Consider the following 144,179-nt stretch of genomic DNA (forward strand, 5'->3'; position numbering starts at 1 on the left):
AGTATATCAGAGAAAACAGTACATGGAACATTAAAGACCTGGCTTAATTACCTTTAGTTTGAGGCTATTTCGCGATCTAACCGGGTCACCCTATATCCTGACATTAATGGCCATAAATGAATGATAAACGGGTTTCGGATAGACTTAACTTGAATTGTAGACATCGTGTTGACAATGGTACCTTTGGTTTCCATAACACTACGTCCAAGTAAATTTAACAGGAGCCGAATTTGCTCCCGTGTGAGCCTCTGGTCTAGTCTCAATATAAACAATGGCTGTTTAACACTCCATTCTATTGACGTTACTGGCCGACATTGTCCAGAATGATAGGAGCCGAACTCGCTCCACACGTCTCGGAGGTGACACAACAATGGCTGCCCTCCTTCCTCACTCTGACGCCTGGCTTACATTGTCCACATTTCAGAAAGTGATAGAAGGGTCACATTTACTCTACTTTAATATTGATAATTAAGTTAATTTATATAAGATGTTTTTATGATGGTAAAGTCCAAAGACTAATGTATTTAAGAATAATTCCCACCATAATAGGTGGTGAATTATAATAGTATGTGGTGATGATATCCCGTTTTCTTTAGACGGTAATTCCACTACAAGTTACGTTTTCTATGGGTAACTTGTTGGTAATACAGCTATTATCTGTATGATATTAAATGGTGTCGGATTTTCCGACACCCCTCCCTTCACTCAGAAAATGTATTATTATGAAGCACTGTAACTGCTACTCTTTTCTATATCTATAAAATAGAATGTCTCCGAGGTTGGAAGCCGCAGACTTGGCCCAGCCTCACCCAACTTTCCAAGATGACTCATCATGGGTAGAGGAGCATCATAGGCCAGTCAGTATCCTCCTCGTTGACGGGCTGGTCAACTAGGCTGTTAGACGCCGCTGCTTCTTTTCTATATCCCCTTAAAATAGAATGTCTCTGTCTGAGGCTGGAGGGCAGATGCTTGGGCCTATAAAGAAACACAATTTTGTCAAAGTTGACTATGAAAAAGCGCATGGGTAGCGGGTCTTCCTAAGGGGCAACACTTTTTTTCCAGGGATATTCCTGCGCGGGCCCCAAGCCTCTGGCTGGCCCACTAAGTGTTGCTTGTTTCTGTTTTACATACTCCGCCCAAGTAAAACAGAAACAAGCAACACTTAGTGGGCCAGCCAGAGGCTTGGGGCCCGCGCAGGAATATCCCTGGAAAAAAAGTGTTGCCCCTTAGGAAGACCCGCTACCCATGCGCTTTTTCATAGTCAACTTTGACAAAATTGTGTTTCTTTATAGTTTCTTTATACTTTGAGTGGGGAGTCCGTATAAACAACTGGGCCTCTACCCTTCAGACTGAACTATTTGCCTTGATCCTTGCACTGAAATGTGTACAAGTCTCAAAACTTGATACATTAATTGTAAGTGACTCCTTATCATCCTTAAATGCTCTCAACTCTTTAAGACATAACTGTAACATGCTCGTGTCCGAAGCTAGACACAAATACAACAAAATTATTAAGGATGGTAACAGAGTCCATTTCATGTGGTCTCCATCTCATGTTGGCCTCCGAATGCATGATAGAGCTGATAAGTTAGCCAAAGAATCTGCCTTTAAAGGAGCCGTTGAGTGTAACCTTGGATTGTCAATGAGCAATCTGAGAGCAGCAGTACACCGAGAACTTCAACAAGATCTTGTAGATCTGAGGCAAAGTGAAATTGACACCAGTAATTCCATCTATCATCATACTATCATGCAAGAGGAGCCACACATCTATGGATCATCCAATAAAATCAGCAGACTTCTAGATGTTACTACTGCTCGGCTTAGACTCGGTTACAAGTATCTCTGGGAATTCTCATTATCTGCTGATGTAGACCTGACCAAATGTAAACTGTGTCAACAAAATTATTCGCACACCCTCCGTCACTATGTGATGGAGTGCGAAAAGATACGTGAATTTAGAGACAATTCTATAACCAATGTTCCGGCGATGTGTCAATATTTCATTCAAAATGATCTGCTACCAGAAATTTTAGCCAAATATCCCCAGTTTGCTAACTGTAGGTAGTAACTAAGTGATTGTAACCTATCCACCGCTGCCCACTGGATGGGGGACGGTGTGCAGGACAAACATATAAATTTTGACACTAGCTCTCCACATATGTCAGTTGCTTAATTTAGAACCTGTACTTGAGGTCGATCTCGAACCCATTGTTGATGTGATGACTTATATTGAATTTTGTAACTAGCTCATCAAGATTGTAACTTGCTTAGCTAAATGAATTGTGGGGTTCAGTCCCTGAGCCCATTATGTGCCTCTGTAACCCTTTCCACTACCGCCCACAGGATGGGTATGGGGTGCATAATAAATGAACTAAACTAACTAACTTTATAGGCCCAAGCATCTGCCCTCCAACCTCAGACAGAGACATTCTATTTTAAGGGGATATAGAAAAGAAGCAGCGACGTCTAACAGCCTAGTTGACCAGCCCGTCAATGAGGAGGAATAGTTAAGAGACCGGGCCACGATGATATTGACCCTCGGAATCATCACAAGGTAATCTTAATAACATGGATATATATGTCACTTCGTATACAAGACGATTCGTCAACGAGTTTTAAAACCTAACGTAACCCAATCGAGCCTAACAGCCTATCCTCTATACACCCTAACCTAAACAATATACACGGATTTTGACAATGGATAACAACAATTTGGTGCTTCTTGTGCACCCAGGTAGTATGTCCAAGCACCAAACATCTATGATTCTACCTTCTACATGTATTCATCTTTCGTAATATACTAATTTTAGAAAACAAAAAAAACACGAATCGTGCATCATATCCTCAGTGAAGCGCCATTGCCATATACAGCATATAATATTACCTACTATCGTCATATAGCATTTTGCTCACATTAATATCCATTGACACTCACGGTAGAGACATATACAAGATACTAACACTGAAGAACAAATAGCCTCGCGCGTATATACCTGTTAGACAGTTCACCTGCTCTAACCAGAACAGAGTTCACCTTTAACATAGAACTGGGAAACACCCTGCAGGAAATGGGTTAACCCTGTCCCGTAGGTCACTCTCTCCCGGCCCCGCCACGCTCACTATATATGGCAACTGTCACGTCCACCTGGTTAACTCACGTGTATTAATAACTTTACCTGTCTCACTCAAGATGCTTCCAGCACGTGCAGGATGGTAGACTACCACGTGGAGGATGCCTGACCAACACGTGGAGGATGGCAGACTACCACGTGCAGGATGGTAGACTACCACGTGGATGATGCCTGACCAACACGTGGAGGATGGCAGACTACCACGTGGAGGATGGCTGACCAACACGTGGAGGATGGCTGACCAACACGTGGAGGATGGCAGACTACCACGGGAAGGATGGCAGCCCAACACGTGGAGGATGGCAGCCAACACGTGGAGGATGGCAGCCCAATACGTAGAGGATGGCAGCCCAACACGTGGAGGATGGCTGACTACCACGTGAAGGATGGCAGCCCAACACGTGGAGGATGGCAACCAACACGTGGAGGATGGCAGCCCAATACGTAGAGGATGGCAGCCCAACACGTTGAGGATGGCAGCCCAACACGTTGAGGATGGCAGAGCAACACGTGGAGGATGGCAGCCCAACACGTGGAGGATGGCTGACCAACACGTGGAGGATGGCAGCCCAACACGTTGAGGATGGCAGCCCAACACGTTGAGGATGGCAGCCCAACACGTTGAGGATGGCAGCCCAACACGTTGAGGATGGCAGCCCAACACGTTGAGGATGGCAGCCCAACACGTTGAGGATGGCAGCCAACACGTTGAGGATGGCCGACCAACACGTGGAGGATGGCAGCCCAACACGTGGAGGATGGCTGACCAACACGTGGAGGACGGCAGACTACCACGTGGAGGATGGTTGACCAACACGTGGAGGATGGCTGACCAACACGTGGAGGATGGCTGACTACCACGTGTAGGATGGCAGCCCAATACGTAGAGGATGGCAGCCCAACACGTGGAGGATGGCTGACTACCACGTGAAGGATGGCAGCCCAACACGTGGAGGATGGCAGCCAACACGTGGAGGATGGCTGACTACCACGTGTAGGATGGCAGCCCAATACGTAGAGGATGGCAGCCCAACACGTGGAGGATGGCTGACCAACACGTGGAGGATAGCTGACCAACACGTGGAGGATGACAGCCCAACACGTGGAGGATGGCTGACCAACACGTGGAGGATGGCAGCCCATCACGTGGAGGATGGCTGACTACCACGTGAAGGATGGCAGCCCAACACGTGGAGGATGGCTGACCAACACGTGGAGGATGGTTGACTACCACGTGGAGGATGGCTGACCAACACGTGAAGGATGGCAGCCCAACACGTGGAGGATGGCAGACCAACACGTGGAGGATGACAGCCCAACACGTGGAGGATGGCTGACCAACACGTGGAGGATGGCAGCCCAACACGTGGAGGATGGCTGACCAACACGTGGAGGATGGCAGCCCAACACGTTGAGGATGGCAGCCCAACACGTTGAGGATGGCAGAGCAACACGTGGAGGATGGCAGCCCAACACGTGGAGGATGGCAGCCCAACACGTGGAGGATGACAGAGCAACACGTGGAGGATGGCAGACCTACATGTACTCACCTAGTTGTGCTTGCGGGAGTTGAGCTCTGGCTCTTTGGACCGGCCTCTGCAGGTGAGGGTTGCCTCCTGGCCTGACACAGTTGTGGCGGCGAGTGCTGCCATCTTGTGGCAGGGCGCCGCCACTACAACTTCCTCATCAGTAATCATTTACCAGAATTTACCTGAGGGTCACTAACACTATAGTGGCCCTCGACGAGGACAAGAATAATTATACCAAGAAGAATAATTAGTGATTTTGAATTATACACGATCCTATTTTGTTATATAGTGAAGTTACTGGGTGATGGGTTGAGATATATTTCCCTCGTTTCCACTCTGCAAAACATGGAAAAAAAAAACATTAATGGGTTGGCTCTATTAATGCCCGCGCCCAAAAGAAGTGTCTAACCTTGTCATTCAAAATTATAGAGCTTGGAGCAAGTATTTGTGGTAACAAAAACCTGGAGTTGTATATAGAAGCACTACGGCTTTTAATTACAGTATTAGTTTTTTACAATGTACACGAAAGAGGGCGACAGCGAAGCCTGAATTATCTTAGTCTTACTATAAGGAATGATAAGCACACCCTCCGTCAATATGTGATGGAGTGCTTAAAGATACGTGAATTCAGAGACAATTCTATGACAAATGTTCAAGAGATGTGTAAATATTTCATTCGAAATTATCTGTAGCCAGACGTCTTAGCCAAATATCCCCAGTTTGCTAACTATAGGTAGTAACTAAGTGATTGTAACCTATCCACCGCTGCCCACTGGATGGGGGGCGGTGTGCAGGACAAACATATCAATTGTGACACTAGCTCTCCACATATGTCAGTTGCTTAATTTAGAAACTGTACTTGTGGTCAATCTCGAACCCATTGTTGATGTGACGACTTATATTGAATTTTGTAACTAGCTCATCAAGATTGTAACTTGCTTAGATAAATGAGTTGTGGGGTTCAGTCCCTGAGCCCATTATGTGCCTCTGTAACCCTTTCCACTACCGCCCACAAGATGGGTATGGGGTGCATAATAAATGAACTAATCTAGGGATTTATTAGGCCTAAGAGAACATAATTGAAAACAACCTGCAAATGCTTTGAAAATCTATATATACTTTTAGACAGCTCAACATTTATTGGAGATTATTTTTGGGTAATATTATATAATCGTCAGCAATTCACATTAATTTTCTGCTTCTAAATTCACTTTTTTCTTATATTTCTTACACCTGATGCTACTGTTCACCTAGCAGTAGACATCCGCGAGTTGGGAAACTGTTGTGGGTGGCCTCCTGGAGGTCAGTCATTAGCGTAGAGAGACCTCGATAAACCTATAGCAACAGGTGTCCTGTCATACACAATGGGGGGGGGGGAAATATTCTTATGTTTTAGTTTGTAAAACAATCCAGTTATGAACAAATTTGTCATAACCTCTCAATGCTTAGAATTTGGGAGAATCAACGGTCTAGTTAGAGCCCACCATCATTTTTTTTCGTTCCATAAAAAAATGGTCAAATATATAATACTACTTGGATTCCTCTGCAAAACTATGCATAATATAACTGATAATTAATCATAACATATTACGACGTGAATTGTCCACATGTACTGTATGTGTTTAGTCTCTAAATAGTTACACTGACTAAAGCCTATTAACGTTTTGGCCTATGGTCCAAAAAACGGATCCAATCCTGTATTTAGCAGAGTATGACATACTGTTCATGCCAGTACAAGTTTTAGATCCTACTGAGCACCGCAGATTATTCAGATTGTCTTAAATAATTTGTCATGCTTTTCAGCGATTTCACAAATTGTCATTACGACAATTCTCATAATCCATGAAACCTGCTCATAATGTTAACTTATGGTTATAACAATTTTGTTTGATCCCAAAGTCTGTTCTTAAACTTTAATGTAAATCATGTACATGCAATGCATCATTGCAGTACTACCTAGTCATGTATAGTACTGTTTCAGCGATGGAGGCCTAGGTGCTAAAATAAACATTGTCAAGCGATGTGGAGTACTCTCTCTCCACACATGCACATAGTTCACTGAAAGCTAACTCATACCTTTCCAGAATTTAGCAAAAAATAAATGCCTTGCTTCAGCTTGTCACACCAGATGTGACCTCTGTGACCTGGCAAAAGTCATTTACACAGCAAACCACTTGCATATATTTTGTAACCCATTTTTAAATTTGGTATATCACTCAAAAACAAGTACTTGTTCAAAAATAAAGGCAGCAGACAATGTAAGCTGAACAGTCAACAACTCAACATTTTGTATCAACTGCTGATTGAAAAGCTGCATGCTTAATTTGTTAAATGCAGCAGGATTCAAAAGAATAAAATATGAATAGTTATTCTGAGAGTAAACATTATTACCAGTGCAAACTCTTTTCTGCAGAAGAGAAAATAAAGAAAGCTGTTGAAACTGCATTAAGGCATTATGTAGTGGGCATTTTCTTACCTATGAATTCTCCACTGTTTCATGTGTCAAAGGCATGTACCTTTACATAATATAATAATAATAATAATGTTATGCTTAAGAAAATAAAGCATTTACACAGAATTCAATGGAATCCAAGGAATCCATTGGAGTGGGAATTATGGGAGAAGACACAATCTCACAGTAGACCATTCTCTGAAAGTTAAAACTATGGTTAGCTTCATCCTGATTTCATACCCATATAAGAAATAATAATTCAAGACACTGTCAAGGTGAACTGTTGAGGGAGTTATCAGGGAAATCTTCAGGAAACTATATCTGCAGATGATCTGAATATTAAGAAAGTACAGTACTGTATTGCTGATTTCATTCCAGGAACCACAGACGAACTCATATCAATACACCTAATAAAAGATATTATTAAGCAAAATATATGTTTTGGGGGAAGTATATCAATGCATCAAAAACTGATTAGTGTTCAAAATCTTTGACAAGTGTGCTGACTGATGTGGCCTCAGTCTGACATGGTGCAAACTGTTGTGCTCTTAAACAACTCTCTATGACAATATACTTTATTTGTACAAGACAATTTCCTGATAAGAAACTATTTTTTGACTAGCCACTGCAACCTGCACTATGAAGATTCTGTAACTAACTCAACACTACAAATGTTGTATGCAGTACTGTACTGTATTGTACTGTACTAGTACAAACCTTAAAACAGATTATATAGAATCGTGGCCTCTTGTGCCTCATTTGTTTTCCAATTTTGTCAAGAGATAGATGCAGGGAATCCAGGTTTACTTGTGTATACTGATGAGATGGTTGTCTTGCAGAAATGAGCTTAAAACTTGTAAATTTTGTAAAACTGCATTAGGTTATCTTGAGATGATTTCGGGGATTTAGTGTCCCCGCAGCCCAATCCTCGACCAGGCCTCCACCCCCAGGAAGCAGCCCGTGACAGCTGACTAATACCCAGGTACAGGTACCTATTTTATTGCTAGGTAACAGGGGCATAGGTTGAAATTAACTCTGCCCATTGTTTCTCGCCGGCGCCAGGGATCGAACCCGGGACCACAGGATCACAAGTCCAGTGTGCTGTCCGCTCGGCCAACCGGCTCCTGAGATCCAATCTCAGGTCATTATTGACACACAGAATATATAAGAAATGAGAACATTAGTTTTGAAACCTTTAATTAGTTTCACTAAAGATGCAAGAATTATTTGTACAACTAAGGATGGATTACACACAAAGTCAAACTCACTAAGATGCCTTGGATATATTTAAATTACATGAACAGAAAAAGAATATCTTTTCCATTCCTTCCTATCTGGATGTCTTTGGATACAAAATAACGTTCACTTCTTTCATGCTATGCTATTTCAATATTACCTTTTCTGATAACCTGCTTGTGAGTTGAGCTTGTCAATGCTGATGTGCGTTGGATAACAGTATGAAATACCCATCTGCAGAGCAAGAAATCTGCCTTATCACCAGCCTCTCTGTGAAAGCAGCCATTATCTAAAAATTATAGCAAGCATGCTCGAAATACAGCGCATAATTAGTGGCTTTACATAATATACAATTTCAGTACCCAATAATAAACCACTAACACATTCTAGTGTATAAATAATGCTGTTCTTATTCTTATTAGTGACTGTGGGAGAAATGTACAAAATAAAGACCGCTGTAAACAGTTACTATCAGTTTTGGAGGATAGGTCGATTTTCACCTGTTTAACTTTTATTAACAAAACTTAAATTTATTTCAATTCTGGATGGTAGACAATTCTCAAGATAGAAACTGATCAGTGATCTTAACAGCAAAACCTACATTCACTACCAAAATTAGGCTAGGCCATTTCTATTTTCAGTAATAAAGAGAATCTGGTAGTATATGAGACATTACAGTATATGCATTGTAAGCTGTGCTTTGCAATGCCTAATGGCACTGCATACAAAAAGTACAGCTGAGAGCTCTACAAATGGTGATAGCCATACTGAACTTTGTTGATATCATCAACCAGTTCTATTTGACTGAATTAACAACACTACTATATTATTTTGATTAATAAAGTACCACAGATATCCAGGAGTGTTATCAGGAATATTTTGAAAGGTGAACATGAACAGAAGTAATGCTGGAATAGTAGAAAGAGAAGAAAATTCTAAGTAAAATTAATGTGAATAGTCAAGTTCTAGAAATGGTTGATCGGTCTAAAAGCTCAAGATGTAACTGATGAGCCAAATGTGTGAAATTCAAGTTGAGAGCAAGGCAAGTCAGTTAAGGAAAGTGGCTAGTACAATGACAGCCCTAAGCAACATACGGAACACAGTAGATGCGGTCAGTAGAGGGCTGCATGATGTAGTGCCTCTACCAACCTTATGTATGAAAGTAGCAGAAAATTTGTGAAGACATAAGAACCCGCAGGGATGAGAGTAAGTTTTATCGTTCGGCCTCATTTTTTTTACAGATATATAACATGTTCTTGTCAGTTAATTGTGCATGTGGTATATACACAAAATAATCAAGAATTTTTACAGTAGACATAGATAATCTGAGAACAGAGTAAGGAATTAGTGTGTTATAGAGGGATGTGGATGGCAAGTGTCAACATCAAGATTTATTGTATTCATATGTGATTTATACAAGTCACTGTGGTGGGAATGAACAAATGCACAGCCATAAATATGTTATAACTAGAGTGGTCAGACTTGTACAAAGATCATACTGAGGAGACTTGTGCATGTTGAATGAATGGATGATGGTACACTGGTGAAGTTTTCAAGTGAATTTCAGAGGAGAGGAAGACTTGGAAGGAACAGAGATGGATGTGAGGGGAAGGGGGTGTGCATGTGTGTGTGTAATTACCTAAGCATAATTACAGAATGAGAGCTATGCTTGTGGTGTCCCGTCTTCCCAGTACTCTTTGTGGTATAACACTTTGAAACTACTGACAGTTTTGGCCTCCACTACCTTCTCACTTAGCTTGTACCAACCGTCTACCACTCTATTTGCAAAAGAAAACTTTCTAATGTTTTTCTGGAACATTTGTTGTTTTAGCTTGAATCTGTCTTCTTCTTCTTGCTGTTGCTGGTTTCAGGAATTCTTCCTTGTCAATTTGGTCTTGCAGCATCCAAGGAGAAACTCCATCATGTCCAACTGCTTTATTTCTTCCTAGCCCCTTGAATAAATTTTCCACTTCGTCTTAAATTAAGATATCTCTGTGTATTCTATGACTTGCTCTAGAATTGGTATTGGATCCGGTTCTATGAAATCCTCATTTTGTACAAACACACTTTGGAACTGTTCATTTAGCATTTCACACATTTCTTTTTCATTCTCAGTAGTTCTGTTCCCCCCATTCTCAATCTCTGGATTTTATCCTTTACAGGCAGCTTGCTTTTAATGAATTTATAGAAAAGGCCTGGATCTGTTTTACATTTGTCGGCTATACCTTTCCCAAAGTTCCTTTCTGCCTCTCTCCTCACTGTTGTGTAACTGTTTCTTGCTTGCTTGTAGTGTTATATTTGTGGGTTAGGCCTCTTCCTATATTGAACCCATTTTCTTGTCTTTTCTCCTCTGGCCCTCATAATTTCTGTTGAACTAATCCTGTTTTCTGGTCATGCATCTCTGTTTTGGTATGAATGTTTGTGTGCTTTCATCATATATTTAGCAAAAAAATTTGGCATACATCTCATTTACTTCCTTGCCTAACAACAAGTCTGTCCAATTAAACTCGTTAAAAAAAATCAATGTTCCCCATAGTGTCCTCTCTTGAAATTGAGTTTATCAACTGTTTCAATGTCCTCATTCTCTTCAAAATTATATTGCAAAGCATATTTAATGTCCAACAGGGTATGATCACTCTTTCCCAAGGGATGTCAGATATCTCTTCTTTCCTGGTGAATATTAGATCCAGTACTGATGGAACATCCCCTTCCCTCGTTCTTTTGGTCTACTTGACATGTTGATACAAGAATGTCTCCAGAACAAGGTTTACAAATCTGCATGTCCAAATGTCCTCCGTTCTTGCTTCATAGGCCTCCCAGTCTATTGCTTTAACGTTGAAGTCCCCCAGTACCAACAATCATGATTTTATCTTTATCTGCTTTTACTATAACCTCTCTTATGACCATTATGTGGCCCTCTCATTTGTCATTCAGTTCCTCCTTTGTCCATGTGTTGTTTGCTGGTGGACTGTAGACATTTACAACATCAGTTTATCATTCCAGACCTGCAATGCCATTATTTCAACTTCTCGAGGGTTATCAAGTATTAACACTCTTACCATCAGGTGTTTTTTTCCCCAGCACAGCCACTCCTCTCCCCCTTCCTAGTTTTCCTGTCACATCTCCAATTTGAGTAGCCCCTTGGGAATACAACTTCATTTAATATATTTTCTTCAAGTTTCATCTCTGTTAATGCGACAATATCTGGGACCTTATGCTGAATTATATCTTTCAGCTCCAATATTTTTTATTTCACTCCATCTATGGTGGTGTATATAATTTTCAGGAATCCACACACACACAATGAACATTACCGGTGCAAGAACTGAACTCTGTGGTACTCCGCTTGTGACATTTCTCCAGTCCGATACACTTCCTCTTATTACTGCCCTCATTTGTCTATCAGTCAGAAAATTTTTCATCCATGTTAGCAGCTTACCTGTTTGTCATCCCTCCAATGTATTCCCGTTTCCAGAACAACCTCGTATGTGGAACTCTGTCGAAAGCCTTTTTTAGGTTGAGAGAGATGAAGTCAACCCAACCATCTCTTTCCTGTAAAATCTCTGTGACTCAATCATAGGACCTGAGTAAATTTGTTACACAGGATCTTCCAGATCGAAAACCATACTGACGGTCTGATATTATATCGTTTCTCTCCAGGGGTTCTACCCATTTAGTTTTAATTATTTTTTCCAATATTTTGACTATTACACTTTTCCTTGGCATTATGGTGTCTTAGCCTGTGTGTGTGTGTGTGTCTGTAATTACCTAAGTGCAGTTACAGGATGAGAGCTACGCTCGTGGTGCGTCTGTGTCTGTGCCTGTCTACCTGCCTGTGTGCTTGAGGAAGCGTGGATTGAATGTGAACGTCATATGAGATATGGTAATGATATGGCTGGATGGTAGAGGTTTGTATGGAGGGAATGGGTGTGTACTGTAATGACAGGTCACAAGAAGCACTCAACACCAGGCCTCATGAAGTGGTGGTGTGCTGCTCTGGATGACTGCTGGAGTGTTGGGCTGCATGTTTATTCATAACAATACATGGGTTAATGTAATTTTTTTAACCTTTTACTAAAATGAATTATTTTAATTTCTCTCTGGGCTGAAACCTCTCCACTCCACAAAAGCTCAAAATGGGGTAATAATAATAATGAATGAATAAATGAAAGCAATTTATAATTCAAAATATGTAATAGTGGATCAATGCATTTTGGATCATTTAAATCTTGCATGCATGATAAATACAAATTAGTGTACATATTATGCATAATACCTATTGACTTGTATGTATCTTCTGGCATAACAAATAAAGAGCCTAAATTGATGAGGAATTTGATAACATGGTGGCAAGACTTTCTTTAAGAAAAGGGAGAAAGTAGTGTTCGTATATACTGTAATTATCAAAATGAAGGTGCAAAGCCAGAAAGACTATGTAGCACATGTGCATATACAGTATATAAAGCATTGGATGTAATGAAATGGATTTTCCTGGTGGTTACTCAGTAGCTTCCCAAGTGTAAGTAGTGGAATAGCCAAGCCTTTGGAGTCATACAAGGTCTCCGAGACCCCCCCATGCTAACTTACCAGGAGCCAGGACCACAATCTGGCTCTTTCTACCAAACAAGGGGGAGCCTGAAGTTCAGAGAGCTACCCAACACTGAGAATATACCTAACAAAATATAGGGGGAACAAAACAAGAAAATGCTCAAAGGAATGGATGAACCCTTTGAGGAGCCGGTCGGCCGAGCGGACAGCACGCTGGATTTGTGATCCTGTGGTCCTAGGTTCGATCCCAGGTGCCGGCAAGAAACAATGGGCAGAGTTTCTTTCACCCTATGCCCCTGTTACCTAGCAGTAAAATAGGTACCTGGGTGTTAGTCAGCTGTCACGGGCTGCTTCCTGGGGGGTGGAGGCCTGGTCGAGGACCGGGCCGCGGGAACACTAAAAAGCCCCGAAATCATCTCAAGGTAACCTCAAGGTAACCCTGAGGCAAATAATACAAATTGCATTGTTTGAAGCAGGTAAATAACCCTATGTGATGCATCCGAAGCCAAGTCAGTAGAAACCTATCACAACACTAAGGAGCTAAAAGTTCAAAGGTAGGTTTCCAAGACACCATCAAAACCCAAGACCACTGTCTACACCTGCAAATTCATGAGCTGGGGCACCACAGTACCTGAACCGATGCAATCCAGTGTAGTGGTAACACACTTGCCCTATGTTTTAATAATGATTGCATCTGGGTTTGAGCCCTGGCCAGGGAGGATTGACTCTGGGTCAGTACTTAACTGTTCACCCCCTGATCACTCAAAAGTAAGTGGGAACCTGGTTGTAAACCAATTGGCAGGTCGAGTTCCAGAGAAAACTAGTTGGGTAAGACTTAACATGAGCTATGGGAACGAAAAGTTCTACGTCTGCTAATAGGACTTTGAAGTAAAACACACATTATGTGCTGGTTATGGTGTTTGCAAACAAGTCAAGTCCATATTACTCACAAAAGCAAGAGCATTGTGTGCCAGAGATTGTAAGGCAAGAAGACCCAGTCAGATCCCAACTTGCCAAGTTGCTCACAACCCAGAAATCGCCCGAATCCAAACAATAAATGACAGTAGGCCCACAGTAGCTGCCACAAGGGCAAAAGACCCAAGCTGAAACCATAAAAGACGAAATATGGTGGCTCTGCAGCAAACAGGAAAATGACAATGGCAATAGGAAAACCAACAACATTTAAGAACTTTTAAGTGCAACCCATGTAGCTGCAAAGCAGACTTTGCAAGCAGCAAAGTCTAATACAGAATTGACCAAAAAAGTCATCATGACCCGACTAACATACAAAATAAATAAACCTTCCAGGGACAAAAGGTACTGGTCGCCCAGACCATTACACAAACAAGTAGGCGAGCCAGGCGTAAGGGAAGCATTATCGGTAAATTATACACAAGGATCAGACTCGGGCACAATTAAAACATGAACATACAGCTAAATAGGTAAACTTTCAATGAACAGGCCTTTGGATGCTCATTCTTCAACCTCTCTCTCATTTGTTGGTAGATTTGTTACCCCAGGCTCCTCACACATCAGAGGGAGATTTCAATTCTGGCAGGTTATTGCAACTCTCAGAAACCTGGTGTGATTTTCAAAACGTCGTCCTGTAGTTCAGGGGTTAATGTACTTGAATCACAATCGGAGATCCCAGATTTGATTCCCGGGCATGATATAAATGGGTGGGCATGTTTCCTTTCACCAGATGCCTCAGCTCACCTAGCAGTGAATAGATATCTGGGAGTGAAGCAATTGTTATGGGATGCATCCTGGGGAAGAGTAGTAGCCGGTCCTTTGAGAAAAGTGCACGCATCAAAGAGTGCTGGAGCATAGAAAAGGTTGGAAGCCATTGGTCTAATTCACAGCACATATAACTTTAAAATTTGTCATGCTAATTGTTGGAAGTAATTATCAAAAGAAAGCATCAAGCTGGGAAGACTATGTAGCAGCAAATTGCTCTGATAGTCAATTATAATATTTTGCCAGATCATAGTGAAAAGAATCATCTAAATTGCAGAGAATAAGTCACAATAACATGGTTGGAAGAAATAACCCAACCCCACACATATGAAATTAAATAAAATGAAAGTGATGACTTTACGAGTCGTCTTAGATCCTCCTCAAGTTGTGCCTGGTCTCATTCATGTGTGCGAGTTGGCTTACACAATCTAACATCTGCACATTAGCATTTGACATGCAACATTTTAGCCAGCCACACCAATACACAAACTAAACACAAAACATTACTGCTCTGCTTATTAAAAAAAAACAGGAGCAAAATATTTATACAAATACAGTACTTCCAGCATTCTTGTGCACTCGATGAGTCACAATAACGTGGCTAAAGTATGATGACCAGACCACACACTAGAAGGTGAAGGGACGACGATGTTTCGGTCCGTCCTGGACCATTCTCAAGTCAATTGAGAATGGAGAAACGATTGAGAAACAATCGACTTGAGAATGGTCCAGGACGAACCGAAACGTCTTCATCCCTTCACCTTCTAGTGTGTGATCTGGTCATCTCCAGCATTCTTGTTGATAATTTGACACTGGATATAATTCTAGTCAGGACACTAAAGCCTGATGCATATGAAGTGTCACAATAACGTGACTGAAAAATGTCGTTGTCTCTTCACTTTCTAGTGTGTGGTTTGGTCAACAATAAACCCTGACAATGATATTGCATGCATTTGCAGGTGTGTACATGCACACTTCCACACAACACACCATAAAATTCATTAGTTTTCACGTGACGGCTTATACTCAAAACCAACTACAAGGTTAACCAACTACAAGGTTAACCAACTACAAGGTTATATATGCACTAATGCAACAGAAAACATGAAATAAATTTCAAAATTAAGAACACTTACATGTAATGTTTATTAAACATTAAAAAACATTTTCCATACAAAAACATTATGAAAGAACAAGTTCCATACAAAAACTTTACAAATCTTTTGAATATGACAAACTCAACAATTTCCCGAGTGTAGGACATGATGGAAATACATGTACAACTTGTTAAGTTAGGGTAACATGCCTATATTAGAAACTCCACCCCCTGAATTCGACTAAGGAACATATGATGGCAATTGTATGTACATATAAATTGATCAAATAAAATACCTATATTAAATGTTAGCATGTACAAAGGCTCTGTTAATTTCACCACAGAAAACTTGAATACGTATTATATACTGTACCTGCTTCACAGTACCCTGCAGAAAACCAATTAAAGCTTGATATGTTGCAAACATTACGTATGCTGTAACGTCAATAGTACTTCTAACATATAGCAACATGGATAATTTGACCTCTTATACATCCTTATTACTCTTTTTATACTTCCTTATTACTTTCTTAATGATGCACACAACTGCAATGTACAAGACGTTTGATGAATTTATACAAAACCCAAAAATGACCATTACGTGACTGATACGTAGCACCTTACAAACATTTCTTGAACAGATCATTGGAATTATGGTTATTTCTTAAGTTAATAAATGCCTCTTAAGGCCTGACTATTTAAAACTGCACCAGATGCCTACAATATATCGATCTTTGGTGTTGTGACAGGAACTGGGTCAGATGAGCACGACAAATAAAGCACATACTATAAGCTAAGTGAAATCACAATAGCATGATATATCAACGATAAACTATGGAGCAATATGGTGGGACCGTGTTGGTAGTTCTCGTGGTGTGGGAAGGCCAGACGCAAGACTTTGCTCCCACCGTGTTTCTCAAACATTTTCCCATACTCCAATCTTACTTGGGATAGAGTTTTACCGCACCCATTCAAGCAGTTCCATAATTAATTTCACATAGTACAATAGACAATAAAATCAGATCTTGACTTGCTAATTCAACCAATTCTTATTCAGCCCCATCCTCCTGCTTTGGTAGTACTTATAGTAATGATGAGGACCACAGTATATATACCGACGTACAACGAAATTAGAAATTAGAATTCTAAACTATTGAGTTAGACAAACCAGAAAACAATTTTTTACTTGTGTTGCTTTAACAAACTAAACTAACCTAACCTTCCTAGGCCTAATACACAATATCTGAGGCCTAATATAGTACATGTGCGCTATATTAGGCCTAGGAATATTTCAGTTTTTTTTTTAGCTTCATATATTTTCAAAGAATTCCTTACTAGTCAGCATACTACTACTGTATCTAAAAGCTAAGTACGTACGAATTTGTGACTATTGACGACAGTCATCATAGGTACTATCTAAACAGGAGGATGGGTTGTCCTACTAATGACTTATAATATATTCAGAAACTAAGCTACTCTAGCTACAGTGATTTAATATATGTTGCTCATATAAATATGGCTAAAAGTGATTAAGAGTTGCAGGCTTCACTGCAGAACAATATCAGCACTGCACAGTGCAAAACGTAATGAGAACAGCATACTAATTTTGTGTATTACAATTACAACATGTCTGTAAAGTACAACCTTGTTTATCTGGACTAATGTGTGTAATATGTGCAAGACAATGTATCAAAATATTTAGTTAAACGAGAGGGGCTTAGTAAGGCTTGCGGTGAGGGAGTTTCATGCACATTTCTCACATTAATACTGTACATATTACATTTCCCTCACTTTACACGTTATTTAGGAAAGGATAGATATGTTTATTTGGTACAGAGAATGATGTAAATATTACATAGCTTTTCGAGATAACAACCAACAGTTATCATATGCAATTTTTTTATGTTAATAAAAAGCATTACAAAACCATAACTAATATTTCAAATTTTTATGGTAAAATAGTATAGATGGGTTGATTATGTACGAATCAAAAGAGGTTGGAGGTAAGGGTGGATGTAATTGGCAGTGACAGTGAGGCGTCGTTGTCCATCGCAATCTCTCTTTCCACAATTCTTCCATGTGGACATATAGCCAAAAATTTCCATATATGTAAAATGTATGTGTTACAATTCCCATGTTAATAATCAGTTTGTTTCTGTCATCTTTCACATTGTTTAGGATGGTATAAACGTCAATATATTTGTTCCACAGAACAATGTAAACATTATCTAGCTGTTGGTAACGCCCAAAATATGTCTTGCCTGTGAAAGTGACAACACACACACATTACCTGATGCAAATTTCGTATGTGATTTAAAGCTATTACATTACAAAACTGTTTACCTATACTTAATATATTACACTGTTTATGATGAAGAACAAAGATAAAAAATAGTGAGCAGTGTGAGGTCACCTACATGTTGCTGCTCACCTCTCACAATGCCCTGGAAACACAAACCGAAACTGTTTCTATTTTCCGCTGTTACAACTTGTAATAAAGTTGTTACATCTTGGCTTAACGTGTTTATGACGTATTAGAACGTTGTTACAACTTGCTATATAGGTTCGTATAACTGGTTAGGTGTTAAAATTTGTTCGAACGTTGTATCAACTTCGTAGTTTCGGTGTGTGTTTGGCGGGTGCCTTCCTTGCTAGCAAGTTGGTATTTTAATACCCCATAACTTTTAACACATCATTTGTGGATTTAAAATGTTAAAAGCACAATAGTTCTACCTTCTATTGTTTTAAGGCGAGACATCTTAGATATGTTTATTTCATGCTGAAGGTGATGAAAACATTGTTTTCTGCCAATATTTACCATTTTTAGTAGAGTCGGCATAACTGTCTAACTCACTCCAACAGAGCTAGGTTCTTCATCACTCGTTACACACAATGTTCTGTTACAGTATTTACATCTGACAACACAAATCCCTGATTAAATTGTTTCTAACTTTAAATAGGATAAAAGAGTGTAGATGGGTTGAATATATATAGTACATAAAAACACAAGAGGTCATGGTCCTACATATAAAATAAGAGACTTAATGGGGTAGAATCCTAAAACGTACTGGCAATGAGGGCGAAACCTCTTTACAGATAGGTTCTCCAAGAAGTTGTCCATCATATGAACTATTGAAATTCACACCTAGAGCATAGGAAAAATTATAATATAATTGGTAAATTGAATTTACTTAAGAGCCACTATTTCTCTAGTGGCCTTGACAAAGAGAGGAAGCTGGTGGTTTGTCAAAAGCCCCCCCCCCCTTCCCCCCAATTTGTCCTTTTTTTGTGATGATTTTTGTTGATAGAAGCAGCTTTGGAAAAGCCATTAAACATATTTAAAACAAAATTCTATGGATTATTTTCAGTTTGAGTTGGTGTGGTTTTCAGTTACCAGGCACTGTCCGTGCTACATTTATAAACAAAGTTTGAAGGCTGGGGTGTGGGAAATAAGCTCTCCTGCCAGTTCTTCATAATATAATAGTTTCAAATTAAAATTTTGCTCCATGAAATTAGCCCATAGAATGAGGGGGCATAATTGGATTATAAATGGTAACTTCTTTAATATGGCTCTAAATCATATTTTAAAATTTTTTGTAGTCAAATGAAACATTAGGAGAAGCAGGCATAGCAATGACTTTTTCTTGTGAATTATTCAGTTGAAGCGTGTCTCTGAATGTAACAAATCAGGGTTGGTTCAATATTGTATACTAAATCAAGGTTGCACTGTACTAAGATTGTATTTCTTGCAGACTAAGCAGGAATTCAAATAATTTATGCCCGAATAAACAAGGTTGCACTGTATTGTACTTATGTTTTTTTTTTATAAAAACTAAGAAAGTTACAAGTCCTAAAAAAAAAAAAGCTAAACTATTTATCTTGTTGGCAATATTATTCTTTCAACTTCCAGGATGAACCTACAAGCTTTTCTGGCACTTAAGTTGGTACAAAAATATACTAAGAAAGGTAGGCAATATCTTAAGAAATTTCTCTACTCAAATGTAAACCTGAAACCAAGACCAATATAAGAAGCTATCTTGGTATAATTTGTATACCAATACACCAGGATAAGTACAAATCTCTTTTAAATTTAATTTGATGGTAAATCCAGCTTCTTACTGAAACGTAACCAATTAACAAAAGAAGCCACCAAGCCGAGAAGACTATGGAGCACTGTGTCGCTGGATCTTCAAAAGACCCTAAATATCACACAGGATAACAATAGAGCAGAAAGACGCAAGACAAGTAATATGACCTTACCTAAAGGGCTAATATATATATGCATGAAACAAGTACATCAAGTGCAGACATTAAGTCACAATAACATGGCTGGAAATTAGACACCCAACCCACAGATCTGAAAATAAAGAAAGTGACAATGTTTTGGTCCATACTGGACTCTATAATGGTCCAGAACAAACCTAGTAATTACAGTAATTATCAAAAGAAGGCACTAAGTCAGGAAGATTATGTAGCACTGTGTCAAAGAATACTCAAAAGGTGCTAAATATTCCCAAAGATGCCAATATGAAAAGAAACAGCGAGCGACAAGATGGACCAGTTTCATTCGCCTTTCAGTTGTGTGGGTTGGATGTCTAAATACATAAATGCATCAGCTACAGCAAACATTACCAGCATAAATAAATGATTATACTTTACAATACAATAAACTAAGTAATTATGCTCTTAAAGTATGGTTCATTTGCTGGTAAAATCTGTCCCCTTTACATAAACTTTAAAATTTATTACACTAAAAGTATGAGGAAATACAAACTCAATTAAAATAAAGTTTTATATTTTCAAAGCGTGTTATATAAGCTCTAATGCCATCGATTACCTACTGTATTGGCCCAGAAATGGACTTTCAGGACGTGTGCACACTCACTATTGAAGAAGTGTGTGACCACAAATGGGTCACGTACCATCAGGACTTGCACTCACACTACTGAAAATATACAACCATGAATGCCTCATGAACCATTCATGAGTGAAATAGAAAGAAAAAATATAAAAAACTAATTAAAGTAACGAGAACTCCAGCGAGAGATTACGTTCCCCGTCATAAAGCATGTTTACCACAAATCACCATGAAAGCTCAATGCATCATCTCATACACTGCAAGAAGCTTAAGTGCCAGTAATAAAAAATTGTACCATTTCCACATAGCAAGAATTAAACCCACACGAGACGGTGATCAGAGTCGTTGAGAGTTCGCGATACCCGGCTCTGGTCTGGGAGGGAAGGGAAGTGGTGATCACCACGAGTTGATGAGGACTCACCCACCACCATTAAGCTGTAGGAGAACATGCAGAAATGGTAAGACAAGGGTAAAACACACATATCCTCGATAGTCACACACACGCACACCCTCCAAGTACTTCCCAAAGTTATGTGCTTTATTTTGAAAGAAAGATGTGATGGCATAAGCATTCATTCCAAACTGCCAAATAAAAGAGAGTTCCCTAAACCCCATTAGTAAGTGGTAGTCAAATGTGTTTTATTACCTCAAAATACTAAACAAAAGTTAATGTCATATTTTAAGAAATTCCCATAAGCTGTCAGCTGGAAAATGATATTTACCGTATTTGTATGTGCTATACCCATACTATGCGTGATGCTAAACCAAGCCGTGTGTATTTAGACACACCGTTAGTCATTGGAAACCTGTGCACTTTAGTTGTTAGAATTAGTGTTAGAATTAGTTATAGAATCAGTGAGATAGATATATATATATATATATATATATATATATATATATATATATATACACATACACACATACACACACACACACACACACACACACACACACACACACACACACACACACACACACACACACACACACACACACACACAGAATCTCATTCAGAATCTTGTACACCACATATGTAAGACCAATCCTGGAGTATGTGGCCCCAGCATGGAGCCCGTACCTTGTCAAGCACAAGATGAAGCTGGAAAAAGTCCAAAGGTATGCCACTAGACTAGTCCCAGAACTAAGAGGCATGAGTTACGAGGAAAGGCTGCGGGAAATGCATCTTACGACACTGGAAGACAGAAGAGTAAGGGGAGACATGATCACAACCTACAAAATCCTCAGAGGAATCGACCGAGTAAACAAGGATAAACTATTCAACACTGGTGGGACGCGAACAAGGGGACACAGGTGGAAACTGAGTACCCACATGAGCCACAGAGACGTTAGAAGGAACTTTTTCAGTGTCAGAGTAGTTAACGGATGGAATGCATTAGGCAGTGATGTGGTGGAGGCTGACTCCATACAGAGTTTTAAAAGTAGATATGATAGAGCCCAGTAGGCTCAGGAATCTGTACACCAGTTGATTGACAGTTGAGAGGCGGGACCAAAGAGCCAAAGCTCAACCCCCGCAAGCACAAATAGGTGAGTACAAATAGGTGAGTACACACACACACTTAGGTAATTACACTTAGGTAATTACACACACACACACACTTAGGTAATTACACACACACACACACACACACACACACACACACACACACACACACACACACACACACACACACACACGTGTGCCTCGTAGCCTGGTGGATAGCGCGCAGGATTCGTAATTCTGTGGCACGGGTTCGATTCCCGCACGAGGCAGAAACAAATGGGCAAAGTTTCTTTCACCCTAAGTGCCCCTGTTACCTAGCAGTAAATAGGTACCTGGGAGTTAGTCAGCTGTCACGGGCTGCTTCCTGGTGTGTGTGTGTGTGTGTGTGTGGAAAAAAAAAAAAAAGTAGTTAGTAAACAGTTGATTGACAGTTGAGAGGCGGGCCGAAAGAGCAAAGCTCAACCCCCGCAAAAACACAACTAGTAAACACACACAGACACACAGATACACACACACGCACACACGCGCACACACACACACACACACACACACACACACACACACACACACACACACACACACACACACACACATATATACCAACCCATCTTCCTGTTGAGATACAACTAGTTTTTTTTGTAACGATGTGAACCATCGTACACATATTGACGTAATGGTTAATAGATAATAAAATTTGGTACTATTAACTTTATAGAGTATGGAAACAATAAAGCTAAACACCAAATTAAAATATTCTTAGACCTAGTATAGTATATACTGTATATGTACAGTCAGCCATGTGCTTTCCGAATCCCTCGGGACTGAGACTGAATGGATAACCAGTTGTGTTTGGACAAGTGGTCAGTCATACTGAAAAGTTAGGGGGACAAAATTTACATTTTTGTTGCAGAAATTTTACAGTGTTTTGTTTGTACTCACCAAAGCATCCTGTACTCCTGTACTCCAGGAGGCCTGGTCGACGACCGGGCCATGGGGACGCTAATCCCCGGAAGCACCTCAAGGTAACCTCAAGGTAACCAATATGAGAAGTTCTGATCCGCTTGTTAACTTTAAGAGAATAGTTGATGGAGCATTGTTATTTGGAAAGGGGGGAGGGGATGAGAAGCAGGGCAAACAACATCAGGGAAAGGACGAGGGGAACGCAAACGAGACCAAAGGCAAAGCAACGAATGCCCTCAAGTCCGGGTCCCTATAACCAAAGCAAGGCATCCGGAAAGGCAACCAACCTAGCGCATTGCAGCAACCAAGTAAGTAAGTAATTATCAAAAGAAGGCACCAACCCGGGAAGGCTATGTAGCACCATCAAATGTGCGGAATAATCGGAGGGCGCTAAATATCACCAAGGATGCCAATATGAGAACAAAAACGCATAAGGCGAACGATATCAAAAGTATCCGAGTCACCAAGAATTCCATTGAGGGACAGGCGACCGCGAGGGGCGGTCGGAAAGCAAGACACACGCTCGTCCTGGAAGTCAGGACATTCAAGAAGGACATGCACGACTGTAAGAGGGACAATGCAATTAGGACAATAAGGAGCAGGGCAGTGCTCCATCAAGTGACCGTGGGTTAAGCGAGTATGGCCAATACACAACCTCGCCAGAGCTGTTTCCCAACGCCGGTTACGGTGGCAGGAGGACGGCCACGAGGAAACACAACATTTAAGAGTACGTAGTTTGTGGCCAGTAACAGACGACCAAGAAGCCTGCCAACGGGTAAGAACGGAGGAATGGATAACTGGGTAAAAGTCGGAATATGGAATACCTTTACGAGAGATGGGACAAGAGCGGACAGCTTCCTTGGCGGCAGCATCCGCACGCTCATTTAAAGACACTTTAATTTATTTTTTTTTATCTTTAAAAATTTAAAGATTTGGGAATAAAGTATGCAATGCGTTATAAGCTGGAAGAAAATAAGGAGGTTGAAGCAGTTGAAAAACCAGACTTCAGGAGAGGACATTATGGTGACCTTAGAAATTTTTTTAGTGAGTATAATTGGACAGACTTGATGCTAGGCAAGGAAGTGAATGAGATGTATGGCAAGTTTTGTGAAATATATGATAAAGGCACAAAAAAATTTATACCAAAACAGAGATGCAGAACTAGGAAACAGGATTGGTTCAATAGAAATTGCGAGAGGGCTAGAGACCGAAAGACACAAAAATGGAATCAATACAGGAAGAGGCCGAACCCCCAAACATACCAGCGATACAAAGATGCGAGAAACAACTACACGGCAGTGAGGAGAGAGGCAGAAAGAAATTTTGAAAAAGGGATTGCGGACAAATGTAAAACAGAACCAGGTCTATTCTATAAATTCATAAACAACAAATTGCAGGTAAAGGATAATATTCAGAGGTTGAAAATGGGAAATAGATTCACGGAAGATGAAAAGGAAATGTGTGAAACACTAAACGAAAAGTTCCAAAGTGTGTTTGTACAAAATGAAATCTTTAGGGAACCAGATACAATAAGAATTCCAGAGAACAATATAGAACACATAGAGGTGTCTAGAGACGAAGTGGAAAAAATGCTCAAGGAGCTCGGTAAGAACAAAGCAGCTGGCCCAGATGGCGTTTCACCATGGGTTCTGAGAGAATGTGCATCTGAGCTCAGCATTCCACTTCACCTGATCTTTCAGGCATCCCTGTGTACAGGAATCGTAGCAGACGGGTGGAAACAGGCTAACATAGTTCCAATCTACAAAAGTGGCAGCAGGGAAGACCCCCTCAATTATAGACCTGTATCATTGACAAGTGTAATAGTGAAAGTATTGGAAAAACTAATCAAAACTAAATGGGTAGAACACCTAGAGAGAAATGATATAATATCAGACAGACAGTATGGTTTTCGATCTGGAAGATCCTGTGTATCGAATTTACTCAGTTTCTATGATCGAGCCACAGAGATATTACAGGAAAGAGATGGTTGGGTTGACTGCATCTATCTGGACCTAAAAAAGGCTTTTGACAGAGTTCCACATAAGAGGTTGTTCTGGAAACTGGAAAATATTGGAGGGGTGACAGGTAAGCTTCTATCATGGATGAAAAATTTTCTGACTGATAGAAAAATGAGGGCAGTAATCAGAGGCAATGTATCGGAATGGAGAAATGTCACAAGTGGAGTACCACAGGGTTCAGTTCTTGCACCAGTGATGTTTATTGTGTACATAAATGATCTACCAGTTGGTATACAGAATTATATGAACATGTTTGCTGATGATGCTAAGATAATAGGAAGGATAAGAAATTTAGATGACTGTCATGCCCTTCAAGAAGACCTGGACAAAATAAGTATATGGAGCACCACTTGGCAAATGGAATTTAATGTTAATAAATGTCATGTTATGGAATGTGGAATAGGAGAACATAGACCCCACACAACCTATATATTATGTGAGAAATCTTTAAAGAATTCTGATAAAGAAAGAGATCTAGGAGTGGTTCTAGATAGAAAACTATCACCTGAGGACCACATAAAGAATATTGTGCAAGGAGCCTATGCTATGCTTTCTAACTTCAGAATTGCATTTAAATACATGGATGGCGATATACTAAAGAAATTGTTCATGACTTTTGTTAGGCCAAAGCTAGAATATGCAGCTGTTGTGTGGTGCCCATATCTTAAGAAGCACATCAACAAACTGGAAAAGGGGCAAAGACATGCTACTAAATGGCTCCCAGAACTGAAGGGCAAGAGCTACGAGGAGAGGTTAGAAGCATTAAATATGCCAAAACTAGAAGACAGAAGAAAAAGAGGTGATATGATCACTACATACAAAATAGTTACAGGAATTGATAAAATCGACAGGGAAGACTTCCTGAGACCTGGAATTTCAAGAACAAGAGGTCATAGATTTAAACTAGCTAAACACAGATGCCGAAGAAATATAAGAAAATTCACCTTCGCAAATAGAGTGGTAGACGGTTGGAACAAGTTAAGTGAGAAGGTGGTGGAGGCCAAGACCGTCAGTAGTTTCAAAGCGTTATATGACAAAGAGTGCTGGGAAGACGGGACACCACGAGCGTAGCTCTCATCCTGTAACTACACTTAGGTAATTACACTTAGGTAATTACACACCAATATGGCTGGGAACCCAACAAAACTCAACCGACTTAAATTTACTGTGGACAAGAAACAGCCAACGCTGGATCTCGACAACTACTGGATGAACCGGATTAAAGGACCTGAGAGCCATGAGGGCACTACGCGAGTCAACAACATTGCAGCAACCAAAACCTTGGATGCAACGCCGAAGCCGCTTGCACCAGATTATCAATATCAGTGGACTGGATGAATTGGAGCACCAGCAAGGAACACCACTCGCAGGACTCCAGGTCAAAGGTGTCATCGACCCAACAGGCAGCATGACGGAGGCAAACCTGGTGAATGTCACCCTGAGACAAGGAGACAGAGCAACCTTGGAATTCACTCATGGAGAGATAAGACCCCTGAGGATGCATCCATTGGACCAATGAGCCCCAATGGGGGTTTCCAGGGTCCTTAACCCTTAACATGCTAGGGGTATAATATGCTTTGTTCCCCACAGGCGCATGTAATTTTGAAAAAAAAAAAAAAAAATCTTCCTAACCTGTTCACTGATCATGGGAAAAATAATAAAAAAATCGTAAGTGGCATATATTGCCCACTATAGGGCGGGGAAGTCTGGCAAAAAAACAGGCGCTGACTCAGCGTGCGTCCCAGGTCGTCTGTTGATCGCCAGCTGTCAGGCCGGAGTTGCCACAAAGATATAATTACCTAATTATTTCAATGTCTCTGATTGATTTTTCATAGTTTTTTCTGTAATATTATTCAATAGTGTGTAGTGTGATATATTTATATAATAAAATGAGTGAATCATCGCTGTACTCAAAAATATGGTGTGCATATTGTTGATTCAATTATGTTCATCAAACAGTGAACAAATACTTTGTCGGTTATTACACTACATACACAGGTTATATATAAGTATCTGCATGTTTTGTTCACCGTAACGAACCACTAAGTTGCTATTATGAGTCAAAAAGTAACGAGGAGTGACCACCGTGTACCAGCCAGCCACTCACGCTCTCCCTCAAGTCACCTGACTCACCCACATTCTCCTCCCACAATACTGTTTTTGCTTTTATTCACTATATACAGACGCTATATATAAGTATCTACATTCGTGTTCACCATAACGAACCACTAAGTTGGTATGCTAAGTGGCAGTGGCAGCCCGCCACTGGCTGCCACTCCCTCCCTCCCTCACCTCACCTGACTTGCCACCATTCTCCACCCACCATACTGTTTTTGCTTTTATACAGATGTTATATATAAGTATTTACATATTTTGTTCACCAAACTGTACATCTAAGCTTGTATGGTGAGTAAAGGCACAAAGACGTAGGACCTCACACAGTCAGCTGATGGCTGCCGCCCTCAAGGCCAGACGCACTAATATTTCTCCTCCAACAATACTGTTTGTGTTGTTATTACGCTATATACACACATTATATATAAATATCTACCTGTTTTATTCACCATACTTGTACAAATAAACTGGTATGGTGCCCAAATACCATCGTGGTCATCAGTAAACAATATGATAAATTGTGCAGACGACGCCACCACCCTCACCAAAATGGCGGCTCCCAACCTACTCCTCTTGCTGTTTATACCCTCTGTACACACGTTATATATAAGTATCTACATTTGTGTTCACCATAGCGAACCACTAAGCTGGTATGGTGAGTGCAGTCAATAAAAGGGGGCCACACACAGTCAGAAGACATCGCCACCTCCCTCCCTCCATGGCGCACAGCGCTAAATATCACCACAATCCTGCTATTATCAGAACCCTGGTCAGTTTTATCACAGTCAGGGGGCTTCTGTAATAATATCATCGCTACATAATAGCATGAACAAGTATATTATGGCATATTTAGGCGATGCTGTGGTCACAAGCTGAACAGCAGTGCTGTGAGCTCATGCTGCGTGCGTCAGGCTTGGTGGCTCACTCAATACTGAGGCCCCTAACACCCGGGAGTTTGGCCCACGATTTTTTTTAAAAATGGCGCCTGTTTACAAGAGCCCTGATGAAGGTGTGGTGAACCCCGTGTAGCCGCGGGCCGTTTAAATCTTGCGTAGTACTCCAACACGTCATATGACGTGATGCGCAATATATAGCAGGTTACTCAACAATTCATATGACATGTTGCGCAGTTTAAGGGTTAAGCTGACTGCTAAGGTAAGCCCAGGCAAGGTACTGCTAACTGGTTATCCCAGAACTACCGAGAGAACAATTAAACCTGAACCCCGGCAAAGTCTACAATCACAGGGGACCTAGCGGAGGACCACCAGAATAACAAGAGGATGGACAATGACCAAGGGGTAGACCCCCCCACCAGGCAACAAACAAAAAGAAAAAGAAAACCCCACAAAAGTACAATGTCCACAGGAGGAACAAAATCCTCTGTTGTGATAATAGGTGACAAGCTGTACAGTATCTTGCAGGATGAATATCACTTGCCCCTACCAGCGACGATACTACCTCCTACCCAAGGTCAAACAACGGCTCTGAAAACCCCAGCTGACCCCAAGGGCGGGCAATCACCGAGCAGCAAAAGGCCCCTATGGAGGTAGTCCCCCGAACGACTTGAGAAAGATACAGGGCACCTAGAGAAGATGGCCCTAGGTGCATGCAGCTCCAGTACTCCGCGAATTACTCCTGGTTCACACACTACAACACAGCAGAACACCGCCGCCAAGGAACAGCACTGCAAAGAGACAGGAGCCAGAATCGAATGAGCGCCACTCAACACATCAGCCTCAGAACTGGGGTTGGATGACCGGCGTAGGAGTCTTGGGCTCCCCCCCCCCCTCCCGGGGAGGGGGGGGGGGGGAGCTGTGCAGGCAGCAGCGGTTGTGATGTCATGGTTGCATGCTTGTTTTTGAATTGGGAGTTTCGGTATTCGTAAAGCATGTGGCTGACTGTATTATATTAGGCCTCAGATAGCGTGTATTAGGCCTAGGATGGTTAGGTTAGTCAAAATTCCTTTCCCAATTTGTCCAAATTCACAAGTACAAATTCCACTTTCTAATTGTCCATTACATCAATATATGTATGATGGTCCACATTGTTACTATAAGTATATACTGAACTATGTAAACAGGAGGATGGGCTGACATATACACGTGTGTATATATATATATACATATAATTCATATATACATATTGAGTACATATATACATATACACATGTATATATATATATACATATACACGTGTGTGTATACAGTATATTCATTTATTTATGAATTTATTAAGCTATTAATTACTACTAGGAAATAGCTGACCATATTACAAATAGCAGAAGTGGATAACATTATACAATAAAGTACCGGGATTTCCTACATATGTATGACTCGTACTTTAAACAGAACTCTCCTGTTCTATACTAATATTTTGGCTCGTCTTACCTTAGTGGCTGTGGGTTACTGTTCATCTGCAAGGCAGACTGAGTGTGTAACACGTCCTCCCTGGCCGTACCGACAGTTATTCTTGGAACCACGGTAGTGGTAGTTGCGCTAATTAAATTTTGGTTTACTTCTGGACTAGCATCACTTTTGCCTGACAATAAAATACTTTGGTCTCTGTCCCTCGGAGAATCATCCTCAAGATGCCAGGCTTCTCCATTCCCGCTGTTCTGGTCATCAGTAAGATCCCGATAGAAAACTGCTTTGTTATTACGGTTTGTATCCGACAGAGCCGCAGCAGAACTTTCTTCATTCTTCATACTCTTGCTCGTGCTGCTGCCTCTGTTCACCGATGAGCCTGGTTTCTTTGGTTCTAAGTTCAGTTTCAAGACACCTGATGATGGAATACAAGTCGTCATACTTTCAACCAATTGAAAATTTTACATTTTGAATAGATTAAGCACCACACTCTACTACAAAATACATTCTGGGTAGCATAATAGATGCAGAATCACACTATTGTTTTGAGCATAGGTTATACATAGAATGTATAACCTATGCTGAGCGAGTCTGAATGAGTGTCAGTGAATATAAAAAGGAGCTGCCTCGTATGGGTCAATAGGGTTGTCGATTTATGTAACAAATTACTGGGTAACACAACAGATGTGGGATCACCTGATTGTTTCAAGTGTAGGTTAAACATATATATATTAACCCCTGCACTGCTCACCCATTTTCGGCAAAAATGTCTTGGTGCAATTCTCAAGGATATATTTCTGTTATTTTTATAATTGTTCAGGTAAAGTTAATGTCAAAATGTTTCCAAAGTCAACTATTGCCATTTCAAAACAGAAAGAGTAATGAAAACATTTAAAAATATTAAAATATAGCCTAATTAAAAAACAAAAAGCACAAATCTCAGAGCGCCTAAAGGCGCTTTGCGCAGTGCAGTGGTTAAAGAGTTTGGGTGGATATAAAAAGGAACGGCCACATACGAGTCTATAGGCCTTCTGCAGTTTCCTTAATTTTTATGATCATGGTTGATCATAAATCATATTATGATCATATTATGATAACATGGGGGAAATAACTCCTAATGAATTCATAATGAGAAATTTTAAGTTACAAAAATTAAACACACCTTTGTAAACTGAGCCAACTAAAACCAGCACTATGTACCAACTCATACTATAAAAAGAAATTAATTAAGATAATTGATGCATAATGAAAGGATTGAAAATGTGTGATTGAGTGTTTATGAAACGATCCGTTTCATGCGGGTCACCCGGTCACTCATTTGAGCAATGTCCCGCTCCCCTGGGACAGTGTCAACTCCAATCTAGGACCAGAGCAACTTTTCATTTTCCTATGCAGCAGGATTATTTTCTAATTCCTGTTGTTGGGGATTGGAAGCCTGTTAGGCTTATCTAGGTCCCACTAAGCCCATTACTGACCTTCACAAGGATGCAACACATAACAGTTACCTAACTCCCTGTTACCTATTTACTACTAGGTGAACAGAGGCCTCGGGTGAAAGGAAACGTTCCAATCATTTCTCTCACCCTGGGATCGAACTCAGGATCCTTGATTGTGAGTCGAGAAAGTAGACTACTATTACTGCATTACAGACCATAAGAGGAAGAAGGGAGATACAAATTCTTAATCCAGCCCTGAATGACTGTCAGAAAGCACATTCCAGTACACTCAAAAACCTACTTTAACGAATTCTTATAATAAAGGAACCTCCCTCCCCCAACCAATAGCTCTGGTACTCCTAACTAGTCGCTCGCCTGGCTGCCGTCGCCGCCAACACGTCACTAAGTGGCAGCAATGGTTGTGTAAACAATGTGCCTTTTAAGTTGCCTCTCTTTCTTACCTTTCTTACCAAACACCCCGAAAATGAATGGCACAGGAAGGCATGACATGAGAGTATGGCATCATCCAAGTAACAGCTCAGGAGAGTTTCACCTACACTCCATCTTACTGTATTTTGGAGGTCCTTAACATGGAATTAAATGACCTAATCTATATAAATAAAAATGGAAATGTTCGTTTGTTCAAAATCGCTAATCTCCGATAGTTCTTCACCGATTGCTTTGAAATTTTCACACAATGTTTCATTCGCATCCGAGCGGGTTTTTATATACTGTACATACTACAGTATATTGATGTCACGTCTGTGACAGAAAAAAATATGCTTTTTTTTTAAATTGTGTTTTTCATGTGAGAGAAATCTTCGAAACCTCTTCACCGATTGCTTTCAAATTTTGACACAACGCTGCATTCGAATTGGCGTGTGTTTTTATATATCTACTATATACATGCCTCACCTATGACAGGAAAAAACTTGCTTTTTTCGAAAAACAGCGCCATCTGTTGGACGTAAGAGCAACACACGCTGTAATCTCCCAAAGTTCTTCATCGATTGCTTTGAAATTCTAACACAACATTTCATTCGAATAAGCGCGTTTTTATATACCTACTACAATATATAGATGTAACACCTGTGACAGATAAAACCATGTTTTTTTCTAAAACAGCACCATCTGTTGCACATAATAGCAACACACACGCTATACAAAATATGTTACGAATTCCATTTCAATGTTTCCGATTGCATTGATAAATTTAATTTTCATAGATTTAGATTTATTTTCATTTTGATTTAATCATTTTGTGTAACAATATGCTAGATGCGGTTACATTTTTTAAAAATGAAGCCAGAGGACGTGGGAAATGCATCCTAGAGGCATCTCCTGTTGTAACCCTCACTGCTATAAATTGGGGGTTGGTCTCATACATTTTGTTGAATGAAGATTGTATTGTGATGCAGTCCACAAAGCTCTCCAGCTTCAACAGCATACAGAGAATCATTCAGACTTGAGGAAATATATGCATTTCAACCTATTGGTTATAGGGAAGTTGCAGTGCTTGAAAGACATACACCTGTCAAAACAGTCACATAGACAGGTAGCTGGTGGTACCACACAGAGGCAAACAGATTCCTCTAGGGCAGGCTGTACGTGGCAAATATCCAGCAAAAGAACGCTACAATACCGTATTTACACTGCAAATGGACAAAAACGGGGAAATGTCATTTACTATCACATTTAACAATTCACATTAAATAACCCTAAGACATACAAGAGCCAAAAGTACAGCATTTGCCAAATTACCGTTAAAAACAAACGTAGCTCATGCAAATTTTAATTATTTGCTACAGAAGCCACAGAACTACAAATCAATTAAGTACCAAGCATACTCACAAAGGTTCATATTCACCATTTGAGTGTGATGCTCTGTGTTGACATTATTGTAGCTAATTATTTTCTGCAGAATGTCGGATGCACAAATGAAAAGTCGATTCTAACTAAAAAAAAATTACGTGCCTGCAAATTCACCTGGGAATACTTACCAAAGTGCCAAGAACTCAGGCAAAAGCATACCAAATTGGATCAAAAACAGGCAATTTATTTTCACGATATTACTTGAAATTAAGACCCATCACCTCATACACAATTAAACTGTGTATGAAATGTGATACTTAGGATAACAAACTGCATTAAGATAAATGTTCTAAGATGGTTAGGCAGACTTATGATTCATTTATAAAGGAGAAATACGATATTGAATTACAGAAGGTTTGAGTAATGAGCTGACATCCTACAACATAGAAATTAAAGTTGGATGATTGCATGTACAGTTGCATGAAAGATATTAGAACAAAACAGGCTAGAAGATCACATCTAGATAGGGTTACAGAAAATAAATCACAGTAATATGACTGAAACAAATATCTCAATCCACACATATGAAAGTATCACCTTCATTTCATATATGTGGGCCCGAGTTATTAGAAAGTTTGCCTAGAAGCTTTCCTTGTTAAGGCCAACAACTTAAGAGAAGATTTCTCACGGCAACATGGCACCAGAGATATACGAGAGGAATATAAACCAAGGAGCTATGCTGCTCAAAAGCAACGTCCAATTATCTGTTTATGTATAAGGTTACGATGGAGGTTGTCACCAGAATAACTTACTATCACTTCTCATAAGTGACTTGAGGTTGGCAATGAGTTCCTTAGCCCGTGTTGCCAAGAATTCTGAGGTGAGTGCACGTCCTCTGTCATTGCTTGTTGAAGATACCGAGTTACTACGGCTGGTTCCAGCAGCCGTGGATGCCACGCAGTAAGTACTGAGAGCACGGCTCACTCTGCAAGAGATAATATTCCAATAAGTATCCATGATTTGATGAAGGTTCAAGATGGACAAAAACACTGTAGCTTTCATTTTATTTCATGTGTGAGCTGCATTATTTAGTTCAGCCTTGTGACTGTGACTTTTTCTCTACATATTCAAGTATTATGTATGGTTTGGAAATAAGCTTGATGGTTTATGGAACAGATTGCTGGGTTGCATAATAGATGTGGAATTACTGGATTGTTTCAAGTGGAGGTTAGATAAATATATTTGTCAAACAAATATATTTAGGTTAGACAAATATATTTGTCTAACTCTGCCCGAATATGACATATCTCTGCCTGAAACGCTATGGGTGCTAGTGGCTTTGCAAGAATGAAAAATACTACTATTGTGTAATCTCACCAACCCATTGTACCTTCTTGTGAATGAACAGGGAAATAAACCGAGACAAGCCGTCTGCCAAGACATTGGACACCCCCCCGAACGTGAACCGCCAGGAGAGCCAAACCCCGAGAACTCAGCAGACGAGTCACGCAAAGCGACCAGCCCCAAAGAGCCAAGAACCACATTGAACCCCCTCGGTTCAGGCAATGAACCACCGGGGAACAGTCCGAATGGAGCCGGATCATCGATCTGCAAGCAATCCGAACCCTCCAGAGCGACATCCACACAGCCACGAATTCCCGCACCGTGCTGTGAGCCCAACGGAAGGACGGACCTCCCCGTCCCAAGCCGGCCTGGTGAGCACTGGTCACAAAGCCCCATCCAAGAGACAACGCATCCGTGAACACATGGAGTGAGGACTCGGGTAGGCGCCAAGGCATTGAACCCCGAAAAACCCGAAGAGGAAGCTGGCGACGCAGCAACCAGCACAAAGTCCCCGGAGGCCAAATCCAGCCGTCTCGAGAGAGGCAGAAGGGATGTCCCTGAAGGAACAAGAACAGCCGACGAAGCCACACCTGACCCGGCAGGTAGACCATCATGGCAAAGATCAGACTCCCGCACAAACCCTCGAGCAACCTCTCCATGATCTGGGAGCCCCTCAGGAACAGACGAAAGTGGGAACACAGGCGAAGCAGAGACGCCGGAAGAAGAGACAAGGAAGTGGTCCGAGCATCCCATACAAGACCCAGCCAAGACCGAACCTGAGAGGGAACCGGATGGGATTTCCACCAGTCTACCAGGAATCCAAACCCAGCGAGCTGGGAAAGAACAAAATCCTTGGCGAGCAGACACATGGACTGGCTGTGAGCCCAAACCAACCAGTCATCGAAGGAGGCCAGAATCTGAACACCGAATAGAAGCAAGCGGGCCACCACAACCCAAATAAGGCGTGTGAAAACGCAAGGCACCAGATACAAAACCGAGCTAGTCCCAGAACTGAGGATGAATCGGGATGTGCCAAGATGCGTCTGCAAGGTCCAGGGACACCAACCAAGCATCCGGATCCACCTGAAGATGGACCTGGGACAGTGTAGCCATCCGAAGGAAGGGCAAAACCCCCTGGACCAGACGAGACAAGACCAGAATGAACCGGAGGTTTGTGCAGTCCCGTGTTGGGACCAGAACAGGCGAGAACCCACTGGGGGAATGAGGTCGTATCGACCACGCCCAAGCGAACCACTCCGACAAAAATCTGACAAAGCGCAGGAGAAGAGGACCGCGAAAGAACCGATGCACCTAAGAGTACCCAAATGGCACTCAGGTTGATCCCCCCTGCTGGACAGAACAGAAGGCACTGGCTCACCATGACGGAAGAACCCTGAGCCCTGGCACGACCCTTCCGGGAATTTCGACCCATGAGCCCCCCCGGAGGATTAACAAGTCCGACATAGGATGGCAACGAGATGAAGCTGCCTGCAGAGACTGTACAACCACAGACTCTGCAAACAGCGACAGCCAAAAAGGTGAAGAAAACCGAAGAGCCAGGGCCAAAGTGGATTCCAGGGAAGGAGCAAACACCGTCTGCCAATAGAACGGATGCCAAGCCTCCAACGAGAAAAGAGGGCAGTCAGCAAATCAGGATGACCCCAGAACTTCATAACGAACACAGTAAGGACAAGAAGATCCATACACGAAGAACGCAGAACCACTACGAAAGCGTGGTAAGCCGCAAGGTCATCCCGCACTACATGGGACTGGACGCGGGAAGCCGAAACCCTCCGGAAGATGGAACCAAACCATGTTTAACATGGTTTGTTAAATGTTTAACAAACATTGTTTCATGTTTAACAAATTTGTTATCTTTTTATTCTAGCATAGTTGAGGCAGTTGATAGTGGTAAGGATTGTGATGTTGTGTACCTTGACTTTAGCAAAGCTTTTGATACAGTGCCACATGAAAGACTGATTAAAAAAAATAGAAGCTCATGGTATTGGGGATGCTATATTAACTTGGATTAGGGCATGGCTATTCCAAAGGAAACAGAGAGTTAGTATAAATGGGGTTAAGTCAGAGTGGGATAATGTTGTTAGTGGAGTACCTCAGGGCTCTGTCCTGGGACCTCTGTTGTTTATAATATATATAAATGATTTAGATTCAGGTTTGAGTAGCAACATTTGCAAATTTGCCGATGATACGAAAATCGGTAGGGAAATTAATTCGGAGGAGGACTCACTATCACTTCAAGTTGATCTAGATAGGGTTTTGAAATGGTCAAAGGATTGGCAAATGCAGTTTAATGCTGATAAATGTAAAGTTCTGAGGCTAGGTAATGATGATAGAGTTACAAGATACGAGCTAGATGGTGTTGAGATTGCGAAGTCGGATTGCGAAAGGGATCTGGGAGTTATGATTAGTAAGAATTTAAAACAAAAGGATCAATGCATAAATGTTCGTAATAAGGCAAATCGAACACTTGGATTTATTAATCGCAGCGTTAGTAACAAGACACCTGGTGTGGTTCTCAAGCTATATCTTGCTCTAGTTAGGCCCCATTTAGATTATGCAGTTCAGTTTTGGTCGCCATATTATAGAATGGATATAAATTCACTTGAACGTGTCCAGCGTAGGATGACTAAGTTAATTCCCCAAATTAGAAATCTTTCATATGAAGAAAGATTAACAAAGCTTAAGTTGCATTCACTGGAAAGGCGAAGAGTTAGGGGTGATATGATAGAGGTTTACAAGTGGGTGAATGGACATAACAAAGGGGATATTAATAGGGTATTAAAAGTATCAACACAAGACAGAACACGAAACAATGGGTATAAATTGGATAAGTTTAGATTTAGGAAAGACTTGGGTAAATACTGGTTCAGTAACAGGGTTGTTGATTTGTGGAACCAATTGCCGCGTAACATTGTGGAGGTGGGGTCCCTCGATTGTTTCAAGCGCGGGTTGGACAAGTATATGAGTGGGATTGGGTGGTTATAAATAGGAGCTGCCTCGTATGGGCCAATAGGCCTTCTGCAGTTGCCTTTGTTCTTATGTTCTTATGTTCTTAACCCGGGGAGGGGAGGAATGCCAAAACAAAGCGGAAGAGGAGGGAGAGAAGAGAAACCACTCCTTGCAACACCAAGCCCTGCTCGAAGGGTACAAAAACCCCAGCGATGTTCAATGGGGCCCAAGTTGGACGACCAAGGCAACTCCTTTCCCCCACCCTGAGAACCCCACTCCAAGGACCCGGAGCCGAGACGTCCCACCAAAGCCCCGGCCTCGTAAGAAAAAGCCGGGGCAGCCAAAAAAACACTAAGGGAACCCACGGGTCACACCCATACACATCAGCAGGAGGAACAGGCTTGAATGCTTCCGCTGCCACCCGGAAGGGGACACCCCGAAACCACCCGAGTCTCAACAACATGAGATTTTGCCCCTCCTCCGAACCTGCTGATGGGTCGAAGCTGGAAGCAGGGGGAAGGGGCGGACGCACAACAGAAGGAAAAGGAAGAGTGGAAGATACCAAAGTCGAAGTGACTCTTACCCCCAAGTCCGGGTCCCTAAACCAAAACAGGGCAGTCTCGGGGCATCCGGGGAAGCAACCAACCCATTGTGTTGCAGCAACCAGAACCTAGCATGCAATGCAGCTGCTGCTTGCACCCTCAAATCATGATCAGTAGCAAGGGTGAACCGGAGCACTTACAAACAACAAACGTCACACAACTCTGGGTCAAAAAAATCACCAATCCTACAGGCAGCATGGCGGAGGCACAACTGGTGAATATCACCCTGAGACAAGGGGACAGAGCGACCATCAACCTTGCATGAAGCGAGGGAAGACTCAATGGTCACATCCATCGGACCACAGAGCCCCCACGGAGTTTCCCAGGGACCTTAGCCTTGGTAACGCGCTAAGAGAAGCCAAGGCAGGGTACTATAAATTGGCTCCCAATACTACCAGCCAAAGGCAGACCCCGCACCTGGCAGGAAAAACAAAAACCAAAGAAAAACCCCGAAGGAGACAACGTACCCAGGTGGAACAGAGTTGGCTGCTAAAATAGGTGATAAATAGCTGTGGAGTACCCTGCGACCCTACCAGTGATGAAAACTACCTCCTACCCAAAGGCAAACAAGGGCAATGAGACCCCCAGCTGACTCGAAGGGCGGCTAAATACCGAGCAGTAAAAGACACAGCGGAGGTATACCCCAAGGTGACTAGTGGAAGGTTGCCCCAAGCCCCAACCTGGTTGATACCTGGTTGATACCTGGTTGATACCTGGTTGATGGGGTTCTGTGAGTTCTTCTACTCCCCAAGCCCAGCCCGAGGCCAGGCTTGACTTGTGAGAGTTTGGTCCACTAGGCTGTTGTTTGGAGCGGCCCGCAGGGCCACATATCCATTACAGCCCGGTTGGTCCAGCACTTCTTGGAGGAATAAATCTAGTTTCCTCTTGAAAATGTCCACGATTGTTCCGGCAATATTTCTTATGCTTGCTGGGAGGGTGTTGAACAACTGGGGACCTCTGATGTTTATACAGTGTTCTCTGATTGTGCCTATGGCACTTCTGCTCTTCACTGGTTCTATTCTGCATTTTCTTCCATATCGTTCACTCCAGTACGTTGTTATTTTACTGTGTAGATTTGGTACTTGGCCCTCCAGTATCTTCCAGGTGTATATTATTTGATATCTCTCTCGTCTTCTTTCTAGTGAGTACATTTTGAGGGCTTTGAGACGATCCCAATAATTTAGGTGCTTTATTGCGTCTATGCGTGCCGTATATGTTCTCTGTATTCCCTCTATTTCAGCAATCTCTCCTGCTCTGAAGGGGGAAGTGAGTACTGAGCAGTACTCAAGACGGGACAACACAAGTGACTTGAAGAGTACAACCTTTGTGATGGGATCCCTGGATTTGAAAGTTCTCGTAATCCATCCTATCATTTTTCTGGCTGTCGCAATATTTGCTTGGTTATGCTCCTTAAACGTTAGGTTGTCAGACATTATTATTCCCAAATCCTTTACATGCTGTTTTCCTACTATGGATACATTTGATTGTGTTTTGTACTCTGTATTATGTTTAAGGTCCTCATTTTTACCGTACCTGAGTACCTGGAATTTATCACTGTTAAACATCATGTTATTTTCTGATGCCCAGTCGAAAACTTTATTAATATCAGCTTGAAGTTTTTCAATGTCTTCAGCCGAGATAATTTTCATGCTGATTTTTGTGTCATCTGCAAAGGATGATACGAAGCCGTGACTTGTATTTTTGTCTATACCAGTATCTGATATGAGAATAAGGAAAAGCAGCGGTGCAAGGACTGTACCCTGAGGTACAGAGCTTTTAACTGCACTTGGACTAGATTTTATATGGTTGACCGTTACTCGCCGAGTCCTGTTTGACAGAAAACTGAATATCCAGCGTCCTACTTTACCGGTTATTCCCATTGACTTCATTTCGTGTGCTATCACGCCATGGTCACATTTATCGAAAGCCTTTGCGAAGTCCGTGTATATCACATCAGCATTCTGTTTTTCTTCTAATGCCTCAGTGACTTTGTCGTAGTTATTACCTAAGTGTTATTACCTAAGTGTAGTTACAGGATGAGAGCTACGCTCGTGGTGTCCCGTCTTCCCAGCACTCTTTGTCATATAACGCTTTGAAACTACTGACGGTCTTGGCCTCCACCACCTTCTCCCCTAACTTGTTCCAACCGTCTACCACTCTGTTTGCGAAAGTGAATTTTCTTATATTTCTTCAGCATCTGTGTTTAGCTAGTTTATATCTATGACCTCTTGTTCTTAACGTTCCAGGTCTCAAGAAATCTTCCCTATCGATTTTATCAATTCCTGTTACTATTTTGTATGTAGTGATCATATCACCTCTTTTTCTTCTGTCTTCTAGTTTTGGCATATTTAATGCCTCTAACCTCTCCTCGTAGCTCTTGCCCTTCAGTTCTGGGAGCCACTTAGTAGCATGTCTTTGCACCTTTTCCAGTTTGTTGATGTGCTTCTTAAGATATGGGCACCACACAACTGCTGCATATTCTAGCTTTGGCCTAACAAAAGTCGTGAACAATTTCTTTAGTATATCGCCATCCATGTATTTAAAAGCAATTCTGAAGTTAGAAAGCGTGGCATAGGCTCCTCGCACAATATTCTTTATGTGGTCCTCAGATGATAGTTTTCTATCTAGAACCACCCCTAGATCTCTTTCTTTATCAGAATTCTATAAAGATTTCTCACATAATATATAGGTTGTGTGGGGTCTATGTTCTCCTATTCCACATTCCATAACATGGCATTTATTAACATTAAATTCCATTTGCCAAGTGGCGCTCCATGTACTTATTTTGTCCAGGTCTTCTTGAAGGGCATGACAATCATCTAAGTTTCTTATCCTTCCTATTATCTTAGCATCATCAGCAAACATGTTCATATAATTCTGTATACCAACTGGTAGATCATTTATGTAGACAATAAACATCACTGGTGCAAGAACTGAACCCTGTGGTACTCCACTTGTGACATTTCTCCAGTCCGATACATTGCCTCTGATCACAGCCCTCATTTTCCTATCAGTCACAAATTTTTCATCCATGTTAGAAGCGTACCTGTCACTCCTCCAATATTTTCCAGTTTCCAGAACAACCTCTTATGTGGAACTCTGTCGAAAGCCTTTTTTAGGTCCAGATAGATGCAGTCAACCCAACCATCTCTTTCCTGTAATAGCTCTGTTGCTCGATCATAGAAACTGAGTAAATTCGATACACAGGATCTTCCAGATCGAAAACCATACTGTCTGTCTGATATTATATCATTTCTCTCCAGGTGTTCTACCCATTTAGATTTAATTATTTTTTCCAATATTTTGACTATTACACTTGTCAATGATACAGGTCTATAATTAAGGGGGTCTTCCCTGCTTCCACTTTTGTAGATTGGAACTATGTTAGCCTTTTTCCACACATCAGCTACAACTCCTGTATACAGGGATGCCTGAAAAATCAGTTGAAGAGGAATGCTGAGCTCAGGTGCACATTCTCTCAGAACCCATGGTGAAACTCCATCTGGACCAACTGCTTTGTTCTTATTTAGCTCCTTGAGCATTTTTTCCACTTCGTCTCTGGACACCTCTATGTGCTCTATGTTGTTCTCTGGAATTCTTATTGTATCTGGTTCCCTGAAGATTTCATTTTGTACAAACACACTTTGGAACTTTTCGTTTAATGTTTCACACATTTCCTTTTCATTTTCCGTGAATCTATTTCCCATTTTCAACCTTTGAATATTATCCTTTACCTGCAATTTGTTGTTTATGAATTTACTGTATAGAACAGACCTGGTTCTGTTTTGCATTTGTCTGCAATCCCTTTTTCAAAATTTCTTTCTGCCTCTCTCCTCACTGCCGTGTAGTTGTTTCTCGCATCTTTGTATCGCTGGTATGTTTGGGGGTTCGGCCTCTTCCTGTATTGATTCCATTTTTGTGTCTTTTGGTCTCTGGCCCTCTCGCACTTTCTGTTGAACCAATCCTGTTTCCTAGTTCCGCTTCTCTGTTTTGTTTTGTCTTCTCTGAGTTCCGTAGTGCTCAAGTAGCTGTGAGAGGCACGATCTTCCCGCTCGAAATCCATGTTGGCCTGGGTTGTGAAGGTTATTGGTCTCAATGAAATTGGTGACCTGACTCCTAATCACTCTCTCAAATACCTTTATGATGTGCGATGTTAGTGCAACTGGTCTATAATTCTTTGCCAATGCTTTGCTCCCTCCCTTGTGTAGAGGCGCTATGTCTGCTACTTTAAGTGCATCTGGTATCTCCCCCGTGTCCAAGCTCTTCCTCCACACTATACTGAGTGCCTGTGCTACCGGCACTTTGCATTTCTTTATAAATATTGAATTCCATGAGTCTGGACCTGGGGCCGAGTGCATGGGCATGTTTTCAATTTCTCTTCAAAATTTAGTGCGCTCGTGTTGATATCAGTTATATTTACAGGGGTTTGAATATCCCGCATAAAGTAATTGTCTGGATCTTCCACTTTCATGTTGTTTATTGGAGTGCTAAACATGTCCTCATATGGCTTTTTTAGGATTTCACTAATTTCTTTGTCATCCTCTGTGTATAAACCTACACGTGTACGAATAGGTCCAATACTGGCAGTGGTTTTTGCTTTTGATTTCGCTTATGTTAAGAAATATTTTGGATTTTTCTTTATTTCCTGAATTACTTTCTGTTCTAACTGCCTTTCTTCAGTTTCATATGAGTGTTTCAATTTCCGCTCGATTTCTTCAATCTCCCTATTTAAATTATTCATTCTTTGACGGGAAATTCGTATCTGCATAAGCAGTTCCGTTATTTTTTTCCTGCGTTTATAGTGTCGTCTGCGTTCTCTTTCTACGTTGGATCTCTTTCTGGCAGTTCCCAAGGGCAGTACTTACAGGGCACCTAGATAAGGAAACCCTAGGCGCATGCAGCCCAAGTACCGTAGAATATTACTCCTGGCTCACACACCACCCATAGACACAGTCCACGCCACAAGGCACAGAAGCTGAAACCAGAGTAGGAGCTAGAGGCACATGGCCTGCCAGTTTTCACATCAGCCAAGAACTGGTGGGTGGATTGCTGGCGAGTGGGTCTGGGGCTCCTCCTTCCATTTCCCGGGGAGGGGATGGGGGTGGCACCGACAGAGGCACAGCGGCGTGATGTCATGCTCGTTTGCTATATTTCGTTTGGGAAGTTCTGTCCACTCGTTCGGCTTTCGGTAGCAATTTTTTACCAGAATAGGGGGTTTGTTTCAGGGCGCCTACCTTTCTGGGTGCCAGACCCGGTCGCTGGCAGACATACCTGCTTGATGGGGTTCTGGGAGTTCTACTCCCCAAGCCCGGCCCGAGGCCAGGCTTGACTTGTGAGAGTTTGGTCCACCAGACTGTTGCTTGGAGCGACCCGCAGGCCCACATACCCACCCACAGCCTGGTTGGTCTGGCACTTTTTTAAGAAAACAGTCTAGTTTTCTCTTGAAAGTGTCCACGGTTGTTCTGGCTATATTTCTTATAGTCGCTGGGAGGACGTTGAACAACTGTGGACCTCTGATGTTTATACAGTGTTCTCTGATGGTGCCTATGGCACCTCTGCTCTTCACTGGTTCTATTCTGCATTTTCTTCCATATCGTTCACTCCAGTACATTGCTATTTTACTGTGTAGATTGGAACATGGCCCTCCAGTATTTTCCATGTGTATATTGAACATAGATATATACATTGTATATTTCCATGTGTACATAGAATGCTCCTGAAGACACAGGGGTTTCTATAGGCCATTGCTCCTAAAGCCTCTCTGAGGGGGCCAGGTTCTGACTCATGGTCCCCAGTAGGCAAGAACTCCATGCACACTGACTGATGCCAGAAAATTATACATATCCATATCAGCCTGGATAGCTCCGGGAAACCAACGGGGCTCTCCTCAGAAAAATTTGTATATTCACTACTGCTGTGGAAATTCTATCCTCAAATACCTGGTTACCTGGTTGATGGGGTTCTGGAGTTCTTCTACTCCCAAGCCCGGCCCGAGGCCAGGCTTGACTTGTGAGAGTTTGGTCCACTAGGCTCTAAATAATATCATATTTTGAGATTATACTTTAGCAAATTTACTTGCTAAAAGTTGACACCAAATTTATACTAATAACCCAAAAACTGAGAAATCATTAAGAAAGATTAAAAATGTTTAGTGTCGGTGACTGGGTCCCCGAGATGCCCGAATGTTTACAGTTAGAAATGTGCCACCAGGTTGGAACACCTGTTATTCTTAAAGTTATTTACAATACATGATTGTAACTGAAATATATCATCATCCATTTCTATCTTTATTTCTATGCCTATTTAAGTCCAACAATTATAAGTTGTCAAGTGAACTACTGTACAGCAATTAAACACGAGCCTTGAATCTCAGGACTACGAATCCGAAGCACTGTCCACTCAGCTGTCAGGCCCCTTGACTACACCACAACAGTTACTTACCTCCCAGATACCTATTTACTGCTGGGTAAACAGAGGTATCAGGTGAAGGGAAACTTACTCAAACGTCTCTGTAGTGCCAAGGGAATTGAAACATTCCGATTGGACTGTTTGTACTGACCATCAAGCAATGGACTACTACCTTTTACTTAATATGCAGATTTAAACCTTTATTTATGTATAGCTAAAATTACCTAACTAGAGGCACTAATCAGTGTTTCAATCTCCATACATTAGACTAACAATTTACACACAAAATATCAAGTAATTTCTACATCAATCATATAAATTATAAATTTATATAATATTCTTAAAATAATGAATGAATCAATACAAAATTAATTAAATAATACACAGATATAACATTATCAATGTGTACCATACTTAAAAAAAAGAAAGAACACAATTAAAATCAAACTGGGAAAAACATTACGTACACACACACCCCTACCTTCGAGGGTTTCCTGACTGGGTTGGAAGTGCCCACACACTTCCTGATTTTCGAACAGCATCAGAGTTTCTTCTAACTGGTCAAACGTGTGAGAAGAAGAACTTGGTATCAAGTCTGGCGATGGAGTTTTTGAGCCAGCCAACCTATATGAGGCACAGTTGTTGGTGCAACTGTAGGCAGACTGGCTGCAGGGCTGTTGACTGAGTACAAGTTGTTACTGGGGCTTGTAGCAGTTGGGCTTGAACTTGTACTATGGTTAGAAGTCATATTCAAGGTAGAATTCACTGTGTGCAGGAAGTCCACTAGCTGCCGTGTTGCAGCCTCGTACGTGTGACGACTACGTTCAGCCTTGGAGGGGGGAAAGGGAAACCAAATTAGTCTTCGATCTCACTAACAAAAATGTAGTTAAGAAGCACAAGGCTTCAATCGATGTGAATTCTAACTGACAATCTATGTAGGTATACTGACAAAAAAGCAATTACAGTATTGAAAAAATATAAATTATAACATTAACCCCTAAACTGATGCAATTGCTATCTGTGATTTCTTCCCATGCTCCAACTGCTATGTGCAATTGATCCTTAAGGGGTTTCAATACTTTTTCTAATGCTCACCTGTATGTGGGACTTTTAAACAGCTTATCAGTTTAACCAATGTGCTGCGCAGAGTGCCTTGAGGCGCTCTGCAAGTTGTGCTATATTTTTAATGTTTTCATCATTTTGTGTTTTGAAATAAAATGGTTGAGTTTGGAAACATTTTGACATTAACTTTATATGAACATTTATAAAACAAAAGTATGTCCTTCACAACTGCACTACGAAGTTTTTGCCAAAACCAGGTGCTCAGTTCTGTGGTTAAGGTTAATCACCAATACTTCTAACTGATAAAAGGATTATGATGGTAGATGGGCAATTAGTGTTAATAATGATATGCTGCACCAGTGTGTGCAAAGGAAATCCTTTGACAAGCGGCCAGCTTTCTGTCCCCCGTCAACTCGTAACTAAATATGGTGGTCCTCAAGCAAGTTCTGATGTAAAGATATTGATATTTTGTTCTTGTAAAATAGATTTTAAGGTTTACTCTCTAACATTTTATGAAGAAGTAATGAAATAAAGTATAAAAAAAACAAAGAAATTGATTACGGTAAATCTATTTTTATATTTCAAACAGGTAAAGGTGAAAATGACATGTAGCTTATAAAATGTTTCATGAAATGTCTTCCAAATTAGTTACAAACAATAGTATGATTAGCATCATTAACATTATACACTTCTCATAACCTTCAACACCACAACTCTTAAATGCTGAAATCCCCATGGTGTAAAAAAAAAAAGTTGAATGTAATGAAACGTCATTTTCTGGGTGAGACCTGGAGGCTCCTCGGAGCTATCCAGGCTGATATGGATACTATTTGACTTTGGCATCAGTGTGAATGGAGTTCATAGGCCTACTGGGGACCACGAGCCAGAACCTGGCCCCCCTCAGAGAGGCACGAGGAGCAATGGCCTATAGAATTGCACGTGATTTGAAGCATTCTATGTCTGCCATCGACTGGGCCAGGCACCCAGAAAGGTAAGCGCCCCAAAACAAACCCTATTCTGGTTAACACTACTACTGAAAGTTAAACGTGTGGACAGAACTCCCCAAATGAAAACAAGCAAACGAGCATGACATCACACGTGCTGTGCTGCTTGTCTGCACAGGCTCCCTCCTTCCCGGGAGAGGGAAGGGGAAGCCCCAGACCCCTCACACCGGCTATTCACACCCAAGTTCGAGGTAGGATGTCAAAACACGCGAAAAACCACCGACCAGGGGAAGGGGGGGATAGTTGCTGGGGAGCCTCTGGGTCTCACTCAGAAAATGGTTTTCTGGCGGTAAGTTTTTTGGTAAGTAACTCCGGGGAGCCGAAGGGCTCCCCGGAGTTACTTACCAAACAACGACAACAAGAGGAACTTACCTGGGAGGCGGGAGGCACCCACTCCTCAGTGCAAAGTCAGGACAATTGGCTGCAACCACTGACCCAAAGTGAAACAGGCCCGACTAGGCCCCGGAACATTGACCAGGTTGCGCGCAGCCATGACCCTGGTCGACCACCAAAAACCCGGTGCCTGAATGTCAGCCCAAGACATGTTACTGAAGACGGCAGCAAGTGCAGCAAAATTATGAATGTTGTGAGCACGAGGATAGACCGCAGGCTGGCTAGACCAAGTACCTGAGAGACCTGAGCCCTGGAACAGGGAAGAAGGGAAACCTGGTCAACCCAAAGCACATTCCCGACACAGAAGCCGTGGCGCTTAAATAACGGCAGAGCTGGACACAACACATGATGCACCCCTAGTCTCACCAACCAAGTATCAACACCCCAAGGGGCCCCTCCAGAAAGCAGCCAACTCATTCTTCGCCAAAAAAGGAGACGGCTGCAAATGAACAAACTTATCACTAAAACCAAACGAGCAGAAATACCTGACCCGGAGAAGAGCATTAAGCTCCCCAACCCGACCCCAAGAGGCCAAAGCCAACAGGAAGAGAGCATTTGAGAAACTGTCCGAAACCAAAGGGGCTACTACAAACTGATGAGAAGAGAGAAAACAGACCACTCTGTCCAAAGACCAGGACGGCTCAGGAGGTGCATGAGCAGGCCGGAGGTGAAACAACGCCCAATACAGCTTGCAAAATGGTGCAGAAGTAACATCAATACTGAAAGCAAGCTGTAGCGACTCCGCTAATGTTGCACGATACAAGGCAACAGTATTCGGCATAAGATGATGGTCCTGAAACAACCACGAGAGAAAGAACAAAACAACCTTACCAGAAAGCAAAGTACACCGATGAAGAGACAACGGAAGGACCGCCAGGAAACTTCATACTGTCGCTGAGACAAAGCCTGTAGGTGGGACACCAGCAAAGAAGTCACCTGATTACAATACAGATGGTGATAGACTGGAGTCAAAAAGACCAGATGCAAAGACTCTAGGAGAAGGAGAAGATCAAATCAGTCTTGTAACGGACCTGACCGATCTGCTGAAAGAGGCGGAGCCACGGGAAAACCTCCGGGTTCGAACACCGAGCAAGCAGCGCCTAAAGCCATGGCTAGACCGGTCACGGTGGGGCCAAGACAACTACTCTCCCGTGGTAATTCTCCAAGTGAGCTAGGACCTGGAGCCATAGCTGAACCAGAGGGAAGAGGTATAGGAATCAACACCTCGACCAGTCCTGCCGATGGCATCGATCCCGACGGCCTCGCAGTTGGGGAAGGGCGCCACTTATACCGGAAGACGCCTCGACCATGTCGACATGAAGAGGTCCACCTCCGGGTGCTCGAACGTCTAGCAGAGCCAACTGAATGAGTTGGCGTCACCGTCCATTCCATGAACAGGGGGAATGAACTGGGACAGGCCATCCGCCTGGATGTTGGACACTCCCCGGACGTGAACGGCCAGGTGAGCCAAACCCCGAGAACTCAGCAGACGAGTCACTTGAAGCGACCAGCCTCAAAGAGCCAAGGACTGCATTAAACCCTCACAGTTCAGCCAATTAACCACTGGGGAGCAGTCCGAATGGAGCCGGATCGTCGATCCGCAGGTGACCCGAACCCTCCGAAGTGAAAACCACACCACCGTGAACTCCCGCACCGTGCTGTGCGCCCGATGGAAGGACGGACCCCACTGCCCCTGGCCGGCCTGGTGAGCACTGGTCACAAGGCTCCAGCCAAGAGACAACGCGTCCATGAACACATCGAGCGAGGGCTCGGGTAGGCGCAAGGCACTGAACCCTGAAAATCCAAAGCGGAAGCCAGTGACGCAGCAGCCGACACAAGGCCCCTAGGGGCCGAACCCAGCAATCGCGAGAGAGGCGGAAGGGACGTCCCCAAATCCTAAGAGCTAGGGCCCAAGCGGATTCTACAGAGGAAACCAGCACTAACTGCTGACATGCAAGACGCGAAGTGAAAAACAGGGAAACTGCTTCTCACAGGATTGGCGCAAAAAGCTTCACCAACATAGACGACGCACATGCCGCCAACACCAAGGAATCAGACCCAGGAACAATGCCAAGCGCCCCCACATCCTCCCAAAGCCGATCCGATGACAGCTCAAGGTGGGAAAAGAAGCGCAAGACCGAAGCCAATAGGACACGAGCACGCAAGTCCTAGGTGACCAAGGCAGCCGAAAGGGAAAGAAGGGCCAGGGCGAACAAACAATTTGAGCACCATTGAGGTGCTCAAATTCGTCCCCCAAGAAAACCTGGACCACCGTCAGCGCCTCTCACCACTCAAGTGTGCGGGTACGACAGAAGGCATGCCAAGCAGCCAAAGAAAACAACGGGCAGTCCACAAGCCAGGATGACTCCGGAACCTCATATCGAACCTAGTAAGGAGACGAAGACCCAAACCTGAAAGAAGATTGATTCATAATAAAGGCGTAATCCGGGTCACGCAAGAGGTAAGCTGCAATGGCCTTCCACACCTCAGAAGGCGGGATCTGGGAAACCTACAGAAAGACAGAACCGACAAACCCGAAGGGACACAGAACCAAACCCGGGGAGGGGCTGATGCCAATTCCAACTCATACGTGGAGGAAGGAGGAAAAGGGGGGGGGAAAGAAAACCCCACTCCTTGTAACAATAAGCTTCGATCTGAGGGCCCAAGGCCCCCAAGCCATCCCCTCCTTCGCCCCGGGAGCCTCCACACCTGGACCCGGGGTCGAGTCATCCTCTAAAGCCCCGGCCTCAGAAAAAAAAAAAGCCGGGGCAACCGAAAAGGCAGAAGAGGTAGCCCACTGGTCAGACCCCAACCATCGCCACTCTGAAAGGGGCATCCCCCGAGACAGCCAGTCTCTCAAAACCAGCTAAACCCTGCTCCGACCTCGAAGCCCTCAGATGCTTCAAAGCCGGAAGCAGGGGGGAAGGTGGGGGGGATATCAGGATGAACCACAGCAGGAATAGGATGAGGGGGTGCAGACAGAACCAAATCTGATGCGACCAACATCCCCCAAGTCCAGGTCCCTATAATCAAACCGGGGCAGCCTCGGGCTTCCGGGTCAGCAATCAACCTACTACGTTGAAACAACCTAAATCTACAGTGCAATGCCTGAACTGCCTGCACCCACATAGTGTCATCAGTGGACTGGGTGAACTGAGTCACAACAAGCAACAAAACTCGCAGGACTCTGGGTCATAGGCGTCACTGACCCAACAAGCAGCATGACGGAGGCAAAACCGATGAGACTCACCCTGAGACAAGGGGACAGCGCAACCCTCAAACTCACACAAGGTGAGAGGGGACCCAGAGGTTGCATTCATCGAACCCGAGCGCCCCCACGGGGTTTCCCAGGGCCCTTAGATTTGTACCTCTAAGGGAAGCCCAGGCAAAGTACTGTGAACCAGTGCCCAAGACTACCAAACAAACTGCTAAAAAGTTGCACCCCCGGGATGTGTCCATTCAAGGGGGGCCTAGCAGGGGATACCGCCGAACAATAAACCCAAATTATAGCCAGCGGAATCCAACAAGGGCAGACCCCCACCCCCACCCCACCAGGCACAAACAAAAACAAAAGAAAAACCCTGCAAGAGGAAAACGTACCCAGGTGGAACAGAGCTAGCCGCTATGATAGGTGAAAAGGAGCTGTGCAATACCCTGCGCCCCTACCAGTGCAAACTACCTCTTACCCCAAGGTGAACAAGGAAGGAAAAACCCCCAAGCACACTCAGGGCAGTCAATCACTGAGCAGCAAAGGACCCAGCAGAGGTAGACCCAAGGTGACATGTGGAAGATAATCCCAAGCCCCAAGGGCGGTACTTACAGGGCACTTAGGGAAGGGTACCCTAAGCGCATGCAACCCGAGCACCTGTGAATTTACTCCCCGCTCACATACCACTGTGGAGACAGCACTAAAACCCAACACAGCACTAAGACAACAATCAGGAGCTGGAGCCACGACCAACACCGAGCCACATCAGCCAAGAACTGGGGTGTGGATAGCCGGCGTGAGGGGGTCTGGAGCCCTCCCTTCCCCCTCCTGGGGAAGGGTGAGCTGCGCAGACAAGCGGCGTAGCATGAGTGATGTCATGCTCGTTTTCATTTGGGGAGTTCTGTCCACTCGCTTAGCTTTCAGTAGTAGGGTTAACCAGACAGAAGTTTGTTTTAGGGTGCTTAACTTTCTAGTTGCCTAGCCCAGTTGATGGCAGACACAGAATGCTCCAAATTACATGTACATTTCTATAGGCCATTGCTCCTCATGCCTCTCTGAGGGGGCCAGGTTCTGGCTCGTGGTCCCAGGTAGGCCTATGAACTCCATTCACACTGATTGATGCCAAAGTCAAATAATATCCATATCAGCTTGGATAGCTCTGGGGAGCCGAAGGCCCCCCCTCCCCCCCAGAAGAAAATAAAAATTAACTGTTCTGAATTTTGTTTATCTTTTGACTTTGTAAACTGGCCTCCAGAAAGCACAAAAACCAGCGATGAGTGTAATGAAACACCATTTTCTGGGTGAGCCCTGGAGGCTCCCTGGAGCTATTGGACTGATATTAGATATATTAGACTGGAGCTTCAGTCATATGTTGTTGTCATGTCTACCAGGAACCAATAGCCAGAACATGGTTCCCTCAAAGAGGCGAAGGGAGCAATGACCAATGAAAAACACCACTGTTTGGGAGTATTCATGTCTGCCATTGACCAGGGTTGGGCACCCAGAAAGGTAGGTGCCCCAAAACAGGCCCCAACTGGTAGAAAATTTCAACAGGAGACCAAAACAGAGGTCAGTAACTCCCCCCCCCCCCAAGAAAAACAAGGATACAAGCAAATCATCATCAACCTAATGCGGTGCATGTACGCGCTGGCCTTGGAAGAAAATGGAAGAAAAATCACCGCCTGGAGGGAGGAAGGGTGCCAGAGAGCCTCCGGGGCTCACCAAAAAAAAAATGGCATTTCATTACATTCAATGCTGGTTTACTGAAGGTAGCCCCGTCAGCTCCTTGAAGCTAGCTACCCAAAGATAAGTAAAAAGAAGGACTTACCCGGGAAGTGGCTGCACCGCATGACTCACGACCAAGACAGGACAACTGGTTGCAACTGATGGTCCAAGGCCACACAATGTTTCCTCTCCTCTCAATGTTTGCTGATGATGCAAAAATTATGAGCAGGATTAAGACAGAGGAAGATAGGATGAGGCTATAAGATGACCTAAACAAACTGAAGGAATGGTCAAACAAATGGCTACTAAAGTTCAACTCAAGTAAATGTAAGGTAACAAAACTAAGGGGAGGAAATAGGAGGCCAGGCACGATACCGAATGGGAGATGAAGTCCTTCACAAAACGGAAAGAGAGAAAGATCTAGTTGATATCATGCCAAACTGTCTCCTGAAACCCACATCAAAAGAATAACATCGGCGGCGTATGCAAGGCTGGCTAACATCAGAACTGCCTTCAGAAACCTGTGTAAGGAATCTTTCAGAACCTTGTATACCACGTATGTAAGGCCAGTCCTGCAATATGTGGTCCCAGCATGGAGCCCGTACCTTGTCAAGGTGGAAAAAGTTCAGAGGTATGCCACTAGGCTAGTCCAAGAACTAAGAGGCATGAGTTATGATGAAAGGCCGAGGGAACTGCACCTCACGTCACTGGCAGACAGAAGAGCCCAGAGACACATGATCACCTCATACAAAATTCTCAGGGGAATTGACAGGGTGGACAAGGATGGCCTGAATGTTAGCCCAAAACATATGGTATTCCCAAACAGCAGCCAGTCGAAAACATCCAAACAACACGGGCACAAAGGTAGACCCACAGGCTGGCTAGACTTAACACTTTCGTCCGGCGGTGACACAGTCTGCGTCAATAAATAAATTGACAAATGTTCGCTGGTGACGCATGTTGCGTCAAAATTTTAAATATTTGTTAAAATTATATTTGTTATCTGATCATTATGGGATTAGTTTTAAACTGCACGCCTATAGATTGCAAACAATTTGTTACCATAATGAACGACATAGCACGACAGTTGTGGTCAGAACACTGGAAAGCTTATAAATACTTGTGGTGATGAGCGTCCAAACTTAAAATATTTGTTAAAATTCCATTTACGGTTCGATTATTATGGTACTAGTTTTAAAATGTGTGCCTACAGACTGCAAACACACTGATACCAATATGACCGACGTAGCTCGAAAATTAAGGTCAGAACACTGGAAAGAGTACATATGTTGGTGTGGGTCCACACTCCCAGGAAACGCCAGGCCCATCTTGGGGTGGGTTGGGGCGCGCACGCCAGGTGCGCGAAAGTGTTAATAACCCTGTGGATGACCTATGAGACCCAAGCCATGGAACAGGGAACAAGGGATATCGGATCAACCCAAAACACAACCCAGGACACAGAAGCTGAGGAGTGCAGGTACAAAACCGGACACAAAACACGATGCACCCTTGACTTGACCAACCAAGCATCAATAACGCACAGACCCCTCCAGAAGCCCGACGACTCATTCTTTGCCAGAAAAGAAGGAGAGGCTGCAAACGAAGAAAACGTCCACCAGGACCAAAAGAGCAGAAACCTCTGCACTGAAGGAGAGCATGAAGCGCCCCAATTCGACCCCTAGAGGCTAAAGCCAACAAAAACAGTCTTATAGAAACAACCTTGGACCGAAGGGGCCACCAAAAATCGAGGGAAAGAGAGAAAAGAGAGTACCCAGTAAAAGACCAGGACAGCTCAGGTGGTGCATGAGCAGGCTGGAGGTGAAAAAACGCACAAGAAAACTTATGAAACGGAGCAGAAGTAAAATCCACCCTGAACACAAGCTGAAGCGGCTCCGTCAAAGCTGCACGAGAAGAGGCGACAGTATTCAGCATAAGATGTCTGTCCTGAGAGAGTGAAAAGAGGAAAGATAATAAAACAACCTTATCTGAAACCAAAGACAACCTATGAAGGGACAGGAAGTGGAGAAAAGACTGCCGAGAGACTTCATACTGTCGCCAAAAAGACCGTAGGTGGGACACAGAGAAGCCACCTGATCACCATGCAAGTGGTGATACACATGCATCAGAAAAACCCAGATGCGAAGAGCGGGGATAAGAGAGCGAACCAGCAAGGCACCTCACCAGTTTGAACTGCTGAAAGAGGCGGAGCCGTGGAAAACGCCCTGGATTCAGACGCCGAGCAAGCAGCGCCGGAAACCAAGGCTGGGCCGGCCACAACGGGGCCAGAAGGAGAACCCTTCCCTGATAGGACTCCAGCCAAGCTAAAACCCGAAGCAACAGCTGGACTGGGGAGGGGGTAGGGGAGATGTATTGGTAACCCCACCTTGAACAGTTCTGCCAAAAAGGCAGGATGGCCTTATTGATGGCAGTGCCAGCCACTGCCTCCTTTCACAGCCATAAATGGCACTGACCCATGTGCCAGGGAAGTGCCATAACAACTGCATGACATGTGAGGTGTGTAGTGGGAGGGTGGTGTGACGCCACGTCGCGTCATCTCACTTGTACGCCTCCCCATACCTCACAACACTATGAATCTATGAATACCACTCCTTTTTTTATATTTGTCAAACCATCCCTTGCTTGCCTTAAAGTCTATCATATCTGCACTCGTTCCAGGGGGTTTCTTTACAAGGTCTTCGTGCAATACCCTGAATTTCTCACAAATGATGACCTCTGAAACACTATCACCTGCTAACTCCTTGTTGTGTATCCAAATTAATAACAACTTTTCCACATCCTCAAGTATTTGTGGTCTTTGTTTCGTGATTGTTGATACGCCTTTTGCCACTTTAGCACTCATAATGTCCTTTTTCTTGGCAAGTATAGTGCATATCATTGACATGGATTTGTTGTACTGCCTACAAAGTTCAACAACACGTGCACCATTTTCATGCTTCTGAATTATCTCTTGTTTTTCTTCTATTGTCATCTTCACATGCAATTTCTTGCCTTGAACCTTACCACTGGCTTTCTTGGGGCCCATGCGAAATATATAATAACAACTTTTATGCTCAAATGGCCAAATATCTGACAAAACACTGTAAATCCTTGTGCAGGCGATGAGTCACAATAACGTGGCTGAAGTATGTTGACCAGACCACACACTAGAAATTGAAGGGACGACGACGTTTCGGTCTGTCCTGGACCATTCTCAAGTCGATTGTGATAAGGAGGTAGGGACAGGCAATAAGTAGGCAAGAGAGAGCTGAGGAGGAAAGTCAGGTGTAGGGGATAGTAGTAATAATGAGAACTGCATTAGGCCTATTGGCCCATACGAGGCAGCTCCTATTATAACCACCGAAGGAGATAGTAATAGGAATAAGAAGAGGATAGCAAGGGAGCATAGGAGAAGACAATGAACAGAAAAAGGGAGAAGAGAGAAAGAAAGAAATGGAAGGGGGAAAGCTTATGTTAAGTCACGTTTGTTAGAAAGATTAGAGCATTTGAGTATATACTGTGACAGGGAAGAGTCCACAGCAACAAAGCCAGGACTCAAGTTCATGTTGGGTACATTGTTTATAAGAGCCGATTCTACAAGACAGCGTCTGTGTAGAGTAGAGGCAGGAAAGATTATTTTGGAGGAAGACCAATCAATGGGATGATTAGAATCCCTCTTGTAGAATCGGCTCTTATACACAATGTACCCAACATGAACTTGAGTCCTGGCTTTGTTGCTGTGGACTCTTCCCTGTCACAGTATATACTCAAATGCTCTAATCTTTCTAACAAACGTGACTTAACATAAGCTTACCCCTTCCATTTATTTCTTTCTCTTTCTTTTTCTTTCTCTCTTCTCCCTTTTTCTGTTCATTGTCTTCTCCTATGCTCCCTTGCTATCCTTTTCTTATTCCTATTACTATCTCCTTCGGGGGTTATAATAGGAGCTGCCTCGTATGGGCCAATAGGCCTTCTGCAGTTCTCATTATTACTACTATCCCCTACACCTTACTTTCCTCCTCAGCTCTCTCTTGCCTACTTATTGCCTGTCCCTACCTCCTTATCACAATCGACTTGAGAATGGTCCAGGACGGACTGAAACGTCGTCGTCCCTTCAATTTCTAGTGTGTGGTCTGGTCAACACTGTAAATCCTTGTGAAGAATTCAGGCGGAATAGTCACTAGGCACTGGTAAACTGATGCGCGATCGCCGTGCCACCACGCGCGAGGTCAGCCCGTACGCGTATCAACACACTCGTTTCCCAATGCAACGCTCGTATCCCGATGCAAAATTTCCGACCAAATCCTGCTCGTAACCAGGAACGCTTGTAACCCGGGGGTTCCACTGTATTCACAAAAAATTATTATTTAATATAAAGAAACGAGACCTTCATGAAAATGATGCCAGGAGCTACTAGATTTGTACAGAATTTTTCTATATTTCTGATTTTTTGGTCAAAATATATAAAAAATTAAAAGACCCCAGCCCCTTAAAACTTGCCCATTTGTCAAGGTATGTCCAAATGTAAAATCTTTCAAAAACCTTCTCTAAATTGCAGTAAATTATTTTTACAATAGTCAACTACAGTATATAATTTTTCTAAATAACTATAATTTTTGAGGTAAGGTAATTTTGAGGAGGAAGAACCAAGGCATATAACTACAGTATATAACACTTGGAAGGGAGTATAATAAGGGAAGTATATAATCCCCAAAATCTGCAAAACCAGAAATGTGGCACTCGTAAGAGTCCAACACTGTTGAGAATGCAAGTCTCACAGATCATCTGATAATGCTAACAAAAATTTTGTTGTCCCTAGTAATAAGTGTTATTTTGTGATTACTTATGTCTCCAAAATATAAAAAATATTTATTTCTATCAAACTTAGGTTCTGACCTTTGCCTAAGACAACTTGGGAAAGATGTCTTGAAGGTACCTCAAGGCACCCACTAGTGAAACAACGTGCCAACTCTAGATAAGGAATTGGCACCCTTCAGGTACCTTCAAGACGTCTTTCCCAAGCTGTCTTAGGAAAATGTTAAAGCAACGTTTGAGGGGGGAATAATAGCCATCTATATCTAAACGAGAGTGCCTGTCAGTCTATCTGTGTCTGTTCAAGGTTGCAGGCCAGACACTTGGTGCTAGCTTCACCCACCTTTGCAAGGTGAATGGTCTGGGGTATGGAACAGACATGGTCGAGGTCAGTCTCATTAAGAGGGGGTTGGGCCCAATAGTGCCTCCCCCCCCCCTTCCCCCAAGTAATTGGTGAAAGGCAGCTGGCTCTCTCCCCTACAACTTTTACTCAAAAATGATGAACGTGAATTCAATATTATATTTTCCGAGATAGAGAACTAGAGATAGTGGAAAGGGGGGGGGGTTAAGAGATAGAGGGAAGGAGTGGGTGGGGGGGGAAGATGTATGGGAAAGAAGGAAGGAAATAAGAAGAGATGGGAGAAATGGTAAGGAGAAGAAGAGAGAGGGGGGGAGAGATGATAGGGGTGACAGGGAGAGAGGTTGGAAGAGGAGACGAGATTGGAGGGGGGGGGGATAGACAGATACAAGTACAGCTGGGTACCTCCCCTTAGTTATCTATAATTTGGAAGTATAAGAATTAAGAAAATAACACATACTACCCCAGGAACAAAAACTGTCTTACATTGTGTAATCTACATTAAACCTACAAAATATAAAAATTCTCACGTGCATTTAAAAACTTGGAATAAATGTGTTTACCCATAAACTGTACCACTGAATCCACACTTTCCAATACCGTACAAATTGAGAGCTACTCAAGTGTGCACTAACAAATCAATCTGCATACTCTACTGTACTTACTGACCAGAAAGCGAGGCTTTGCAAATGTGCGCAAAAACTTCCTCAAACAAAGCACATAAATATTAACAATTTTATGAACTTAAATTTATTTACCTTTTTTTGTTCAAAACAAACACCTACAACACTATAACAAATATTTCACACTGAATTGCCATTAATGACACTAAAATCTCACTTGTAAATTCATTATTTCCATTTAAATAAATGACACTAAAACGGTAAAGTGTTTAATGCTGTACTTACTTGGTTCCACCGTGATCACATGTGCACTTTACCCATGAAGGCATGAGAGAGAACAATAACAATCAATATATGTTAGAAATATATAATTAATGAAAAACAGGAATACGTCCCTAGGTTCAAGACAAATGCCAATAATACAATAGAATCTTCATTATTATTGTGTCGCATTGCACACTTTTATGGGAACTGTCTTGGAACTAAAGACAATTCTTTAGTAAGAAAATGCTTACTCTTTCTTTACTCACTGCTGCCAGGAGGCCATGTTTGCTATCAGTTTCTCAATGCTCAAGGGTATATATGAGTGCGTTATTTGCAAACACAAAGAACGAAGAAACAGGAAACAAAAATCTATCTGTACCTGGTGCAACAAGAGAGAAGTCGCACTGTGTACCATGGACTGCTTCATTGATTATCACTCACTTCCGAAGTACTGAGTGTCGTAATACAGTGTGTTACTGTGTAAATACAGTGGCACCTCGACTTACAATTGCCCCGACTTACGATAATTTTGAGTTACGATGTAAATTTGATCGAAAAATGCGACTCGACATACGATGGTGTCGTTGACTAACGATATTTGTTGGTACACGTTCGGGTAGACCGAGAGCGTGGTTCCCGGTCACGCGGGCCAACCTGCCTTAGTTTACTACAGCTGCCCGCTTAGTGACGATCACACCTATAAGAAATTCCGCTTTTGTGATGATTTTTTTGCTTTTTGAACATAAAAGTAATTATTATATATCACACCATGGGTCCCAAGAAAGTCAGTGGTAAGGTTCAACATATGAAAACCCATGTAAGAATCACCATAGAGCAAAAACAAGAAATCATTCGTGGGATTTTAAAACAAAAACACACCATGAAGATGGTGTGTAGATTGTTAAACTAGCTAGGCAATACAACAAATCTCAGTCAACGGTATCCATCATACTGGCTAAGGAAAAGGACATTAGAGTGCTAATGTGGCAAGAGGCGTATCAATAATCACGAAACATAGAACACAAACACTTGAGGAAGTTGAACAGTTGTTATTAATTTGAATGACTATGTATGTAATGAAGACTATGATGTAGACTATGGTGTAGACTATGGTGTAGACTATGGGAAAATGCAAACTTTTGTTGAAACGACTCACCCAGAGCAAGTTGTAGTAGGCCGTTGCCTTAACCTATTCAATGACACTGTGATGCATCACTATAGACAAATGTTAAAACAAAGGGAAAAACAAGTGTCTCTTGACAAATTTGTGGTGAGACAAACAAGCAGTGAACCACAACCAGGTCCTAGTGGTATACCAGCAAAATGCAGGAGAGAGTGTACCCCAGAGGAAACATCACTGCCTGATGTGATAATGGAAGGGGACTCCCCTTCCAAACAGTAACACCTCTCCTCCTTCCCCCCTCATCACCATCTTCCATACACCATCAAGGGTCCTCCATAAAGGTAAGATACACGTATGTACTGTATTTTTAGTTAGAAAAAACAATTGTATTCAGTATAAAATGTATTTGTAAGTTAATATTTTGGAGGGTGGGGAACGGATTAATTCAATTCCCTTTATTTCTTATGGGAAAAATCGCTTCGACTTACGATCCGTCTCTGGGAACGGATTACCATCGTAAGTTGAGGCCCCACTGTAGTGTGAAAAAGTACATATTGTATTTTAGTGAATTGTTAACAAGTAATTTTGCGACAATAAACATTTATTGTGGACACATTACTGACACATGTATCACAGTTCCATGGAGAATTATGAACGTTCTAATGTATACATATTGTAAAGGACACATATATGTATCATATACAATAAACCAGGCTGATATGCTAACATCAGACTTTGGCATCAGTCCCATTAAAGAATTCTATTGCGAACAATTTTATCAAAATGAACGATGTAACACGAAAATTGACATGAGAAAACTGAAAAGTGTATACACATTTTAGTGTAAGTGCACGCTCACGGAAAATGCCAGGCCCACCTTGGGGTGGGCTGGGGTGTGCACACCGAGGACACAAAAGTGTTAACATATGGTTACAGGTATTGTGAAAGGAGTGACTATTACGGTTGTCTCAGTGGCACATAAGTGGGTAAATAGCGGTTGTCTGTGTGACCTGTTAATATTGACATCAAGTCTAAATATTGTGGTTGTAATTATTGTGTGATGTTAGATTGACTCAGTGATATCCTTGTTAGCAATTCATTAACATAATTAGTAAAGTCATTAATGTAATTAGTGAAGTCAATATTTTCATTGATTGATAGCTGTCAGTTGACAGTGCATTAAGTTGTCAATTGATTGTTTCATCTATGTGATAAACAATAAATTAGCATAATTAAGTGATTAACATAATTGTCTCTGATAGGACACTTGTCTGAGCGATAGTGTCATTAATTGTTAATTGATTTGTTGACTGTCTAAGTGACAGTACAGTAATTGATATAATTGTTGGTGATTAATTAACATAATTTAATTGAGTAATTAATTGTCAACTGTATTTGTTTTAGTTGCGGTCCAAGAGATGTGTGTTTGCATAATAGATTGAATGTCTTGGTGACATCGATTGTTAAAGCAATTGTTGTTGTACGTCTTAGTGAAATTGTTGTGTATGCATTTACTTATGTTGACCAGACCACACACTAGAAGGTGAAGGGACGACGACATTTCGGTCCGTCCTGGACCATTCTCAAGTCATTGGTCATTCTTCAACACGTTATTGTGACTCATCGCCAGTATTTACTTATGTTGATGTATTGTGTTGGTGAAGTGTTTTGAGATTTACCAAGAGTGTGCACGAAGTGTTTCAGGTTAGTTAATTGTTGTTGATGACCTATCCAGTGGGTCGAGGCCTTGTGTCTCTTTACACCGTCTGAGTGGTGAGTCTGGAGAACTACTGCAAAAGTGGCGTTTGACAGATTTGAAGTGACACTTGAATTAATGTAAAGTGGGTGGCTGTGTATCAGCGAGTAAGTTGTAGAATATACCTATTTTTGCTAAATACGCCTGCCTTTGATATCATTCCTCAATCTGCAGTACAGTGGTACCTCAGCTTACAAATTTAATACATTCCCAGAGACGGCTCATACCCCCGAAAATTCGTAAACTGAAGTTAATTACCCCATAATAAATAATGGAAATGAATTAATTCGTTCCAGACTCCCCAAAAAATTAACTTCAAAGTAAATTTTATACCTAATTCACCCAAATCTTCAGTGCAAAAGTATGTACAAGTTATTACTTACCTTTACTGATGACTCCTGTTGGCGTATGGAAGACGGTGAGGAGGCGGGAGGAGAAGTGTTACTGTTTGGAATAGGAGTCCCCATTTCATTATAGCATCAGGCAGTGCTGACTTCTCTGGGGTACACACTGTGGCACGTTTTGTCTGCATACCACTAGGACCTGCTTGTGGCTCATTGCTCGCTTGTCTTACTAAGAATCTCTCTAAAGACACTTGTTTTTCCCTTCATTTTACCACTTGTCTGTAGTATAACATCACATTGTCATTTAAAAGGTCAATGCAGTGGCCTGCTGTTGTTGTTGTTGTTTAAGATTCGCTACTTGGAACAAACAGCTCCAAGCAGCACAGGCTATGGTGAGCCCGTAGTGATAATGGCCTGCTACAGCTTTATCTGGGCGAGTTTTTCAACAAAACTTTGCAGTTCTTCCCATACTTCACACATTTTCTTAATGAAGAAGGTACATCCTCTACTGCCTCTGCTCACAACTATTTTCTTAGGTTGAACCTTACCACTGACTTTCTTGGGACCCATGGCAAGATATATAATAATCACTTTTATGTTCAAAAACCCAAAAATCCAAAAAACACTGAAATTCTTTACAAAGAACTCAGGCGCGATTGTCACTAGGCGGGAGCCACTGGTAAACTGAGGCGCGATCGCCGTGCCACCACACGCTAGGTCGGCCTATACGCGTATCAACAAACTCGTTTCCCCAAGACAAAGTTCGTAACCCAATTCGAATTTTTCGAAGAAATTGGGCTCGTAACCCGAAAAGTTTGTAAAGAGGGGCATTCATAAGCCGAGGTGTCACTGTAGTACTACCCCATTTTACATCACATTCTAATTGTCCTTAAGAGGGAATTTAGCTGGCTCAGGTTCCAGCCCCTAACCCCCAATCACCAATTATAAATATTGGTGTGAGAAGCCAACTTCTACCTGCTATATTTGCTTGCATGCAAGTTGCAGAGTGAACGACCCTCTGTATTGGCTCTGTATTGGTTTGTGGGGGTGAATACCACCTTGGTCTTCATCTCTACCTGAAATACGGACCCCTGGTGTTTTGCTCATGCCGCTCAATTTCTGGTTCACTAATTTCACATCTGGCTTCCCAGCGTGGTTGCCTATGAGTTTGCAGTGACTCCCGAAGTGAACCTCATACACCTGACTTAACAACGAGGGGCACCTAACAGTAAATTCCCTCGTAGCCGGAGGTATCCACTCACACTAGCCTTGCCCCGCATAACTCTCCTCACCTGCAGAATCTTTTGGAGGAATTCAAGGACATCACCAAGCCACAGCTGCCAATTGCCAAGGTTAAGCACACAGTCACCCATCTTATTCGTTCTCAGGCCTACCAACCTACGTGCGACCACACCAACTGCTGCCAGAGCATGTCTAGGTGGCCAAGGACGAATATAACAAGCTGCTAGCTGCTGGGATTGCATGACGCTCTGACAGCGCCTGGGCATCTCCACTGCATATGGTTCCAAAGACAACTCCAGGAAAATGGTGACCCTGTGGGGACTACAGAGCGCTGAATGTTCACACCCTGCCAGACCGTTATCCAATCCCACACATTTAAGACTTCTCTAACCAGCTGCATGGTGCAACAATATTCTTGAAAATAGATTTGATGCGAGTATTTCACTAAATCCCAGTGGACCCAGTGGACATCCCCAAACTGCAATTACAACACCTTTTAGCTTGTTTGAATATATTAGGATGCTGTTTGGTCTTCATAATGCAGCACAGACATTCAAACTCTTCATTAATCAGGTCATCAGAGACTTATCCTTCTGCTATGCCTACATTGATGACCTCCTACTAGCGAGTCGCTCTATGACTGACCATCGGCAGCATCATTGAATATTTTTTGCTTGCCTCTGTGACTATGGCCTGCAGATTAATCTAGAAAAATGTATTTTCGAGGTACCAGAACTCAACTTCTTGGGACACAGTGTCCTTCACAGGTATTCTGCCACTGGAGAAGATCAAGTTTCCAGATCAAGAAGAAGAGTTTCCACAATCCATCACAACTAAGAAGCTTCAAGAATTCTTGGGTGTGGTTCATTTTTACCATAGGTTTATCCCACACCGTTCTGACATCCTGAAACATTTATGCGACCTCCTGCGTGGGTGTAAGCAGGCGTCCAAGGTACCCCTGCCATGGTCACCGGAGGCAGAGTTAGCATTCACCAACATTAAGCAGGGGCTAGCTCAACTCACTCTTGATGCATGACCATGGGCTAGGCCCATCCGTGTTTGATGCGCCAACTAGCCTCTCAACGGATGCCTTCAACACTGCTATAGGAGCGGTACTCCATCAATTTATCAACAACACCTGGCAACCCACTGCCTTCTTTTCAGCAAGCTTAATGCCATAGAGACAAGATACAGCACATTTGACAGGGAACTCCCTGCTATATATGCAGTCATTCAACACTTCAGGCATTTTCTCAAGGGACGTGACTTCCACGTCCTCACCAACCACAAACTACTGTCTGATGCTGTGGCAGCAAATGGAGATTCCCTCTCACAGCAAGTCACTCGACATTTGAGCTACATATCCCAGTTAACGACTGACATCAAGCACAAAAAGGGGACTAAAAATGTCATCGTCAATGCCCTCTCTCGACCTTGCTTGTGTGCACTTTTTCCCAAGACAACCCACATCAACTATGCAGAAATTGCTAGAGCCCAGTGACATGATCCAGAACTCCTACAGTTGTGCAACTCTTCAGCTTGTCAACGTACCTGTGCCTAATTCCGAGAATACTATCACATGTAACACGTCTCTCATTGACGTCCTACGGCCATATATTCCAAAGATCCATACCTTGAGGTTACCTTGAGGTGCTTCCGGGGCTTAGTGTCCCCGCGGCCCGGTCGTCGACCAGGCCTCCTGGTTGCTGGACTGATCAACCAGGCTGTTAGACGCGGCTGCTCGCAGCCAGACGTATGAGTGACAGCCTGGTTGATCAGGTATCCTTTGGCTTATCCAGTTCTCTCTTGAACACTGTGAGGGGTCGGCCAGTTATGCCCCTTATGTGTAGTGGAAGCGTGTTGAACAGTCTCGGGCCTCTGATGTTGATAGAGTTCTCTCTCAGAGTACCTGTTGCACCTCTGCTTTTCAACGGGGGTATTCTGCACATCCTGCCATGTCTTCTGGTCTCATGTGGTGTTATTTCTGTGTGCAGGTTTGGGACCAGCCCCTCAATTATTTTCCACGTGTAAATTATTATGTATCTCTCCAGCCTGCGCTCAAGGGAGTACAGATTTAGGCTCTTTAGTCGGTCCCAGTAATTTAGATGTTTTACTGAGTGGATTCTAGCAGTAAAAGATCTCTGCACGCTCACCAGGTCAGCAATTTCTCCAGCTTTGAAAGGGGCTGTCATTGTGCAGCAGTACTCCACTCTAGAGAGCACAAGCGTTTTGAAAAGTATCATCATCGGTATAGCATCTCTAGTGTGAAAAGTTCTTGTTATCCAACCTGTCATTTTTCTTGCAGTTGTGACAGCTACTTTATTGTGTTCTTTGAAGGTAAGGTCTTCCGACATGAGTACACCCAGATCCTTTACATTGCCTTTTCGTTCTATGTTATGATTTGCCTGAGTTTTGTACGTGGTTTCTGTTTTTATATTTTCAATTTTTCCGTAGCGCATGAGCTGGAACTTATCCTCGTTAAACACCATATTATTTTCTGTAGCCCATAGAAAGACCTGATCTACATCTGATTGGAGGTTTGCCGTGTCCTCTATGTTGCCAACTCTCATGAAAATCCTAGTGTCATCGGTGTCATCCTAGATCCATCGGTGAAGGATCTTCACGGTTCTCCACTACTTGGCTCACCAGGGCATCCGAGCTACACTGTGCCTCCTGACCAAACGAATGATATGGCCAGGAGTCAACACTGATGTTCGAAGCTGAGCTCGCAACTGCCTCCAATGTCAGCAATCAAAGATACAATTACACACACACGCATCTCTAGAACTTTCCGTTACCATCGGCTAGATTTGAAGTGGTACATGTGGAAATCGTCAGTACATTTCCTCGACCCGGTGGGTGTTCATACATACTCACTAGTGTCGACCCCTTCTTAAGATGGCCTGAGGCAGTTCCTATGGTGGAGATGGCAGCCGAGTCAGTAGTTTGGGCTTTCCATCATGGGTGGGGACTCCCGTTTCGGAGCCCCTGCAACAACTGTCATGGACCAGGGTCAACAATTTGAGTCACACTTGTGGAGAGAACTCTTGCAGTTCCTGGGTACCACACACAACCAAACTATGGCCTACTATCCTCAGGCTAACGGGATGGTTGAATGGTTTCACCACCAGCTGAAGGCAGCTCTAAGAGCACAACCAGATCCAACTTCTTGGATCGACAACCTTCCTTTGGTAATCCTCGGCATCCATTCGGCAACTAAAGAGGACAGTGGGTTCTCAGTTCAGATCAGAACCGTATACAAGATCAGCCTTGTATACAGTTCCGATCTCTGCCTTCCCGGTGATCTAATCACTCCAACACCATACAATGAGCTGATGGACACGTCAGACTTCATGGAGCAGCTTCAGAGGGCGAAGTTGCAGATTTGTCTTATGCTGCCCCGTCACCCATCTACACATCCTACCCTCATACCCCAGGATATTCTCTCTGCTAGCCATGTATTTCTGAGGCTGCTACAGAAACCATGCGAGAGACCTTTCCGGGTGCAGTCGAGAACTCTGAAAACCATAAGTATCGACCGTCGGGGGGCTGAGATGGTTGTCTCGAGTGAGCGGGTGAAAGCAGCACATTTTGACGACATGCCAGCACTAGCAGTCCTAGCTGCTGCTATGGAGGAAGTCTGGTACCCACACCAACAAACTGAAGCCCCACCATCAGCAGACCCTCTTACTGAAGATCTACCTACTGATTTCTTTCATCTACCGGTATCATCTCCAGATCCGAGCCTTCCAGCGCCTGCTGATGACGACATGGACAACGTCAACAGTGATGTCAACATAAAGGGTTGCACTACTCGCAGGGGACGCACCCTGCACCGCCCAGCCCGATTCCTGGACTCTGTTATCTCGTCATCTGGAAGGGGGGTTACGGGAAATACTGTAGTGACTTCAGTGACCCCTACAACACAGCAGAGATCAGGGAAAATGGCAGAGGAGCAGGAGAGAGAGGCAATCGACCAACAGAGAGACAACAAGCAGAAACACGAGACCAGGCTCTGTCTCTCGCTCCCTCCTTGGGTTTGTACAGTTATGGAATATGTGTGTGCGAATAAGAGACATGCATTTGCTTAACCCTTGTCTGTTGGATATTAGGGCACCAAAGGCTCACTGAGGTGTCCCTTGGCCAACAGCTGACCTTTCCCAGGATGCAACCCACAACAGTTGCCTAACTCCAAGGTAATTATTTACTGTTACCTGTAGGTGAACAGAGGCATCAGGTGTAGGAAAACATGTCCAATCATTTCTATTCCGCCTGTAAACTGAACCCTCAATCCCCAATTGTGAGTCGAGGAATGCAAGGGGTGATGGCGGACATATTGTTTGACGCATGACAGACAGTGTGGCACATGGGCGGTATGCTAAATGGTTGAACCAAGGATATTGTGATCCCCATATTTATAATAAAAAGGTAGTTGAGAAGTATTTGGGCATTATGGGGGGGGGGAAGTAAAAGAGATAACATAATGTAGGATAGAGGAGGAACAGGGTAGGTTTAGGAAGAAGGAATAGATGTACAATGAGAATGGTGGATGAAAAGTTTCTATCAATGGGAGGAAAGTTTCATGCTACTTTTATGGACTTGGAAAAAAGTTAGTTATATAACTAGACTGATGACAAACTATTGTGGGAGGTTTAAAGATCAGTAGGTGGGTGGAACTTTGTTGACAGCAGTGAAATTTTTTATATAGCAAAGCAAGTGCTTGTAGGTATAAAAGTTGTGATTTGAATCACCTACTACTCAACACAAGTCCTAGAAGTGTAAGTTGCAAATAGGAAACATAGGTCCCCAATTACCTTGTTAAGTTGTGCTGTAAGTAACTGCACTTGCTGTTGCAATTTGGACACCTCAGTAGCCGAATCACCTCCACCAGATTGTGCTCCCGAATTATTGAAATTACTCTTCAAACTTCGGTTGTCCACTATAAGACGTTGACACTCCTGCCAGAACAAGACACTGAACATTATAACAATTTTTGAAAATGGTAATTCTTTTGTTTATGGAATCTCATTATCACCATCTCAACTATACGTATTATCACTGCAGAGTGACAGGACACCAACCTAGGAACAAAGGTACTGCCCAGTATTGTACACTGTTATAGATAAAGAGTGGACTAATATATTCGTAATGAAAACTAACCAGTCACACCACCTTCTGCACTCAGCAGTGTGATGAAAATGTAGTACCACAAATCTGCAACAAGTTTCATACGAGTATATTTGTTGTTTTGTAGACATGGTGTAAATGAGTTCCATGTGACATAACTCCCAGGTACCCATTTAATGCTAGGTGAACAGAAGCATCACGTGAAAGGAAACATGCTTAACCATTTCTGACTTTCTTGGGGATTGTACCTAGGATTCTTGATTGTGAGTCGAGAACGCATACGATGGTTAAATTGCATATTACCTTCGTAAATGAACATTAATCACATTGTGCGCTTGAGTACTTAATAGCTAACTGTACTCTGTGTAAGAACAGATTCTAAATCTATGTAAGGCAGACAAAAAATGTATGTATTGTATTTATATTGGTTAGCATTGTAAAAACACCGACCACCTTATGTGGATGAATACTCAATAACTCACTATGCACTGTAGCAGCTCTCTAGTCATCTATGCAACAGATGAGAATGTATGTATGACAGCATGTTAAGGCTCTTCAATCACATTCTGGTTAGTAATGTATGCCACGTCTGCGTATAAAATAACTATAGAAAACTTGATGACACACTGCTTCTGTTAGTCTTGTTCTTTGCCATTCCTTGTTCATCATTTATATGCAGATATCATCTCATACTTTTCTCAGTCATCACGTATGTTAACTTCTTAAACCTTCCTGTTCTCGTCATTACAGAATATTCTTCTAATTCACTTAAAAGATGCTGAACTTTCCTTGCTCATTACTAATACTTTTACACCACATAACTTATCATGACAATTACAAGTCACATACTTTTACAACCTATATCTAATGACAATTACAGGTCACATACTTTTACACCTCATATCTTATGACAATCATTCCTTATTCTATGTTTTTACTACCAATTAGAATTTTACATTAATTGCAAATATTACTTGAAGCTGAAAAAATTCTGCTTTTGTTAATTGCATTTACAATTTTATACTCAGAAAAGACCTGGGCAAACATTTGTTGGTTTGATAATAGTTTTATGATTTACCAAACAAATTACAAGGAAATAGACGTGGGATTATGCCTCAACCTCCCCGGCCATGGCGAAAACAAATGGGCAGTTTCTTTCACTCTGTTGCCCTGTTCACCTAGCAGTAAATAGGTACCTGGGAGTTAGACAGCTGTTACAGGCTGCTTCCTGGGGATGTGTGTGTTAAAGAGAAATATATTTAGTAGACATAAGAGGAAAAATAAATTGGTTAGGAAAGGCAGGGTCCAAGAGCTAATAGCTTGATTCTGCAAATACAAATACTGTACTGTAGTAAATACAAATAGTAAATACATACACACAAATGAGTTTGGTTGGGTATACACTGGTGTTGTCTCGTATGGAACAATAGGCCTTCCACTGTTGCCCCTGATCTTATTCTGCTACGAACTTAGATGAACTGATAACTAAATTTTCTGAAATTGATCCTGTATATCTTAACTGGTTACTTGAGAGTAGGCAAAATGCGATTAATAACTGTGATGTTTTTGTATAAATGAATTTGGAATAAGCTTTAAATTTCTTTTGTAAACTCAATTCTCTCGTTTAACCCTTAAACTGCGCAAAACATCATATGATGTCTTGAGTAGCTGTCGATAAATTGCGCACATCATATGATGTTCTGGAGTATCACACAAGATTTAAAAGTCCCGTGGCTACATGGGGGTTCACATCAGCTTCCTCAGGGCTCTTGTAAACAGACGCCATTTAAAAAAATATCATGGGCAACATTCCCGGGTGTGAGAGCCTCAATACTGAGTGAGCCACCACACAGCATAAGCTCACAGCACTGCTGTTCAACCTGTGACCACAGCATCGCCTAAAAAATGAAAAAAATATATATGTAACTGGTATTATTTAGCAATGATAGTATTACAGAAAACCCCCGACTGTGATAAAAATTACCAGGATTCTGATAATAGCAGGATTGTTGTGATAATTTGCACTGTGCATAGTATGGTGGGAGGAGTAATGCTGAGGGAGGTAGCATCTACTGACTCTGTGTACTCACCTAGTTGTGCTTGCAAGGGGTCGAGCTCTGGCTCTATGGTCCTGCCTCTCAACTCTCAATCAACTGGCATACAGATTCCTGAGCCTACTGGACTCTATCAAATCTACGTTTGAAAACTGTGTATGGAGTCTGCCTCCACCACATCACTGCCTAATACACTCCATTTGTTAACTACTCTGACACTGAAATTTTTTTCTAATGTTTCTGTGGCTCATCTGGGTACTATATTTCCACCTGTGTCCCCTTGTTCGTGTTCCACCCGTGCTAAAGAGTTTGTCTTTGTCCAACCTGTCAATTTCCCTGAGAATTTTGTATGTGGTTATCATGTCTCCCCTTACTCTTCTGTTTTTCAGGAATGTGAGGTTCAGCTCCCTTACAGTACTGAGTGAGCAACCAAGGCTGGCAGACGCAGCATGAGTTCACAGCGCTGCTGTTCAGCTTGAGACCACAGCATCGCCTAATAATGTCAATATACTGTATATATGTAACTGGTATTATTTAGCCCATCATAGTATTACAGAAGAGCCTGAGTGTGATAATGACTGTGTACAATGTTCAAATATCAGTGAATCAATGCTGTTCAAGATGTTCACAGCGCTAGCCACAGCACCACAACATTATTTCGTCCATCTAGGAATCTTCAAACAACTTCTTATGTTCCTTTTACAAAACAAACCTGTGGTCAATTATTCATTTACAGGATTTAGTGACCAGGATTGTGATTAATAGCAGGATTGTGGTGATAATTAGCGCTGTGCGTAGTATTGTGGGAGGAGGAATTTTGGTGAGGGAGGGAGGGAGGGGGAATCGAGGTAGTGTCACTGTGTGTGGCAGCCACTCTTGTTTTGCTCACCATACTAGCTTAGTGGTTCGCTATGGTGAACACATTTGTACATGGGTATATACGGTGTGTGAATATAGTGTAATAACAGCAACAGGAGTATGTTGAGAGGAGCCATTTTGGTGAGGGAGGTGACGTCGTACTCGAAGCGTCGTCTGATGACTGCTGTGTGATTTCTCATGCAGTGTATGGTGGCCACTATGCTGTTTGGACACAATACCAGCTTACTTGCATAGCTATGGCGAATAAAACATGTGGATATGTATACATAACGTGTGTAATAGTGTAATAAATACAATAACAGTATGGAGGGAGGAGGAATGTTGGGGAGTAAGGTGTTGGAGGAGTAAGGTAGGGCTGGCTGGTGTGGCAGCTCACACTTGCGGAGTTCTGAGTGTGTTGATGGTGAATGTATATAGTGTATGATAGTGTATAGTGTGTAAATATGTTGTAAATATACTTAAATGAACATGAAACATTGGATTTATGTAGGAGCAATATCTATGGTCACTTTTGTGACAAATATAACACAGTGTCTTGGGACAGTACGGATGTTCTGCCATAATATTGTGTACGTGTTGATTATACATAGGATTGGCAAGGAAAAACAAAACAAGTGTATTTGGAAATGTACGCAAAAAATTAACTAAAAAATATTTGTGGCAACTCGCACATGTTGAAGCTGGCGGGCAACTGGCTCCGGGAGTCTACGCCACGGGCGGCCACCAAATCGTGACGTCACACGCCATTTTCTGGACCCCATTGTGGCCAAAGTAAGTACAATTTCATTTTTTTTACATATCTGTGATCAGGGTTAGGGTATTTAACATTTAAAAAAAAAAAAAATTTTTGCCAAGAATTTATTATTTGGTATCCCCCAAATTGGTTATTTGGAATTTATTATTGGTACCCCCCGTTCTGCACACAGGGGGGGGGTACCATATTTGGAGCCCGAGCAGCACAGTGGTTAACAACAGTTTTTGCTCCAGGACTGAGGAGGTTCTACGATTAATCCACACTGTGATGTGTTGAGGGGGTGTCAGCTGGGCATTTTTGATGACCTTGTGTAAGACTTATCTCGTTTACCATATTGAATCAAGACCTTTGAAAAATGTATCCATGTCTATGTACATATATTAGGATTTTACTAATTTGACTCAACTACTGTATGTAAAAGTGCTTTTATACTCAGACCTTTAGGTATGTTGCACCACCTAGCAAAACCTATATTAGGCAACCTCCTCCAGGATTCAGGAGGTCGTATGATTAATAAGTACTATGTACAAGTGGGTGTGGTGTACAAGTGGGTGTGGTGTACAAGGGGGTGTGGTGTACAAGTGGGTGTGGTGTACAAGTGGGTGTGGTGTACAAGTGGGTGTGGTGTACAAGTGGGTGTGGTGTACAAGTGGGTGTGGGTGTACAAGTGGGTGTGGTGTACAAGTGATGAGCAAGATGGAATTGAACGACTGTCCATTTGGTTTTAAATAGCAATACATTCTTGAATGACATCACCGTAACATACATGACATTCATTGTAACATTAGAGCATAACGATCTCGTATATGCTCCCTTATTCTATACTTTAACATGCATTGTACATTTCTTTCTGCCTTTTGAAGTGAGAGGATTAATTCTTTAGATCTCCAGCTCTCTTAGTCTAATTGCTGAAGCTACATGTACCTCTGAAAGACTATTCCCAATACTTGTATGTTGATTTCCATCCTCATTATCTCATTATTAATATGATTAATAGTGTTTACTGTATGAATTTGTGAGCCCCTTGAGGGACCTTCAATAGAAGAGGGTAGAAATATCCTAAGCTACTCTATCCTTTTGAGATGTATTTCAGTGATTCAATAAACTTCCTTGAACTTGAACTTATGAAAATATATGAATCAAATGCTAGCGTGTGTTAAATACTAACCATTCTGATACGGAGTAAATCCTCCTCCAAGCGCTGAATGGTGGCATCCCGGTCGGCTAGTACTTCACATAGATGCTCTATACGCCCCTCGGATTGCTCACGCTCCACCAACAGACTCTCCACCTTCGTAAAATGGCACAAGTTTACAATTCATTCAATGGCCAGTAAGAAACATTCTGCAATGGCTGCAATTTTAGGTCACTACAATTAAGAACTATTTAGTTTCCTTGTTAAAACCTGTCTGGTTTACTGTCATACTGGTTACCATTCTAATAAAGGAATAAAAAATTAATAATAGATTTAGTTATCAAAATTGCTGCTTCACAGTATTTATGGCAGCACCCATGTCAACAGTAACTCCTACTCTGATGTATCATAACCCTGGAAGCAATTACAGAAACAACTCCAGACAGCTCTGAGTGACTAACTACATACAAGCCTTGTTCTGGGGCCATGCCAATGTATAGATATTAAAAACCCCTTAGTATCAGGAGGTGAACCAAACCTTTGAAGAGAACCATTTCCCTGTGCTTCTTTGCCTAGTTGCCCGATGAGTGACTTTTATGACAAAACCGCACAGCCAAGCACAGCTGAAAAACCTTGTTAAGAAGTTGAAAAGACATGCATGCCATCGCCAAAACTCTACTAACTTCTCTCTCCAGACATTAACCCTTGGGCTGCTAAGGGCCATTTTTGCCTTCAACAATCACAGTCACAACAAAAAAAAAATCCCAAAAATTCTTTCGTCTTATAGAAGTGTTCATTTGTGTTCCCTGATCACGGGAAAAGTAAAAAAATGTCATAGGTGGCATATTTTGGGCGCAATAGGGCGAAGAAGTCTTACAAAAAAAAGAGGCGTTGACAGAGCAGTCACCAGACAAGGTCTGCTCCGCCCGAGCTGTCAGGCGAGGGTTGCCACAAAGATACTATTACCTACTTATTCCAATGTCTCTGATTTTTTCTTTGTTGTTTGCAGTAATATTATTCAATAGTGTGTATTGTGATATATTTATACCATAAATGTGTGAACCATTGCTGTACTCAAAATTATTGTGTTCATATTAGTGATTCAATTATTATGTTCATAAAACAATAAACAAATAGTTTTGCTGTTATTACACTATATACACATGTTATACATACGTATCTGCATGTTTTGTTCATCATAAGGAACCACTAAGTTGGTATTGTGAGTCAAAAAGCAACGAAGAGTGGCCTTCACTCACCAGTCAGCCAGCACTCGCCACCACTTCCTCACTCACCTCCTTACTTGCCAACATACTCCTCCAACCATACTGTTTTTGCTTTTATTCACTATATACAGACGTTAAATATAAGTATCTACATGTTTTGTTCTCCGTAACTGTACATCTAAGCTTGTATGGTGAGTTCAAGCAATAAGAGATGTAGCTACACACACAGTCAGCTGATGGCTGCTGCCGTCACTGGTTCAAGGCCAGACGCACTAATATTTCTCCTCCAACAATACTGTTTGTGGTGTTATTACACTATATACACATATTATATATAAGTATCTACATGTTTTATTCACCATACCTGTACAAATAAGCTGGTATGGTGCCCAAAGATCATAGTGGCCACCAGTAAACAACAAGACATGTCATGCAGACAACGCACCTCCCCCACCAAAATGGCGGCTCCCAACATACTCCTATTGCTGTTATTATACTCAATACACATGTTTCATACAAGTACAGTACCTACATTTGTGTTCACCATAGCAAACCACTAAGCTGGTATGGTAAGTCCAGTCTTAGTAAAGGTGGGCCACACACACAGTCAGAAGACGACGCTACCACCCTCCCTCCCTCAGCATTACTCATCCCACCATGGAGCACAGCGCTAAATATCACCACAATCCTGCTATTATCAGAATCCTGGTCAGTTTTATCACAGTCAAGGGTCTTCTGTAATACTATCATCGCTAAATAATAGAAGTTACATATATATTTTGACATTTTTAGGCAATGCTGTGGTCACAAGCTGAACAGCTATGCTGTGAGCTCATGCTGCGTGCACCAGCCTTGGTGGCTCGCTCAGTACTGATGCTCTCACACCCAGGAATGTTGGCCACGATTTTTTTTTAGGTGGCGTCTGCCAACTATTGGTCGTGGCTGCACTATAGCTGCCCCTATCCCACGTGGGGTGTTTAAATTAAAAGCGCTAGACACTAAAACAGCTATTACTGTATTGAGCAGTTCCGGTTTTGTTACTCAAATCATCTATATATGTATTGTGCGGTCTAAGGGTTAATCAAGTTTTAGGACAGGGATAAGGATAAGGATTTGGGATGGGATGGGGAGAAGGAATGGTGACCAACCACTTGGGTTGGATGGTAGAGAGACAGTCTTGTTTCATGCAGGTCTGTGTTCAATCCCTGACCGTCTATAAGTGGTTGGGCACCATACCTTTTCTCCGTCCAATCCCAAATCCTTATCCTCATCCCTTTCAAGTGCTATATAGTCAGAATAGCTTGGCACTGTCTCTGATAATTCCCTTCCCTTCATACCAGGAAAAACAAAACTAAGTTGAATGAAATGAATCGCCATTTTCTGGGTGAGTCCCTGAGGCTCCCCAGGGCTACTCAGGCTGATATGGCTATGTATAACTTTCTGGCATCAGTCAATGTGCATGGAGTACTTGTCTACCAGGAACCATGAGCCAGAACCGGGCCCCTTCAAGAAAGACACGAGGAGCAATGGCCTATAGAAACCCATGTGGTTGGGAGCATTCTATGTCTGCCATCGACCGGATCTGGCACCCAGAAAGGTAGGCGTCCCAAAACAAATCCCTATTCTGGTGAAACTATTGGTACCGAAAGCCAAATGATTGGACAGAACTCCGCAAACAAAAATTAGCAAATGAGCATGACATTGTCATGTTGCCACGCCGCTGTCTGTACAACCCCCCTCCCCTCCCCTTGAGGGGAGAGGAGGGGGATCCCCCATTCCCTGGGGCTCCCTGGAGCTCCCCCATTCCCCTTGAGGGGAATGGGGGAGCCCCAGACCCCTATGCCAGCAATCCACCCTGCAGTTCTTAGGCTGGATGTCAAACTATGTGAAAACACCGCCGAAGGAGGGAGGGATGCTGGGGAGACTCTGGGACTCACCCAGAAAATGGTGTTTCATTACATTCAAAGCTGGTTTTCTAATGGGAGCCCCCGTCGTCTCCCCAGAGCTAACTACCCAAAGACAAGGAAAAACAAGGACTAACCCGGGCGGTGGTCAGTCCTCACTCCTCAACACAAAGCCAAGACAACTGGATGCAACCACTGATCCAATGCAATGCAGGCCCTACGAGGTCTAAAGACACTGACAAGGTAGCGAGCAGCCAGGACCCTGTTTCACCTCCAAAAACCTCGTGCCCAAATGTCAACCCAAGACATGTTGCCAAAGACGGCAGCCAAAGCAGCAAACTTATGCACATCGTGGGCACGAGGATAGACCACAGGCTGGCTAGCCTTAATAATCCTGCGGACGACCTGGGAGACCCAAGCCCGGGAACAGGGAAGACGGGAAACTGGATCAACCCACAGCGCATCCCCAGCCACCAAAGCCATGGCGCGCAAATAACGGCGGAGAGCCGTAACCGGACACAAGACATGATACACCACCAGCCTGACCAACCATGCATCAAGAACCCAAGGACCCCTCCAGAAAGCAGCAGTCTCATTCTTCGCCAGAAAAGAAGGAGACGGCTGCAACCGAACAAACCTACCACCAGAACCAAAGAGGCAGAAACCGCTGCGCAAGAGGAGAGCATGAAGCTCCCCAACCCATCCCATAGAGGCCAATGCCCACAGAAAAAGGGCCCTGGAAAAACAATCCTGAACCAAAGGGGCCACCTCAAACCGAGGAGAAGAGAGGAAAGAGAGCACTCGATCCAAGGACCAGGAGGGCTCACGCGACGCATGAGCAGGCTGGAGGTGAAACAACGCATGAGACAACTTGTGGAACAGAGCAGATGTAACATCAATACCGAACGCAAGCTGGAGCGGCTCCACTAGCGCCGCACGATAGGATGCGACAGTATTCAGTGCAAGATGATGGTCCTGAAACAATCACGACAGGAAGGACAAAACCAATCTATCAGAGACCAAAGTACACCTACGCAATGATAGGAAAAACCGGAAGGACCGCCATGAAACCTCATACTCCCGCCGAGACGAAGCACACAGATGGGAGACCAACAATGAACAATGAAGCCACCTGCGCCCCATACAAATGGTGATAGACTCGAGTCAGAAAGACCAGATGTGAAGACTCGAGGAGAAGAGTGAACTAGCCTCGTAATGGGCAGGACCGATCTCCTGAAAGAGGCGGAGCCGCGGGAAGACCCTCGGGTTCGAACACCGAGCAAGCAGTACCTGAAACCAAAACTGGACCAGCCCCCAAGAGGCCAAGAGGACTACTCTCCCCTGGTAAGTCTCCAAGCAATCCAGGAATTGGAGCAACAGCTGAACCGGGAGGGGGGGGGGGGGAGAAGAGGTACAGGTAAGCCCACCTCGCCCAGTCCTGCAAGAAGGCATCGACCCCGATGGCCAGCCTCGCAGTCAGAGAAGGACGCCATGTATACCAGGAGACACCTTGACCACGCCGACACAATGAGATCCACTTCCGGAGGCCTGAAAGTCTGGCAGAGCGAATGGAACGAGTCGACGTCGATCGTCCATTCCATGGACAGGGGAATTAACCAGGACAGGCTGTCCGCCAGGACATTGAACACCCCCCGAATGTGAACCGCAAGGACAGCCAAACCCTGAGAACTCAGCAGACGAGTCACCCGAAGCGACCAGCACCAAAGAGCCAAGAACCGCATCGAACCCCCGCAGTTCAGGCAATGAACCACCAGGGAACAGTCCGAATGGAGCTGGACCGTCAATCCGCGAGAAACTAACTCGAATCCTCCAGAGTGACATCCACACTGCCGCAAACTCCCGCACCGTGCTGTGAGCCCGACGGAGGGACGGAACCCACCGCCCCTGGCCCGCCTGGTGAGCACTGGTCACTAGCCCCAGTCAAGAGACGACACGTCCGTGAACACATCGAGTGAGGGCTCCTGCTTGATACCTGCTTGATAGGGTTCTGGGAGTTCTTCTACTCCCCAACCCCGGCTCAAGGCTCGGGTAGGTTCCAAGGCACTGAACTTCGAAAAACCCAAAGAGGAAGCTGGTGACGCAGCAACCGATGCAAGCCCACCGGAGGCCGAAGAGAGGCCGAATGAAAGGCAACAAAAGAAGTAACCTTGACGTCCCACCACAAAACTGAGCCAGTCCCTGATCCGCAGATGAATCGGGATGTACCAATAAGCGTCCCGGCTCCAACAGAAGACGGACCTGGGGGACAGAGTAGTCATCCGAAAGGAGGGGCAATAAACCCACGAGTTCAGACCAGACAAGTCCAGAATGAACTGGAGGTTTGCGCAGTCCCGTTTCGGGACCGGAAACAGGCGGGAGATCCACCCGAGGGATGAGGACGTTTCGACCATGCCCAAGCGAAACCACTCTGAGACGATTTGACAGAGCATAGGAGAGGAGGCCTGCCCCACCAGCCCCCAAACCCCCCTGGAGGAGGAGGAGCCACCCAACGCCCCCACAGGCTGCATGAAACGACCCGAAAGGCACACGAATCATGAGGACCAGGGGCGAGCAAATAGAGCAAGCCTCCCCCCCCCCCCCCCCCACTGTCCGTCAATGGGATGACCCTCGAAAGGGCCATCGCACCTTACGAACACCCAAACGGCGCAAAGAGTGATCCCCATGCCGAACAGAAACAGACAGCACCGAAGGCTGCGTCAGTGTCACACCTGACACCACTGGCCTACCATGAGAGAAAAAACCCCGAGCCCTGGCACAATCCCGCTGGTACAGCTCCCCATGAGCCCCCCCTCCCCCAGAGGATCAACAATTCCGACAGGACGGCAACTAGCCGAAGCTGCCTGCAGATATTGCATCACCGCAGACTCTGCAAACAGCAAAGGACAAAAGGGCGAAGACAATCTAAGAGCCAGGGGCCCAAGCAGATTCCAAGGAAGAAGCGAACACCGCCTGCTGACATGCAAGCTGACAAGCAAAAAACCGTGAAACTGCATCCCGCAGGAGCGGCGTGAACAGCTTCAACAGCGCAGACGACACACGCACCGCCGAAGGCAACGCCTCCAAAGAGAAGAAAGGGCAGTCTGCTAACCAGGACAGCTCCGGAACTTCATAACGAACCCAGTAAGGACATGAAGATCTATACACAAAGGAACGCTGATCCCTCACGAAAGCAAAATCCGGGTCGCGCAGGAGGTAAGCTGCAAGGGCTTCCCGCACCCACTACGACTAGACTCGAGAAGCCAGAAGTCTCCGGAAAGATGGAACCGAAGAACCGTCAGGGCCAGGAACTGAATCCGAGGAGGGGGCAGACGCCAAATCCAACTCATACAAGGAGGGAGCAAAAGAGAACCCCACACCCTGTAACACAAAGCCCCACTCCAAGGGTACAAAAACCCAAGTTGGGTCCAACGGGGTTCAAGCTCCCAAGTCAACCCCTCCTCCACCCTAGGAACCTCACCCCGAGGATCCAGGGCAGAGCTGTCATCCACACCCCCCACCTCTAAAGAAAAGGCAGGAGCAGCCGAAAAGCTGGAACGAAGGGAGGTTAGACTGGTTAGACGAGGCACTAGTTAAACCCAAAAGCTCCGGCAGGAGGACCAGGCTCGAATGCCTCCGTCGCCATCCCAGAAGGGGACTCCCCTGAGATGGCCCGAGTCTCAATGCCAACTAAACCCTGCCCTGACTCCGAAACCTTCAAACGCTTCGGAGCTGGAAATAAGGGGGGAGGAACCGGATGGACAACAGAAGGGAAAAGGACAAGGAGAGAGGGGAAAGATGGAACCAGAGCCGAAGCGACTCCCACCCCCAAGTCCGGGTCCCTAAAACCAAAACGGGACAGTCTCGGGGCATCCATGGAAGCAACTAACCTAGTGCGTTGCAGCAACCTAAACCTAGCATGCAATGCAGCTGCCGCCTGCACCCTCATATCATGAACAGTAGCTTGGGTGAACTGGAGCTCATACAGGTAACAAATGTCACTTGATTCTGGGTCCAAAGGATTAACCAACCCAACAGGTAACATGGCGGAGGCATAACCAATGATTGTTCCCCAGAGACAAGGGGACAGAACAACCTTCCGATTAGCACGAAGCGAGGAAAAGGACTCAAGGGTCACATCTATTGGTCCACGGAGCCCCTGTGGGGTTTCCCAGGACCCTTAACCTTATTAACATGCTAAGAGAAGCCCCGGCAGGGTACTGTGACCCGGCGCCCAAGGCTACCAAACAATCTGCTGATAGCTGAATCCCTGGGATGTGTCCACTCATGGGGGCCTAGCAAGGGGTACCACCAACAACACAAAAGATGAGAACAGATATAATGATAGATATATATACACCGGCAGGGAGCCGGTCGGCCGAGCGGACAGCACGCTGGACTTGTGATCCTGTGGTCCTGGGTTCGATCCCAGGCGCCGGCGAGAAACAATGGGCAGAGTTTCTTTCACCCTATGCCCCTGTTACCTAGCAGTAAAATAGGTACCTGGGTGTTAGTCAGCTGTCACGGGCTGCTTCCTGGGGGTGGAGGCCTGGTCGAGGACCGGGCCGCGGGGACACTAAAGCCCCGAAATCATCTCAAGATAACCTCAAGATAACCCCCCAATACAGAAGGGGCAGCCACCAAGGCAGACACCCCTCACCAGGCAGAAAAACAAAAACAAAAGAAAACCCCGCAAGAGGACAACATACCCAGGTGTAACAAGAGCCGGCCGCTTTAAAAGGTAAAAACTAGCTGTGCAGTACCCCGCGCCCCTACCAGTGACGAAAACTACCCCCTACCCAGAGGCAAACACCGGCAACAAAGACCCCAGTTGACTCCAAGGGTGGCCAAGTACAGTACCGAGCAGTAAAAGACACAGCGGGGGTAGATCTGGAGATGACTTATGGAAGGTGGCCCCAAACCCCAAGGGTAGTACTTACAGGGCACCTAGGGAAGGTGACCCTAGGCACATGCAGCCCAAGTACCAAAGAATATTACTCCTGGCTCCCACACCACCAGTAGAGACAGTACATGCCACAAGGCACAGAAACTGAGACAAATCGCTGGAGCCAAAGGCACAAGACCACGCCAGTAGCACATCAGCCTGAGAACTGAAGGGTGGATCGCCGGCCCTGATCCACCCAGCGGCAGGGGCCGGCCTGTTGAGCGGACAGCACACTGGACACGTGATCCTGTAGTCCCGGGTTCGATCCCGGGTACCGGCGAGAAACGATGGGCAGAGTTTCTTACACCCTATGCCCCTGTTACCTAGCAGTAAATAGGTACCTGGGAGTTAGTCAGCTGTGACGGGCTGCTTCCTGGGGGTGGAGGCCTGGTCGAGGACTGGGCCGCGGGGACCTACCTACCTTGAGGCTACCTTGAGGTGCTTCCGGGGCTTAGTGTCCCCGCGGCCCGGTCGTCGACCAGGCCTCCTGGTTGCTGGACTGATCAACCAGGCTGTTAGACGCGGCTGCTCGCAGCCTGACGTATGAGTCACAGCCTGGTTGATCAGGTATCCTTTGGAGGTGCTTATCCAGTTCTCTCTTGAACACTGTGAGGGGTTTGCCAGTTATGCCCCTTATGTGTAGTGGAAGCGTGTTGAACAGTCTCGGGCCTCTGATGTTGATAGAGTTCTCTCTCAGAGTACCTGTTGCACCTCTGCTTTTCAACGGGGGTATTCTGCACATCCTGCCATGTCTTCTGGTCTCATGTGGTGTTATTTCTGTGTGCAGGTTTGGGACCAGCCCCTCAATTATTTTCCACGTGTAAATTATTATGTATCTCTCCCGCCTGCGCTCAAGGGAGTACAGATTTAGGCTCTTTAGTCGGTCCCAGTAATTTAGATGTTTTACTGAGTGGATTCTAGCAGTAAAGGATCTCTGCACGCTCTCTAGGTCAGCAATTTCTCCAGCTTTGAAAGGGGCTGTCATTGTACAGCAGTACTCCACTCTAGATAGCACAAGCGTTTTGAAAAGTATCATCATCGGTATAGCATCTCTAGTGTGAAAAGTTCTTGTTATCCAACCTGTCATTTTTCTTGCAGTTGTGACGGCTACTTTATTGTGTTCTTTAAAGGTAAGGTCTTCCGACATGAGTACACCCAGGTCCTTTACATTGCCTTTTCGTTCTATGTTATGATTTGCCTGCGTTTTGTACGTGGTTCCTGTTTTTATGTTTTCAATTTTTCCGTAGCGCATGAGCTGAAACTTATCCTCGTTGAATACCATATTATTTTCTGTAGCCCATAGAAAGACCTGATCAACATCTGATTGGAGGTTTGCCGTGTCCTCTATGTTGCCAACTCTCATGAAAATCCTAGTGTCATCTGCAAAGGATGATACAGTGCTATAGGTTGTGTTCTGGTCTATGTCCGATATGAGGATGAGAAAAAGTACTGGAGCAAGCACAGTACCCTGGGGGACTGAGCTCTTCACGGTTGATGGGCTGGATTTTATTTTGTTGACTATTACACATTGGGTTCTGTCAGTCAGGAAATTGTAGATCCATCTGCCTATTTTCCCGGTAATTCCTTTTGAACGCATTTTATGTGCAATAACACCATGGTCACATTTATCAAAAGCTTTTGCGAAATCTGTGTAAATTACATCAGCGTTTTGTTTGTCTTCCATAGCATCTAATGCCATATCATAGTGGTCCAGCAACTGCGACAGGCAAGAGCGCCCTGTTCTGAAACCATGTTGTCCGGGGTTATGGAGATGCTGTGATTCCATGTATTTTGTGATCTTACTTCTTAGCACTCTCTCAAAAATTTTTATGATGTGCGATGTTAGTGCTATCGGTCTGTAATTTTTTGCCTCTGCCTTATTCCCTCCTTTATGGAGTGGTGCTATCTCTGCTGTTTTTAGTATGTCAGGGATAACGCCAGTATCTAGGCTTTGTCTCCACAGAATGTGAAGGGCCTGCGATAGTGGTTTTTTACAGTTCTTGATGAATATGGAGTTCCAAGAATCCGGGCCTGGTGCAGAGTGCATAGGCATACTGTTTATGGCTTCTTCAAAATCTAGTGGGGATAGGGCGACGTCTGATATGTGATTTGATGTTGGTATCATATCCATGAAAAATTCATTTGGGTTATCAATCTTTAGTGCATTTAATGGCTCACTGAAAACAGAGTCGTACTGCTTCCTCAGTAACTCGCTCATTTCTTTGTTGTCATCTGTGAAAGTTCCATCTCCCTTTCGCAGGGGCCCGATACTAGATGTGGTTTTTGATCTTGATTTTGCATAGGAGAAAAAATATTTCGGATTTCTCTCTATTTCACTGATGGCCTTTTGCTCTCTTTGCCTCTCCTGGGTTTTGTATGATTCTTGTAGCTTGAGTTCAATTGTTTCTATTTCTCTACCTAACCTTCTTCGCCGTTCTTGAGATAGGGTGCGACTCTCAAGTTGTTCCGCGATTCGTTTTCTTCGCCTATATAAGGAACGACGTTCCCGTTCCAATCTGCATCTCTTTCTCTTTTTTCTTAGGGGTATGCGGTTTGAACATATTTCTAGTGCTACTGAGCTTATTTTTTCCAGGCACTGGTTCAGGTTTGCATTTCCTAGCTGTTCTTCCCAGTTTATTTCTGTGAAGTCCTGGTTTATTTGCTCCCAGTTTATCCGTTTATTATTGAAGTTGAATTTGCTGAAATCTCCTCCACCGGGAATCTGGACTGGTTTTGGAGGTCCATTCCCCATGGTTGTCAGTACCTCAATTAAGTTGTGATCTGAGTAACAGGTATTTGTAATCATTATGTTCCCGATCAACTCATCATTATTAGTGAAAATGAGGTCCAGCGTGTTCTCCTTCCTAGTTGGTTCTACTATTTGCTGGTTTAAGGCAAACCTATCGCACATCCGTAGCAGGTCATTTGCATGTGCCTGCTCTTTAGGCTACTTCCTGGTATTCTTTCTGATATTACTGTATTAGCCAGGTGCTTCCATTTCAGGTGCCGTAGGTTGAAGTCCCCAAGCAGGATGATGTTCGGAGCTGGATTTGTGAGGTTTTCCAAGCAGTGCTCTATTTTCATTAGTTGGTCTTTAAACTGCTGAGGGTTTGCCTCCGGTGACTTATATACAAGGACAACAACTACATTTAGGATCTCTATTTTGACTATCAGCACTTCCACCATATCATTTGAGGTGTTTAGCAGCTCAGTACAGATGAGTGTGTCTTTGATGTAGAGGCTGACCCCACCCTGAAGCCGGTGTTTCCTATCACATCTGAAGAGATTGTATTCTGGGATCCATATTTCACCATCAAGGTAGTCCTTTGTGTGAGTTTCCGTTCCTTCCGGGACACTGAAGCCCTGAAATCAACTCAAGATAACCTCAAGATGGGGGGTCTGGGGCTCCCCCTTCCCCCTTCCAGGGAGGGGGAGGTTGGGCAGACAGCGAAGACACGACGACGTCATGCTCGTTTGCTAATTTTCGTTTGGGGAATTCTCTCCACTCGTTCGGCTTTTGGTAGCAATGGTTTCACCAGAATTGGGGTTTGTTTTGGGGCGCCTACCTTTCTGGGTGCCAGATCCGGTCGATGACAGATATAGAATACTCCCAACCACATGGGGGTTTCTATAGGACATTGCTCCTCATGCCTCTCTTGAGGGGGGGGGGGCCAGGTCCTGGCTCATGGTCCCCGGTAGGCAAGAATTCCGTGCACAATGACTGATGCCAGAAAGTTATACATATCCATTCAACCTGGGTAGCTCCAGGGAGTCGACAGGGCTCCCCCCAGATATCAGATCTGTTGTCCCAGCAGAGGTAACACAATTATCAGGAGGCCATTCAAATTAAGTGTGACTCAAGAATAGCACTCGGAAGGGATATGAGGACAGGATAGGAACTGGAATAGGAGAGAGGGAATGAATGGTGCCCAACCACTTGAACCATAACAGATTGAGTGCCAACCTGTTAGAAGCGAGTCTGTTGCCATTTCGATCAGTTCAAATGGATGGACTGTTCCTAACAGAGGGATGAAACCCAGATATCAATAGGCAAGTGAATGAGGCAGGAGAACTGAGTGACCTGGACCACCATCTGGTGATGGTCGGGCCCATCAAGGGAGTCCAAGGCCAGGTGCAATTCTTAAGACTTGGCTTCAACAATGCTTAAGATCCAGGGAGCTACTGAGAGGATCTTCACATAAATATTTGCTAAGGTTTCACAGTCAGCATTACCAAACTACCAAAACAAAGGGTTCATTCCGACAGGTATTATGATCGACAACTATAGCCCAGAATAATATCAAGTACTGTATAATACTACAAATTTCAAGTAACTACATTTACTGACCTGTGTATCTTTATCAGAACCATTTTTAGTTTTATGACCATTTGGCGGCAATACATCCAGACTCTCTTTATTCCACTTTGTTTTCAAGTCTGAAACAAGACATAATTAAGTAATGCATTTACACCTATCCTAGAACAATGGAAGAACATATTTATTTACTTTTTACAGAGCAATTGGCCTATAGACACCCCATGTGTGGTTGGAAGCAGTGCATATCTGCTATCTACCAGGTCAGGCACCCAGAAAGGTAGGACTCCCAAAACAAAATACTGTAATTGGTTAAAAATTGCAAACTGAAAGCCGAAGGAGCAAGCAGAACACCCCAATCAAAAAACAAGCAAACAAGCATGACATCACCACAGCCGCCGCGCCCCTGTCTGTGTAACTCCCCCCTCCATGGGAAGGGGGAATAGGAAGCCCATGATCCCCTGCGCCGGCTACCCAACCTCAGTTTAGAGGCTGAATATAAAAAACATGAAAAACCGCCGACCGGAGGGAGGGAGGGAAGGATGCCGGGGAGCCTCTGGGTCTCACCCCAGAAAATGGCATTTCATTACATTCAACGCTGGTTTTCTGTGGAAAGCCCCTTCGGCTCCTTGGAGCTACCTAACCAAAGATAAAGGAACAGTGGGACTTACCCAGGAGGCTGCCGCCACTCGCTCCTCAACTCAAAATCGAGACAACTGACTGCAACCTACATCCCAAGGCTACACAAGCCTGAGAAGGGCCTGAACATTAACGAGGTACAGGCGGCCAGAACCCTGTTCGACCTTCAAAGGCCCCGTGCCCGAATGTCAGCCTACGACATACAGCATTACCAAAAACAGTAGCCAAAGCTGCAAATTTACGAACATCGTTGACACGGGGATAAACAGCAGGCTGGCTCGACTGAATAATCCTGCGGACTACCCGAGAGACTCGCGCCCTGGAGCAGGGAAGAAGGGAAACCGGGTCAACCCAAAGTACGCCCACTGCCGTGGAGGCCGTGGCGTGCAAGTAACGGCAAAGACCCGCAACCGGACACAAAAAATTAAGTACCCCTCACTGAACCAACCAAGCATCAACAACCCAGAAAGCAGCAGTCTCATTCTTTGCCAGCAAAGGTGACAGCTGCAAACGAACAAAATTACCACCAGGCCCGAAAGAGCAGAAACCCCCTGCGCCGGAGGAGAGCATGAAGCTCCCCAACCCGACCTCCAGAGGCCAATGCCAATAAGAAAAGAGCCTTAGAAAAACAGTCCTGAACTGAAGGGGCCATTACAAACTGAGGAGAAGAGAGAAGAGAGAGCACCCGGTTCAAGAACCAGGATGGCTCAGGCAGTGCATGAGCAGGCCGGAGGTGAAACAACGCCCAAGAAAGCTTATAGATCGGAGCAGAAGTGACATACATCCTGAACGCAAGCTGAAGCAGCTCCACCAGCGCCGCACGATATGAGACTACAGTATTCAGCATAAGATGACTGTCCTGAAACAACCAAGACAGAAAGGACAAAACAACCCGATCAGAAATCGAAGAGAATCTACGAAGAGACAAAAAGTGCCAAAAGATCGCCAGGAAATTTCGTTCTGCTGCCAAGACAAAACTCGCAGGTGGGACACCATCAATGAAGCCACCTGATCACCATACAAGTGGTGATAAACTCGCGTCAAACCCCTTCCCCCTCCTGGTGAGGAGGGAAGTTGTGCAGACAGTGGCGCAGCAGCTGCAGTGATGTCACGCTTGTTTGCTTGTTTTCTGATTGGGGCGCTCTACTTGCTCGTTCGACTTTCGGTTTGCAATTTTTAACCAACTGAAGTTTGTTTTTGGATTCCTACCTTTCTGGGTGCCTAACCTGGTAGATGGCAGATATACACTGCTTCCAACCACACGGGGGTGTCTATAGGCCATTGCTTCTTGTGCCTCTTTGAGGGGCCAGGTTCTGGTTCAGGGTCCCCAGTAGGCTTAGAACTCCATCGATTGACTGTTGCCATGGTTTAATATATACACATCAACCTGGTATAGCTCCAGGGAGTCAAAGGGGCTCTCCACAGAAACAAATAAAATTTCTTAAATTAAATATTTACATAATTACAGTACTTAAAGTTTGTCACCTTGCACCTCCTAGATAATTACCAGTGTTTATGAGAATTGTTCATGAATCTAACACAATTTGTCTACAGTACAGGTGAATCTTGTTTAATGTCTTTTTATTTTTACGTAACAAGAAAATAAATATAGTCTGTATGAAGTTGAAATAAATATATAACAAATACAAGAGTACAATATAGGTTGATACTAGAATATTCTACCCAACTGTGACTGCATTCCTTCTCTTATGCAAGCCACGACAAAGCTGATGAAATTTAAGTAAGTACTGTATGTACTGTATCATTGTGCGATGCAGAGCAGCCTCTTTATAGCCGAACCCTTGGAGGTATGTCGTATTCACCAATGTGAAGTCTGCCCACTAAGAAACATGTAGAGTTGATAATACAAAAAACCAGCGTTGAATGTAATGAAACACCATTTTCTGGGTGAGACCCGGAGACTCCCTGGAGCTGATATGCTAATGTCAGACTTTGGCCTCAGTCATGTGTATGGAGTTCTGTGGGCCTACCGGGGACCATGAGACAGAACAGGCCCCCCCTCAGAGAGGCATGGGAAGCAATGGCATATAGAAACCTCCGTGTGGTTGCAAGCATTCTATGTCTGTCATCGACCGGGTCAGGCCCCCAGAAAGGTAAGCATCCAAAAACAAAGCCCTATTCTGGTGAAAATATTGCTACCAAAAGCCGAACAAGTGGATAGAACTATCCTAAAAGAAACGAGCAAATGAGCATGACACCACATGTCGCCGCACCGCTGTCTGCGCAGCTCCCCCCGTCCCAGGAGGGGAAAGGGGGAGCCCCAGACCCCCACGCCGGCTATCCACCCATCAGTTCTGAGGCTGGATGTCAAAACACGCAAAAAAACGCCAACCGGAGGGAGGGAGGGATGCTGGGGAGCCTCCGGGTCTCACCCAGAAATTGGCGTTTCATTACATTCAACGCTGGTTTTTTTGGGGGAGCCCCTACGGCTCTGCAGAGCTAACTACCCACAGAGAAAAAATAGAGGGACTTACCCGGGAGGCGGTCGCTGCTCACTCCTCAATTCGAAGTTCAGACAACTGGCTGCAACCGCCGACCCAAAGCGACACAGGCCCGTCAAGGCCCAGGGAAGTTCAGTAGGTAATGAGCAGCCAGGACCCTATTTGACCACCAAAAACCCCATACTCGAATGTCAGACCAGGACATGTTGCCAAAGACGGCAGCAAGAGCAGCAAACTTACAACCGTCATGGGCACGCGGATAGACCGCAGGCTGGCTAGCCTTAATTAAATTAATAACCCTGCAGATGACCTGGGAGACCCACACCCCGCGAACAGGGAAGAAAGGAAACCGGATCAACCCAAAGCACGTCCCCAGACACAGAAGCTGTGGCGCACAAATAACGGTGAAGAGCCACAACCGGACACAAAACATGATGCACCCCGGCCTGACCAACCAAGCATCAACAACACAGGAATCCCCTCCGGAAAGCAGCAGTCTCATTCTTCGCCAGAAAAGGAGACAGCTGCAAACGAACAAAACCATCATGAAGACCGAAGGAGCAAAATCTCTGCGCCGGAGGAGAGCATGAAGCTCCCCAACCCTGACCCCTAGAGGCCAATGACAACAGAAAGAGAGCCATGGAGAAACAATCCAGAACCGAAGGGGCCACAACAAACCAAGGAGAAGAAAGAAAAGAGAGCACTCTGTCCAAAGACCAGGACGGCTCAAGAGGCGCATGAGCAGGCCGGAGGTAAAGCAATGCATGAGACAGCTTGCGAAACGGCACAGAAGTAACCTCAATACCGAAAGCAAGCTGAAGCGGCTCTGCCAGCGCCGCACGATACGAAGCGACAGTGTTAGGCATAAGATGACGGTCCTGGAACAACCAAGAGAGAAAGGACAACACCACCCGAACAGAAAGGGAAGCAGGACGACGAAGACGTAAAAAGAACCGAAAGGACCGCCAGGAGACGTCATACTGCCCCCAAGACGAAGCTCGCAGGTAAGACACCAACATAGAAGCCACCTGATCATCATAGAGATAATGATAAACCTGAGTCAAAAAGACCATACGCGAAGACTTGAGAAGATCGAGCCAGCCACGTGACGCACAGGGCCGATCGGTTGGAAGAGGCGGAGCCACGAGAAAACCTCCAGGTACGGATACTGGGCAAGCAGCACCTGAAACCACGGCTGGGCCGGCCACCACGGGGTCAAGAGGACTACTCTCCCCTAGTAGGTCTCCAAGCGAGTCAGGACCTGGAGCAACAGCTGAACCAGGGAAAAAGAGATACAGGAACCCCCACCTTGACCAGTCCTGCTGAAAGGCATCGACCCCAACGGCCTCGCAATCGGGGAAGGGCACCACACACTTGGGTAAGCGCCGCGACCACACTGACGCGAAGAGAACCACCTTGGGACACCCAAACGTCTGGCAGAGCCAATGGAGGGAGCTGGCATCAACCGACCATTCCGTGGAGAGGGAACGAAATGAGACAGGCCGTCGGCCAAGACGTTGGACACTCGGCGCACATGAACAACCAGGAGAGCCAAACCCTGAGAACTCAGCAGACGAATCACCCGAAGCGACCAGTGCCAAAGAGCCAAGGACTGCATTGAACCCCCTCAGTTCAGGCAATGAACCACCAGGGAGCAGTCCGAATGGAGCTGGATCATCGATCCGTGGGCGACCCGAACCCTCCAAAGCCCAAACCACACCGCTGCAAACTCCCGCACCATGCTGTGGGCTCGACGGAAGGACGAACCCCACCACCCCTGGCCGGCCTGGTGAGCACTAGCCACAAAGTCCCAGCCGAAAGACGAAGCATCCGTGAACACATTGAACGAGGGCTCGGGTAGGCGCCAAGGCACTGAACTCCGAAGAACCCGACAAGGAAGCTGGCGACGCAAAGCCCCCAGCGGGCAAACCCAGTGATTGCGAGAAAGGCAGAAGAGACGTCCCCAAAGGAACCAGAACAGCCGACAAAGCCAAACCCGACCCGGCAGGTAGACCATCATCGCGAACTTCAGGCTCCCACACAAACCCTCGAGCAACCGCCAAGTGACCCGGGAGCCCCCAGAAACAGACACAAGCGGGACCGCAGCCGGAGAGACTCCGGAGGAAGAGACAGGGAAATGGTCCAGGAGTCCCACACAAGACCCAGCCACGACCAAACCTGGGAGGGAACCAGATGGGACTTCCTCCAGTTCACCAAGAACCCGAACCCGGCGAGCTGGGAAAGCACCAAAACCCTGGCTAGCAGACAACTGGACCTGTTGGGAGCCCAAACCAGCCAGTTGTCGAGGTAGGCCAACACCCGAACACTTAACAGATGCAGACGAGCCACAACGACCCGTAAGGCGTGTGAACAGGCGAGATGCCAGATTCAACCCGAATGGGAGACAACGAAAGCGGTAACCTTGATGCCCCAAAACAAAACCGAACCAGTCCCTGAACCCCGGATGAATCGGGACGTGCCAATAAGCGTCCCGGAGGTCCGGGGACACTATCCAAGAACCCAGCTCTAATAGGAGCCGAACTTGAGAAGGCTTAGTCATCCGAAAGGAGGAGGCAATGAACCCAGGGGTTCAGACGGGACAAGTCCAGAATGAACCTCAGGTCCGCACAGTCCCGTTTCAGCACTCGAAACAAGACGGGAAACGCATCTGAGGGACAACGCCATTTCGACGGCACCCAAGTGAACCCATTCCAAAACAACTCGACAGAGCGCAGGAGAAGAGGCCTGCCCCACCAGCCCCCAAACCCCACGAAGGAGGAGGGGGCCACCCAATGCCATTGCAGGCCGAAGGAAACGAGCCGAAACGCCAACAAATCGTGGGACCAGGCATGAGCGAACAGTGCAAGCCTCCCCCCATCGCTCCGTCAACGAGGCGAACTGCGAAAGGGCCGGCGCCCCTTACGAGACCCAGAACCTCGCACAGAGCGAGCATTGCACCAACCAGATGAAGGCGAGTCAGTCCGAATGCAGAGCTGAATCCGAAACTGGCACCAATGGCCTACCATGACAAGTGGAACCCCGAGCCCTGGCATGACCTCTCCGGGAATGCCACCCCCTCCCCGGGACCCCCGGAGAACCAACAAGTCCCATATAGGACGGCAACTGGCCAAAGCAGCCTGAATATACTGCGCCACGGCCGAAGGAGCAAAAAAGCAAAGGACAAAAAGGCGAAGACATTCTAAGAGCCAAGGCCCAAGCCGATTCCAAGAAGGAGGCAAGCACCGCCTGCCGACACGTGAGCCAGGAACTGTAGAACAGGTAAACTGCATCCCACAAGTTCAGTGCAAAAAGCTTCAACAAGGCAGACACCGCGCGCCGCCGAGCCCAAGGCACCAGACCCCAGAAAGGCCCGAGCACCCCCACATCCTCCCAAGCCAGTCCGAAGACAGCATCCTCCCCAAGCCAGTCTGAAGACAGCTCCAGGAGGGAAAAGAAGAGCAAGGTCGAAGCCAAGAGGCCACGGGCATGCAAGTCCTCGGCCACCCGCGCACCCGAAAGGGAGGGAACCTGCACATGAGCTGCAGAACACCAACATCCCAGTGAAGGGCAGGAGCAAACAAGCACTCATTGAGGTGCTCAAGGTCGCCCCCCAGGAAAAGCTGAACCACCGTTGAGACCTCGCGCCACTCAAGCATGCGTGAATGACAGAAAAAATGCCAAGCCTCCAAAGCAAAAATAGGACAGTCCACCAGCCAGGACGACTCCAGAATCTCGTAACGGACCCAGAAAGAGAACGGATTCCCAAACTTGAAAGACGACGGATCCATCACCGAGGAGTAATCTGGGTCACGCTGGAGGTAAGACGACAGGGATGCCCGCACCTCAGACGGTTGGATGCGGAAAACTGAAAACCTCCGGAAAGACGAAACCGATGCACCCAAGGGAACACAGAACTGAACCCGGAGAAGGGCAGACGCCAAATTCAACTCGTACGCAGACAGGGTAAAAATAGAACCCCACTTCTTGTAACAATAAGCCCCGCTCCGAGGGGTAGAAAACCCCAGGCAGGGTCCAACTCAAGCCAAGAAAGTCGAACAGAAAGAGGGCCCACTGGTCAGACCCAGAGGCTTCAGAAGGGAGATTGGACTCAAATGCCTCCGTCACCACACCAGAAGGGGCATCTCCCAAGACCGCCCGAGACTCAAGACCATCTAACCCCTGCCCCGACTCCGAAACCCACAAAGGGTTTTGTGGGTTTCGGAGTCGGGGCAGACCAAAAAAGACGAGGGGGGGTGCAGACTGAACCAAGGTCGAAGCGACACCCACCCCCAAGTCCGGGTCCCTATAAGCAAAACGAGGTGAGCATCCGGGTGAGCAACCAACCTAGCGTGTTGCAACAACCTAAACCGAGCATGCAACACCTGCACCGCCTGTACCCGTAGAACATCATCTTGAGATTGGGTAAACTGAGTTGCGAGCAAGCAACAGAACTCACATGACTCCAGGTCAAAGGTGTCACTGACCCAACAGGCAGCGTGACAGACGCAAAAACCGTGAGGGTCACCCTGAGTCAAGGGGACCGAGCAACCCTCGAACTCGCACGAAGCGAGGGAGACTCCGGAGACACATCCATCGAACCCATACGCCCCTTTGCGGATTCCCAGGGTCCTGAGCACTTACTGGAAACTCATGCCTAGGTAATCCCAGGCAGGTTACTGCCTGGGATTACCTAGGCATGGGACATGATTACCTACCTGGGACATGCCTCTCTGAGGGGGGCCAGGTTCTGGCTCGTGGTCCCCGGTAGGTCCACAGAACTCCATACACATGACTGATGCCAAAGTCTGAAATTAGCATATCAGCCTAGTAAGCTCCGGGGAGCCGAAGGGTGCTCCTCCCAGAAATGCACAATTTCTACAAGAGGGTGGCAGCACCTTGAGGTACTACTTCCCCAAAAAAATGAATTGGGGAATTGTACGCAAAAATTTGTAATATTTCATCACAATGGACAATTTGTTAAACTTCTTGCTACCATATTGTCATCAAAAATGCCTGGGCCTCAGTTGGACTGCATGAGTAGAAGAACTCCTGAAACTGGTTACAGGTAAACATGTAATTCTATTCCTTCAATTAATGTAATAAAGTATAATTTTTCAAATGTTAGAAATTACTTACCCGAGAGCTTTATGAGCTTACTGCCATTACTTGTAATTATCGAGCCAAAATTGTGCCAATCTTGAAGAGAAAAACTTCCACCATTTTCTTCACACACACTACGAAGCCGATCATATGGAATGAATAACTCTCCATCCACCAACAGTTGATGATAAATGTTTATTGGAGTAACACCTTCGAACTCCTTCTCTCGTGGCTCGTGTGCAATGTCTAATATTGCTGGAAGTGACACTGGTTCTGATCTACGAGGTGCAGTAGTTTTACCGTTACTTGAATTTAAACTAATAAACTTATCATGATTAAGATCTGATATCCTTTTTTGATTAGGATTCAAACTAAGAAATTCTTCATTCTTAAAATAAAATTGTGCTTTTGATCCAGACACAACCACAGGTAAACTTGCACGCCTATAAGAATCAGCCAGTGATTTAGCATAGGAGCTTTTAAAATTTCGTGACGGTGAGGAAGTACAAGACGCATCTTTCAAGAAGGATATCTCTGACACAACTTCAAAGTCTTCCTCCTCCTCCTCCTCCCCCTCCCCTTCTTCGTGCCTAACTTCATCTTTGGTTGTATTATTTAGTGTTTCAGCCTTCCATACCCTACTGGCACACGGCTCCTCACAGACATCATCATCGTTATCTTTCAACTGAACGGGACTGAGGCAATATTCCTTATTTTCTTGAGAACTGCAGTTGATTAGCGAAGAGGGACCACTGTTAACTTCATTCACATGGCTGATCTCGTGTACATGCTGGTTAATGTGTGTATGGCCAGGTTGGCCATTTCTGTTTCCCTGCTGCCCATCTGTGTCCATTATGCATCATGAGCTCACTGTAACAAGATAATAAACATTTCACTAAGATAAATACATGTAATTTAATGTCAAAATATAGATTAAATGTTTGTTTGCAATAATATTTTAATGTAATTTGGCTAATACAGAATACTGTACCAATGGGTGCAGGAGAGAGATGCATGTGCAAAACAAACACAAACACACTTTGGTCAATAAGACAAGACCTCTCCAAGGAAGACAGAGAAAAGATGAAAATGAACCTAATTGAGGCAAAACGTCTAAATGGGGATAGAAATGAAGAAGACAGAAATCCTTTTTTTTACAAAGTGACAGGGACTGGAAAGCTAGTGAAATGGTACATAAAAACAAAGCAACAAGATCAGTAGTGGAAGGGGGAGTAAAGAGCAAAGGAAAAGGGAACATGTTCCTGAAAATTGTATATACCAACATAGATGGAGTGAGGTCAAAAACTTTGGAGTTGCAAGATATAATCCAGCTTAGGGTCCCAGATATTGTTGCATTATCAGAGACGAAACTTGACGGAAATATAATAAATGAAGTCATATTCCCAAGAGGCTATTCAGTTTGGAGACGTGACAGGAAAACTAGGAAGGGAGGAGGAGTGGCTGTACTGGTGAAAAAACACCTGAAGGTAAAAAGAGTTAATATTTGAAAACCCTCGAGATATTGACATAATGGCATTGCAGGTCTGGAATCAGGATGATAAGCTGATAATTGTAAATGCCTACAGCCCACCAGCAAGCAACACATGGACAAAGGAAGAACTGGATGACAAACGAGAGGGTCTCATAATGGTCATGAGAGATATTATTGTACAAGCAGATAAAGATAAATCACGACTGTTGATACTGGGGGACTTCAACTTCAAAGCAATAGACTGGGAGGCCTATGAAGCAAGAACGGAGGACTTTTGGACATGCAGATTTGTGAACCTCATTCTGGAGACATTCTTGTATCAACACATAAAGCAGGCCACAAGAATGAGGGAAGGAGATGTACTGTCTGTACTGGATCTAGTATTCACCAGGAAAGAAGAAGAGATATTTGACATCCAGTACCTTCCTCCCTTGGGAAAGAGTGATCACGTCCTGTTAGACATTGATTATGCTTTAAGATATCATCTAGAAGAAAATGGGGACATTGAAACAGTTGATAAACTTGATTTAAGGAGAGGACACTATGGTGACCTTAGAAATTTTTTTAGTGAGTGTAATTGGACAGAATTGTTGCTAGGCAGGGAAGTAAATGAAATGTATGCCAAATTTTTAAAAATATACGAGGAAGGCACACAATCATTCATACCAAAACAGAGATGCAGGGCCAGAAAACAGGATTGGTTCGACAGAAATTGTGAGAGGGCAAGAGACCAAAAGACACAAAAATGGAATCAGTATAGGAAGAGGCCAAACCACAAACATACTAGCGATACAAAGATGCGAGAAACAACTATACAACAATGTAAGGAGAGAGGCAGAAAGAAATTTTGAAAAAGGGATAGCGGATAAATGTAAAACAGAACCGGGCCTATTCTACAAATTCATAAACAACAAATTGCAGGTAAAGGATAATATCCAGAGGTTGAAAATGGGAAACAGATTCACAGAAGATGAAAAGGAAATGTGTGAAACACTAAACGAAAAGTTCCAAAGTGTGTTTGTACAAAATGAAATCTTTAGGGAACCAGATACAATAAGAATTCCAGAGAACAACATAGAGCACATAGAGGTGTCTAGAGACGAAGTGCAAAAAATGCTCAAGGAGCTAAGTAAGAACAAAGCAGTTGGTCCAGATGGAGTTTCACCATGGGTTCTGAGAGAATGTGCACCTGAGCTCAGCATTTCACTTCAACTGATTTTTCAGGCATCCCTGTGTACAGGAGCTGTAGCTGATGTGTGGAAAAAGGCTAACATAGTTCCAATCTACAAAAGTGGAAACAGGGAAGACCCCCTTAATTATAGACCTGTATCATTGACAAGTGTAATAGTCAAAATATTGGAAAAAATAATTAAAACTAAATGGGTAGAACACTTGGAGGAAAACGACATAATATCAGACAGACAGTATGGTTTTCGATCTGGAAGATCCTGTGTAACGAACTTGCTCAGTTTTTATGATCGAGCCACAGAGATTTTACAGGAAAGAGATGGTTGTGTTGACTGCATCTATCTGGACCTAAAAAAGGCTTTCGACAGAGTTCCCCATAAGAGGTTGTTCTGGAAACTGGAACATATTGGAGGAGTGACAGGTAAGCTACTAACATGGATGAAAAATTTCCTAACTGACAGAAAAATGAGGGCCATAATCAGAGGCAAGGTATCGGATTGGAGGAATGTCACGAGTGGAGTACCTCAGGGTTCAGTTCTTGCACCGGTAATGTTCATTGTCTACATAAACGATCTACCAGTGGGAATACACAATTACATGAACATGTTTGCTGATGATGCTAAGATAATAGGAAGGATAAGAAACTTAGATGATTGTCATGTCCTTCAAGAAGACCTGGACAAAATAAGTATATGGAGCAACACTTGGCAAATGGAATTTAATGTGAATAAATGCCATGTTATGGAATGTGGAATTGGAGAACATAGACCCCACACAACCTATAAATTATGTGAGAAATCTTTAAAGAATTCTGATAAAGAAAAGGATCTAGGGGTGGTTTTAGATAGAAAAATGTCACCTGAGGACCACATTAAGAACATTGTGCGAGGAGCCTATGCTACACTTTCTAACCTTAGAATTGCTTTTAAATACATGGATGGAGAAATACTAAAGAAATTGTTCACGACTTTTATTAGACCAAAGCTGGAATATGCAGCGGTTGTATGGTGCCCATATCTTAAGAAGCACATCAACAAACTGGAAAAGGTGCAACGACATGCCACTAAGTGGCTCCCAGAACTGAAGGACAAGAGCTACGAGGAGAGATTAGAGGCATTAAATATGTCAAAACTAGAAGACAGAAGAAAAAGAGGTGATATGATCACTACATACAAAATAGTAACAGGAATTGATAAAATCGACAGGGAAGATTTCCTGAGACCTAGCACTTCAAGAACAAGAGGTCATAGATTTAAACTAGCTAAACACAGATGCCGAAGAAATATAAGAAAATTCACCTTCGCAAACAGAGTGGTAGACGGTTGGAACAAGTTAACACTTTCGCGCTATCTGGACGCGCCGGCGCGTTCGGTTTCGTCTAACGTAAACGCATAGTGGACATAAAGTTATGTCAACTTTTAAAATATTTGTATAAAATTCAATTTTTATCCGATTTACTTTGGGTTTGTTTCAAACTGCGCGCTATGAGGCTCTCTTTCTCACCACTAGGCTGCATGGTACAATAAGTTCATGAAAGGTGTGAATAACTTCGATCAAATGGTATTTTGTCCCAAACGGGTTGCAGGTGGGTGACTTTAGCCGTTTATACTGGTAATTCTTCCCCCATATCATGTATTATATGCATATGTCTGTTTAGGGAATTTTATTCCGATCAATATACAACCAAAAATAACTGTGTGCAACAAGTATAATCTTGACAAACATAACAAAAGTAAAAATATTTCGTGTGTGTTTGACGCTCACTGATATGTTCCAGCGTTGTTTTATATTTGTCGCTATTCTAACTTACGCTTTGTTGATATTTTTTACCTATGGGCACATAGAACATTCTATTGCGAACACATTGACATAAAAATGAATGACGTACATAGAAAATTAATGTCATGAGAGTGAAATAAGTATAAACTTTCAAAGCGCCGTGCGTCGTCCCGTCACCGATACCGGGTAACAATTTCACCACTTCACACACTCTTGCGGGCGGGCTGCATCATTATTCTACGCTTATATTCATATCACCGTGTTGGGAATTTCATTGCGAGTCCATTGATACCAAAATTAACGCTGTAGAACAAGTGTGGAGGTGATTACAATCCCAAGAGTAAAAACATTTTGTTGCTGATGGGCGCTCACGGCGAGTCATCTACGTAGTTATTTATTTGGTGCTGGTATCCCTATATGTTTCGTGACTTATTTTACTAATGTTCTTCTAGAGAATTTTATTGCGAACACGTTGGTACCAAAATGAAATACGTAGCATGAGAACTAAGGTCAGAAGAGTAAAAAGAGTATACACATTTTTGTTTTTACGCTTAAGCGATAAAAACGCAGCGCGCACATTCGGTTGGCTGAGTGACCTTTGCGGAGAGCGCGAAAGTGTTAAATGAGAAGGTGGTGGAGGCCAAAACCGTCAGTGGTTTCAAAGCATTATATGACAAAGAGTGCTGGGGAGACGGGACACCACGAGCGTAGCTCTCATCCTGTAACTACACTTAGGTAATTACACACACACACACACACAGACTTGCAGCAGAGGAGCTCCAGCATATTTCAACAATCCTAAGTATTGTAGTACAGGTTGATGGTAGTGAGTGGTGTCCCAGAGAACATAAAGGTATAGTGCTCTTGAAAAATAGGTGAGATAACAGGAAAGTGCTAAGGGAAGTGAAAAATCGGATGAGAAAAAGTTGCCCTAGTGTTTACAGTGCAGAGAAGAACATTCAAGATGGCCACTGGCAAGGGGAAAAACAAAACAGAGCTTGATTTTGAGGGATTCAATTAAGAAAGCATTGATATTAGCAGTCTACATAACAAGTTGGTAAATTTAGATACTATAGTGAACTCTCATGTAGAAATAATTAGTAAATTGAAAGAAAGTAATGACCATTTGAATAGCAAAGTTTTATGTCTTGAGGGTTTAGTGAAAGACTTGCGCAAGAATAAGAATCAATTGGAAACAAATTGCAAAGCCATGGAAGAAGAAAATAAACTCTTAAAAATAGCTTTGGAAGAAGTTAAAGTAAATTTAAACATAAATGACTACAATAGGTTAGGCAAGGAAATTCAACAGGAGAAACAGCTTTTGTCAGCACAGATGGAGGAAGTTACACAGGGAATAGAACAATGCAAGAAAGATATGCAACTCACTTATGCACAAGTGGCCAAGGAGAAGGAAAAAAATAGAAGAAGCAGTAAAGGAAGTCAAACACTGCAGCAACCAAGATAAAACAAACATTAGGCTGGAAGTGAGAAAAGAATTGGCATCTAACCCGAACTTGGTGCAAAACACAGTTGATCGGAGTAAGTCCCTGATCATTTTTGGCTGCAAAGAAAAGGTGATAACATCTAGGTCAGAAAGAGCTGTAGAAGAAGCTAAAGTAGTAGATAAAATTGTTGGCCTCGTGGAAGGTCTTACAACCATAGAGAATGCGTGTGACTACAGGAGAATAGGCAGGTACGTAAAAGGGAAAGATCGCCCTTTGAGGATCACCCTAAACGGTGCCAAACAGATGGAAGTACTAAGGAATGCTAGAAAAAATTGCAAAGTGATGAGGATGGGAAAGGGTGGTCGTTAAGACGAGATCTTTCAAAAGAAGATAGAGAGAAGCTGAAACTGAACCTCGCCGAGGCAAAACATTTAAATGAGAGCAGGAATGCAGAAGAAATAAATTCTTTTTTCTACAAAGTGATAGGGGTAGGCAAACCAGTAAAGTGGTACATAAAGGCAAACCGACAAAATCAATAGAGAGAGGGGGAGTGAAGAATAAGGAGAGGGGGGAACAAGTTCCTGAAGATTGCATACACCAACATAGATGGAGTGAGATCGAAGATACTGGAGTTAAGTGATGTAGTACAGCTGCAGACACCAGACATTGTTGCACTCACGGAGACAAAACTTGAAGATGTAATTTTAAATGAGGTCATGTTCCCAAGGGGCTACTCACTTTGGAGACGGGACAGAAAAATTAGGAAAGGCGGTGGCGTTGCTGTGCTGGTAAAAGAACACCTAAAGGTGAGCGAAATAATGACTGCCAATCCACAAGAAGTTGACATAATAGCACTAGAGATCTGCCATGAGGATGATAAACTAATGATAATAAATGCATATAGTCCACCGCCAAGCAGCACATGGTCAAAGGAGGAGCTAGATAGTAAACGTGAAGGTCTTATAACAATCATGAGAGAGATTATAGCGAGAACGGATAACGATAGATCACGACTGTTGATAGTCGGTGACTTCAACTTGAAATCCATAGACTGGGAAGCATATGAAGCTAAAACAGAAGATTTTTGGACCTGTAAATTTGTAGACCTCATCCTGGAAACATTCTTGTATCAACATGTTAAACAAGCTACGAGGATGAGGGAAGGGGACATTCCCTCCATGCTAGTTTTGATATTTACCAGGAAGGAGGAAGAGATATTTGACATTCAGTACCTTCCTCCCTTGGGTAAAAGTGACCATGTCTTTTTGGGAATAAAGTATGCAATGCGTTATAAGCTGGAAGAAAATAAGGAGGTTGAAGCAGTTGAAAAACCAGACTTCAGGAGAGGACATTATGGTGACCTCAGAATTTTTTTTAGTGAGTATAATTGGACAGACTTGATGCTAGGCAAGGAAGTGAATGAGAAGTATGTCAAGTTTTGTGAAATATATGATAAAGGCACAAAAAAATTTATACCAAAACAGAGATGCAGAACTAGGAAACAAGATTGGTTCAATAGAAATTGCGAGAGGGCTAGAGACCAAAAGACACAAAAATGGAATCAATACAGGAAGAGGCCGAACCCCCAAACATACCAGCGATACAAAGATGCGAGAAACAACTACACGGCAGTGAGGAGAGAGGCAGAAAGAAATTTTGAAAAAGGGATTGCAGACAAATGTAAAACAGAACCAGGTCTATTCTATAAATTCATAAACAACAAATTGCAGGTAAAGGATAATATTCAGAGGTTGAAAATGGGAAATAGATTCACGGAAGATGAAAAGGAAATGTGTGAAACACTAAACGAAAAGTTCCAAAGTGTGTTTGTACAAAATGAAATCTTTAGGGAACCAGATACAATAAGAATTCCAGAGAACAACATAGAACACATAGAGGTGTCTAGAGACGAAGTGGAAAAAATGCTCAAGGAGCTCGGTAAGAACAAAGCAGCTGGCCCAGATGGCGTTTCACCATGGGTTCTGAGAGAATGTGCATCTGAGCTCAGCATTCCACTTCACCTGATCTTTCAGGCATCCCTGTGTACAGGAATCGTAGCAGACGTGTGGAAACAGGCTAACATAGTTCCAATCTACAAAAGTGGCAGCAGGGAAGACCCCCTCAATTATAGACCTGTATCATTGACAAGTGTAATAGTGAAAGTATTGGAAAAACTAATCAAAACTAAATGGGTAGAACACCTAGAAAGAAATGATATAATATCAGACAGACAGTATGGTTTTCGATCTGGAAGATCCTGTGTATCGAATTTACTCAGTTTCTATGATCGAGCCACAGAGATATTACAGGAAAGAGATGGTTGGGTTGACTGCATCTATCTGGACCTAAAAAAGGCTTTCGACAGAGTTCCACATAAGAGGGTGTTCTGGAAACTGGAAAATATTGGAGGGGTGACAGGTAAGCTTCTATCATGGATGAAAAATTTTCTGACTGATAGAAAAATGAGGGCAGTGATCAGAGGCAATGTATCGGAATGGAGAAATGTCACAAGTGGAGTACCACAGGGTTCAGTTCTTGCACCAGTGATGTTTATTGTGTACATAAATGATCTACCAGTTGGTATACAGAATTATATGAACATGTTTGCTGATGATGCTAAGATAATAGGAAGGATAAGAAATTTAGATGATTGTCATGCCCTTCAAGAAGACCTGGACAAAATAAGTAGATGGAGCACCACTTGGCAAATGGAATTTAATGTTAATAAATGTCATGTTATGGAATGTGGAATAGGAGAACATAGACCCCACACAACCTATATATTATGTGAGAAATCTTTAAAGAATTCTGATAAAGAAAGAGATCTAGGGGTGGTTCTAGATAGAAAACTATCACCTGAGGACCACATAAAGAATATTGTGCAAAGAGCCTATGCTATGCTTTCTAACTTCAGAATTGCATTTAAATACATGGATGGCGATATACTAAAGAAATTGTTCATGACTTTTGTTAGGCCAAAGCTAGAATATGCAGTTGTTGTGTGGTGCCCATATCTTAAGAAGCACATCAACAAACTGGAAAAGGTGCAAAGACATGCTACTAAGTGGCTAACAGAACTGAAGGGTAAGAGCTACGAGGAGAGGTTAGAAGCATTAACCCTTAAACTGCGCAACGCGCCTGCAGGCTCGCGTCTGGTTTGCGCAACGCGCCTCCAGGTATTTTGATTTTTCACGTTCCATTCAAAACTGGCGCGCGGTGACGCGGGTATGGTATGGGTGGGTGGGGGCCCCAGTGATCGTCCGCCATCTTAAAAAAAAATCCCAGCATGCCCTGCGGCCGTGGGGAGCCTCAGTTTCACGGCAGCAACCATGTCTGACGCATACTCTACGAGCTCCCGCTCCACGGTGACCCGCGGTCATGGAAAACAACTCTCTGAGGAGGAAATACGCGATATTTTGTATGATGACGGTGCTCTGGATGATGACCTGGACTATGATCCAGAGAAAGACCTAACTCAGAGATCTGATACGAGTGAGGAAGAGACAGAATTGGAAGATGTGGCGAGTGTGTGGGGTACTCGTGCCTCGCCCGGCCTGCCTCGCCGCCCTGGGTCAACACCGTTATCATCACCACCATCATGTATGTCCCCAGACACTAGTAGTTTATTCAGTGATAGTACATGTGACGAATCTTTCTCGGGCTTCAGTGACATTGGCTCCGATACGAGTAGTGTGGACGACCCGAGTACGAGCAGTGGTGGTGTTACCAGGCGGGGTTTTGCTACCTCAGCAACACGCCGCGGCAGGCGGCAGCGTGCCTCACAGCATGTGGACAACGACAGTGGCCCCTCAACATCATTTATTCGTGGTAGGTGTACAGTACGTAAATCTGCCTCAGCGCCTAGCATACCCTCACGCAGCTCCAGCAGAAGCAGCGGACGACGTAGCCATAGTTTTGGTGCTCGTGGTGGTGTTGGCCGTGGTGTTGGCACCAACACCAAACCCCCTGGTGTACTTGTGTGGGAGGATTGCACCACATTTGTCCCTCAAATACCAACATTTGATGATAGCGATTTTGGTGTTACACCATTATTCCCATATACTGGTGATGATATGGCAGACATGGAATATTTTCAGGCATATTTTGACAATGTATTCATGACGCATCTTGTGACTGAGACAAACAGGTTCGCTCACAGCCTCATAGACGAAGGTATTTTACCTGCCTCACGGCTCACACGATGGAAGGACATGACAATCGACGAAATGTACGTGTTTCTGGCACTCTGTATGATGATGAAGCTCTCTGAGAAAGCTGTCATCCAGGATTATTGGAGCAAAGACAGCCTTGTTCCATCGCCTGTGTTCAACCGGTACATGTCACGTGATAGGTTTCTCTTGATTCTCAGGTACCTGCATTTCGAGAATAATGCAAATGAGGACAGACACGACAGACTGTGGAAAGTACGGAAGATGTTCAGTGACATGAGAGGGAAGTTCAGGGATTATTTTGTACCTGGACAGAATGTGGTTATTGACGAGTCGCTTGTACTGTTCAAGGGGCGACTGGCATTCAAGCAGTACATTCCATCAAAGCGGCACCGATTTGGACTGAAGTTTTTTGTGCTATGCGACTGTGAGACTGGTATTGTCTTGGACATGATATTATATTCTGGTACAGACGTCGACATACCGGCTCAAGATGAACACGGGTTCTCTGGCAGTGTTGTAAAAACCCTGATGGAACCGTTGCTGAACAAGGGGCATGTACTGTACACCGACAACTATTACACCAGCCCCTTATTGACCAGATACCTCCTTGCCCACAACACCGGCATATGTGGCACTGTGAAGAGCCACAGGAAGGAAATGCCAGTGTTCGGTATAGCTATAGCTGTGGGCGAGTGCCAGCTGCGCAAGTGTGACAACATGCTGTCAGTGCAGTGGGAGGACAGACGCGAGGTGAATATGCTGACTACGATTCACACCGGTGCCATGTTGGACAGTGGGAAAGTCCACTTTCAGACACGCAACACCGTGTATAAGCCAGACTGTGTCAAGCCAGACTGTGTCATAGACTATAACGTGAACATGCGCCTCGTCGATAAGTGTGACATGATGCTTGGTGGAGTGGAGTGCGTGCGCAAGTCTGTGAAGTGGACTAAAAAGTTCTTCTTCCACCTCATGGATGTTGCAGTGCTCAACTGCTTCAATATGTACTTAGTTAAATCTGGCAGGAGACCGTCTATACGTACATTCAGTGCTGGTGTTGTGTCACAGCTGCTAGTAAAGTATTGCAAGGAGGGTTCTGTTGTACCGCGCGGAGTGCAAGCAACAATGCCACATGCAGCTCCAGACAGATTGAGGGGTAATGAGAACTTCGGAGTACATATGCTCGAGTATATGCCAGGCACAGCATCACGGGAGAAGGGTAAACGTGCGTGTATAGTATGCAGGAACACTACCCGCAGAGAACAGAAACGAAGATGTATCAGCACCTGGTGCGTGGAGTGCAAGGTGCCACTCTGCCCCGTTGGCTGTTTCGCAGCATATCACACACTCGCGGAGTACTGAGTGTGTTTATGGTGTGTGTATATAGTGTGTGATACTGTACAGTGTGTATATAAAGTGTAAATTTAAATTTATTAGGCATGATACATTGGAAATTGTGCAGGATAAGTGAACCTGTTTGCGATGCACGTAACACAGTGTCTACGGACAGTACGGATGTTGTACTGCGATATTATAGTGTACGTGTTCATTATACATTGGATTGGCACATAAAAACAATGAAAATGTATTTGGAAATGTGCGCAATAAATGAACGAAAATATATTCGCAGCAACTCGCGCGCCCCGCCCCGAGCGCCCCACTGCCCCCGAGAGCTTACGCCACGGGCGCACGGGGAATGATGACGTCACGCCCCAACTTCCGGACCCCATAGCAGCCAAAGTAAGTACAATTTCGAATTTTTTTTTACATACCCATACTCAGGGAAGGGTTTTTGACACTTTAAAAAGAAAAAAGAATTTTTTCCAGAGAATTTATTTCCTGCGCACTGCGGGGGTGTCACATTTGGAGGCAACGCAGTTAAGGGGTTAAACATGCCAAAACTAGAAGACAGAAGAAAAAGAGGTGATATGATCACTACATACAAAATAGTAACAGGAATTGATAAAATCGACAGGGAAGATTTCCTGAGACCTGGCACTTCAAGAACAAGAGGCCATAGATTTAAACTAGCTAAACACAGATGCCGAAGAAATATAAGAAAATTCACCTTCGCAAATAGAGTGGTAGACGGTTGGAACAAGTTAAGTGAGAAGGTGGTGGAGGCCAAGACCGTCAGTAGTTTCAAAGCGTTATATGACAAAGAGTGCTGGGAAGACGGGACACCACGAGCGTAGCTCTCATCCTGTAACTACACTTAGGTAATTACACTTAGGTAATTACACACTTTAATTTATTTAAAATTTGATAGGCAAGAATTAATATAGGCAATATTATGTAGGTATATTATACATGCAATATAGGTATATTAATAATAGGCAAGAAAAAATACATTAATTTATTTTAAAATTGCATTTAAATACATGGATGGCAATATACTAAAGAAATTGTTCACAACTTTTGTTAGGCCATTGTTCACAACTTTTGTTAGGCCAAAGCTCAAATACACAGCGGTTGTGTGGTGCCCATATCTTAAGAAGCACATCAACAAACTGGAAAAGGTGCAAAGACATGCTACTAAGTGGCTCCCAGAACTGAAGGGCAAGAGCTACAAGGAGAGGTTAGAGCCATTAAATATGGCAAAACTTAAAGACAGAAGAAAAAGAATTGATATGATTACTACGTACAAAACAGTAACAGGAATTGTTAAAATCGACAGGGAAGATTTCCCGAGACCTGGAACTTCAAGACCAAGAGGTCATAGATTTAAACTAATTAAACAAAGATGCCGTAGAAATGTAAGAAAATTCACTTTCACAGTGGTAGACGATTCGAACAAGTTAGGTGAGAAGGTGGTGGAGGCCAAGACCATCAGTAGTTTCAAGGCGTTATATGACAAAGAGTGCTGGGAAGACGGGACACCACGAGCGCAGCTCTCCTACACTTAGGTAATTATACACATACATACATACATATTAAGGGTCCTGGTAGTACAATCGGGTTCGTTCTCAACTCACAATCGAGAATTCTGGGTTCGAATCCCTGGTGGGACACAAATGGTTAGCCACATTTCCTTTCACCTAATATGTCTCTTCACCTAGCAGTAAGTAGGTACTCAGAAGTTAGTCAGCTTGTTGTGAGGTTGCATCCTGGGTGGGGTCAGTAATTTGGCCTCGGGGGAGGACCTCGATAATAGCCTAACGTATATGAACACACTCAGGCTTCCTGTCCCCCCACACATTTATTATATATATATAAACATTAACAACCTATATACTCATTGCTCAACAGTCATAATAAGTGTTAAATAGGCAATAAAAGCTACCACACTGGTGTTGTGAAGCGGACAGATGACGACAACAAGAGTGCGAAGCTGTGGTTACCTCCTCAAGTTTCACCACCCGCAGGTAATTGATCACTTAATTGCATTATTGCAAAGTGAATCAAATTAGCTCATGTTGCAGCTCCCTGCAGGGCCACGCACCCTCCCACCTATCAGGCTGCTGGCATGCAAGCTGGACAGGTAAGGTAGCTTACCAAAGTGATGTGTATTTTCATGGTGAAGGGACAGACCGTCTGGGACTCTGGGAACAACAACAACAAAGGCGCTGATTGGCTGACACCGGAAGGCTGACGGTCGCCAGGCGCAGCTTCCGTTGGATTTCTATCAATTTCTAAACATATGTATATATATAATGTACTATGAATTGTTTAAGTATATATTTTGGTAATTAAATAATGGTTTCTTGCAAAATACGTATGGCGTTTTCAGAAGTAAGTTGCTGTCTTCTCCCTTTGGGGAAAGAGCAGTGTCTGATATTATTTATTAATAATACAGTTATTTCAATATTTAAACAATACACAGAGGGATGTTTAAGTGTATATTTTGGCGAATAAATAGTGCGTTCTGCAGAATAACTAATACGCATATTGCTTCCGGTTGCTGGGGCCCCTCCCTCCCAGGCAGGAAGTAAATAGTCAGTTCAGCTGCCATGTTTGACCTGTCCTGCGGGTTAACTATGTAAAAGGAACTATTCTCGACATTGTACTGTATCTCACGGCCCATATCTTATCTCCCTATTCACCCATTCTCTTCCCCCCCCCCCTTCCTCTATACCTGCTCTCCGCCCTTCCTGTTCCCCCTCTCTTTTTTTTCGGGGGGGGGGGGGGGGGGGGGCAAGGAAGGAGAGGCATAGGTGAAGGGAAGTATAGAAGTGGGAAATACAGTGAGAGGTATGAAAGCAGGCGGGCTGTCCGCCTTGCTGACACCATGTGTGGGTGTTGGCAGCTAAGCTAAGCTGGCTCCCTCTTGTCAGGGAGCTGTGAGAGTGTGTGAGAGGTTCTTCACATGTGTTTCACCATATATGGATGTCTATAGATGAATACTGTGTAGCATTCATATATGCACACTCCGATGCTTCCACACATGTTGTTCTGTTTAAGGCTCTTTATTTTATTATTATTATTTATTGAGTTGTCCATACATATACACATATACATATATACCCATATACATGTGCATATACACAACTATACACACATACACTTACATAAACACATACATACTCAATTTTTTCAATTACGGGGGAAGTATTTCATCTGGGAATTATGTACTGTGGGGCCGGGTTTGCATCTAGTAAATCGAGGCTCTTGGGCCACCAGCTGTGGGAGCGGGGCGTCTCATCTTGGGTCACCAGCTGTGGGAGCGGGGCTTCTCATCTTGGGTCACCAGCTGTGGGAGCGGGGCATCTCATCTTGGGACACCAGCTGTGGGAGCGGGGCGTCTCATCTTGGGTCACCAGCTGTGGGAGCGGGGCGTCTCATCTTGGGTCACCAACTGTGGGAGCGGGGCGTCTCATCTTGGATCACCAGCTGTGGGAGCGGGGCGTCTCATCTTGGGCCACCAGCTGTGGGAGTGGGGCGTCTCATCTTGGGCCACCAGCTGTGGGAGCGGGGCGTCTCATCTTGGGCCACCAGCTGTGGGAGTGGGGCGTCTCATCTTGGGCCACCAGCTGTGGGAGTGGGGCGTCTCATCTTGGGCCACCAGCTGTGGGAGTGGGGCGTCTCATCTTGTACCACCAGCTGTGGGAGCGGGGCGTCTTATCTTGGGCCACCAGCTGTGGGAGTGGGGCGTCTCATCTTGTACCACCAGCTGTGGGAGCGGGGCGTCTTATCTTGGGCCACCAGCTGTGGGAGCGGGGCGTCTCATCTTGTACCACCAGCTGTGGGAGCGGGGCGTCTCATCTTGGCCCACCAGCTGTAGGAGTGGGGCGTCTCATCTTGGAGCAATCTTTCTAACATTGGGTATATATATATATATATATATATATATATATATATATATATATATATATATATATATATATATATATATATATATATATATATATATATATATATATATATACCTTATATATATATATATAAGGTATATATATATTGTAGCTTCTGTAATTAGTGCTAATTAGTTATGCTATTAAGATAATGAGATAATGGCGCGAGTATAAGATTAACTCCCTACAATATAATATATATATATATATATATATATATATATATATATATATATATATATATATATATATATATATATATATATATACATATGTGTGTATATGTGTATATGTATGGACAACTCAATAAATAATAATAATAAAATAAAGAGCCTTAAACAGAACAACATGTGTGGAAGCATCGGAGTGTATATATATGAATGCTACACAGTATTCATCTATAGACATCCATATATGGTGAAACACATGTGAAGAACCTCTCACACACTCACAGCTCCCTGACAAGAGGGAGCCAGCTTAGCTTAGCTGCCAACACCCACACATGGTGTCAGCAAGGCGGACAGCCCGCCTGCTTTCATACCTCTCACTGTATTTCCCACTTCTATACTTCCCTTCACCTATGTCTCTCCTTCCTCTTTACTCCCCCCCACCCCCCCCCCAAAAAAAGAGGGTGCTATAGCCTCCGGATATACCTATACTCCCTGCTATAGCCTGAGGATATAGCTATACTCCCTGCTATATGAACTAAGGCCAGTCAGTACTCACACACTCCTTGGTGTACACAACTATGTACTCTGGGAACGGCATCTTTGCAACAATCACCAACGACCTTCTCTTACCGCAGAGTTCTAAACTTGAACACTTCAGGTTCGGTGCAGTTACTGGTCGGCATCTTACTAACGACCCAATTACCAATTAAAATTGGACTTCAAACGCGCACTCTCAGCCACAGTTTGTGCAGCGTCACCCCGTTCTCTCTAATTAACACTCCGTAAAAAACTCAACTGATTTGCTTAGCCAGAAACCTACGAACCCGAGCAACCCACCCAACCTATCGACGGCCGAGGCATGGAAAACGTCAACATTACGGTGATTTAATTTTGAATTACACGTCGCAATTTTCACGGATTGGTCGATTCCGTAAGAAATGCGACGTTTTAGGCGAGAAACAGGTTGCTCTCCCACTCTGTAAATGATGGCAGTGGTCCAGAGATGCCATCACTCCCTCCCTCCCTGTAACTGGAGGTCCAGAGTGGTCCAGGACCATTCCGGGGACGTGGCTCAGTGTTCTATAAATCGTTGGGTGAGGCTTCATCCATCCTAAATGTATCTCTACTTCATGATGTGATGAAATATTGCTTCAGTGTTGATGACTTCCCTGGTTACTGTGTTCGTCTGTACCTCTCTCTTGTTGACCTCTCGCCTTCTCTCTTCCTTCCTCTTCTTTCTTACTCAGCTATTACAGGAGCAGACGACTGCTGACTCCTGTTAGCTGGCTGAGAGCTTTCCCTTCCCATAGCTCATGGTAAGCCTTACCCTACTAGTTTTACACACAGGTGGGTACAGGAGCAGACGACTGCTGACTCCTGTTAGCTGGCTGAGAGCTTTCCCTTCCCATAGCTCATGGTAAGCCTTACCCTACTAGTTTTACACACAGGTGGGTACAGGAGCAGACGACTGCTGACTCCTGTTAGCTGGCTGAGAGCTTTCCCTTCCCATAGCTCAGGTAAGCCTTACCCTACTAGTTTTACACACAGGTGGGTACAGGAGCAGACGACTGCTGACTCCTGTTAGCTGGCTGAGAGCTTTCCCTTCCCATAGTTCATGGTAAGCCTTACCCTACTAGTTTTACACACAGGTGGGTACAGGAGCAGACGACTACTGACTCCTGTTAGCAGGCTGAGAGCTTTCCCTTCCCATAGCTCATGGTAAGCCTTACCCTACTAGTTTTACACACAGGAGGGTACAGGAGCAGACGACTGCTGACTCCTGTTAGCAGGCTGAGAGCTTTCCCTTCCCATAGCTCATGGTAAGCCTTACCCTACTAGTTTTACACACAGGTGGGTACAGGAGCAGACGACTGCTGACTCCTGTTAGCTGGCTGAGAGCTTTCCCTTCCCATAGCTCAGGTAAGCCTTACCCTACTAGTTTTACACACTGGTGGGTACAGGAGCAGACGACTGCTGACTCCTGTTAGCTGGCTGAGAGCTTTCCCTTCCCATAGCTCATGGTAAGCCTTACCCTACTAGTTTTACTTACAGGAGGGTACAGGAGCAGACGACTGCTGACTCCTGGTAGCTGGCTGAGAGCTTTCCCTTCCCATAGCTCATGGTAAGCCTTACCCTACTAGTTTTACACACAGGAGGGTACAGGAGCAGACGACTGCTGACTCCTGTTAGCTGGCTGAGAGCTTTCCCTTCCCATAGCTCATGGTAAGCCTTACCCTACTAGTTTTACACACAGGAGGGTACAGGAGCAGACGACTGCTGACTCCTGTTAGCTGGCTGAGAGCTTTCCCTTCCCATAGTTCATGGTAAGCCTTACCCTACTAGTTTTACACACAGGTGGGTACAGGAGCAGACGACTGCTGACTCCTGTTAGCTGGCTGAGAGCTTTCCCTTCCCATAGTTCATGGTAAGCCTTACCCTACTAGTTTTACACACAGGAGGGTACAGGAGCAGACGACTGCTGACTCCTGTTAGCTGGCTGAGAGCTTTCCCTTCCCATAGCTCATGGTAAGCCTTACCCTACTAGTTTTACACACAGGTGGGTACAGGAGCAGACGACTGCTGACTCCTGTTAGCTGGCTGAGAGCTTTCCCTTCCCATAGCTCATGGTAAGCCTTACCCTACTAGTTTTACACACAGGAGTGTGTGTGTGTGTGTGTATTCACCTAGTTGTGCTTCCGGGGGTTGAGCTCTGCTCTTTCGGCCCACCTCTCAACTGTCAATCAACTGTTTCTACTACTACTATTTTTTCCCCCACACCACACACACACACACACACCCCAGGAAGCAGCCCGTGACAGCTGACTAACTCCCAGGTACCTATTTACTGCTAGGTAACAGGACCATAGGGTGAAAGAAACTTTGCCCATCGATTCTCGCCGGCACCACAGGATCACGTGACCAGCGTGCTGCCCGCTCAGCCGCCGGCCACCGTTGTGTATATGTGTGTGGGTATGTTTTGGATTGTAGGAGGACAGGATTGTAGGAGAACAGGTTGTAGGAGGACAGAGTGTGGGAGGACAGGTTGTAGGAGGACAGGTTGTAGGAGGACAGAGTGTGGGAGGACAGGTTGTAGGAGAACAGGTTGTAGGAGGACAGAGTGTGGGAGGACAGGTTGTAGGAGAACAGGTTGTAGGAGGACAGAGTGTGGGAGGACAGGTTGTAGGAGGACAGGTTGTAGGAGGACAGAGTGGAGGAGGACAGTTTGTAGGAGGAAAGCTTGTAGGAGGACAGGTTGTAGGAGATCAGGTTGTAGGAGGACAGGTTGTAGGAGGACAGGTTGCAGAAGGACAGGTTGTAGGAGAACAGGTTGTAGGAGGACAGAGTGTAGGAGGACAGGTTGTAGGAGGACAGGTTGTAGGAGGACAGGTTGTAGGAGGACAGGTTGTAGGAGGACTGGTTGTAGGAGGAAAGGTTGTAGGAGGACAGGTTGTAGGAGGACAGAGTGTAGGAGGACTGGTTGTAGGAGGAAAGGTTGTAGGAGGACAGGTTGTAGGAGGACAGAGGGTAGGAGGACAGAGTGTAGGAGGACTGGTTGTAGGAGGAAAGGTTGTAGGAGGACAGGTTGTAGGAGGACAGAGGGTAGGAGGACAGGTTGTAGGAGGACAGAGGGTAGGAGGACAGGTTGTAGGAGGACAGGTTGTAGGAGGACTGGTTGTAGGAGGAAAGGTTGTAGGAGGACAGAGGGTAGGAGGACAGAGGGTAGGAGGACAGAGTGTAGGAGGACTGGTTGTAGGAGGACAGGTTGTAGGAGGACAGAGTGTAGGAGGACAGAGTGTAGGAGGACAGAGTGTAGGAGGACAGAGTGTAGGAGGACAGAGGGTAGGAGGACAGAGTGTAGGAGGACAGGTTGTAGGAGGACAGAGTGTAGGAGGACAGAGGGTAGGAGGACAGGTTGTAGGAGGACAGAGTGTAGGAGGACAGAGTGTAGGAGAACAGGTTGTAGGAGGACAGAGTGTAGGAGGACAGAGTGTAGGAGGACAGAGGGTAGGAGGACAGAGTGTAGGAGGACAGGTTGTAGGAGGACAGAGTGTAGGAGGACAGAGTGTAGGAGGACAGGTTGTAGGAGGACAGAGGGTAGGAGGACAGAAGGTAGGAGGATCACAGGGTAGACTTCACCAATCAGAATCATAGGTGTAATGGCCTTGTAATTCATCACTAATGATCCAGCTGCTCATCAGCGCCGATATCCTTAGATGACACCCATATGCAGCCCGTCCTCATCACCCAGTTGTGTGTTGGTGAGGACGGGCTGGTGTTGATGAGGACGGGCTGGTGTTGATGAGGACGGGCTGGTGTTGATGAGGACGGGCTGGTGTTGATGAGGACGGGCTGGTGTTGATGAGGACGGGCTGGTGTTGGTGAGGACGGGCTGGTGTTGGTGAGGACGGGCTGGTGTTGATGAGGACGGGCTGGTGTTGATGAGGACGGTCTGGTGTTGATGAGGACGGGCTGGTGTTGATGAGGACGGGCTGGTGTTGATGAGGACGGGCTGGTGTTGGTGAGGACGGTCTGGTGTTGGTGAGGACGGGCTGGTGTTGGTGAGGACTGGCTGGTGTTGGTGAGGACGGGCTGGTGTTGGTGAGGACGGGCTGGTGTTGATGAGGACGGGCTGGTGTTGATGAGGACGGGCTGGTGTTGGTGAGGACGGGCTGGTGTTGGTGAGGACGAGCTGGTGTTGATGAGGACGGGCTGGTGTTGATGAGGACGGTCTGGTGTTGATGAGGACGGGCTGGTGTTGATGAGGACGGGCTGTGTTGATGAGGACGGGCTGGTGTTGATGAGGACGGGCTGGTGTTGGTGAGGACGGGCTGTGTTGATGAGGACGGGCTGGTGTTGGTGAGGACGGGCTGGTGTTGATGAGGACGGTCTGGTGTTGATGAGGACGGTCTGGTGTTGATGAGGACGGGCTGGTGTTGGTGAGGACGGTCTGGTGTTGATGAGGACGGGCTGGTGTTGGTGAGGACGGGCTGGTGTTGATGAGGACGGTCTGGTGTTGGTGAGGACGGTCTGGTGTTGATGAGGACGGTCTGGTGTTGATGAGGACGGTCTGTGTTGATGAGGACGGTCTGGTGTTGATGAGGACGGTCTGGTGTTGATGAGGACGGTCTGGTGTTGATGAGGACGGTCTGGTGTTGGTGAGGACGGTCTGTGTTGATAAGGACGGTCTGGTGTTGGTGAGGACGGGCTGGTGTTGGTGAGGACGGTCTGTGTTGATAAGGACGGTCTGTGTTGATGAGGACGGTCTGGTGTTGGTGAGGACGGTCTGTGTTGATGAGGACGGGCTGGTGTTGATGAGGACGGTCTGGTGTTGATGAGGACGGTCTGGTGTTGGTGAGGACGGGCTGGTGTTGGTGAGGACGGTCTGTGTTGATGAGGACGGTCTGTGTTGATGAGGACGGTCTGGTGTTGGTGAGGACGGTCTGTGTTGATGAGGACGGTCTGTGTTGATGAGGACGGTCTGTGTTGATGAGGACGGTCTGGTGTTGGTGAGGACGGTCTGTGTTGATGAGGACGGTCTGTGTTGATGAGGACGGTCTGTGTTGATGAGGACGGTCTGGTGTTGGTGAGGACGGGCTGGTGTTGATGAGGACGGTCTGGTGTTGATGAGGACGGTCTGGTGTTGGTGAGGACGGTCTGGTGTTGGTGAGGACGGTCTGTGTTGATGAGGACGGTCTGGTGTTGGTGAGGACGGTCTGTGTTGATGAGGACGGTCTGTGTTGATGAGGACGGTCTGGTGTTGGTGAGGACGGTCTGTGTTGATGAGGACGGTCTGTGTTGATGAGGACGGTCTGGTGTTGATGAGGACGGGCTGGTGTTGGTGAGGACGGTCTGTGTTGATGAGGACGGTCTGGTGTTGGTGAGGACGGTCTGGTGTTGGTGAGGACGGTCTGGTGTTGATGAGGACGGTCTGGTGTTGATGAGGACGGTCTGGTGTTGATGAGGACGGTCTGGTGTTGGTGAGGACGGTCTGTGTTGATGAGGACGGTCTGTGTTGATGAGGACGGTCTGGTGTTGGTGAGGACGGTCTGGTGTTGGCGAGGACAGTCTGGTGTTGATGAGGACGGTCTGGTGTTGATGAGGACGGTCTGGTGTTGATGAGGACGGTCTGGTGTTGGTGAGGACGGTCTGGTGTTGGTGAGGACGGTCTGTGTTGATGAGGACGGTCTGGTGTTGGTGAGGACGGTCTGGTGTTGGTGAGGACGGTCTGTGTTGATGAGGACGGGCTGGTGTTGGTGAGGACGGTCTGTGTTGATGAGGACGGGCTGGTGTTGGTGAGGACGGTCTGTGTTGATGAGGACGGGCTGGTGTTGGTGAGGACGGTCTGTGTTGATGAGGACGGGCTGGTGTTGGTGAGGACGGTCTGTGTTGATGAGGACGGGCTGGTGTTGGTGAGGACGGTCTGTGTTGATGAGGACGGGCTGGTGTTGGTGAGGACGGTCTGTGTTGATGAGGACGGGCTGGTGTTGGTGAGGACGGTCTGTGTTGATGAGGACGGGTGTTAGTTTGTCGAAAGGCGAGTTTAATGTCAAGAGGACGAAAGGTATTGGTAAAAGTTTTGAGTTCAGATATGAAGGGAAGGCATAGTACAGTGCTACTAGTGTTGGAAGCAGGTAAACTCGCCTTTCGACAAACTAACACACTTCGTAGCAATCTAGTTCACACTGCTCCTCCTGCTTCTAATGCTGCTGGTGTCTACTCTATTTCCTGTTCATCTTGTCCTCTCCAATACTTTGGCGAAACTGGCCGTACACTGAATGACAGACTTAAAGAACACAAGAGAAGTGTTAAGTCTGCAGACACTAACAATGCTCTCTTCTGCCATGTGAGGGATTCTAATCATCCCATTGATTGGTCTTCCTCCAAAATAATCTTTCCTGCCTCTACTCTACACAGACGCCGTCTTGTAGAATCGGCTCTTATTAACAATGTACCCAACATGAACTTGAGTCCTGGCTTTGTTGCTGTGGACTCTTCCCTTTCACAGTATATACTCAAATGCTCTAATCTTTCTAACAAACGTGACTTAACATAAGCTTACCCCTTCCATTTATCTTTCTTTTTCTCTTCCCTTTTCTTTCTCTCTTCTCCCTTTTTCTGTGCATTGTCTTCTCCTACGCTCCCTTGCTATCCTCTTCTTATTCCTATTACCATCTCCTTCGGTAGTTATAATAGGAGCTGCCTCGTATGGGCCAATAGGCCTTCTGCAGTTCTCATTATTACTACTATCCCCTACACCTTACTTTCCTCCTCAGCTCTCTCTTGCCTATTTAATGCCTGTCCCTACCTGTCCTCATCACAATCGACTTGAGAATGGTCCAGGACGGACCGAAACGTCGTCGTCCCTTCAACTTCTAGTGTGTGGTCTGGTCAACATACTTCAGCCACGTTATTGTGACTCATTGCCTGCAAATTGAGAGTCGTTAGGCAGCGACGCAACGCCTCATCGTTTAGTAAGTTGAGACTTAATCTTTTCAGTAAATGAACCGCCTATATTGCTGAATATTTATATCTTGTGTATATAATTCTTTATTATAACTTATCATACATTTAATTGCCTTATCCATTAACTTATTTTATCAAGTTAGTTTATTTTATTGCATAAAAAATATTTTTTGTATGGAAATTTACATACACCTTGTGTAGTTATACCTTTGTGTGCAGCAGCAGCACATATATTCCTATGACCAGGCTAGTGAGTGTATAGTTCAGGTGCTAGATCATGAACCTTACCAGTGCTTGCAGTCATACAACTGTTGTATCATATCCATGTAAAACTTACATGTCAAATGTGTGGGTGCACCCGCAGGTACAGTGTGTTCTGCAGTTGATGAGCCAGATCAGCCTTCAGGACGCTACCTGCTACAGCCTATTACCAGTACCAAGGTCACAGACGAGTGGACTTACAATCCAGCATACGGAACCTTGCATGCAGCTAAGAGCTTTTAGTTTTGTACTTTATCAACAGTTATTACTGAATTTTTTTCATTTTAAATTCATGGTTCTAGTAATCTCATTTTTGTTCCTATGTAATTCTTTTCTTCATCAATAATCCTGGTATATTCCCCCACACTAACGTTCCTGTGGCTCATTTGTGTACTCAGTTTCCATCTGTGTCCCCTTGTTCGTGTTCCACCCGTGTTAAACAGTTTATCTATATCTACACTGTCCATTCCTCTGAGAATTTTATAGGTCATCATTTCTCCCCTAACTCTTCTGTCTTCTAGTGTCGTGAGGTTCAGTTCCAGTAATCTTTCCTCGTAGCTCATCCCTCTCAGCTCGGGGACTAGCCTGGGGGCAGATCTCTAACCTTTTTTTAACTTCCTTTTATGTTTGACTTGATGTGGGCTGCATGCTGGGGCCGCATATTCCAGTATTGGTCTAACATATGAGGTATACAAGGTTCTGAATGATTCCTTCACATGTTGTTATGTTCGCCAGCCTGGCATACGCCGCTGATGTTATCCTTTTGATGTGGGCTTCAGGGGACAGGTCTAGTGTGATATCAACCCCCAGATCTTTCTCTCTTCCTGGCTCCTGAGGATTTCTACTCCCAGCTGGTACCTTGTGTTTGTCCTCCTGCTCCCTACGCCTATCTTAGGCGTAGGGAGCTGGAGGAATTCTTCCACCAGGATGAGGTTGACTAGTTCTGTAAAGGTGGAGACTTTTGTGGCTTCCAGCCACTTCATAAAATATAGCTTTTTGTTATTTGCAAACTCTAGATAAGTGGTAGCACTTGCTTTAAGGTCATCCCTGAACTTACGTCTGTAGGTCTCGGTGGAGAGGAGGTAGGCATCGAGCACTGCTTGCTTCAGTACCTGGTAGTCGGTTTCAGACGCTATAGTACTGAGAGTCACTGCAGCTCTACCTGTTAAATGAGACCTGAGAAGCACAGACCACTGATCCTGAGGCCAGCTAAGTTGGTTAGCCAGAGCCTCAAATGAAGTAAAAAAAGACATCTACTTCTGCCTCAACAAAAGATGGCATTAACTTAATTGCATGTGAAAGGTTCAAATGTACCGGAAGGTTAGCTTCTTCTTGTTGGCGCCGAGTGTGGTGTGTAGTTTCCAAGTCGAGTTCTCTCCGACAGTTGTCTAGAGTAATGGCGGCTTGTTTCTTCTTGTGCTCACGTTGTATCTCTAGCTCGCGTTCTTTTAACTCTAGCAGTTCCTGTTCACGCTCTCGTTGAAATTCTATTTGCTCACGTTGTAGAGCAGCTTGTTTTCCAGCGAGCTTAAGTTGAAGTTCAGCGTCTTGTTCCTTCCTCTGGAGAGCTTCCTTGTCAAAGGCAGCTTGTTCTTTCAGACGTTTGCGTTCGGCGCTAGCGAGTTCTAGCTTCAATTTCATGGCTGCCAAGGCGCTCTTATCTGCAATTAAGTATTGTTCATGAAAATCTGCTGTGATAACATCATTATCCAATAGATAATCCAAAATGAGATTGTGTAAATCAGTTTTAGTGGCTCCATGTGGGGCTGTAAGGTGGTACTCATTTACTAGAGCCAGCATCTCCGCCTTGGTGGCACGATGTAGTGTGCTCACTTCATCGTTTGGATTCTGTCTAAATGTGGAAAGACGAAACATGGTGAATGATAACAAATATATGCAAGAGAATACCCAAGTGGATGTACCAAAATATTAAATGTCAGAGTGGCAGGATGACGTGGCAACGGTAAACTATCTGGTTTAAACTTCGTCGAGACAATTGTCTCGAAGGTAGTCCAAAAAATGTAGGGATTTCTTACCTTGTCTTTAAATGACGAGAACAAAGGCAAGAGGTTTCCTACTAAAACTAGATAGTACTTACAGAATTAACAATCTTTGTAATCTGGAAAAGAATGTTAACTCCCTACCTGTGTAAGTACCATATCTCTGACCAGAGTTGCTGCTTGGGTGGTGTTGACGTCGCACGCTTGCGATGGGAGGCCTTCTCCCTCCTGTGATGAGAGTAAACTCCGTGGGACTGGAGTTTACGGGCCGTGTTGGCTATCCTCTAGTTGAGCTTGTCATGTGTGACATGCTCCGTGTCCCAGTCGACGACGTCTACGGAGTTGACCTGATAACTGCTCACCGGGTTATTATCAAGTTGGCGGGGGAGGAGGTGTATCGTGCGTTCCTCCGCCGTTACGAGGGGTGTTCCTTGTCGCTGCCGGATGGTGCCTGCTCTGTGACCATTACAGACCGTAGTGGTGCCCTGACCTACGTGAGTGTGCATGGGGCGCCCTTGGAGTTTTCCGAAGATCTACTCCGGCGTTACTTCCAGCAGTTTGGCGCGGTTGTCAGTGTGCGGGTGCACACGCTGTCCTCAGGGAGGTATAAGGGTATGCGGACGAACATTCGTACCCTTGGGATGCGCCTGAGGTCTGACATCCCTTCTTCGGTCCGGCTTCTGGGGTACTACGTCCGGGTATACTATGCCCGGCAACCCCGTACCTGCTTTCGGTGTGGCCTGTTGGGGCATCAGGCTGCCGGGTGCTCTGGGGCTGCAGTCGTTCCTGTGAACCTGTTCCGGGAGGAGGATTTCCCGCCGCTAACTGTTGGGGTGGATTCCGTGGGTGAGGATGTGGACGTCCCATTGGCTGCAACGGCTCCCCCTGCGTCGCCCGGCGGTCCTCCTGATAGTGCGGCCCCTCCTCCAGGTGTTCCGGTGCCTTCAGCTGATCTTCCTGCCCCTGTCGCTGTCCCAGCTGCTCCCGGGGGTCTTCCAGATGGTATCTGCGTGTCGTCGACGTCTTCGTCTTCCTCATCTCCTGCTGCTGCGTCTGGCCCTGCGCCCTCGCCGGGTGTCTCGGCTGAGCTGGGTGCTGGGGGGGCTGCGGAGCGTCCTGTTGTGTGTGGCCCGGTTCCCCATGCGGTTGAGGCTGCTGCCGTACTGCGACAGGCATCGGTTTGCACGGCTTGTGAAGCCCGTGGTTCTGGGTAGCCTCCGGCTCTGAGGATGTGCGGCCGGAGCCCAAGCAGTCCCGGCGTTCTTCTACTGTTGGGCTGATGTGGAGGATTTCGACGCCGGTGGGTCTTCGGGCGATGATGTGGTGGATCCGGGTGCTTTGCACTCTATGTCGATGGTGGTTGCTGACGTCCATGTGCCTGTTGATGACGACGATTGTGCTTCTGATTTATCTCCTGTTCTTTCTTCTGCAGAAGGTTCTCCGCAGTGGTGGGTGGTCGCTCCTCCGGACGTCGGTGGTGTGGGTGCAGGTGCGGGCCGCGACCTCGTGCTGGTGCTGAAGAAGGATGCTCGGCGTGGGGGGTCCCTGCAGGTGATACGTCCGGTGGATGCCTGTGTAAGGAATCATTCAGAATCTTGTACACCACATATGTAAGACCAATCCTGGAGTATGCGGCCCCAGCATGGAGCCCGTACCTTGTCAAGCACAAGACGAAGCTGGAAAAAGTCCAAAGGTATGCCACTAGACTAGTCCCAGAACTAAGAGGTATGAGTTACGAGGAAAGGCTGCGGGAAATGCACCTTACGACACTGGAAGACAGAAGAGTAAGGGGAGACATGATCACAACCTACAAAATCCTCAGAGGAATCGACCGGGTTAACAAGGATAAACTATTCAACACTGGTGGGACGCGAACAAGGGGACACAGGTGGAAACTGAGTACCCCCTATTATAGTCTTGTGGGTTGGTGGTGTTGTCGTCGTTGATCCCTCTCTACGGACAACCCAACCCACAACTCGGTAGAGTGCTCATACCTCACTAGGAGATCACCCTTGGCGCTTCTGGCTCTTGGAGAGGGGCTCAACGTCACACGTTTAAGGGATGCGGCTCCAACACTTAGCCTCGTTGTCACGTGCACACACCCACTCGAGCCGCTGTGACTCCCCACTCTCTCCTTAGGTGATATGATCTCCTTAATCCCCTTTTGATTTATTAGTATTACCTTCTACCCTGTCCACAGCAGTGGTTCTTGGTTCTTTCTCTCTCTCCTTCTTTACTACCTCCTGGGAAGCCTCACTAGGACAAGGGCAAACACCAGCAAATTGGAATACATTTACTGGACAAAGCACATACACAATACATACACACATATAATAATAATGAATCCTATACTCTATACTATTACAATCAGGTTGCTCTCCGACACCATCAGAACTCTATCATCAGCTTATCAAGTGGTGTCCTATCTCCTGGTTCACCACCTGATACTATCAACCTCCTCAAGTTGATCAAGTCTACATACACTGTTGCACTATCAACAAGAGAAATATATATATATATATATATATATATATATATATATATATATATATATATATATATATATATATATATATATATATATATATATATAAATGTGTACAAAGAAAATCAGCATGTGAATGCAATAACATATATCAGCATAAATGTTCCTTGATATACTGCAATGATCAATCGATCACTTTATCAGTCCTAGATCACATACATCTGTAGGTAATCCAGCCCACGCCTGCAACTCTAAACTTCAGTATAAAACACTCCTTGACATAAGAATGCAAACAGTCACTCACCTCTCACTGCGTCTTGCACGCTAATGACAACCAAACACTATCAACTCCCTACAAGTAATCCACCAGAACTTCCCCTTCCACCTCTGGAAGTTCACTACCCTGATATCTTCAGGTTCTTCCGGGCTTCACTACCAGGATCCTCTGCAGCTCCTCCAGGCTGCTATCCTGAAGTTTCCTTGAGCAACTACGGTGCTTCACCCTTCTGCTAGGGTCCTCCACAGCTCTCTTGGCTGCTACACCATGAAGTTTCCTGGAGCAACTATGGTGCTTCACCACTTCTACAGAAGCACGTGACACTCCTCTTCACTGCTTCTCACAGCTCGAGGTCCTCTGCTTCACTACCTTGGAGTCTCATCAACTACTTCATCTATGCTGGCTTCGAAGTTCTCAGCAACTTCTTCCCCAAAGACAAACCTGCAACCCATCGACACTCCAATAAAATGTTTCCCCTTTAACACATAAACACAAATAATCACACAATATGTTTGCCTCCAACCTCTATCTGTCCTCTACATACAGTGAGAGTGGACTCCCCCGTTTTGGGCGGGTCCATACTCCACCTCGCCCAGAGGCGGTCCTCACTCGCTGGGAGGGTCTTCCACGTCAGGAGCCGAGCTCCCTCAGTTACCTGCCAGCGCTCAGAGGGGACGGACGTCGCTCCGTGTTCCTCCCTCTCCCCTCTCTTATTTTAGGCTTTCTGCCTCACCAAAACATGTCTAACTTATCAATAAACATTGCTACTGTCGCTGGGCACACGACCAACTACAAGCAATCACTATGAACTGGCGTATATCGTGCTTACCACAGATTGTCTGGTCGAGGGCGCTCCTCCCTCTGACGAAGCTTGGTCAGGGCGCTTCCACGGCCCACAATAATGCCTCTGGGCGGTTTAATACTCTCCTCTTCGACCAGGACTTGAGACCACAACGTTCCCAGCTCAGTTCCACAGCTGGTACGTCTGCACACTTCTCTTCTCTTGGAGATATATCACTAGGGGTTCCCTTCTGACGGGAGCTCGAACGGAGCGCGGCTTTCCCCTGTGATGTCTGGCACTCAAGTGAGGTCAAAGCCCTCCCGAAGCGAGCCTCACGCCTCCAGCAAAATGTCCACATCTCCTAGACAGTCATTTATCTGTTTTCTTCTACACTGCCCATAATCTTAAATTGTTTATCATATCCAAGCAACTATTTTACATATGTGTTATCACCTCAATATTTGCTAGACCTTCTAAACAGGTCAGGCTTGATGAATAACTCTCAAGGAGGGAGACTCGTTTCTCCTGCAGGCTGAGATCATAACACCCCATGAGCCACAGAGACATTAGAAAGAACTTTTTCAGTGTCAGAGTAGTTAGTAAATGGAATGCACTAGGAAGTGATGTGGTGGAGGCTGACTCCATACACAGTTTCAAATGTAGATATGATAGAGCCCAGTAGGTTCAGGAATCTGTACACCTGTTGATTGACAGTTGAGAGGCGGGACCAAAGAGCCAGTGCTCATCCCCTGCAAGCACAAATAGGTGAGTACAGCGTGTCAGCAAAGCGGCCAGCGCGCCTCTCATACCACACTACATTTTCCAAACCTTTCACCACCACCAACACCTCTCCACCTTCTTCAACCCCTACACCACAGAGCCACACCACAGAGCCACACCACAGAGCCCCACCACAGAGCCCCACCACAGAGCCACACCACAGAGCCCCACCACAGAGCCACACCACAGAGCCACACCACAGAGCCCCACCACAGAGCCCCACCACAGAACCCCACCACACAGCCACACCACAGAGCCCCACCACAGAGCCACACCACAGAGCCCCACCACAGAGCCACACCACAGAGCCACACCACAGAGCCACACCACAGAGCCACACCACAGAGCCACACCACAGAGCCACACCACAGAGCCACACCACAGAGCCTCACCACAGAGCCCCACCACAGAGTCACACCACAGAGCCCCACCACAGAGCCACACCACAGAGCCACACCACAGAGCCACACCACAGAGCCACACCACAGAGCCACACCACAGAGCCCCACCACAGAGCCACACCACAGAGCCCCACCACAGAGTCACACCACAGAGCCACACCACAGAGCCACACCACAGAGCCAACCAAGCTTTCACAACAATCTATATATGGAACTGTGGGTCCAGTGGCGCGAGGTGTCCAGCAGAAAGGGAGCGGGAGGCTTCCTGGAAAGCCCAGCCCCTGGTTCGATTCCTCCGCCTCCCCCCCTGGAGGTTCCCCAGGAGATGAGGGCGTGTGTGTGGGACGATGTTCCAGGAAGCTGTTGTCTTCGGGAGAAGGCATTACATGTGTTTCTAAGATAGTTGTGACCCCGTGGAAGGGTGGGATAGGAATAGTAGTGACGTGTGTGTGTGTGTGTGTGTGTGTGTGTGTCTGTGTGTGTGTGTGTGTGTGTGTGTTTGTGTGTGTGGGTGTGTGTGTGGGTGTGTGTGTGTGTGTGTGTGTGTGTGTGTGTGTGTGTGTGTGTGTGTGTGTGTGTGTGTGTGTGTGTGTGTGTGTGTGTGTGTGTGTGGGTGTGTGTGTGTGTGTGTGTGTGTGTGTGGGTGTGTGTGTGTGTGTGTGCTGGGGTGTGTGAGTGGGGGGGGGGTGTTGCGTGACGTGGGGGGGGGGGAGAAGGGGGGCGGGGAATAACAGGTTCAATACCAAGCGTGACCGCTCTGGTGAGACAGGTGTGTGTTACACATGTGTAGCCACACGTAAACACCTGTCTAGGGGTCTCATGCCCTTACCTGTGTTTACCAGCTTAAGCTTAAGCTCTTGGGTTCGCCTCTCGTCCTTCAGTCTATGAACAAGGCAAAAAAAAAAAGATATATATATATATATATATATATATATATATATATATATATATATATATATATATATATATATATATATATATATATATATATATATATATTATATACCTGTTTTGAACACCTGTAGGGTTATGTCCGGTGTTGAACACCTGTAGGGTTATGTCCGGTGTTGAACACCTGTAGGGTTATGTCCGGTGTTGAACACCTGTAGGGTTATGTCCTGTGTTGAACACCTGTAGGGTTATGTCCGGTGTTGAACACCTGTAGGGTTATGTCCTGTGTTGAACACCTGTAGGGTTATGTCCGGTGTTGAACACCTGTTGGGTTATGTCCAGTGTTGAACACCTGTTGGGTTATGTCCAGTGTTGAACACCTGTAGGGTTATGTCCGGTGTTGAACACCTGTAAGGTTATGTCATAGAAAATGGCATATAAAACATTAGCGCTTTAATTGCCACTAATACGTATCATTTCTGACGGAATGATTGTCTTAAAAATGTTAGAAAAGTCGAGTATGGAACCACGCCAGTCGTACCCCTAACCCAAGCCTCGGACAGCGGTCCATTAAGGAAGTATTCACTAGGTGAACCTTGGACACTAGTCACGCAGTAATCCAAACTGTCCTTTTGTATTGCTCACCAACACCAGCCCGTCCTCATCAACACCAGCCCGTCCTCATCAACACCAGCCCGTCCTCATCAACACCAGCCCGTCCTCATCAACACCAGCCCGTCCTCATCAACACCAGCCCGTCCTCACCAACACCAGCCCGTCCTCACCAACACCAGCCCGTCCTCATCAACACCAGACCGTCCTCACCAACACCAGTCCGTCCTCATCAACACCAGACCGTTCTCATCAACACCAGCCCGTCCTCATCAACACCAGCCCGTCCTCATCAACACCAGCCCGTCCTCACCAACACCAGACCGTCCTCATCAACACCAGCCCGTCCTCATCAACACCAGACCGTCCTCATCAACACCAGCCCGTCCTCATCAACACCAGCCCGTCCTCATCAACACCAGACCGTCCTCATCAACACCAGCCCGTCCTCATCAACACCAGCCCGTCCTCATCAACACCAGCCCGTCCTCACCAACACCAGCCCGTCCTCATCAACACCAGTCCGTCCTCATCAACACCAGTCCGTCCTCATCAACACCAGCCCGTCCTCATCAACACCAGCCCGTCCTCATCAACACCAGCCCGTCCTCATCAACACCAGCCCGTCCTCACCAACACCAGACCGTCCTCATCAACACCAGACCGTCCTCATCAACACCAGACCGTCCTCACCAACACCAGACCGTCCTCACCAACACCAACTCGTCCTCATTAACACCAGACCGTCCTCACCAACACCAGACCGTCCTCACCAACACCAGACCGTCCTCACCAACACCAGACCGTCCTCACCAACACCAGACCGTCCTCACCAACACCAGCCCGTCCTCACCAACACCAGACCGTCCTCACCAACACCAGACCGTCCTCACCAACACCACACCGTCCTCACCAACACCAGACCGTCCTCACCAACACCAGACCGTCCTCACCAACACCAGACCGTCCTCATCAACACCAGACCGTCCTCACCAACACCAGACCGTCCTCACCAACATCAGACCGTCCTCACCAACACCAGACCGTCCTCATCAACACCAGACCGTCCTCATCAACACCAGCCCGTCCTCACCAACACCAGACCGTCCTCACCAATACCAGACCGTCCTCCTCACCAACACCAGACCGTCCTCACCAACACCAGCCCGTCCTCACCAACACCAGACCGTCCTCACCAACACCAGACCGTCCTCACCAACACCAGACCGTCCTCACCAACACCAGACCGTCCTCACCAACACCAACTCGTCTTCATTAACACCAGACCGTCCTCACCAATACCAGACCGTCCTCACCAACACCAGACCGTCCTCATCAACACCAGACCGTCCTCACCAACACCAGCCCGTCCTCATCAACACCAGACCGTCCTCACCAACACCAGACCGTCCTCACCAACACCAGACCGTCCTCATCAACACCAGACCGTCCTCATCAACACCAGACCGTCCTCATCAACACCAGACCGTCCTCACCAACACCAGACCGTCCTCACCAACACCAACTCGTCCTCATTAACACCAGACCGTCCTCACCAACACCAGACCGTCCTCACCAACACCAGCCCGTCCTCACCAACACCAGACCGTCCTCACCAACACCAAACCGTCCTCATTAACACCAGACCGTCCTCACCAACACCAAACCGTCCTCACCAACACCAGCCCGTCCTCATCAACACCAGCCCGTCCTCATCAACACCAGCCCGTCCTCATCAACACCAGACCGTCCTCATCAACATCAGACCGTCCTCACCAACACTAAACCGTCCTCACCAACACCAAACCGTCCTCACCAACACCAGCCCGTCCTCATCAACACCAGCTCGTCCTCACCAACACCAGACCGTCCTCACCAACACCAGACCGTCCTCACCAATACCAGACCGTCCTCACCAACACCAGACCGTCCTCACCAACACCAGCCCGTCCTCACCAACACCAGCCCGTCCTCACCAACACCAGACCGTCCTCACCAACACCAGACCGTCCTCACCAACACCAGCCCGTCCTCACCAACACCAGACCGTCCTCACCAACACCAGACCGTCCTCACCAACACCAGACCGTCCTCACCAACACCAGCCCGTCCTCACCAACACCAGACCGTCCTCACCAACACCAGACCGTCCTCACCAACACCAGACTGTCCTCACCAACACCAGACCGTCCTCACCAACACCAGACCGTCCTCATCAACACCAGACCGTCCTCACCAACACCAGACCGTCCTCACCAACATCAGACCGTCCTCACCAACACCAGACCGTCCTCACCAACACCAGACCGTCCTCACCAACACCAGACCGTCCTCACCAACAGGAGTCAAGCTTTGTCTGGTGGTACTGTCTGTGGGTTTGTTGACTGTGAGTTTGCTGACCCAGAAAACATTGAACACAGTGTCAAACATTGACTACAAATCATCGAGCACAATACAAAACATTGACAAAAATACATAACATTGACCATAATACAAAACATTGATCACAAAACAAAACATTGACCACAAAACATTGACCACAATACAAATCATTGACCACAACACCAAACATTGACCACAATACAAATCATTGACCACAACACAAAACATTGACCACAATACCAAACATTGACCACAACACAAAACATTGACCACAACACCAAACATTGACCACAACACCAAACATTGACCACAACACAAAACATTGACCAGAATTCCAAACATTGACAACAATGCCAAACATTGACCACAAAACAAAACATTGACCAAAAAACAAAATATTGACCACAGCACCAAACACTGACTACAAAACATTTATCACACCACAAAACATTTACCACATAACAAAATATTGACCACAACACCTAACATTGACCACAACATGAAGGAGGAGAACAACTTGGATAAGAATATCTGTGAGCGTCGAGGCAAACATTGACCACAACACCCAACATTGACCACAACACCAAGCATTGACCACAACACCAAACATTGACCACAACACCAAACATTGACCACAACACCCAACATTGACCACAACACCCAACATTGACCACAACACCCAACATTGACCACAACACCCAACATTGACCACAACACCAAGCATTGACCACAACACCAAACATTGACCACAACACCCAACATTGACCACAACACCAAACATTGACCACAACACCCAACATTGACCACAACACCCAACATTGACCACAACACCCAACATTGACCACAACACCCAACATTGACCACAACACCAAACATTGACCACAACACCCAACATTGACCACAACACCCAACATTGACCACAACATGATGGAGAACAACTTGGATAAGAATATCTGTGAGCGTCGAGGCAAACATTGACCACAACACCAACATTGACCACAACACCAAACATTGACCACAACACCCAACATTGACCACAACACCCAACATTGACCACAAGACCAACATTGACCACAACACCAAACATTGACCACAACACCCAACATTGACCACAACACCAAACATTGACCACACCACCCAACATTGACCACAAGACCAACATTGACCACAACACCAAACATTGACCACAACACCCAACATTGACCACAACACCAAACATTGACCACAACACCCAACATTGACCACAACACCCAACATTGACCACAACACCAAACATTGACCACAACACCAAACATTGACCACAACACCCAACATTGACCACAACACCCAACATTGACCACAACACCAAACATTGACCACAACACCCAACATTGACCACAACACCCAACATTGACCATAACACCCAACATTGACCACAACACCCAACATTGACCACAACACCTAACATTGACCACAACACCAAACATTGACCACAACACCCAACATTGACCACAACACCCAACACTGACCACAACACCAAACATTGACCACAACACCAAACATTGACCACAACACCCAACATTGACCACACCACCCAACATTGACCACAACACCAAACATTGACCACACCACCCAACATTGACCACAACACCCAACATTGACCACACCACCCAACATTGATCACAACACCCAACATTGACCACACCACCCAACATTGACCACAACACCAAACATTGACCACACCACCCAACATTGACCACAACACCCAACATTGACTGCACCACCCAACATTGACCACAACACTCAACATTGACCACAACACCAAACATTGACCACAACACAAAACATTGACCACAACACCCAACATTGACCACACCACCCAACATTGACCACAACACCAAACATTGACCACATCACCCAACATTGACCACAACACCCAACATTGACCACACCACCCAACATTGACCACAACACCCAACATTGACCACAACACCAAACATTGACCACAACACCAAACATTGACCAAACCACCCAACATTGACCACAACACCCAATATTGACCACACCACCCAACATTGACCACAACACCCAACATTGACCACAACACCAAACATTGACCACAACACCAAATATTGACCACAACACGCAACATTGACCACACCACCCAACATTGACCACACACCAAACATTGACCACACCACCCAACATTGACCACAACACCCAACATTGACCACACCACCCAACATTGACCACAACACCCAACATTGACCACAACACCAAACATTGACCACAACACCAAACATTGACCACAACACCCAACATTGACCACACCACCCAACATTGACCACAGCACCAAACATTGACCACAACACCCAACATTGACCACAACACCCAACATTGACCACAACACCAAACATTGACCACAACACCCAACATTGACCACAACACCAAACATTGACCACAACACCAAACATTGACCACACCACCCAACATTGACCACACCACCCAACATTGATCACAACACCCAACATTGACCACAACACCAAACATTGACCACAACACCAAACATTGACCACAACACCAAACATTGACCACAACACCCAACATTGACCACAACACCCAACATTGACCACAACACCAAACATTGACCACAACACCAAACATTGACCACAACACCCAACATTGACCACAACACCCAACATTGACCACAACACCAAACATTGACCACAACACCCAACATTGACCACAACACCCAACATTGACCACAACACCCAACATTGACCACAACACCCAACATTGACCACAACACCCAACATTGACCACAACACCAAACATTGACCACAACACCCAACATTGACCACAACACCAAACATTGACCACAACACCAAACATTGACCACACCACCCAACATTGACCACACCACCCAACATTGACCACAACACCCAACATTGACCACAACACCCAACATTGACCACAACACCAAACATTGACCACAACACCAAACATTGACCACAACACCCAACATTGACCACAACACCCAACATTGACCACAACACCAAACATTGACCACAACACCAAACATTGACCACAACACCCAACATTGACCACAACACCCAACATTGACCACAACACCAAACATTGACCACAACACCCAACATTGACCACAACACCCAACATTGACCACAACACCCAACATTGACCACAACACCCAACATTGACCACAACACCAACATTGACCACAACACCAAACATTGACCACAACACCCAACATTGACCACAACACCCAACATTGACCACAACACCAAACATTGACCACAACACCAAACATTGACCACAACACCCAACATTGACCACACCACCCAACATTGACCACAACACCAAACATTGACCACACCACCCAACATTGACCACAACACCCAACATTGACCACACCACCCAACATTGATCACAACACCCAACATTGACCACAACACCCAACATTGACCACAACACCAAACATTGACCACACCACCCAACATTGACCACAACACCCAACATTGACCCACACACCCAACATTGACCACAACACTCAACATTGACCACAACACCAAACATTGACCACAACACCAAACATTGACCACAACACCCAACATTGACCACAACACCCAACATTGACCACAACACCAAACATTGACCACAATCACCCAACATTGACCACAACACCCAACATTGACCACACCACCCAACATTGACCACAACACCCAACATTGACCACAACACCAAACATTGACCACAACACCAAACATTGACCAAACCACCCAACATTGACCACAACACCCAATATTGACCACACCACCCAACATTGACCACAACACCCAACATTGACCACAACACCAAACATTGACCACAACACCAAACATTGACCACAACACGCAACATTGACCACACCACCCAACATTGACCACACACCAAACATTGACCACACCACCCAACATTGACCACAACACCCAACATTGACCACACCACCCAACATTGACCACAACACCCAACATTGACCACAACACCAAACATTGACCACAACACCAAACATTGACCACAACACCCAACATTGACCACACCACCCAACATTGACCACAGCACCAAACATTGATCACACCACCCAACATTGACCACAACACCCAACATTGACCACAACACCAAACATTGACCACAACACCCAACATTGACCACAACACCAAACATTGACCACAACACCAAACATTGACCACACCACCCAACATTGACCACACCACCCAACATTGATCACAACACCCAACATTGACCACAACACCAAACATTGACCACAACACCAAACATTGACCACACCACCCAACATTGATCACAACAATCAACATTGACCACAACACCAAACATTGACCACAACACCCAACATTGACCACAACACCAAACATTGACCACACCACCCAACATTGACCACAACACCCAACATTGACCACAACACCCAACATTGACCACAACACCAAACATTGACCACAACATCAAACATTGACCACACCACCCAACATTGATCACAACACCCAACATTGACCACAACACCAAACATTGACCACAACATGAAGGAGAACAACTTGGATAAGAATATCTGTGAGCGTCGAGGCAAACATTGACCACAACATCAAACATTGACCACAACACCAAACATTGACCACAACATGAAGGTGAAGAACAACTTGGATAAGAATATCTGTGAGCGTCGAGGCAAACATTGACCACAACACCCAACATTGACCACAACACCAAACATTGACCACAACACCCAACATTGACCACAACACCCAACATTGACCACAACACCCAACATTGACCACAACACCCAACATTGACCACAACACCCAACATTGACCACAACACCCAACATTGACCACAACACCCAACATTGACCACAACACCAAGCATTGACCACAACACCCAACATTGACCACAACACCAAACATTGACCACAACACCAAACATTGACCACACCACCCAACATTGACCACACCACCCAACATTGATCACAACACCCAACATTGACCACAACACCAAACATTGACCACAACACCAAACATTGACCACACCACCCAACATTGATCACAACAATCAACATTGACCACAACACCCAACATTGACCACAACACCCAACATTGACCACAACAACCAACATTGACCACAACACCCAACACTGACCACAACACCCAACATTGACCACAACACCAAACATTGACCACAACACCAAACATTGACCACAACACCCAACATTGACCACAACATGAAGGAGGTGAAGAACAACTTGGATAAGAATATCTGTGAGCGTCGAGGCAAACATTGATCCAATTTGTGACTGGAGGCGGCCAGCGCCGGGTCGCTCGGCCCACCATGCAAATTCATGCCGGTAAAACAGGCCGTTTTTAACCTACAAAAGGCGCCAACAGTCCTGTTGTGACCAACAAAAGTATGCGTTAAAAATGAGATGGACAAAAATGTCTTCGCTTGTGGGCTGTTGGTTTCCTGCCGTGACTCCTCTTCCCCCACCACCGGATTCAAACCAATGTTGACTCCTGGAAATGTGTTTAAAACTCCCCCACGTGAACGCCAACACACTATATAAAACACACACACAGGAAAAAACAACAAATTACAAACATACACACAAAGAGGTGGCAACATAACTCATCAAATGTAAGTAAAAATAAATTACATTCTAGAAGAGCCAGAAGGCAAGAGGGTGAGAGGGGGGGGGGAGGGGGAGGGAGCGAGTGACCCGATTAACTCCACTTCCCCCGCGGTAACCCATGGCACTGGGGCGAGCCAGACTGGAACACAGCGCGTCCAGCCGCCGTGGAGGGAAGTACTCACGCTCCCGCGCACTGGGACCTGCTGCCGGGTTTTCACTGTTTTGCGAGTGTTTGCGGGTGTTGGTGATGATGAAGGGTGTGGTGGTGTTGCTGGTGGGGCTGGCGGTGGTGGTGGGGGGCCAGGCCAAGAAGAAGGACGGCCTGCAGGAGGACTTCGAGTTTGTCGAGGTAAGGATGGCACCCAATGTCGCCGCTTCGATTTTTACCCCACAGGCGAAGGTTGGTGTGGCGGCCCCTGGTTCCCGGCCCTCACGACCCTCACGACCCTCACAGTGGTCGGTGGTGGCCCTCACCACCCTCACAGTGGTCGGTGGTGGCCCTCACCACCCTCACAGTGGTCGGTGGTGGCCCTCACCACCCTCACAGTGGTCGGTGGTGACCCTCACCACCCTCACAGTGGTCGGTGGTGCCCTCATGACCCTCACAGTGGTCGGTCGTGGCCCTCACGACCCTCACAGTGGTCGGTGGTGGCCCTCACGACCCTCACGACCCTCACAGTGGTCGGTGGTGGCCCTCATGACCCTCACAGTGGTCGGTGGTGGCCCTCACCACCCTCACAGTGGTCGGTGGTGCCCTCACCACCCTCACAGTGGTCGGTGGTGGCCCTCACCACCCTCACGACCCTCACAGTGGTCGGTGGTGCCCTCACGACCCTCACGACCCTCACAGTGGTCGGTGGTGGCCCTCACCACCCTCACAGTGGTCGGTGGTGGCCCTCATGACCCTCACAGTGGTCGGTGGTGGCCCTCATGACCCTCACAGTGGTCGGTGGTGCCCTCATGACCCTCACGACCCTCACAGTGGTCGGTGGTGGCCCTCACGACCCTCACAGTGGTCGGTGGTGCCCTCACCACCCTCACAGTGGTCGGTGGTGGCCCTCACCACCCTCACGACCCTCACAGTGGTCGGTGGTGCCCTCACGACCCTCACGACCCTCACAGTGGTCGGTGGTGGCCCTCACCACCCTCACAGTGGTCGGTGGTGGCCCTCATGACCCTCACAGTGGTCGGTGGTGGCCCTCATGACCCTCACAGTGGTCGGTGGTGCCCTCATGACCCTCACGACCCTCACAGTGGTCGGTGGTGGCCCTCACGACCCTCACAGTGGTCGGTGGTGGCCCTCACCACCCTCACAGTGGTCGGTGGTGGCCCTCATGACCCTCACAGTGGTCGGTGGTGCCCTCACCACCCTCACAGTGGTCGGTGGTGGCCCTCACCACCCTCACAGTCGTCGGTGGTGGCCCTCACCACCCTCACAGTGGTCGGTGGTGGCCCTCACCACCCTCACAGTGGTCGGTGGTGGCCCTCACGACCCTCACAGTGGTCGGTGGTGGCCCTCACCACCCTCACAGTGGTCGGTGGTGGCCCTCACCACCCTCACAGTGGTCGGTGGTGGCCCTCACCACCCTCACAGTGGTCGGTGGCGGCCCTCATGACCCTCACAGTGGTCGGTGGTGGCCCTCACCACCCTCACAGTGGTCGGTGGTGGCCCTCACCACCCTCACAGTGGTCGGTGGTGGCCCTCATGACCCTCACAGTGGTCGGTGGTGGCCCTCACCACCCTCACAGTGGTCGGTGGTGGCCCTCACCACCCTCACAGTGGTCGGTGGTGGCCCTCACCACCCTCACAGTGGTCGGTGGTGGCCCTCACGACCCTCACAGTGGTCGGTGGTGGCCCTCACGACCCTCACAGTGGTCGGTGGTAGCCCTCACGACCCTCACAGTGGTCGGTGGTGGCCCTCACGACCCTCACAGTGGTCGGTGGTGGCCCTCACGACTCTCACAGTGGTCGGTGGTGGCCCTCACGACCCTCACAGTGGTCGGTGGTGGCCCTCACGACCATCACAGTGGTCGGTGGTGGCCCTCACGACCCTCACAGTGGTCGGTGGTGGCTCTCACGACCCTCACAGTGGTCGGTGGTAGCCCTCACGACCCTCACAGTGGTCGGTGCTGGCCCTCACGACCCTCACAGTGGTCGGTGGTGGCCCTGGCGACCCTCACAGTGGTCGGTGGTGGCCCTCACGACCCTCACAGTGGTCGGTGGTGCCCGTCACGACCCCTCACAGTGGTCGGTGGTGCCCCTCACGACCCCTCACAGTGGTCGGTGGTGGCCCTCACGACCCTCACAGTGGTCGGTGGTAGCCCTCACAGTGGTCGGTGGTGGCCCTCACAGTGGTCGGTGGTGGCCCTCACAGTGGTCGGTGGTGGCCCTCACGACCCTCACAGTGGTCGGTGGTGCCCCTCACGACCCCTCACATTGGTCGGTGGTGGCCCTCACGACCCTCACAGTGGTCGGTGGTGGCCCTCACGACCCTCACAGTGGTCGGTGGCGGCCCTCACGACCCTCACAGTGGTCGGTGGTGGCCCTCACGACCATCACAGTGGTCGGTGGTGGCCCTCACGACCCTCACAGTGGTGGCCCTCACGACCCTCACAGTGGTCGGTGGTGGCCCTCACGACCATCACAGTGGTCGGTGGTGGCCCTCACGACCCTCACAGTGGTCGGTGGTAGCCCTCACAGTGGTCGGTGGTGGCCCTCACGACCCTCACAGTGGTCGGTGGTGGCCCTCACGACCGTCACAGTGGTCGGTGGTGACCCTCACGACCCTCACAGTGGTCGGTGGTGGCCCTCACGACCGTCACAGTGGTCGGTGGTGGCCCTCACGACCCTCACAGTGGTCGGTGGTGGCCCTCACGACCCTCACAGTGGTCGGTGGTACTGCCCCTCACGACCCTCACAGTGGTCGGTGGTGGCCCTCACGACCCTCACAGTGGTCGGTGGTGCGCCTCACGACCCTCACAGTGGTCGGTGGTGCGCCTCACGACCCTCACAGTGGTCGGTGGTGGCCCTCACGACCCTCACAGTGGCCGGTGGTGGCCCTCACGACCCTCACAGTGGTCGGTGGTGCGCCTCACGACCCTCACAGTGGTCGGTGGTGCGCCTCACGACCCTCACAGTGGTCGGTGGTACTGCCCCTCACGACCCTCACAGTGGTCGGTGGTGGCCCTCACGACCCTCACAGTGGTCGGTGGTGCGCCTCACGACCCTCACAGTGGTCGGTGGTGCGCCTCACGACCCTCACAGTGGTCGGTGGTGGCCCTCACGACCCTCATAGTGGTCGGTGGTGGCCCTCACGACCCTCACAGTGGTCGGTGGCGGCCCTCACGACCCTCACAGTGGTCGGTGGTGGCCCTCACGACCATCACAGTGGTCGGTGGTGGCCCTCACGACCCTCACAGTGGTGGCCCTCACGACCCTCACAGTGGTCGGTGGTGGCCCTCACGACCATCACAGTGGTCGGTGGTGGCCCTCACGACCCTCACAGTGGTCGGTGGTAGCCCTCACAGTGGTCGGTGGTGGCCCTCACGACCCTCACAGTGGTCGGTGGTGGCCCTCACGACCGTCACAGTGGTCGGTGGTGACCCTCACGACCCTCACAGTGGTCGGTGGTGGCCCTCACGACCGTCACAGTGGTCGGTGGTGGCCCTCACGACCCTCACAGTGGTCGGTGGTGGCCCTCACGACCCTCACAGTGGTCGGTGGTACTGCCCCTCACGACCCTCACAGTGGTCGGTGGTGGCCCTCACGACCCTCACAGTGGTCGGTGGTGCGCCTCACGACCCTCACAGTGGTCGGTGGTGCGCCTCACGACCCTCACAGTGGTCGGTGGTGGCCCTCACGACCCTCACAGTGGCCGGTGGTGGCCCTCACGACCCTCACAGTGGTCGGTGGTGCGCCTCACGACCCTCACAGTGGTCGGTGGTGCGCCTCACGACCCTCACAGTGGTCGGTGGTACTGCCCCTCACGACCCTCACAGTGGTCGGTGGTGGCCCTCACGACCCTCACAGTGGTCGGTGGTGCGCCTCACGACCCTCACAGTGGTCGGTGGTGCGCCTCACGACCCTCACAGTGGTCGGTGGTGGCCCTCACGACCCTCATAGTGGTCGGTGGTGGCCCTCACGACCCTCACAGTGGACACTACCACCCTTCACGACCCTCACAGTGGTCACTACCATCCTTCACGACCCCCACAGTGGTCACTACCATCCTTCACGACCCTCACAGTGGTCACTACCACCCTTCACGACCCTCACAGTGGTCACTACCACCCTTCACGACCCTCACAGTGGACACTACCATCCTTCACGACCCCCACAGTGGTCACTACCATCCTTCACGACCCCCAGAGTGGTCACTACCACCCTTCACGGCCCCCACAGTGGTCACTACCATCCTTCACGACCCTCACAGTGGTCACTACCACCCTTCACGACCCTCACAGTGGTCACTACCACCCTTCCCGACCCTCACAGTGGTCACTACCACCATTCACGACCCTCACAGTGGTCACTACCACCCTTCACGACCCTCACAGTGGTCACTACCATCCTTCACGACCCCCACAGTGGTCACTACCATCCTTCACGACCCCCAGAGTGGTCACTACCACCCTTCACGACCCTCACAGTGGACACTACCACCCTTCACGACCCTCACAGAGGTCACTACCACCCTTCACGACCCCCACAGTGGACACTACCATCCTTCACGACCCTCACAGTGGTCACTACCATCCTTCACGACCCTCACAGTGGTCACTACCACCCTTCCCGACCCTCACAGTGGTCACTACCACCTTTCACGACCCCCAGAGTGGTCACTACCACCCTTCACGACCCTCACAGTGGTCACTACCATCCTTCACGACCCTCACAGTGGTCACTACCACCCTTCACGACCCTCACAGTGGTCACTACCACCATTCACGACCCTCAGAGTGGTCACTACCACCCTTCACGACCCTCACAGTGGACACTACCACCCTTCACGACCCTCACAGAGGTCACTACCACCCTTCACGACCCTCACAGAGGTCACTACCACCCTTTACGACCCCCACAGTGGTCACTACCACCCTTCACGACCCTCACAGTGGTCGGTGGTGCGCCTCACGACCCTCACAGTGGTCGGTGGTGCGCCTCACGACCCTCACAGTGGTCGTTGGTGCGCCTCACGACCCTCACAGTGGTCGTTGGTGCGCCTCACGACCCTCACAGTGGTCGGTGGTGCGCCTCACGACCCTCACAGTGGTCGGTGGTGCGCCTCACGACCCTCACAGTGGTCGTTGGTGCGCCTCACGACCCTCACAGTGGTCGGTGGTGCGCCTCACGACCCTCACAGTGGTCGGTGGTGCGCCTCACGACCCTCACAGTGGTCGTTGGTGCGCCTCACGACCCTCACAGTGGTCGGTGGTGCGCCTCACGACCCTCACAGTGGTCGGTGGTGGCCCTCACGACCCCTCACAGTGGTCGGTGGTGGCCCTCACGACCCTCACAGTGGTCGGTGGTGGCCCTCACGACCCTCACAGTGGTCGGTGGTACTGCCCCTCACGACCCTCACAGTGGTCGGTGGTGGCCCTCACGACCCTCACAGTGGTCGGTGGTGCCCCTCACGACCCTCACAGTGGTCGGTGGTGCGCCTCACGACCCTCACAGTGGTCGGTGGTGGCCCTCACGACCCTCACAGTGGCCGGTGGTGGCCCTCACGACCCTCACAGTGGTCGGTGGTGCGCCTCACGACCCTCACAGTGGTCGGTGGTGCGCCTCACGACCCTCACAGTGGTCGGTGGTACTGCCCCTCACGACCCTCACAGTGGTCGGTGGTGGCCCTCACGACCCTCACAGTGGTCGGTGGTGGCCCTCACGACCCTCACAGTGGTCGGTGGTGCGCCTCACGACCCTCACAGTGGTCGGTGGTGGCCCTCACGACCCTCACAGTGGTCGGTGGTGGCCCTCACGACCCTCACAGTGGACACTACCACCCTTCACGACCCTCACAGTGGTCACTACCATCCTTCACGACCCCCACAGTGGTCACTACCATCCTTCACGACCCTCACAGTGGTCACTACCACCCTTCACGACCCTCACAGTGGTCACTACCACCCTTCACGACCCTCACAGTGGACACTACCATCCTTCACGACCCCCACAGTGGTCACTACCATCCTTCACGACCCCCAGAGTGGTCACTACCACCCTTCACGGCCCCCACAGTGGTCACTACCATCCTTCACGACCCTCACAGTGGTCACTACCACCCTTCACGACCCTCACAGTGGTCACTACCACCCTTCCCGACCCTCACAGTGGTCGCTACCACCATTCACGACCCTCACAGTGGTCACTACCACCCTTCACGACCCTCACAGTGGTCACTACCATCCTTCACGACCCCCACAGTGGTCACTACCATCCTTCACGACCCCCAGAGTGGTCACTACCACCCTTCACGACCCTCACAGTGGACACTACCACCCTTCACGACCCTCACAGAGGTCACTACCACCCTTCACGACCCCCACAGTGGACACTACCATCCTTCACGACCCTCACAGTGGTCACTACCATCCTTCACGACCCTCACAGTGGTCACTACCACCCTTCCCGACCCTCACAGTGGTCACTACCACCTTTCACGACCCCCAGAGTGGTCACTACCACCCTTCACGACCCTCACAGTGGTCACTACCATCCTTCACGACCCTCACAGTGGTCACTACCACCCTTCACGACCCTCACAGTGGTCACTACCACCATTCACGACCCTCAGAGTGGTCACTACCACCCTTCACGACCCTCACAGTGGACACTACCACCCTTCACGACCCTCACAGAGGTCACTACCACCCTTCACGACCCTCACAGAGGTCACTACCACCCTTCACGACCCCCACAGTGGTCACTACCACCCTTCACGACCCTCACAGTGGTCGGTGGTGCGCCTCACGACCCTCACAGTGGTCGGTGGTGCGCCTCACGACCCTCACAGTGGTCGTTGGTGCGCCTCACGACCCTCACAGTGGTCGTTGGTGCGCCTCACGACCCTCACAGTGGTCGGTGGTGCGCCTCACGACCCTCACAGTGGTCGGTGGTGCGCCTCACGACCCTCACAGTGGTCGTTGGTGCGCCTCACGACCCTCACAGTGGTCGGTGGTGCGCCTCACGACCCTCACAGTGGTCGGTGGTGCGCCTCACGACCCTCACAGTGGTCGTTGGTGCGCCTCACGACCCTCACAGTGGTCGGTGGTGCGCCTCACGACCCTCACAGTGGTCGTTGGTGCGCCTCACGACCCTCACACTGGTCACTACCACCCTTCACGACCCTGACATTAGTAGTGGGAAAATGCACTGCGAGGGACCGTCTGGCTGTGTCCAGCGGTCCCTCTTAGGGCCGGGTCTTTTTCCTTACCCCGGCGAACAAGTCGAAGCATTTTCTTTCAAGATTTTTTCCTTGAAAAACTTTATACACGAAATTAACACTTTTCTAAGTATTTGTCGTATCGGAGGCTTGGGCCAAGGTGGTTGAGTGGTGGTAATATGGAGAAAATACCTAGTGACAACACACTTCGAATAAGAATATATGAGGAAAATTAGCTGTAATCAAGGGTGGAATGAATGTTAGAAGTAGACATTATCAGCTCTGACAGTCAACTCGTGCTCTGGAAAAGGAACATTTTTGGAAAAATTGAGTGGAATTGTTACAAATTGGGTTCATTTGGATGAATTTAGCTAATGTTGTGTTAGGATAGTTAGGTTAGGTTAGGTTAGGTTAGGTTAGGTTAGGTTAGGTTAGGTTAGGTTAGGTTAGGTCTGGTTTGGTAGAACTGATGATAGAAAAACACATCTGGAAATTGGAATTAGCTATACGACCAGAGCACTAGCTCTGTGAAATGGTCTTAGGAATGTTGGGGGGGGGGGGTGTTGTGCCAAGACTGGATGTTGGATATTGAAAGTTTGGATGGAATAGGGGAAACTTGGATAAAATGGGCTTTAGCTGTGCTATGATACAAAACATTTTGGATATATTTGGTAGAAATTGTCTTAAATTGGGTTGAATTTAGGTGGAACAGCATAAATTTCACCAACTTTATTGAAATCTAGCTTGGGATATGCTATCTTGAGATGAGGTTATCTTGAGATGATTTCGGGGCTTTAGTGTCCCCGCGGCCCGGTCCTCGACCAGGCCTCCACCCCCAGGAAGCAGCCCGTGACAGCTGACTAACACCCAGGTACCTATTTTAGTGCTAAGTAACAGGGGCATAGGGTGATAGAATTGTTTTGCTCTGCCCATTGTTTCTCTCCGGCGCCCGGGATCGAACCCGGGACCACAGGATCACAAGTCCAGCGTGCTGTCCACTCGGCCGACCGGCTCCCTCCGGTCGGCCGAGCGGAGGGAGGGGTCAGGTTAGGCAAGATCAAGTAGGGTAGGCTGGAATATGGGAAAATGTTGGGGTAAAAATGGGCTTTAGCTGTGCTATGATACAAAACATTTAGGTAGGTCGTGTAGGGTAGGATATATAATGTATTAAGGATAAAGAATTAGCTTATTCAGAAAATTATCCTGTTTGGGGTTAGAGTTTTAGTTAGCTCTTGTGATGGGTGAAGAACGGATACATAGGGTTGTATGTGAGGATATGGATGCTGTGACCATGGCAATGGGGCATGATATGTTAGGCCTGGATGTTGGATATTGGAATTATTCATTAAATTTAGATGGAATAGGATAAACTTGGATGTATTGGGCTTTGTTGTGCTATGATACGGTAAAATAAGGTGAAAAATTGATTAAATTACCTAAATTTAGGTATATTTTGGGTGAATATGGTGGAAATGTCATAAATTAGTTAAAATTTAGGTGGAATAGCATGAATTTCACCAATTTTAATCAAAATTAGCTTTGGATATGCTAGGTCAGGTTAGGTGATGTTGTGTAGGGTGGGATATATAATATCTTAGGGGTAATGAACTAGCGTGTTCATAAAATAGTGTAAATTTGACTATTTGGGTTCGAGCTATAGCTAGCTCATGTAATGGATGGACAGAGGTGACATAGGCTAGTATGTGAGGATATGGGATGCTAATATTTAGTTAGTTTTGCTTTTGTTAGGTTGAATTTGGGTAAATTTGTGTAGCATAAAATATAATTTTTGATAGATTTCAATAAATTTAGGTTTTTAATAGGATGAATTTTGATAGAAAATAGTACATTTGCCTAAATTATCATAGAAATTTTCCCTAACCCCACCTGAACATAACTAAGCCAACATAACTAATAGCCAACATAACTAAGACTAGAACCAATAAGTGTGTTTGAGGGTTTGCCTAAGTAAATATGGGTGACATGATTGAAGAGGATGTAACAAGGGGGGAGTATTAATAGGGGCAATAAAAACAATGGACATGTGTTAGATGACTAGTTTAGCAGTAATAATGTTGAAACATTAATGGAAAATGCATGTGGTTTTATATTGAGCTCACAGGATGTCAGACGTACCATTCATTCATGTGAAATTCTGACTTTTGGAGAGTTGGTTAAACTCAGTATATTATAAATAATGTCCTAAATATACATAGAACAATATTATGCAATTGTGTATTGATAAACGTAGTTGGCTGTGATTGTATTTGTACAAATAGCACAATTATTATATGCAAGTTGGGTATTAATTGTACATGTTTTGAATGTGTATTTGTGGAATTGAGTAGTTATGTTCATATTTGGGCTAGTTGTGTATTAATTGTGTATATGTTGTAATTGTATTTGTGTGAATTGTGTATTTGTGTGAATTGTGTATTTACATATTTGGGCTAGTTATGTATTGTATGTATTTGTGCTGGATATGTATTTATGCAAGTTGTGTAATAATTATGAAAGATGTGTAATAATTGTGCATGTTATGTATTAATTGTGTATGTTGTGTAATTGTATATGGACGAATTGTGTATTTATACCTTTGTGTATTGATTGTCATTGTGCAAGTTATGTAATTATATAGTAAGTTTGCTTGTATTAATTGTGCAAAAGATGTGTATTAATTACACAATATGTGTGATAATTGTCTATGTTTTATAATCGTTTTGCGCTAATAGTGTATTTACGCAAGTTGTATTTTTAATATGCTGAAGTGGAACTGATGCAACTGTATTTTGTTTGTGTGTAAATTGTGTATTTGTGTAAGTTCTCTATATGTTATCTGAAAAATAGATCTTCATGTGAAAGTGTATTTGGTGTATGAGACAGAGTGTGGGGTATTTTTGTGAAAATTATGTTTATGGAATTGTGTAATTTTAGTGAAAGAGCATTTTGATTGTCTTAGATGTATGAGCAGTTTTCTATATTTGTGCAAACAGCATACTTTGTGTAAATGTTGTACTCTGAATGTATATACAGTATTTGTGTAAAGGGGCCTCGTAGCCTGGTGGATAGCGCGCAGGACTCGTAATTCTGTGGCGCGGGTTCGATTCCCGCACGAGGCAGAAACAAATGGGCAAAGTTTCTTTCACCCTGAATGCCCCTGTTACCTAGCAGTAAATAGGTACCTGGGTGTTAGTCAGCTGTCACGGGCTGCTTCCTGGGGGTGGAGGCCTGGTCGAAGACCGGGCCGCGGGGACACTAAAGCCCCGAAATCATCTCAAGATAACCTCAAGATAAATGGTAGATTTTCTTGTGCAACTGACATATTTTTGTATGTAAATGACATATTTTGTCTAAAATTACACATTTTCTGTGTGAATGACATATTTTGTGTGTAAATAATATATTTTGTGCATATATGACATATTTGGTGTGTAAATGTTGCATTTTCTGTGTAAATAGAATCTAGTGTGTAAATGCTTTGTGCGTAAATGCTATATTCAATGTATATGTGCATGTGTTCTATACTGTGTGTTCTTCATTTTTGTGTATTTTTTTGTGTAAGTACAAGTGTTGCATTTTGTGTTAAGATGTTAAAAATTAATATATTTTAGTGTGCTTTATCACAACCTTATTTTTTTATTAATAAATAAAAATATTTATTTAAATGGGACATCACCACTCTGGTCTATACATATGAATAGTATGTAGTAAGTATGTATTCATGTAAATTATGAATAGTATGTAGTAAGTATGTATTCATGTAAATTATGAATAGTATGTAGTAAGTATGTATTCATGTAAATTATGAATAGTATGTAGTAAGTATGTATTCATGTAAATTATGAATATTCGACGTGTTTGAATATAATAGGGTATTTAATAATATCTTGGACAAGCTTGAATAATGTGGTCGCCTTGCTTTGTAATGTATTAATATGAATTAACAGTACAAAAATAGTAATCCCACCCCAAGATTACTTGGGGTGGGATTACTGAAATCTTGTTCTTAATTCATTTTAGGGATTCATATGGCATCAATTACATGTGATTTATGGTGGCAAAACAGTCTATTCTCTATGATTGTATGGGTTGTGGAGTATGTGTGTGTATGTATGTATGTATGTATGTATGTATGTATGTATGTATGTATGTATGTATGTATGTATGTGCGACTGTTGGTTTAGAAACAAGTCATCTGATTTGCATAGCAAGATTAGGATTTTTTATGTTCGGAAATGATTAGCCTATGAATATAGTGAGTAGGTTCCAGCCGAGTTGCTAGATGGATGAATTGTGGTGCGACATTTGGCCAGCTATTTGATGGATGTGAGGACAGTTGACTAACCTATGGGCCAGATTCACGAAAGCACTTACGCAAGCACTTACGAACGTGTACATCTTTCCTCAATCTTTGACGGCTTTGGTTACATTTATTAAACAGTTTACATGCATGAAAACTTGCCAATCAACCGTTGTTATTGTTATAAACAGCCTCCTGGTGCTTCCCAGCTCATTAACTGTTTAATAATTGTAAACAAAGCCGCCAAAGATTGAGGAAAGATGTACAGGTTCGTAAGTGCTTGCGTAACTGCTTTCATGAATCCGACCCTATGAACACAGCTACTAATCCGCTGAGCTGCCAGATGTACGGTAACTACTTGTGGATTATATCTAGCTATGGTGTTTCATAA

The 144,179-nt window shown here is 45.6% G+C and overlaps 1 non-coding gene across 1 annotated transcript; it reads right to left on the reverse strand.

Annotated features, from left to right (window-relative positions):
* Positions 1–15,755: 15,755 nt before the first annotated feature.
* Positions 15,756–106,096, reverse strand: LOC123758410 (serine-rich adhesin for platelets). Its single transcript, XR_011228089.1, has 9 exons — positions 105,982–106,096; positions 92,601–93,434; positions 84,397–84,485; positions 72,010–72,132; positions 66,842–66,985; positions 44,598–44,945; positions 33,605–33,777; positions 29,569–29,959; positions 15,756–21,022 (listed from the first exon to the last, which is right to left on the reverse strand). It is a non-coding gene; the product is annotated as a serine-rich adhesin for platelets (transcript).
* Positions 106,097–144,179: the final 38,083 nt, after the last annotated feature.

Source organism: Procambarus clarkii, chromosome 11 (assembly GCF_040958095.1).
Source record: "Procambarus clarkii isolate CNS0578487 chromosome 11, FALCON_Pclarkii_2.0, whole genome shotgun sequence".
In the NCBI taxonomy this organism is placed as follows: Eukaryota; Metazoa; Arthropoda; class Malacostraca; order Decapoda; family Cambaridae; genus Procambarus; species Procambarus clarkii.